General features: G+C 38.1%; 2 protein-coding genes, 2 long non-coding RNA genes and 1 other non-coding gene across 11 annotated transcripts; 2 read left to right on the top strand and 3 right to left on the bottom strand.

Moving 5' to 3' along the window:
- Positions 1–3,439: 3,439 nt before the first annotated feature.
- LOC142871612 (U6 spliceosomal RNA) lies at positions 3,440–3,546 on the top strand. The gene has a single exon (XR_012919849.1). It is a non-coding gene; the product is annotated as a U6 spliceosomal RNA (small nuclear RNA).
- A 31,504-nt stretch (positions 3,547–35,050) lies between these two features.
- SEC23A (SEC23 homolog A, COPII component) lies at positions 35,051–102,517 on the bottom strand. The gene is made up of 20 exons (XM_012767059.3): positions 102,325–102,517; positions 96,654–96,895; positions 94,757–94,814; positions 94,454–94,540; positions 92,424–92,660; positions 88,703–88,782; positions 87,745–87,889; positions 83,773–83,931; positions 82,571–82,686; positions 76,011–76,134; positions 73,875–73,955; positions 72,403–72,492; positions 70,874–70,980; positions 65,291–65,444; positions 58,087–58,164; positions 55,721–55,882; positions 53,027–53,113; positions 51,307–51,462; positions 47,161–47,226; positions 35,051–37,348 (listed from the first exon to the last, which is right to left on the bottom strand). The coding sequence occupies exons 2-20, from the start codon at positions 96,872–96,874 to the stop codon at positions 37,259–37,261; spliced, it is 2,298 nt and encodes a 765-aa protein (XP_012622513.3). The 5' UTR covers positions 96,875–96,895; positions 102,325–102,517; the 3' UTR covers positions 35,051–37,258.
- Positions 45,792–47,150, bottom strand: LOC142871478 (uncharacterized). The gene is made up of 2 exons (XR_012919730.1): positions 46,273–47,150; positions 45,792–45,887 (listed from the first exon to the last, which is right to left on the bottom strand). It is a non-coding gene; the product is annotated as an uncharacterized LOC142871478 (long non-coding RNA).
- A 1,305-nt stretch (positions 102,518–103,822) lies between the features above and the next one.
- LOC142871477 (uncharacterized) lies at positions 103,823–117,914 on the bottom strand. The gene is made up of 2 exons (XR_012919729.1): positions 117,798–117,914; positions 103,823–104,240 (listed from the first exon to the last, which is right to left on the bottom strand). It is a non-coding gene; the product is annotated as an uncharacterized LOC142871477 (long non-coding RNA).
- Positions 117,902–139,921, top strand: GEMIN2 (gem nuclear organelle associated protein 2). 7 transcript variants are annotated; one of them, XM_012767060.3, is made up of 10 exons: positions 117,902–118,084; positions 118,467–118,551; positions 121,199–121,288; positions 121,883–121,942; positions 124,894–125,007; positions 127,883–127,927; positions 129,487–129,555; positions 132,577–132,687; positions 134,460–134,518; positions 139,357–139,921. In XM_012767060.3, the coding sequence occupies exons 1-10, from the start codon at positions 117,948–117,950 to the stop codon at positions 139,394–139,396; spliced, it is 810 nt and encodes a 269-aa protein (XP_012622514.2). In that variant the 5' UTR covers positions 117,902–117,947; the 3' UTR covers positions 139,397–139,921. The 7 variants fall into 7 exon arrangements, with proteins under 7 accessions (XP_012622514.2, XP_012622516.2, XP_012622515.2 ...); XM_012767062.3 differs by lacking the exon at positions 121,199–121,288; XM_012767061.3 differs by lacking the exon at positions 127,883–127,927.
- Positions 139,922–144,179: the final 4,258 nt, after the last annotated feature.

The raw sequence follows: 144,179 nt of genomic DNA, 5'->3' as shown, positions 1-144,179 counted from the left end.
CACAGCCACACCAACTTTTTTTGTTGTTGTTAGTACCCTAAGGCTAACTTAGAAGCCTCCTCTCTCACTAATTATTGAATTCGCCCATTCTATGAACAAACATTTGAGGCCGGGCGCGGTGGCTCATGCCTGTAATCCTAGCACTCTGGGAGGCCGAGGCGGGCGGATTGCTCAAGGTCAGGAGTTCAAAACCAGCCTGAGCGAGACCCCGTCTCTACCATAAAAATAGAAAGAAATTAATTGGCCAACTAATATATATATAAAAATCAGCCGGGCATGGTGGCTCGTGCCTGTAGTCCCAGCTACTCGGGAGGCTGAGGCAGGAGGATCGCTTGAGCCCAGGAGTTTGAGGTTGCTGTGAGCTAGGCTGACGCCACGGCACTCACTCTAGCCTAGGCAAGAAAGCGAGACTCTGTCTCAAAAAAAAACAAAAAAAAACAAAAAAAAAAAAAACATTTGAGTGCTGCTAGATGACAAGCAATATAAAACAGCGGGACAGAGCTAGACAAAGGCGGCGATGGGCAGTCCAGACAGAGGAAGGCAAAAATGAGTTTTCTGACTCATTTTTTCTCAAGTCATAATGAAGCCATAGTATTTGCTTTATATTGAAAAAAAAATTTATGAAGAATAATAATCCATTTCAAGGATGGCTTGTACATATATTTAACCCCAGTGATGGTATCACAAAAAACATATGGCCCTTGCCCCAGCCAACATGGAAAATATGAATGGACATATGTAGCATGTTTGCAGCACTTAATCTGGTCTTTTAACCACCAGTTCCAGGCTCCATAAAATCGATTCAGCAGAGACAGGTATTGATCAAGAAGACAGCTAAAGCAAAGGGATCAATTCTGTCCATTTCTTCTCATTTTCCCAACAGCTCCTCAAGGTCAGAGAACACGTCTACTTCATTCTGTAAATCTTCATTAGGCCTAGGACAGGGCCATTCACAAAGGAAGCCCATCCAGGTGCCCTTGAGGGAACAGAAGATATTAAAGGAGTCACTGAGTTATTTTCCCTGAAAGTAAACGCAGCCTTTTGAAACAGTGGATAGTTAAATCTGACTGAGAAACAGATGCATGTGAGAAAGTGGCAGAGATGAGATCAAATGGTGGCTGGGGGCCAGCCTGAGGAGGGCCTGGACAACCAGGTCAGGGAGTGGGAAAATGAAAAGTCATTAAAGGGAATTCCAGATGCACTTCTCTTCCTGCTGGAAGGAAGCTACAGGGAGCTTGGAAAGAGAGACGAATTTAGGAAAATTGTCAGTATGTGATTAAAAGAGAAAGTGGGAAGGAATGATGCTCAGAGGTATGATGATAATGGAGTCATAATAATTAATGGGAAGAAAGAAGATGGGGGAAGAGAGGGAACTAAAAATGACTCCAAGTCTCCCACTTGGTTGACTGAAAAAATAGTAATGCCACTGACAAAATGGGATCTCAAAGAAATCAAGAAGGGAGTCAGATTGGAGGGAGGTTGATGAATTTGGTTTTAAACATATTAAGTTTGAGATGACACTGAGGATCTAAATGAAACTGTTCAATCAGCAGTTTGTTATTTATTTGGAATTTATAATCTGCCTCCTTCTTTTAAAAGATTAAATTAGCTTGATTAAATTCAAAGTGACACAAGGTACTATTTTTTTTTAATGACAGAAACACAAAAACCACTAAAATAATTAGGGAAATAGCCATTATCAGATATCAATGAGTTAATTAGAAAATAATTGGAAATTCAGAGCTGGAGCTCCGAAGAGAGATAGGTTTAGAACTATAAATATAGGTATCATTGAAAAATTAATATGAAATTAATAAAGGGCCACAAGGTGGGAACTGTGGTAGAAGAAATAAATATATAACCAGCCATCATTCCCTAGCTAGCTTTCCTATAATTGCTTACCACTCAGGAGTCATATAGCTGGTGGTCGTAGAGATTCTTACCTTTCTTCATTGCTCCCATAGATAACACCACCCTTGTGCAACCTAAGGCTAGTTTTTGAGATGTCTTACAGGCCCAAAGTCCGGTGGAATGGCTAACCCACCCAGACCAGTGGCCCATACCAAGGAACTGACTCAACTGGTCTTGTGACCCCAACCCGAGAACTGACTCAGCAAAGACAATTTCTACACCCCTATGGTTCTTCCCCAAACCCAGCCTATTAGCAGACCCAATTGCCTAGCCCTTAGCCTGTCAAACTGTTGCAGCAATGTGTACAGCTAGTGTTACAGCTCTTCACCAGGGAAAGAACCGAGCGGCACACAGAATTGGAGAACAGCCTTTTATTCTTCCACAGCAGGATCAGCACACCTAGTGTCACAGGTCTCTTTGCATCTTCTGGTCTTCTTCCCTTCTGGCCCCCCTTCCTTGTTCTCTTCCTGCTTTTATACCCTTGGTAGGGCTCAAAAAACATCCAATCAACATCAAGCTTTAATATCCAATCAACAACAAGCTTTAACATCCAATCAACAACAAGCTTTAACATCCAATCTAAAATAGTGGGATTCAAAAATTACCCAATCAGGATCATGCAAGCAGCATGGCCGGAAACAGGCAGCAGCAAGCAGCGGGTGGGGGGGGGGGGATTCCAACATACAGGACCCCAGGCAACTGTGTGCTGTGGGGCCGGGCCCCAGCAGCATGTCCTCCAACTGGCCATACACAGCGCTGGCCCGAGGAGATACAGAGTGATGAGGAGGCAGCAAGCACTGCATCCCTGCGCCCGCCATTTTCCATATCAAAACTAACATTAAAATCCCTTTCTCCCAAATTATTGGGGAGATGGATATGAGAACTTCCTCCCATCTTCCTCGCATAACACCTGTGATATCAAACTCTCTGATGTAATCTCTGCTGTCTCAGTGTGTTGGCTTCCTCTTGAGCAGCACAAACATTTTTAAGTTTCTGGGCCAGCTCTGTAGTTGGCTTAGGGTGTATAGGAGCAACAACAGAGGTTCCAGGATGCTATTAAGAAAGTGTAAGGAAATTGGTTTCACTGATCAACACCTAAGTGAACACATAGGAATAACATTTATCAGGTACCAGGCAGATGGGAGGGGGAAGGGGAAATGGGTATATACACACCTAATGGGTGTGGGGTGTGCACCATCTGGAGGATGGACATGCTTGAAGCTCTGGCTCTGGGGGGAAGGAGGAGAAAGGCAACACATGTAACCTAAACATTTGTACTCCCATAATATGCTGAGGGAAGGAAGGAAGGAAGGAAGAAAGGGAGGGAGGGAGAGAGGGATAACTGGAGCCCACGGGATCTCTTGAAGCCACATTTGTACAAAAAGGGCACTGTTTTTATTTAGACTGAAAGGTTTTTGGTAACAGGTATAAAGCCCACTCCTCAAATCACCCCTTGGCCCTGACAATGGTGCTGAACAAAAAAGACCCTCTGCCTTCATGGAGCTTACAGTCTAGTATAGAAAAGAGAGTGCTCACTTCGGCAGCACATATACTAAAATTGGAACGATACAGAGAAGATTAGCATGGCCCCTGCGCAAGGATGACACGCAAATTCGTGAAGCGTTCCATATTTAAAAAAAAAAAAAAAAGAAAAGAGAACATTTTTTTTAAGAGGAGGAAAAAGAGAAGGCAATGAAGGAAATGAAATTATGTAAGAGAATTCAGATGGGGTGGGGGACATAATTTAGATTATAAAGTGGTGGGCACCATCTGGGAAATGACTCACTTGAAGCTCTGACTCAGGTGGGGCAAAGGCAATATATGTAACCTAAACATTTGCACCCCCATAATAAGCTGAAATTTAAAAAAATAGAAAAAAAAATCAAGGAAGGCCTTCTGACTAAGAGGCCTTTGAGCTAAAGCCTAAAGAATGACTTGGAGGAATCCAGGGAAGAGAGCTTTGCAGAGAGAATGGCCTGTGCAAAAGCCCGGAGGAAGAAAAGGGCTTTCCATCCTTGAGGCTTTCCACCAGGGATAAGAGGCCAGGTGGCCAGTTCAGAACAAACAAAGGCAACAAAGCACAAAATATATTGAGTGGTAGGCATTTTACAGGTGAGGAAACTGAAGCTCAGAAACATTGTGTAACATGCTCAAGCTTACTCAGTTGGAAGCTGAAAGTCAGTCCCAGAACTCAGGTCAAACTCAAAGCCTATTACTCCTGACTCCTCCAGCAGACTCTCCAAACCGCCCTCATCTTAAGAGTCATCTGAGGTGCTTGTTAACATACAGCTTTCTGGGCCCTCCCCCCAAAACTTCGGAATAAGAAGCCCATAAGGAAGAGGATCAGAGTCCCATGAGAAAGAGATGAGACATTCAAACTGGGTAACTTGAAGAGAGTTTCATAAAATGACTGGATTAAACCCCTAATACAAGAAGGAAGCCTGATCTCCAAATTCTTGTCTGTTTCCCCTGTGTAAGAACATACAGACCATGCACTAACTGAATGAAGGTTGGTGCCTGGGAGATCAGTGCCATCACTCTGTCAATTAATTTGGCTTTCACATATGGGCTGTTTTTCTAGAATACAGGATCACTACATTATGAAATGCTAATTGTTTTTGCTATCCTGCATGACCTGCCTGGAAGATGAGATGCAAATTAAGACATAACATAATTATGGCTGCTCTCACCCTATTCAAATGTATTTTTCCTCTCCAACAGGCTCAGGTAAGTGGCCCTTATTTTGTTTAATTTCCAGCATCCTACTCTATCTCCCACCTCTTGCAGCCTAAGGATTTTACCCTGGTGAAATGTCTAACATTACCATAATAGTGAGATTTCTTGTTTTAAACAAACATATTAGAACTTCTGGATGCAAATAAGTCTTGTCTTTCTAAATGACCACCTTGGGAAGTTAAATATTTAATCCACATGGCTGCATTTACTCTCATTAAAATACTATATCAAGACACACCATGACAGATAATAGTCGTCAGAGAAGGATGACATACATCAGCTTGAGAGCCATGTGTGGAGACAGGGCTGTATTTTCCACCTTAATGGCACACAGAATTTACAGGTAGGCAGAAATCTCTGTGCTTCTTTACCACCAGCTGGTAAAGCTTCCTCTTAGCCTCCTTGCCAGCTGCCCACCCTGATTCAGTCCCATTATCCAACCAGGACAGAATGAAATACCTTACTAATGGATGCATTTCCAGAAGGTGGGGTGAGGAGGAGGAAAGAAGAAAGGAAAAGACCATATCAAGGGGAAATAAATGTCTTTTGGCAAAGCACCTGGAAATCTGGTGTTAATAAGACATTGTTAAGCACTTGAGAATGTTGCAGTGTGAGTTGTTTATACTTGTAAATACATGAACCTGCTGAAGTGTTCAACCAAAGTGGATTGGTTAAATAATTTATGGACTACCCATATAATGGCATCGTTTGCTGTGATTTAAAGTTATGGTAGGCCGGGCGCAGTGGCTCACGCCTGTAATTCTAGCACTCTGGGAGGCCGAGGCAGGCAGATTGCTCAAGGTCAGGAGTTTGAAACCAGCCTGAGCAAGAGCGAGACCCCGTCTTTACTATAAATAGAAAGAAATTAATTGGCCAACTAATATATATATAGAAAAAAATTAGCCAGGCATGGTGGCACATGCCTGTAGTCCCAGCTACTTGGGAGACTGAGGCAGGAGGATTGCTTGAGCCCAGGAGTCTGAGGTTGCTGTGAGCTAGGCTGATGCCACGGCACTCACTCTAGCCTGAACAACAAAGTGAGACTCTGTCTCAAAAAAAATAAAATAAAATAAAATTATGGTATAGACCTATCTTCATTGACATGCAAAATTGTTAAGTGACAAAAGCAGGTTGCGGAACTGTATGTATAAGGCAATTTCATTTTTAAAAGATGTGTTAATATGTATGTCTGTGTGACTGTGTTTATGTGTGTACATGGAGAAATAGGGAGAGAGAGACCAGAAGAAAGAAATAGGGAAGGAAAGATTCTAATGAAACACCAAGATGTAAATGGGTATTTCTGAGAGGCAAAAATTATAGGTGATTTCTTTCCTTTTTTTTTTTTTTTGAGACAGTCTCGCTTTGTTGCCTGGGCTAGAGTGAGTGCTGTGGCATCAGCCTAGCTCACAGCAACCTCAAACTCCTGGGCTCAAGCAATCCTCCTGCCTCAGCCTCTCGAGTAGCTGGGAATACAGGCATGCGCCACCATGCCCGGCTAATTTTTTCTATAGATATATTAGTTGGCCAATTAATTTCTTTCTATTTATAGTAGAGATGGGGTCTTGCTCTTGTTCAGGCTAGTTTCGAACTCCTGACCTTGAGCAATCCGCCCGCCTCGGCCTCCCAGAAAGCTAGGATTACAGGCGTGAGCCACCGCGCCCGGCCCAATTTCTTTCTTTTTGCTTATTTCTGTTTTCTACTTTTTCTACAAGGAATATAATTTGCTTGTATAAAAGGTAAAGAAGGCTGCCAGAAAGAAAGCTGAGTCATTATGGCCAAATATTATCATCCAAGTAGTTATCAGCATTTACTATTCTGTATCATCTTTTATTTTTTATTTTTATTTATTTCAACATATTATGGGGGTACAAATTTTAAGGTTACATATATTGCCCTTGCCCCCCTCCCCCTTTGAGTCAGAGCTTCAAGTGTGTCCACCCCCCAGACGGTGCGCATCGCACTCATTATGTATGTATATACCCATCCCCTCCCCTCCTCCCATCTGCCCGACACCCGATAAATGTTACTCCTATATGTCCCCTTGGTGTTGATCAGTTAATACCAATTTGCTGGTGAGTACATATGGTGCTTATTTTTCCATTTGTGGGATACTTTACTTAGTAGAATGGGTTCCAGCTCTATCTAGGAAAATACAAGAGGTGCTATATCACCATTGTTTCTATCTTTTTTTTTTTTTTTTGAAGCAGAATCTCACTCTGTTGTCCCAGCTAGAGTGCCATGGCATCAACCTAGCTCACAGCAACCTCAAACTCCTGGGCTCAAGCAAACCTTCTGCCTCAGCCTCCCAAGAAGCTGGGGCTGCAGGCATGTGCCATCATGCCTGGCTAATTATTTTCTGTGTATTTTTAGTTGGCCAATTAATTTCTTTCTATTTTTAGTAGAGACAGGGTCTCACTCTTGCTGGTTTCAAACTCCTGACCTTGAGCGATCTACTCGCCTCAGCCTCCCAGAGTGCTAGGATTACAGGTGTGAGCCACCACGCCTGGCCCACCATTGTTTCTTGTAGCTGAATAGTACTCAATAATATACATATATCACATTTTATTAATCCACTCATGTATGGATGGGCACTTGGGTTGTTTCCATATCTTTGCAATTGTGAATTGTGCTGCTATAAACATTGGAGTGCAGATGTCTTTTTCATAGAGTGTCTTTTGTTCTTTTGGGTAGATGCCCAGTAATAGGATTGCCGGATCAAATGGTAGATCTACTTGTATCGCTTTAAGGTATCTCCATATTGCTTTCCACAGAGGTTGTACTACTTTGCATTCCCACCAGCAGTATAGGAGTGTTCCTATCTCTCCGCATCCATGCCAATATTTATTGTTTTGGGACTTTTTGATAAAGGCCACTCTCATTGGAGATAAGTGGTATCTCATTGTGGTTTTGATTTTCATTTCCCTGATGATTAGAGATGTTGAGCATTTTTTCATATGTTTGTTGGCCATTATTCTGTCTTCTTTTGAAAAGTTTCTGTTCATGCCCTTTGCCCACTTTTTGATAGGGTTGTTTAATTTTTTCTTGCTGATTTTCCTGAGTTCTAAAAAGATTCTAGTTATCAGCCCCTTGTCGGATGTGTAGCATGTGAAAATTTTCTCCCATTCTATAGGTTGTCTGTTTGCTCTTGTGACAATTTCTTTGGCTGTGCAGAAGCTTTTTAATTTGATCAGGTCCCATTTATTGATTTTTGTTGTTGCTGTGATTGTCTTTGGGGTCTTCTTCATAAATTCTTTGCCTGGGCCAATGTCTAGAAGAGTATTCCAACATTTTCCTCTAGAATTCTAATAGTTTCGCACCTTAGGTTTAAGTCTGTTACCCAGCGTGAGTTGATCTATGTCATCTTTTAAAAGCAAGCAATCTTATGCCATAGATACCGTGATAGGATGTGTACACAAAGCTCTGGAGTCTATGGCTAACACTCTTTTAAAATCATCAGACTTTGCATTCCAACGTGTATCATTAACTGAAAAGCAAGATGAAAATCCAGGAAATGTATAGGGTATGCAACCAGTATTTTTCAAGAAATTTTTAATTTTTAATGCAACAAAAATTTTAATGAGTCTTTTGTACTACTCAGTAACTTATGTTTTCTATCATGTTTCACCAAGGTCGAATCTATGTCATTGGCTTAGTGGGTTAGTATTGATTTCATATTAATTACATTCAAATGTCCATATGCATGATTTTTTTTTAACATTTCTATTTGGTCTCTTTTTAAATGTTAAAGGTAAGATGACCTGGGTAGAAGGGAACATTTTCAACACTCTAGCAGCTAAATAGATAAATATTTTTACCTCACCCTTTTTTATAGGAGGTTAACAAAGAAAGTCAAATAGAAAATAAATCACAATTGAGGGTTTGTTGCTACCAGGCATGTAGGAGGCACATGTTCTCGTTCATGATTCTATTTTGGATTCAATATTAACTTCTCTTGGATGACAATGCTGCCTCTTTTGTTTCCCCATTAACACTGTGCACCCAATGGGAACATTGCCCAACACTAATGAGCTATTCACAGGAGAACAAGAACAGGGTACCCGGAGCCAGGGTAAAACAATTAGAGGGGAAGGGAGACTGTTGGCTCCTGACCTATGTTGAATTGCTTTTAAGAGGCAGAAACAGATTTTTAATTATGTAATCCCTTTGTTCCTCATTTCCTTTAAAATGTAAAGGTCAAATTCTCCTTGCAAATGCTGAGGACCAGATCTAATATTATTCTGTCTCTGATGACTGACTGGACTGAAACCAGAAGGGGTGCCCTGTTCAACTAGATGGATGGACAGCATTTTTTTTTTCCTTTTTATTATCATCCAAAGTACTGTTCGGAATAATTAATTAACAACAACTATCTTTCTCCTTTTGAGTCTCATTTTTCTTTCCAAATACCATTCTAAGGGAAAGTTAGCCTGCCTCTACCTAAAAAGGAGAATTGTTTCAAGGCATGAAGATTTGGGATAAACTGAGGTCTAGTTAACTTCAACTTTTGCAACCTCACTTTTCCTTGAGGTTGCTTTAATGTACTTTTCTCTTTCTCATATTTTATTAAGTGTGCATTTCAATGATGGAAGAGGTTTTCCTTCCCTCTGCCCTTTGTTCCACACCCTCACCTCCACCCCAGTCCATACCCACATCCTTCTGAGTTCCACTACGTCAACCTCTTTAATAGTGACTTCCCCTTCCCCGGTTGCATCAACTCACTTCTCTTGTCCTGTTCTGAATTTCTGCATATTTCTGTTTATGCCATTTATGTTGGCACTTGAGCCCACATTGTCTCATCATTCTTTGGCAAGAAATCTAATAAACGGACTGCCTCAGTTCACGTGGCAGGAAATAAAAGGAATTAAGGCACAGCTGTGCCCAGAGATTCGATCAGTGTTGTTGGAATCTCTCCCTCCTTCTCTAGTTCTCAGCTCTGCTTTCCCTCTATGCAGTTTCTTTCTCCGGAAAGCTCTCCCCACAAGGTGCTTATATCATCCTAGCAGCTGGAGATCCCAGGAAAAGAGGACCCTCTTTCCCAAGTTATACGGGAAGTCCCAGGGCTGATGGCAGAGGCCCAGCCCTGAGTTACGTGCTCACATGTGAACCTGGGGTAGAGATCAGTTTCCCCCTAAATCCACAATCTTTGAAGGGGAAAGAGGTGGATCCCAAAAAGAAAAGAGGGATTCTGATACCAAAAGTAACAATGCTGGGCAGACACACACACCCCCAAAAAAAGTTGTCCTCTTCACTTAGCACCATTACTGCCCCAGATTTATGTGTATGTACCTTGTTTCACCTGCCTAGACAGTAAGTTCCTGAAGATCAGAAATTTTCACTACCCTCCAGTATCTACCCCTGTATGAAATACATCTTTAGTGAATATATATGTATACAGAACATTCATTAATGGTGTATATAAATATATATATATATATATATATACACACATGCTTTTTTTTCACTGAATCAGAAACTTCCTTTTACCAAAAAAATGAGAAGTTCAGTATAAATCTCGTTTGCTAGATGGCTGGACACCTCCGCAAACAGAGCAGAGGAAATCCCATTTTTAGGGCCATTAGATGGTATTTTCAATGGTGATAGGCCCCCATGGTTCCTGATTCCCTAACTGGAAATACAAAATTGGAAAATTCCAGATGCTCTGATTCCCTTTTGAAGAGCTGAGAGCAGGAATCAGTGAACTTTTTCTGACATAGACTACACAATACATATTTTAGGCTTTGTAAGCCATATGGGTTTTGTTGCAGCTATTCAGCTCTGCTGTTGTAGTTCAAAAGCAGCTCTAGACAATATATAAATAAATCAGTATAGCTGAGTTCCAGTAAAACTCAGACACTGAAATTTGAATTTCACATCATTTTCACATATCATAAAATATTACCTTCCTTGATTTTTTTCAACTGTTTCAAACTAAGAAATGCATTCTTAGCTTATAGGTCATAGAAAAATAAGCAAGGCGCTACAATTTTACTGGAACAAGATGGAAGCAAAAACCAAACTTGGCAAGTTTAACACTTTCATTTTTAGGTTAACTTTTTGAAAGAACATAACCAGTTGCAGTATCAGTGTGCTTGGTACTTCATTGTACTGAAGTCTTTCAGATATGTTCTTAATCTGAGGGCCTACAAAAATAATTTAGCCATGTTCACTGGGGTTTTCTAAAATTGAAGCCATAGAGGCGTAATACCAGGAAAAAACCTATAGATTTTAAAGTATCGTGTTACCAGTGAACAAATGGATAATTTAGCTAACATTTACATTACCACTTATTCAGCCCCAAATTGATCAAAACACCTAGTTAATGGAGAGGGTGGCTTTTCTAAATTCATGTATAGATTCAATCAACATTTATTGAATGCTTACTATGCTCCAGACATTGGATAGCAATAGCAATTAATATTTTACTTTATTCCACAAAGGAACTGAGGTAGCTAAATAACAACTACACAGTGTTCTAAAATTGTCAAAGTGTTGTCAATTTATGTCATTGACATGTGTGTGTCACTGCATCATTTATGTATCACTGTGTCATTTAATTCTCATCCCAACTTGGTGAATCATTTGGGAATGTTTATATTATTATTATGTTAACCTGCTTTCCTACAAGAAAACAGAGAGCCAATGACATTAGGCAACTTGAAGAATCAGAACTCGAACCTAGGTTCCTTGGCTCTAAGTGCTTTTTCTTTCCATGATACTTGCTCAAAAACAAGAGACTTTGTGTGTAAAGGCAGGCCCTTTGTGAACATCAAATATCTGTGGCATACCTAAAATTTTAAAATCCACACATGAAGACAGATAGAGAGCAGTGAGGCTATCAGCCTCTTTGCAAGAACAGAAGTTTAAATAGAAAATCCTATCTTGTGAGGCAAACAGAATTTCCAGAACAGAAGATGCCCCTATTTGCTGTGCCTTTGAAAACCTGAGCAATGGAAATGTAGGCATAATTCCTGCAGACAATACAAATATACTTCCCCATAAAGGCAGATGGGAAATAACAGGTGGTATTATCCTTGACTCCCCTTTGCCAAGTTTATCCTCTTTGCTCTTGCCACACACAGGCCACTTTTCTATCCCTCCTGAGCTAATGTGTGCCCAACAATTCAGAAGCCTTCTGAGGAGTGGTGGTGGCCTAAGAAGGACTCTAAAACAAAGCAGCTGTCCATAAGGGACATCAATCATCCCAGGTGTAGAGCATGAACTGTTGCAGAGCTTAATGACCCTGCAGGCACACAGTTAACCACCTTCTTCCTGGGGAAACTCCTACCATCTCTCAAGAATCAACCTCATTCACCAAGCATCCCTGACCTTGCCTGAGCATTCTGTTCCCATGCAGAACTCTTAGCACAAATTTAGCGCTTGGATAAGGCCTGATAGCCTCAGTTCAGTGTTATTTTAACAGCACCTATGTATTTATCATATCTCCAACTAGAATGTAACCTTTTGACATCAGTTGCACTTCTTTGTCTCCCTGCCCCATTGTTAATATCTACCCCAGCAGCAGTCATTGTGAGAGTCTATTACAGCAGTGGCCCAATTCCCAGTGTTCACACACTTGTGTGCTCCCTTCCCATTTAATTGGGGTTTGCTGTGCGACTAGCTAATAATAGACTGCAGTGGAAGTGACACTGTGCCAGGTCCCAGCATAAGCCTTGAGAAGACCTGCAACTTCTGTTTTTGAGCTCTTGAGAGTTCTGACCTACTATGTAAGAAGTTGGCCTACCCTGCTGGTGAGAGAGAAGCCCCTCTATCGCAGTGTCCCAATTCAGTCCAGCCCCCAGCAGACCCATAAGGAGTGACCATCAGTAAGATCGGCAGAACCTTCCAGCTGAGCCCGTATTATAGAATCATAAAAAAATAAAGTTTTATATTTTTAAGTAACTAAATTTTGCATTTGTTATGCAACAATGAATAACTAAGCAGGTACTCAGAAAATATTTGTTGATTCAATAAATGGATGAATGGAGTTCTTGATTGATTTATTGCTTTTGCTTAAAAACTACCATAGCAACAAATGTGACATTAAAAACTCATAAAGAGGCCCAGCATGGTAACTCACACCTGTAACCCTAGTACTTTGGAAGGCTGAGGCAGGAGGATCATTTGAGCTCAGGAGTTCAAGACCAGCCTGAGCAAGAGCAAGACCCCATCTCTACTAAAAAAAATAGAAATTAGCTGGACAACTAATATATATTTAAAAATTAGCTGGGCATGGTGGCACATGCCTGTAGTCCCAGCTACTCAGGAGGCTGAGGCAGGAGGATCACTTGAGCCCAGGAGTTTGAGGTTGCTGTGAGTTAGGCTAATGCCACGGCACTGTAGCCTGGGCTACAGAGTGAGACTCTGTCTCAAATATAAATAAAAACTAATAAAGAGTGATCATAATAAAAGGAGGAAGTATGAAAAAAGAGAAAATAACATTTATTTAGAAACTTCCAAGGTCCAGGCACTATACCAAAGGAATTTTCACATTCACATTTCATTTTCTCAACAACCACCCAGTGAGGTAGACATTTTTCCCTACATTTTTTATTGATGAGAAAACTAAAGTTCTGACAAGTAAATTAATTTGGTCAAGGTCACGCAGCTATAAAGTATAAAGACTTGGATTCAAATACAAATTTTTGTGCTTATAATGCCCATATATTTCCCCCTTCGTTGTACTGCCCTCATAGACACTGTATCCAGTGGGGGATAACTATCAGCCCCAGCTTCACAGTTGGCTTTCCATGGGTGTTGAGCTTATTCTATGACCCCATACACACGGGTTTCAGCTCCCTATGCATGACACTACTAGGCTGATCCTGCCACCTCCTCCCTAAAATCCATCCCAACTCCTAGAACGATTATAAAATTCCAGCAACTTCTCTTGAATGACAGGTGCTTATCCCTTCAGAACAGTCTGGGTACAAGAAGCTCTTGGGACTGTGAGACCAGACTCAGTGATCCCTCTGGACCAGAGGCACCTGTGCCAGTAATATTCCAGATGCTTAGAAAAGCAAGAGGAAAAGGGATGTGCCCCCATCCAAGGGCACCTCTGTAAATGTACTCCCAAATCCTAGCACACCCATGGTTATGCTGGGTAAGTCTGGGTGTGGCAGCCAATAATTACACATTTTGACAAGTTCCCCAATGGATTCTGAAGCACAGGTTTGAAAACCACTATTCTAGTCCATTTAAAAATACAACTAATTTAAAAAATTTTTTAAATATAACTAATTCAGGAAAAACTGTTAGTCTTTACTTCTCAGAGTATATGTCATACTGATGATATGTGAAAGTTAATACATTTTTAGTTATGTGGACTGTCTATCTTGGCATCTTCAATTCACTAGCTGTCATTAACCATCTTCTTTCATGCTGACTTGCATAAAACCAGTTTAACATCTCAAAAAGTGAGTTTTTAAAATCTCAGTAGTCATCCTAAAACTGGTGCCATTACCCCATAAAATGACAAGATATATTTAGGTTTGCCTCTTTGAACAGATATTAATGTATCTTTACTATAATGTTTCCAGCTGATATAATCCAGTAGATTTAAGAATGTATACCCTGCCTTCATGTTTCTTTACTTTGCCAATTAAACGTAATGTGTTATGACTTCCAGATCAAAGCAGAATCTGGCTAACATCCTCTCATAAATTTACTCCAGTGGTTGTATCTTTATCCTCAGTCAAAAAAAAAAAAAAAAAAAAAAGTTACTCCTATGTTTGCGCTAAAAGTATCCATGAAAATGTAAGACAAAATCTGCCACAAATATAGTCAAATGATCAATAACTTCATGCCAGAATCTTAGTGGAATCAACACAAAGCCCGAGGCATTCAGAGTTGCACTGAGAAAAACCTATTTGTTGTTCAGCACATCACATACCCTGGTTTGGATTATGCAAAAGCAGCCATTTGGGGAAGAATTGTGCGAACAAAAAATGTATTTCTATTTTCTCACCTCAAGTTCCCTGGCTCAGAGTCCAAAAGAATGCAGCAACCAGAGAAAAAGGCAGCTGCCCTCCATTTTCCCTTGGATGCTTCTCCATATGTCAAACACAATACTCTCCTTCCCCACCTCACTCCTCCAGATCTCTGCTCCAGGCAGAGACTGCAGATTCTCGAAAATAGTGGAGCAGTGTGTTCAGAGGTAGGAGGTGCAAGGAAGCACTAGTGGCACCTAGTGGCTTCTACCTTGGGAAGAATAAGTGCTGGGCATTGTCGTTCTGTTTATTGTGGTGGTTCACAGATCACAGAATCAAGCATCAGAGATCGAAGTCATGTCAGTTAAACAAATGCCAACACAAAATAGGGAAATTGGGTTGAAAGCTCAGTGCATTGACCTCCCTTCACAACTCCAAAAACGATACCATCTCGATACATCTGTAGACCATAGCAATATATCAATATATCTTTGTGGAAAATGTGGGTAAGGGAGAAATAAGAAAAACTCTACTTACACTCTCTAATGACAAACACAGGGTCTGGATTCATCTCATCTTGTTCAAGGAAAAAATAATGAACACCAGTCTATGGGAAAAAATACAAGACAGAGAACAATATTTAAAGAGAGCAAGAAAAAGAGCTAACCTCTGAAAATAAATTCTTTTTACATTCAAGAAGAAAATTTCCAAATTCTGATTAACATCCAAGTCCAGTATTAAAAGACACAGTTTCTAACAAAGAGAAGCAGGACAAGGAAATGAGAAGGTAAAATAATAAATGATTTTAAGGAAATTATAAACACTTTAGCACACAGCACAATTCTGGTAAATAGTTGGGCAATATCTACTAAAGCTGATTATACATATACTCTATTACCCACAAACCCTCAGTAGGTATAATATTTACCCTAAGAAACTTCATAGAGGCACCAGGATACAAATTTCAACAATGTTTATAGCAGCATTGTTTGTAATGGCCAAAAACCATAGAAAACCTAATTGTCCAACAGAAGACAGGATAATGTGGTGGTATGCACAAATGATAAAAGACCATATAGATGGTGCCCAAAAAACGGTAGTGTTCAACAGGGATTTGGGGGGAGACCCACATCTTAAGGAAATGGCGAGCATTATGGGGGGGAAGGGATTACCTCTATCCCTTTTTAGGGAGAGGCAAAGATATACATTGTAACCAAAATGTCGGGGGAAAAAAATCTGTAATGGGGAAGTGGGCAGGTGGAAGGGGGGATGGAGGGGGAGGGTATGTACTTACACGGTGGGTTTGGTGTGCACCACCTGGAGGCTGGACATGCTAGAAGCTCTGGCATAGCGGGGTGGGGGAGGGGGGCAGGGGCAAGATATGTAACCCTAACAATATTTGTATCCTCATAATATGAGATAATAAAAAAAGAAAAAAGATCATATAGAAATGAAAATGAGCAATTTATAGCTAGTCACAACAGCACAGACGATGCTCACAAATACAATGACTTGTGAAGTAGCCAGACAAAAAATTCATATTGGTTGATTTCACATCTCAAAAGTTTAAAAACTAACAACAATATTTAGAGATGCATACTTAGGCTGTCAAACTACTAAAAAAAGGAAAAGTCAGGCAGCGATTGCCATCGAAGTCAGAAGAGTGTCGCTGTTAAGAGGAGCAAAGGTTTTGTGCTGGGGATGAGGCATGTGGGGGCTCTGGGATGCCGCCGTGTTCTGTGTCTTAACCTGGGGGGACACACACCCTTTAGTCTCGTAATTCCTCAAACTGTACATTTAGGGTTTATATACTGTACTTTTCTGCATTGTATATTTTATGACTTTATAAGGTTTCATAAACATATTAGCAGAATTAAAATCTAGGTTTAGGGAAAAAACAGGTTTGATAAAAGAAAAAAATGAAGCTAAATTTATATACTCTTATAGAATATAAAAGAAAAGACTAAAGATTTTTTTAAAATGAGATAATATGATGACCATGAAGGAAAGCGAGTGGAGAGATTGAAATTTAGACAACTGATGATCTCAGAAAAATGTTCAAAATGAAACAGAAAGATATAATGGGTACTAGGCTAAGTACTTCATATAAATTAACTCACTGAAGCCTTACGATAACCCTATGATATTAAATACCATCATTAGTTTCCTTACACTAGTGGGAAAACCAAGGTCTAATTTTCCTAAGGCTTTATGACTGGTAAGTGGTAAGCACGTGAGTGGTAGAGAGAAGCCTTGACCTCTCCTCTGTCTGTGAGTTCCTAAGGTCAGCTCTCTGAGCCACTACACCACACTGCCCCCTGCTTTTTCCTACTCTGGATTAAAATACAATGTACTACAACACTCCAGGTTAAAGCATAGTAGAAAAAATCTTTTAAAAGATTTCAGAGCTGACAACTTTTGGTTCTTGCTAAAGAAAAAAAAAAAAAAAAAGATTTCAGAGGAAATTCATATTTTGATCCAAAAATTTTATATGCAGCTGTAATAGTCCATTCAGGCTGCTATTACAAAATATCATAAACTGGATGATTTATAAACAAAAGAAATTTGTTTCTCCCATTTCTGGAAGCTGACAAGTCCAAGATCAAGGCACCATCAGATTCAGTGTCTGGTGAGGGCCCACTTCCTCAGAGACAACCTCCTCACTCTAACCACACATGGCAAAACAGGTCTTTCTTGGGCCACTAAACCCATTCATGTGGATTCAACCCCCATAACCTAATTACCACCCAAAGGCCCCACTTCCTAATACCATCACCTTGTGGGTGAGGATTTTAACATATAAATTTGGGGGAGATATAAACATTCAGACCATAGCAGCTGCCAAGTTGTTCATACTTGTAAAAGCAGTAAAACAAACTCAGATATTTTAGAAAAAATACTTACTCATGTATAAACTTAAAAAAAATCTTTGAAGACAAATTTCAGATGACCAAGAGAAGCAGCCCTAAAAGGAGGTAAAAATGAAGAAATAATGACATTTCAGAGCTCTGAAAATGACTGAAATGAAGAGAGATTTAAATGTTGTAGGAATAGTTTTAAAAAAGAAAAATTAAACTAAAGCAATGTCAAAATGTTCTGGATAGATATAATTTTTAAATATTTTTTACAATAATCTAGATTTTAAAACCTAGAATACATTAACAAAAACTGGGTGGGTGAGGAGCAACGAGCAACAAGCGGGTAGAAAGTAGGCCTACCTGCTCAAGCACAGTAAGCAAAGACACAGCCGTACACTTTAACAGAGAAATGTAGGTTAAAAAGTGCTTTTAAAAACCTTTGAAAACTAAGTACTACTAGCAGAATTTCAGTGTGTGTGTGTGTGTGTGTGTGTGTGTGTGTGTGTGTTTGTATCTCCAAAGGAAGACAAAACTAAACAAAATGAGATCCTTATTTCAAAACAATGGAAATGCAAAGAAATATCAAAACAAAACATGAAACAAGATGCCAGTAAGACCAAATATACTAAAGTCAAAAGGTTGCAAATTGAATCCAACACTGTTATTTTGGAGAGACTCATCTAATATAAAGTGACATAAATGGGACAAAAGTAAAAGAAAGGGAAAATATATGAAGGGCAAGGACGAACAAAAAAGAAAAAGCAATGAAAATACTAATATCAAATTAAGAGAAATTGAACGCCAAAAGCACTACATAGGGCAGATAGTATCAATTTATATTATTAAGTGCTATGGTCCTTAGCACTACCGTAACAATCAAATCTTTGTATGTTGACTAGAATTATATTGAAGGACATACAGGAAATATTTTCTTAGAAATACAAGGATACATCTTCAGTAACCCAGTAGTTAAAGACTTTGACACAGTCTCCATCATGACAAATTGAGTAGGCAAAAAATAAACAAGGACAATGTTTTAAGAAATACATAATATAATCAATTTAACGAATATATATATAATTATATGTGTAAAAAGCAAGAGCCACCTTCTAAAAACCTTCTAAGTAAAAGAGAAAAAACAAAACTACCATTAGGATCAACTTAGAAATAACCAAAATGGGAACATTATATCACATATAAAAGGATATAATATTACCAATGAGGCACTCAGAGAAAAAAATTCATGAACACTTTAAATATTAAGCAAGAGAGTATCAAAATAAATGAACTGAGCCTTATAAGAAAGCAATAAAGCAAGTCAAGAGTAAGCACAAGGAAGGAATTAATAAAAGAAGAGACTAATGAATAAGAAAACAGAAAAATATTAGAATTGATAAATAACTCCAAAAGATGGCTCTTTGAAAGAACCAATAAAATAGAAAAAATTCTGTTGAATCTAATCAGGGAGCAGACAGAAAGTACTCATAGAAGATCAGGAATCCAGATGTAAGAACATTTTTCTAATAAAAGATCAAAACTTTTGAAAATCTGGATCAAACAATGAAATATTGTTTCACACCAATTAGTCTAGGAAAAAATAGAAAAATCTGGTCAGGCACAGTGGTTCAGGCCTGTAATCCTAGCACTTTGTGAGGCCAAGGTGAGAGAAACACTTGAGCCCAGGAGATCAAGACCAGCCTGAGTAACATACTTAGACCCCTATCTCTACAAAAAATTAAAAAATTAGCCAGACGTGGTGGCACACACCTGTAGCCCCAGCTACTTAGAAGGCTGAGGCAGAAGAATCACTTGAGCCCAGGAATTTGAGGTTTTAGTGAGCTATGATGACACCACTGCACTCTAGCCCAGGCAACAGACTGAAATTCTGTTTTAAAAAAAAAAAAATTAGGGTGGTCGAGGATGGTGGTGGTGACCTCCTGGCTCACCAGGAGGATGGTCACACCCCTTGGCCAGCTGGGACAGTGTGATCTGACCCACAGGAGGACGACTCTTCCTCCACTGACCTCCACATCCTCTCAGGCAGGGAAGCGCCTGAAGTCAGTGCCAAGTTGTGGCACGGGATGACAGGCTGTGTGGAGAAGAGACAATGGCGGGAACCATTTTGAACTCTCCAGTGCTCTGTGCTAGGTCTGTGCTGGGCGGGGAGGGACTGGTCTGAGTGGACACCTCCCGGGGCCACAGAGGGTAGTTTGGAGACAAGCACCTTGCCTCTGGCGGTAGCGGAGACCGGAACAAAGGAGGTGAATGCCAAAAGGGAGACTCTACCCGTGGAAACCACAGAGATTCGGCTGGCGCAAGGTGGCGCAGAGAGTGCAGGACCCCCTGCTGGACTGGCCTGGCACAGTGTGTTAGGGAAGCAGTGGGGACAGCCAGCTCATTGAGACAGCCTGCCAAACCCAGCACCTGCTGCCCCCCCAGCAGTCATCTCCAGTGCTGGCTCTCTGTTGGGGGGCAGCCGCCATTTTGGGGGTCCATAGCCTAGAAACGCTGTGGCGCCTTAGGGTTCTGGGCACCACCCCTTCTCCAGCCCAGGAGGGCGAGCTCAGGCTACAGTCTCAGGCAACGCCCGCCCCTGGCCAGAGCAGGCCCCGGCCTTGGAGGAGGGGAGTAAGGAGAGAAACGCTTCCTGAACATTCCTCCCCCAACACAGCCACTTGCCTCGTCTCGCTGGCAGGACAGACCCCACCCTTGGAGGTGCAGAGTAATGAGAGAAGCGGCTTTCTGGGCTGAGACTCCCAGCAACCTCAGGCCGGCTCCTCCCTTGGCCCAGCTGCTTGTATTTTGCACTGACAGGACAAACCCCACCCTTGAAAGTGCCTAGTAAGGAGAGGAACCGTTTCCTGGGCTGAGAGGAGCTATGGCCTCAGGCAGCACACCTCCCCCAGCCTGGTGGCTTGACTTTCCCTAAGGCAGGGAAGACCCCACCCTTGGAGGAGGGAAGAAACTAGAGAAGATGGTTGGAGAAGACATTTTCTGCACTGCGACCTGCAGGGTCTCAAGAAATTCTCCTCCCCACCCCCCAGCCAGGCAGGGCAGACTTCGCCCTTGAAGGCAGGGAGAAGGGAGAAAAGTCACTTTCTCAGTGCGAATGGCATGAATCTGTGAGACCTTAGAACTAAGCAAAAGGGGGCAGACAGTTGAATCAGTCCAGCAGGTTGGTTTTGATCATCTTATAAGAACATAACACTAGGGCTCACCCTTGGTGCCCAGGCTGCTGCCAGCTTTGGGGCTTCTGGACTGGGAAGGAAAATCTTGGCCAGAGTCCTCAGCAATTTCACCAATTGGCACCCCCCACCTGGAGCCACCTGGCAAGTGTGGCAAAAGAGCCCTGAGTAACATGTTAGCAGCTGTCCACTAGCAGCAGATCAAGCAACCACAGAAGTATACACTCTCAGGCTTTCAGGTACCTGTTGCCCTTACCCCACCTAACGTGGCAACACAGCTCAAGTTACCCTTGGGAGTGACATGACGGTTCCCAAAGATCGGGGCACTTTTGTATCCTATTTGGGGGTTTAGAGCCCAACACAAAGGCACTGGAATATCTTGATAATCAACTCCTCCACGCAAACTACAAGCAACAACAGAGATGGTAACCCCATAGCCCAACACAGTGCCTTCCATCTCAAACTGCTGGAGGGCAGCAGAGTCACACACACAAGAGGGATTCACCAGCCTCCTTTGGCAAGAGGTGAAGACAACAGGTCAGAGATAACCCAACAGGCTAAAACACCTCTAAGGCAATAAAGGACCAGAGCGCATCTCCCCAGCACTGTCAAGGAACGTCCCTTCGGTGACTTGGAGATAACGCCATAAACCACCCCCAGCACACCCAGTTCTCAACAAAGTAGCCTGATGAGCATCAGCGAAAGAACACAAGAAACATGAAAGTTCAGAGAGAAAAGTCACCCCCAAAAGAAAATATTCAATCTCCATCAGTAGGTATCAACTTACACGATATGATTAAACTGACAGAGGAAGAATTCCGAATATGGATTGTAAGAAAACTCAATGGAATTGAAGAGAAAATAGAAACCCAACATAAAGAAGCCACAAGAACAATACAGGAAATGAATGAAAAATTATCTAAAGAAATTGAAAAACCAAACAGAAATTCTGCAAATGAAAGACACATTTAGGGAACTACAAAACACAGTGGAAAGCCTCAAGAACAGAACAGATCACACAGAGGAAAGAAGGTAATGTCTATATGCCAAACAAATCGGATGAAGACAAAGAACACAGAAACAAGAGAAATCAAGGCCAGATGCAGTGGCTCACAGTTATAATCCTAGCACTCTGGGAGGCTGAGGCAGGAGAATTGCTTGAGGCTGGAGTTTGAGACCATCCTGAGCAAGAGCAAGACCCCATCTCTACAAAAAATAGAAAAATTAGCCAGGTATGGTGGCACACACTGTAGTCCCAGCTACTCAGGAGGCTGAAGTAGGAGGATCACTCAAGCCCAGGAGTTTGAGGTTGTAGTGAGCTATAATGATGCCACTGCACTCTAGCTGGAGTGACAGAGTGAGACCCTGTCTCAATTGTTGAAAAAAAGAACAAAGAAGAAAAGAAAAGGAAGGAAGGAAAGAAAAAAGGAAAAAAAGAAAGAAATCAGAAGCCTAGGAAGAGAAGAAGAGGAAAGTGGGAGATGGGTAGTTGTAAAAGAAGGAGATTTATGGCGTGAGTATGGGGTCTTATGCCTCAACCCAACATCAAAATGCTTGGTAACGGAGATAAGTAGTAGAGATTCCAGGTAAGAATAGAAATCCCGAATCAAAAGGACTATAGATCTTTCTTCCTGCCAGGAGTTCTATTCCAACACACAGCTATAATAAAGTAGATAGCAATGGGGAGAAGGCTGAAGGGAAAAGCTCCTCTCCCCCATTCAGGTGTACCTGGGTGTGGGTGGGGAGCTGGAGAGAGCCTCAAGAGTTTCAAAACCCTTAGTAAAGGGTGCAGAAGGTATCTGAAAATTACAAGACAGCACACTGAGCTTGGGGCAGTGGTGGACAGCCCATAGCCAGTAGCCTGAGGGCAGACCACATCAGTTTTAGAAATCAGGAGGACCATCGTGAGCAGGTGTGGGAACTCATCAGCAAGGGGTCATGGCTGGGCTCTCATGGTGCATCTCCAAGGTGGCCAAAGATGAAACAGAATAGCCTTCCAGCCAGAAGCCACTGATAATAAATGCTCCTCCCTTGATCTCAGGACCACAGGCAAACTCCATAGGAGCCTGATCACCCTCAGGGAAAAGAGCAGAAAAAGAGCATGGATTCTGTAGCAAACCATCTGGGCTTACATCTCGACGAGTCTGCCACTAAGTACCTATGTGATCTTGAGCAAGTTACTTAACCACTCTATGCTTAAGTTTCCTCACTATCAAAATGAGAATAATAATGGTGCCTGTCTCAGAGGTTATCCTTGCATATAGAGTCACGTCTAGAATAGAGTTAGTGCTGAATTCATGTTGTCAGTTACCATTGAAGATATTATTAGTTTGCACATGGTGATACATCTGTACACAATCTGTACAGTGCAATCTGTGGGCATTACTATTAATACTTTCTTCTACAACTTTTCGTAAGGTCTTTAAGCCTCAGTTTCCTTGTCTGTAGAAAGCACATAATAACATGGGGTGCCCAACAGACAATGCAGAATCAGACAGTAATGCCTTCCACAGGAATGATGACAGCCAACACTTACAGGACATGTATGAAGTGCCAGGCAGTGTTCTAAGCATATTACACGCACTCAATCATTTAATCCTCACACAACCCTGTGAGTTGGTACTACAATTTTCCCCATCTTGCAGCTGAAGAAGCAGGCCCTGAGAGGTTAGGAAAAGTGCCCAGAGTGCCTCAGCAGGAGAATGGCAAAGCGGGGCCTTGAATCAGACCTTGTTCCAGGGTCCATGCTCCTGCATGCTTCACTTTGCCACTCCTCTGCTCTTTGTGTTTGTGTTTAAAGTCAACATCGGTGGGTTTTTTTCCTTAAAAGATATGGACTATATCTGTTTTCTCTTCCTTGATAGATGAAAATATATTTGATTATATAAAAAGAAAATCTCTGAATCTAAACTCTGTTGAGTTACCCCTACTGGGAATAGCAAATACTCAGACCTGGATACTTAGAAATAGCTGAAACATCCACTATTTGCAACATTTACCAAAGCTGTTTATCCCCATATGATAATTTACTCAAGCACAGAAACTGAGTAAGAGTGACAGAATTTTTAACATTTTAGAATCTAAATATAACTTTCTGATATAAATTCCCCTGGGTACAGTTCTTGTACGTTTGCTGAATACGGAGCATCATCATACTTTAAATCTATATTTAGATTGTGACCAAAATGAAAACGTGGCAAATACTAAATATCCTATGAGAAATTATAGGTAAAAAATGTGGTCACATCAAGAGATGCTAGGATGAGGGGCCTCAAAAATCCCACCCAGCCTCTTGTATTGTGCTATAGAGTTCACAGTGGCTGCTTTCAGAAGAATTGACTTAGAGGGAAAATAAGGAACTTCATGTATTCATAATTTTCTTATGGGAACTCAGATTTTGAAAGCCTTTCATGCATGATGTGGAGCTAAGGTACTTTCCAATTTTGTACCCTTTCAACAAACTATTTTTTACTATTGGGGTCCAATTATTTCAAACAGGATTAGGGATTCACTTTCAAAATTCAAGGACTAAAGCATGGGCGCTGATAGGAAAAAAAACACATAAAGAATTAGAAAAGTTCAGAATTTAAAGTGGAGGAGAAAGGTATCAAAATGAGACTTGAGTTTCCTATTAGGTAGTAGCCACTGCCCCCCTGCGGTGAAAAAGTATCAGTGCCTTCAAATTATATTTGCCTCTTTATAGTTTAATTTAAACTTAGCATTTTCTGACATGTTACTCTGAAATACTTTCCTCTTTATTTTTAGTATATCATTCTTTATTTTATTTCTTTAGTCATTCTCTCTTTGTTCACTGAAGACTTAATAATATAAAAAAGCAAGTGAATTGAAGTGTTCATTCAGCTCAAGAGCTACTTCAGCAATTCTACAAATAAGTAGAAAATGAAAATAGCACAGAGAAATGTAATGACACATCTCCCAACAGAACAAAAGAGCACAGAATAATTTGAATCTCTTGACAAGTTTTTTTCATAACCCTTCCAAAATTTAATAGTAAAGAACACTTGGCTAGAAATAAAATTGTTATATTAATTTTATTAAATCACAAGCTTCAGAAATAAAGAACAATATACTCTGAGTCATCTAACACATGGAAAAATCTTTCATTGATTATTTGAAATGAAATTACAATTTTCTTTCCAGGGAGTTTTTTGGGAGGATAATTGATTAAATACTTTATGCCTCTCTCCTTGCAGATATCTGAGTGGTAGGTTAGTTCTGTTTCTAACTTTCTAGAACCATCAGCAACTGATATTTTTAGCACAAGGCACTGCTCTCTATAAATCATTTTTATCTCCAGTCTATCAGCACTTACATAACCTACATACTATTGCATATAAAATTATTAAATGATAATATCCCTGAGCTATTTTTTAGCTGCAATTGCAAAAAAAAACACTTAGTGATGTTACACAAGGTGTCACAGAGTTGTGCAAAGGAGTGTCCATTTTGGGCTCAAATGCCAAGCAAGGAGGGACTGTCTTCACTAAAACACCCTTCCTGTGGCTACTGCCCACAAAGAATCCCTACACTTCAGGGCAGACCCAACAACAGAAAGAACATAAACACGCAATATTCTGTAGAAAGCTGCAGCATTATGTCACCATTTTTATTAATAAGCAGAGCAGATGGCCTTGTCCAGCATTTTGGAGGCACACATAGCCTTTTGTTAGAATTAGTTGATAAAGGTGGGTCATGGTGGCTCATGCCTATAATCCCAGCACTTTGGGAGGCCAAGGCAAGAAGATCACTTGAAGCTAGGAGTTCGAGACCAACCTGGCAACATAGCAAACCCCATCTCTACAAAATATTTAAAAAAATAAAAATTAGCTGGGCATGGTGGTGCAACCCTATAGCCCCAGCTACTTGGGAGGCTGAGGCTGGAGGATGTCCTGAGCATGGGAGGATCGCCTGAGCATAGGCATTTGAAGTTACAGTGAGCTATGATAGAGCCACTGCTCTGGGCTTCAGAGTGAGACTCTGCCTCTAAAAAAAATAATAATAATTAAATAATTGATAAAGATTTGGCTCTTAAGGTTTATTATAGGCAGTTTACAAGCAAATCCTGTCACTAGGAATAAAGGCACTGAAGGAAGAACCGTACATCCCAGAGCAAACACCATGAGGCAAGAGTTGAGCGGGTGGGACTCAGTAGAAAATCTCCATGTCCTGGAGGAAGGATACATGGGAGAACAGAACTGTTCCCAAGACATACGATTAACAAATATCCCAGAGAGAAGAACCAGAGAATGATAACAGAATTTCTTGTGTATTATTTTATATTCTTCTTGTGGATAAAAGTGGGTTGGGCTAAGATGTCAAAATAACATATTAAGAAAATGTGACCTATACTGAAGATAAAGGGACAATTGGAGACAAAAATGCAATAGCTTTCATAATTACAGTCCATGTCCCCTGCTCATTCAATGCACTAGTTAAAAAGGTGTGGGGTGAATCTTCTGTTGTCTTCAGAAAGCTGCACATTAGTAATCCTGTTGGATATCACTAGAAAGACACCTAGACCACATGAACCTTATCTGTTCTGAATGGACAAGTATGGTAAATAGTGCATCTTCTGGAACTGTGTCCCAATGTGCCACACGTTTCACTTCTGATTCATTTTCTGCATATTGAATCCCTATACTTTGCAACACGGGCAGATCAAAAGGTAAATCCTCATGATCACTGTGCTCTTTGTTTCACAAATAAGTTTAACCCATCTCAAATAACGGGGATTTATTGTACCAAATGAGCACACTTGGGAGTAAGGGTGAAAGGATCCCAGAAATAGCCATGCTTCAAGATGCAGTGCCATCTAGGAACCATGCCCTAGCAGAAGGACCTTCACCCTGATGTTCCACCATCAATACGCCTCTTCCACTCCTTGTTTCTGCTTTATCATTTTTCCTCTCATTACAGAAAGGCTGATGCTCCCTGTGTCTTCCTATCAACTTTTCAAGGAGAGTATAATTAGTCTGGTTAATTACATTATCCTTACTAGGGAAACTTTTTCATGCCAAGTCATTTCATAGATCAGCAGCCAGTCCACAGACTAGATGCCCTTAGGAAACGTTATTCTACCCATTTGCTTAAAGAAGAGAGTGAGGCTGGCTGCTTAGTTCAGCACAGAGCTGCAAATGAGAGGATGTGGGCATGATAAATGATGTCTAGCATACTACTGTTAAGGATTCGCGTTTTTTACTCTGTACAGATAACTTTAGATTTTATTAATCTAGATTAGATTTTATTAACTGATTTTATCTATTACAGAAACAGAGCCATATATAACATACAGCATATCTACATCATTATTATTTTATGACTATATTCTTCTTTTTTTTTTTTTTAGATGGAGTCTCACTGGGTTACCCAGACTAGAGTGCCATGGTGTCAGCCTAGCTCACAGCAACTTCAAACACTTGGGCTCAAGTAATCTTCCTGCCTCAGCCTTCCCAAGTACCTGGGACTACAGGTGCATGCCACCCAACCCACCTCACCCCTGGCTAATTTTTTCTATTTTTAGTAGAGACAGGGTCTCATTCTTGCTCAGGCTTGTGCCTTCTTCTTAATAAATAAAAGTAAGCTCTGGACATGTGTAAACATACCTGTATTTGAAAATCACAGCTTTAATAATCTATTTATTATAATTATAAGAAATCCCCACTTCAGTCCACAGAGCTACTATTTAATTTTTCGTGGAAGGTCTTACAGAATGGGAAAGATTTTTCAATCCAGTTAGTTTTCTTCAGTAGATATAGGCAGATTCTTAAATGTTACAACTAATGATATCGACTTAAAACCGAAAGGTGCAGATGGAGAAGCAGATGTAGCTGTCACCGTATATGTAGGCTGATTAAGCACAGCAGGCACACTGAATGTTCTTGCCAAAGAACCTGCAATAATAAAACATTTAGCTCCCTGAAACCATGCTGGACTTTAGACTTCAAATGGAAACTAATCATTACAGTCATTTATAACAAGCCATGTCAGAAGTGCGTATGGCACTCAGTAAGTAAATATAATTCAAAAGGCCCACTGTAAATATATTGGAAGATTAAGAGAGCCACCACACAACGAACACACAAAACAGAAGTCTGTTTGTCCTAAGTCTGCGCAGAGATTGTCAAATTTATTTTTCTAACTCCAGGGAGACCCTTGTCTATCTACCCCATATAATTATCTAACCAATTAATAAATATACTTAAGAACATTTCATAGTGATCTATTTCATGATCCTAAAAAACATGGGAGACATCTTCCTTAAGATAATTGAAGACAATTATTAATTAAGCCACTTCAAAATTTATTACTCAGGATCTTATTTTCTCAACATCCTTATTAAAATACAGAACCTAATTCTGGGCATTATCAAAACCCAGAATTCAATGAAAATATTCTCTTCAGTTACATGATATTGTACTACCATTAATATTTCAGCAACTTGATAGCCTTTTTAATAGAAATACTTCCTTGCTGAAAAGATATACTTGATAAATCAGTAGGCTTAATGCTCTCATTAAAAATAGAATTTTAGAATTAAACATTGCAAGAGATCATACATTATGGCATAATCTGTGCTCAACAGACAAAGACTGTCTGACTCTATGCTCCCCACCTACCTTATTAGTATTTAGTAAATAATTAAAGAGCAATCTCATCTAGTCTTGTAACTTCAGCTTTCAATTCTACACTTATGTATAAGGTTCCCAAACTTGAGTTTCCTGATTCCAGAATGCAAATTTCCAACTAATTGCAAGACTTCTTCCTATGGAAGCCCCAAAACATGACAATGTTGCTCTTAGCTGATGTTGTCATTTAAATTGTAATCTGTAGCAGCAAGAGCACTGATATTATCTGGAGCTTTTTAATATGCAAAATCTCAGACCTACTAGATCAAAATTTGCATTTTATCAATATACCTTGGTGATTCCTATGCATGTTCAAGTTTGAGAAGCACTGCTCTGATTCTCTCATCTCTGTTGAATTTTATTTCTTCACAAATGTTTTCAAGCATGTAGAATACTTAACCTATCAGCATCTCACAAGGATTTCAAGAAGATTAATTTTTAAACCTCTGCAGATTAAGTTATTTTTAAATTGCCTTAAAGAAAGGCTTCTAAGCCACTAAATAAAGTGAAATGTGATCCTTCCTTATTGGGGGTTCTTTAATCAGTACACTTATCACTTCAAAGTGACATCTTTACTGCTACTCATAAGTAATCTCCAGATTTGTTATTCTTAGAGAAAGATCTAATCCCTACGAAAATTGTTGATTTTGTGGATTTCCTTATTTTCCCCAAACAAATAGTGCAGTCCCCAAGACGGGTTAAATGTATACATAGGATCATTTTGTAGATTCTTTGCCCTGTTAGGGCAGCTGAGCAAGGTCTTGACACAGTTCAGAAAACAGCCGCTTCCCCCGCAGCAGAGCGAGCCACATTTCCCACAGGAAACAGATACTTTTCTCTGTGCAAATTCTACGGTTCTTGTGGTTGGGGAACAACCCAATACAGTTATGTAGACAATGTGTCCACAATGCCCTGCTTGGGAGCATTCTTCTAATTAGTAATCACCTCCTGCCTGCCCTGCTTTAATGGCAGTATCAGAACGTGCCAGATGGCTTTGTAGGCCAATGGTTATCGTGTAAAATGAATTTAACTAATTTCTCCATACAATTCTGGACAAATCTTACTTTGGTATGTCATATATGAATCCTTTCCAACTCAGTAACATTATTATCTTTTCTCTAAAAGTGTAAGTCACTCAGAGCATTCAGCAACTTAGAGCTATGTTGTTTGACTTGTCACTGAAAGCACTTTACAAGGGTCAGATGACCAATATGATACTGTGGGAGGACTCCTGAATGAATTGGGTAAGGAGATCTCGATTACCTCGATGGACCGTTTTAACTTCAGAAGTCCAGTTTCTCGGCCGGGCGCGGTGGCTCACGCCTGTAATCCTAGCACTCTGGGAGGCCAAGGCGGGCAGATAGCTCAAGGTCAGGAGTTCGAAAGCAGCCTGAGCAAGAGTGAGACCCCGTCTCTACTATAAATAGAAATAAATTAATTGGCCAACTGAAAAAATATATATAGAAAAAATTAGCCGGGCATGGGGGCGCATGCCTGTGGTCCCAGCTACTCGGGAGGCTGAGGCAGGAGGATCGCTTGAGCCCAGGAGTTTGAGGTTGCTATGAGCTAGGCTGATGCCAAGGCACTCACTCTACACTGGGGCAACAAAGTGAGACCCTGTCTCAAAAAAACAAAACAAAACAAAGAAAATTCCAGTTTCTCTACTTTGTAACTACTTCTACATTCATGAGTGGTAAATATATGATTGTAACATCAAGTCTCACCTTAAGTTCATTAAAGGAAAAGATAACTTGGTCATTAAACGATTAAAGAATTATGCTTCTTTGATACAAGTGGATCTACCATTTGATCCAGCAATCCCACTACTGGGCATCTACCCAAAAGATCAAATGACACTCTACAAAAAAGACACCTGCACTCGAATGTTTATAGCAGCACAATTCACAATTGCAAAGTTGTGCAAACAACACAAGTGCCCATCGATACAAGAGTGGATTAATAAAATGTGGTGTATGTATACCATGGTGTACTATTCAGCTTTAAGAAACAACAGTGATATAGCACCTCTTGTATTTTCCTGGATAGAGCTGGAACCCATTCTACTAAGTGAAGTATCTCAAGAATGGAAAAACAAGTACCACATGTACTTACCAGCAAATTGGTATTAACGGATCAACACCTAAGTGGACATACAGGAATAACATTTATCGGGTGTCGGGCAGGTGGGAGGGAGGAGAAGGGGATGGGTATATACAAACATAATGAGTGAGATGTGCAACATTTGGGGGATGGTCCTGCTTGAAGCTCTAACTTGAGGGGGGAGGGGAGGCATGGGCAATATACATAACCTTAACATTTGTACCCCCATAAAATGCTGAAAGAAAAAAAAAAGACTTATGCTTCTTAATTAGCTTACACCAAAATTTTTTAGTAAGTATTCATTTAAGACTTTCATTTCTTAAAAAGCATTTATTTCACTCTTAGAAGAACTGACACTGAATTTCCTTCTAAGCTTTAGAAAGGGGTTTGTTTTATTAAGACTTTCAAGCTATCACCACCTTTTAGGTTTCATGGAACATCTCTATTGATTCGTTTTATTTTCCATCTCATTGAAATTCTAGATTTGACCATTATTTCCTTTCCCTTTCTTTCTTTAGGTTTATTTGTTGTCCTTTGCTATTTGGTGGGGGGGGGGGGTTGAATGCAACATTCATTTCTTTTAAATTCTTTCCCCAGTTACATTTAAAACAGCATAATTCTGTGTAATAATCCTTTTTCCCCTAATACAAGTTTTGTCATATAGCACTTCTTTTTTTTTTTTTTGAGACAGTCTCCCTTGTTGCCCAGCCTAGAGTGAGTGCCGTGGCATCACCCTAGCTCACAGCAACCTCAAATTCCTGGGCTCAAGCAATCCTCCTGCCTCAGCCTCCCGAGTAGCTGGGACTACTGGCATGCCACCATGCTCAGCTAATATTTTCTATATATATTAGTTGGCCAATTAATTTCTTTCTATTTATAGTAGAGACAGGGTCTCATTCTTGCTCAGGCTGGTTTCGAACTCCTGACCTCGAGCAATCCACCTGCCTCAGCCTCCCATAGTGCTAGGATTACAGGCGTGAGCCACCGTGCCCGGCCCATATAGCACTTCTTATTATTCGATTCCAGATATAATTTTCATTGAAATTTCTTAATTCATGAGTAAATCAAAGCTGCTTGCTTTCCAAATGGTGGTGTAACAAGGATAAACAGCAGGTTTGAGTTTTATTATCGCCCTGTGCCAGCAATTCTAAACAAATGTCAGTGATAAAATACCCCAACCTGAAAACCACTTTTATTGGCCTAAGATCTATATTTCTATGGTTACTGCTAAGCTTTAATAATGTATGTGTAACATTTTTATAACCTATCCTTTAATAAACATTGTGTTCTACATGGAACTTAATTTAGAAAACTCCCAGTTTTCTGAATCTGCCCCAACATACAGGGACACCCTTACATTTAGAAGGTAAGTTAGTAACATGTTTTTTCCCTTAAATGCTTTTATTTATTTTTTTTATAGTAACATTTTTTTAATCATTTCCACTCCCTTGGAGCTGCAGTTTGTGTTTGTAATACCTGTGGTACTATATATCATGGTGTTTGAACAGTACGTTCAAAATAAACAATAGTATAATAATTACAAAGATGAAGAAACAGTTCTGTCAATCTATATGATCTCTTAAGAGTTTGTGATTAAATTTTAGAACAGCAACAGTATGACCCTTGAAATGTAATTGTTTTGTAAGTGCAAATTTTAGTTCACACGTGGAATTTTTTACTGAATTTTAATATCTTTGCAATTGAATTTGTCTTTTTCAACTGCTGTTTAAAACTAAAGGACTAGGCAGGTGTAGTGGCTCACACCTATAATCCTAGCACTCTGGGAAGCCGAGGTGGGAGGATGGCTTCAGGTCAGGAGTTTGAGACCAGCCTGGAGCAAAACCCCATTTTGTACTAAAAACAGAAAAATTAGCCAGGTGTGGTGGCACAGGCCTCCTGCCTCAGCCTCCCTGCTACTTGGGAGGCTGAGGCAGGAGAATCGCTTGAGCTCAGGAGTTTGAGGTTGCTGTGACCTAGGCTGACACCATTGCACTCTAGCCAGGGTGACAGAGTGAGACTCCGTCTCAGAAAAATAAAGGACTAACCAAGAATATAAATCATTGCATCAGTAGTACAATTTAGAAGTTTTTCCTGCTATGAAGTTTTAGATAAGGTTAATCAAAACCTAAAATATTTGCCAACAGTCTCAATCAGGCTTGAACAATGCACAGTGAAACATTGAGCTTTAAAACTGCTCCTTGAAAATTAGCACACAGAAAATGTAAACAAGGTTATGAACTAGGCGACAACAAAATATAAGAAAATAGCCACTTACAGTAGAAATAAAGAATCAAATTTCAGAAAAAAGCAACAAAAGATACTGGTCAATATAATCCATAGATGAGGGAAAATTTATAGATTTATTTAGTAATGTAACTTTACTATTGCATACCTGGTAACCATTACATTCACTGGATAATATTAATAACACATTAAGCCTAGACAAGCTGTTGTTTCAATTGGTAAAGGAGGGAGAATTAACAGAAGAAAGGAGAATGCTTTTGTTTCATAAGGTAAACTATTAAAAAACAAACAAGAAAAATAGAAACATCTGTAGAATTACTTGATAAAATGGGTCAAGATGAATACAAATCAAGCATATAAAAGTATGAAAAGTACATATACATGTATGTATATTGGAGACATGAAGAATGAAAATAATGTAAAGACAGTGTCAGAAAATAATCCTAATTTGTCAGCATTGTTTGAAAAATAACTGAAAAAAAATGTTCATTTAAAATAAGACCAAGTGCAATAAGCCACAGTATTTAATTTGTAACATCAGTAAGAATATATTTGCTTTTTCACTATATAGATCCCAAATATTACACCTAAGTAGAACTAGAGACTCCTCTCCAATACATCTTTTCAACTGTGTCCTTGTGTCATTTTTTTCTAGGGGAAACTTGATGTGATGTATACAATCTTACCAGGCCAACTTGTTTGGATTTTATTATGGACAAGGAAAGTGACATGATCAGATTTTCATTTCAAAAGTAGCACCCTTCTTACAGTGTGGAAAGTGAACTGAAGAGAGGAATGAAGAAGAGGACACCGGGGAAAGCAGACTGACGAGAGGGCTATTACACCAAAACAGGTGAGTTACACTGAAGGTAGAATAGCAGTAAGATGGTGAACAGTAAATAGATTAAGGAGATATTAGAGAGGTTGAATTGATAGAATTCGGTTACTAAAGCTGTTGAGGAAAATTAAGAGTTGAAAATGATTCTTTGGTTTCTGGTCTTAACTGGATAACTAAGTACATTCATTAGATGCAGTCTCTGAGTTAGAGAATATGAGAGGAAAGTTTATCAAGCGGGGAACTAAATAAACAAATGTCAGCTCAATTTTGAAGTCAGCAAACAAAAGAATTTATCCTGTTACACCAAAATATAAGTGTACATACCATGTTTCCCCGAAAACAAGACAGGGTCTTATATTTATTTTTCCTCAAGAAGACAGACACCCTAGGGCTTATTTTCAGGGGATGTGTTATTTTTTTTAAGTATGCTACAACAAACTACATTTATTCAAATATAGTTAAGTAAGTCATCTTCTTCTGGAACATCATCATAACTCTCCAAATCCCGAATTCCATCCTGAATTTCTTGCAACTCTATTTCCTTTAGAACCATTGGCCCCAGTCTCTCATGTCGAGCAATAGAGCTCTCCTGGGGCAGATGAGAAGGGCTGCTCATCTTCTTTACCGCTCCGTGACAAAATGCATGGGTTGTGCAGATAGGCTGCATAGCCACAGCCATCACGAGGTCTTATTTTCAGGGTAGGGCTTATATTGCATGAATGCTTAGAAATCCTGCTAGGGCTTATTTTATGGGTAGGTCTTATTTTCAGGGTAACACAGTAGATGAGGTCTCGGGTTATTTTTACAGATTATGCCAATAGAAGTGGTAGGTTCAAGAATAAATTCCAGGGCCAGGTGCGGTAGCTCACGCCTGTAATCCTAGCACTATGGGAAGACAGGCAAGCGGATCGCTCAAGGTCAGGAGTTCAAGATAATCCTGAGCAAAAGCAAGACCCTATCTCTACTAAAAATAGAAAGAAATTAATTGGCCAACTAAAAACATATAGAAAAAATTAGCTGGGCATGGTGGCACATGCCTGTAGTCCCAGCTTCTCAGGAGGCTGAGGCAGGAGGCTCCCTTGGGCCCAGGAGTTTGAGGTTGCTGTGAGCTAGGCTGACGCCACAGCACTCTAGCCCGGGCAACAGAGGGAGACTCTGTTTCAAAAAAAGAAAAAGAAAAAGAATGAATTCCAAAATACTTCTGGGTAATATACCAAAGCCTCTCTGTGCTGTTGATAATTTAGCAAATATTCTTTACCCACTCTAAATTCTTTAAAGGGGTACTATGGTTTAAATGTTTGGGTCCCTTCAAAATTCATACAATAAAACCTAATCTCCAATATGGTATTTAGAAGTGGGGCCTTTAAAGGTGACTAGGGCATGAGGGCTCTGCCCTCATGAGATTAGTGCCCTTACAAAAGAGGTCTGGGAGAGCTGGTTCACTTCTCTCCCTTCCACCATTTGAGAACACACAGAAGGTGCCATCTATGAAGAAGAAAGCCATCACCAGACACCAAAGCTACTGGCACCTTGATCTTGGATTTCCCAGCCTCCAGAAATGTGAGAAATAAATTTATGTTGTTTATAAATTACCCAGTCTAAGGTATTTGTTCTAGCAGCCTCAATGGAATAAGACAAGGGCTAAACATTTTCCCAGCAGTCTATTTAAATAGCTAACAATTTAGAAGTAGCTAAAGTATACACAAAAATGACCCAGGATGGCCAGGCATGGTGGCTCACACCTGTAATCTCAGCACTTTGGAAGGTCAAGGAGGGAGGATCACTTGAGGCAAGGAGTTCAAGACCAGCCTGGGCAACATAGCAGGACCCCCTCTCTACCAAACAAAAAATGGTTTTAGTCAGGCATGGTTGTACACCTGTAGTCCTCGGAGGCTGAGATAGGAGGACTGGACTGTTTAAGCCCAGGAGACTAAAGTGAGCTATGACCATGCCATTGCACTCCAGCCTGGGTGACAGAGCAAGACCCTTTTAAATGGTAAGCTAAAAGGGTATGATGTTAATATATTTGTTTATCCTTATCCCTTAAATACATGTTAGTATGTTAGCACTTTCAGCTATAAATGATTTAGAAGTAGAGGACAGTTTAGGGGTAAGTACCATCTTATTACTCAAGCCTCAAGATAGCATTCTTAATGAACATAATTTAAGGGGCCAAGTAAATTAAACAGGTAACATCATCTTTCCTCTTTTCAAAACATGTGAACTCCAAAACAAACTAACCTTATAGCAAAAATGAATAACTATTTTCACTGTGATGAAAATGCTCTAAAACTAATTGTGGTAATGGTTATACAACTCTATGAAAATATGTATGGTAATGTAAATTATATCTCAATAAAGCTGTTATTTTTTAAATGGGTAACTTTAAATCCACTATTAGATTTTAAATGCTCTAATTTTACATTAGGCTTCTTAGGCTTTACTAGATTTCAAAATAAGCATAAAAAAAAACCAGAGAAAAGTATATTTTATTGGCATTTAGGCCTAGCACAGTCCAATTCAAATAAAACAGAACAAAGTAATTTATTTAAGCTAATTGAATATATCATATAAACAATTTTTTCTTAAGTTTCTGTTTTACCATCATATGATTGTGTTCATGCAAATACAATCATCAAAACTTGTCCTTCTAATAATATATCATAGCACCACCTTTTATTTGCAGTACTTGATACATAAATTTCATTGTCAAAACACATCTGGCTTTAGCAATGTAAACATATTTGCTATAAGTAAACTTTAAATGATAAAACTGAATGATACTACTGAATAAATCAAAATAGAACTGAGCATCACCACATGACATAATTAAACAAACATTACATAATACTGTCTCAAAAAGAACCACAACTTAATAAATTTCACAAAAAGGAAGCAAAAACAAAGTAATGTGTAAACTCCCAAAGTAGTGTTAAAATACTGAAGAATATAATATAAAATTTACCTCAGAAAAACAAGGGGAAACAACAAAACCATGCAGTGAAAACCAAATTGGTTTAGTAGCTTACAAGAGTCATTTTACTGCAAAGGCTTACTAAAATGCACTCTGACAAAATGATTTATTGTCTATCTCCCTTTTAAAAAATTATCATCATGTTTTACCACATAAGTTGGGTACTTTGTAGAAATTTCACATTTATTGTCAGTGTGGGATCATTACCCCCAAAAACTTTTTATCTCTAAACTACTTTTCCATCTACCCAAAAACCATTAAATTATCTTCATGAAAATTACCATTATAAAGTCAAATAATTCCTAAACAAATCATCATAAAAATAAATCTGTCTTAACAGACTAAGTACAGAAAAAGTGTATACGTAAGAGCTGAAAATCACAAAAAGTGGAGTAAGGAAAAATGTTCACATTTATCATTACTTTTTTTTTTTTTTTTTTTTACTTTCTGGCTAAAATTAAGAAACAAGTTTCTAAAATGTCAGCAAGGACAGTCAGTGCCGCTTTGCATTTGTCTGCAATATACAAATGAGTGAGATATCTGCAGTATAAGGCAGACTTTATTTTTACCCTCAAACATAATTCAGTTATAAAGACCTCAAATTTCTAAACCCAGTTATAATACTGTGGCAGGCAAAACAAATTTGTTCTTATTGCTCTCATTATATTCCAGCTTAATCTACAAACGTGAACATTTTTCCTTATGTTGTCTCAAACTATACTAAAACAAAAAAAAGTCTAGAGAGAGATCTCTGTTGGTTTCCACAGATAAATTGAAAAAGGAAAAAATGAAATTGGAATATTATTTTATCTTCTTAAATGTCCTTAAATGTTTAGCACTTCAGGCAGCACTTGACACAGCAAGTTTCTTCAAGTGATCCATAAACACTTGTAAACTAACATCATCTGTTAGAATAGGTGCTCCAGATTCCTAAAGGAAAAGAAAGATTAGCTATAATTAAAACATAGCTTTGGAATGTATAAGCAAATGTTTAAAATAGACAAGGAAATCATTTTAAGTAAAATAATGCTTTTGCTCCTGTTGAATGAAGAATAATCTAACTGGCCTTTGTCCCTCGTTTCTGGAATCGAGACTCTACATCCTAGAATTCCCTAAGCAATAGAAGTATCTTTGTCATTCATAGGCTGATGGGACTACATCTGAGTTTATGCTATGAGAGTAGATGGCTCAGGATGAGGGCTGGTCACCAGAAAGACCAATGATGTGATTAGAGGGTTGGGGCTTTAAGACAGCCTGACCTCCAGACCCTTTGTCCCTGGCATTTTAAGGCCAGCTGGAAAGAAACAAACTCATAGTATCATTTTTAAAATAAACTATGCTTATCATGTTTTCAAGTCATTTTAATTGATTTCTGTGAGTCTAGATAATTAACAAGAGTTTGGGGAAATTTCTAACATCAATTTTAATAAAAATTATGTTCAAAGAATGACCTTGGTAACCTAATCCATTAACAATGAAATTTTACTAAACCAAGAGAAAATATTTCTCGAAGAATTTATATCTGAATTTTAAATTTTCTTCTGATACTCAATTTCTTATTTATTAATAAATAATGTGTTTCCCTGAAAATAAGACCTTCCCATAAAATAAGCCCTAGCAGGATTTCTAAGTATTTGTGCAATATAAGCCCTACCCTGAAAATAAGACCTTGTGATGGCCGTGGCTACGCAGCCTATCTGCACAACCCATGCATTTTGTCACGGAGCGGTAAAGAAGATGAGCAGCCCTTCTCATCTGCCCCATGAGAGCTCTATTGCTCGACATGAGAGACTGGGGCCAATGGTTCTAAAGAAAATAGAGTCGCAAGAAATTCAGGATGGGCTGGGCGCGGTGGCTCACGCCTGTAATCCTAGCTCTCTGGGAGGCCGAGGCGGGCGGATTGCTCAAGGTCAGGAGTTCAAAACCAGCCTGAGCAAGAGCAAGACCCCGTCTCTACTATAAATAGAAAGAAACTAATTGGCCAACTGATATATATATAAAAAATTAGCCGGGCATGGTGGCACATGCCTGTAGTCCCAGCTACTCGGGAGGCTGAGACAGAAGGATCGCTCGAGCCCAGGAGTTTGAGGTTGCTGTGAGCTAGGCTGACGCCACGGCACTCACTCTAGCCTGGGCAACAAAGCGAGACTCTGTCTCAAAAAAAAAAAAAAAAAAAAAGAAATTCAGGATGGAATTCGGGATTTGGAGAGTTATGATGATATTCCAGAAGATGACGACTTAACTATATTTGAATACATGTAGCTTGTTGTAGCTTACTTTAAAAAAGTAACACATCCCCTGAAAATAAGCCCTACGGTGTCTTCTTGAGGAAAAATAAATATAAGACCCTATCTTATTTTTGGGGAAACACGGTATATAAAAAGTCTAAAATAGGAAATTAAGTAATTTTCAAAAGATATCAGCAAGTTAGTGGCAAATATATAGCTACTATGGTTCTGGTCTGGCACAGCTACAGACATGCTATAACCTCTCCTGAATAAAGGAAAATCAATTTTATCATGTTAATTCATGAGAACTTGAAACAACTTGATAATGCAGGGAGGCAAAAGCACTAACTATCCATATGACTTTTTTTTCAAGAGACAGGGTCTTACTGTATCACCCAGGATAGAGTACAATAGCATGATCATAGCTCACTGCAGCCTCAAACTCCCCAGTTCAAGCAATCTTGCTACTTCAGCCTTCCAAGTTGCTAGGATAACAGGTACACTGCTACACCCAGCTAATTTTTTAAAAAATATATTTTTTGGTGGAAACAGGGCCTCTATACGATATCAAAGCTGGTCACAAACTCGTGGCCTCAAATAATCCTCCCAAAGTGCTGGGATTATAGATGTGAGCCACCGAGCCTAGCCTCATATGTCTTTGAAGAAGAAAGTCACTTAACCTGTGTCTTAGTTTCCTAATCTGTAAAATAAGAGTAATAGCAAGATCTATCTTACACAGTTGTTGCAATGATTAAATGAGTTAAATTGTATACAGCAAGTAGAACAATACCAGGCACCCAACATGTTTTAGCCATTTTATTATTCCTTCTTTTTTTTTTTTTTTTAGACAGAGTCTCGATTTGTTGCCCAGGCTAGGGTGAGTACCATGGTGTCAGCCTAGCTCACAGCAACCTCAAACTCCTGGGCTCAAGCAATCCTGCTGCCTCAGCCTCTTGAGTAGCTGGGACTACAGGCATGCACCACCATGCTCGGCTGATTTTTTTCTATGTATATTAGTTGGCCAATTAATTTCTTTCTATTTATAGTAGAGACGGAGGTCTCACTCTTGCTCAGGCTAGTTTCGAACTCCTGACCTTGAGCAATCCGCCCATCTCAGCCTCCCAGAGTGCTAGGATTACAGGCGTGAGCCACCTCGCCCTGCCTTATTATTCCTTCTTTTGAAAAACCTATTATAACACTGAAATACTTCTCTTTATTCTATATTCCTAGTTAACACAGAGATGCAAAGATCTCAAAAATGTGACCTAAATCAATAATAACCTGGTGGCTTGCTTTTTATTTCCTGTAACTAGGCCATTTTTTTTTTTTTCATTTTACAACTGTTTTCCACTTCAAGTCACCCAACCTCAGATCTATTTATCCTAGTCATGGATTTTCTAATTTATATACCGCAGAATTCTTATCTGAAATTATAAATACTAATGCTCAACTCAATTTTATCAAAAATTAGCAGTTGATTGATTGATCTCAATTTTTCAATTGGGCCCCTTTTCTATTTAAAAAATATCCAGGATTAGGCAGAATGGTTCAAGCTTTACATTACTTAGTATATGAAGCACTAGAGCAACAGAGGCCTCTAGGACCTTATCACAGAAGGTGTGTTGCAGTGGTGCCCTCTTCAGGCCATTCATGGATAATACTTATCACTAGGTACTTGGATTTCTAACAAACTCCTAAGATACTAGATTTCATTAATTTTTAGTAAAATGCCTGGCTGCTAAAGTTAATTCCCTAAATTGGAATAATCAAATTAACTTAATTATTAAAACTTCACATCTTGAGTCTGAAAGGCCTGAGTTAAAATCTGGACTGTAGGCTGGGAGGTGGGCAGATCATTTGAGCTCAGGAGTTTGAGAGCAGCCTGAGCAAGAGTGAGACCCCATCTCTGCTAAAAAAAATTGAAAGAAATTACCTGGACAACTAAAAGTACATAGAAAAAATTAGCCAGGCACAGTGGCACATGCATGTAGTAGTCTCAGCTACTCGGAAGGCTGAGGCAGTAGGATCACTTGAGCCCAGGAGTTCAAGGTTGCTGTGAGCTAGGGTAATGTTACAGCACTCTAGCCTGGGCAACCGAGTGGATTCTGTCATAACATAACATAACATAACATAACATAACATAACATAACATAACATAACATAACATCTGGACCCTGCCATAGTTTAACTACGTGATCTTGGTAAGACACTGAATTTATATAAGCTTCAATTTCCTCTTCTGAAAAATAGGATTAATAGTATTAAACTTATAGACATTTTTAAACAATTAAATAAGAGTACATAAAAAGCATAGTGATTAAAACAGTATAGATTCAGGCCGGGCATGCTGGCTCACGCCTGTAATCCTAGCACTCTGGGAGGCCGAGGCGGGCGGATTGCTCGAGGTCAGGAGTTCAAAACCAGCCTGGGCAAGAGCCAGACCCCGTCTCTACTATAAATAGAAAGAAATTAATTGGCCAACTAATATATATAGAAAAAATTAGCCGGGCATGGTGGTGCATGCCTGTAGTCCCAGCTACTTGGGAGGCTGAAACAGCAGGATTGCTTGAGCCCAGGAGTTTGAGGTTGCTGTGAGCTAGGCTGATGTCATGGTACTTTAGCCTGCGCAACAGAGTGAGACTCTGTCTCAAAAAAAAAAAAAAAAAAAAAAAAGCATAGATTCAATTTATTAGTGATTATGAAAATATTAGCATAATTTCTCATAAAAATCATGCATCAAGAAAAACCTTAGGTTCTTGTTTATTCCTCTAATGCCCTCACTTCCATGTAGTAATAATTAAACTTCAAAGTTTAAAATAAGTTTTCTTTCCTGTGTTAAATATCTTTAGAGAGAAAATATTTTCCATTGATAACAGTGAAACCTAACAGCTAATATTTACTGAGTATTATTGTCCATATCAAGGACATACTATTATTTTGTTTTTCTCCTCTCAAGGACATACTATTATTAAACTCCGTAGACAAGGAAGTGAAGGCAAAGAGAAGTAACTTGCACTCTCAATTACCAGCCTTCTACACTTCTAAGATTAAGCTCCTTCCTTGATATAAAATCTCCTATAACTATGCCTGATAGTTAGATTTCATGACTTTTAGACCTTGGTTTCAATTTATTTATCTATATCACAAAACCTCCTTAATTCCTAACCACTTCCACAGAACTCCCATACTCTTATCTCTGCTCTCTTCTGTCCAGATCTATTCTATTTGATATATGCTATGTTTAAGGTACTGTGGGAAGTCAAAAATGAGAGTGATAGTTATTGCCCCCAAGTAATTTATAATCTAACAGGAAAAATAAGTGCCATATGAAATGGATGGGAAAACCAGGATGAAAGGGCAGTTATATTACACAAATATAGTCATACAATCAGAGGAAGATGTTATGGTTTGAATGTCCTGTCCAAAACTCATGTTGAAATTTAATGCCCAGTGTGGCAGTATTGAGAGGAGGGTGCCTTTAAGAGGTGACTGGGTCATGAGGACTTGTTCTCATGAATGGATTAGAATCCATTCATGGATTAATGAATTATCACAGCAGTGAGACCGGAGGCTTTGTAAGAAGAGGAAGACAGACCTGAGCTACCACGCTCAGCCCCCTCACCATGTGATGCCCTGTACCACCTCAGGACTCTGCAGAGTCCCCACAAGCAAGAAGGCCTTCACCAGATGCAGCCTCTCAACCTTCGACTTTTCAGCCTCCGTAACTGTAAGAAATAAATTTCTTTTCTTTGTAAGTTACTCAGTTTCAGGTATTCTGTTATAATAAACAGAAAACAGACTAAGAAGAGTTTCATGGAGTCAGTGACCTTAAAGTGAACCTTGATGGATGGGTAGAGTATGTTCAAGTGGTGATACATAAAATGACAGAAAAAGCAGGGTGAGAAGTCTAGCTTGGCTAAAAGAACTACATAATAGCTAAAGGTAGAAAAAGATATTTGGGTCATACCAGAAAGGACTCTCAATAGCAATATAAAGGGTTTATATGTAATTCAATAAAAGGTTATGGAAGTTTTCAGAGCTGATATTCAGGACTATTACATTAGGGCGACTATTCTGGCCACTTACAAAATAGAGAAAAAAAGCTGAAGCACTAAGACCATTTAGCAGGTAATTCTAACAGTTCATGTGAAAAGTAACAGGAACCTGACAACAGTTTGTGACAAGGAAAGGAGAGATGGATAGGGAAAATAGGGCAAAGCATTTGTGATTAATTAAGGGCAGAAAGGAGAAATTGTAAATGACTGAAGTTCTAAGCCTTAGGAATTGAGAGAATAGTGAGACCTTCTGTAAAAACAGGAAATTAGGAAGAACACTATAGTGTTAAAAAAGAGAGGTCAGGCCAGGTGCAGTGGCTCATGCCTATCTGTAATCCTAGCACTCTGGGAGGCCAAGGCGGATGATCGCTCAAGGTCAGGAGTTCCAAACCAGCCTGAGCAGAGCAAGACCACGTCTCTACTAAGAAATAGAAGGAAATTAATTGGCCAACTAAAAATATATAGAAAAAATTAGCCAGTCATGGTGGCACGTGCCTGTAGTCCCAGCTACTCAGAAGGCTGAGACAGAGGATTGCTTGAGCCCAGGAGTTTGAGGTTGCTGTGAGCTAGGCTGACGCCATGGCACTCTAGCCCAGGCAACAGAGTGAGACTTTGTCTCAAAAAAAAAAAAAAGAAAGAAAGAAAGAAAAAAGAGAGGTCAAGTTGGGACATTCTGCTTTATGAAATGTCTAGAGGAAATTCAAGTGATGTGCAACAGATAATTAAAGAAATTCAAGTTCATAGCTCAATGTGAAGCCAGACAAAAGACAGATATTTGCAAGTTAGTCTTCAGATGAGAGCTGAAGCCATAGGAGAGAATGCAATCACCCAAAGTAGTGAATATAGAAAAATCAGGACAAAATCTTGAGACACCTCCATATTCAAAGGGAAGAGGCCTTAATTGCAGTTATTGCTTCATTTCATTTATTTTCTACCCAATCTGGACCCCACAGTTATATTGCCATGAATTATTCTACCCCCTTACTAATGTGCCCATTTTTCTCATTTCCAGTCCTAAATTACCCTCAAAGTCTTTGAGCTTTGATCCAATGTCTAACCTACAAAGCATGATTAAAGAATATTATGGAAGCAAGCTCTAGAAATGTTTAGTAAATAAAATGGGTCCTGACCACTGCTGTAAATGCCTTTTATTCATTCTCTGTTGATTTCTTATATTCCTTAAACCTGTTTTCAATCTTTTCCCTTTTTTTGTCCTTACCCTCAGCCTTTCTCACTCTTAAAATAATCTCCTATTACTGAAAAGAAACCAGCAATTATCCAATGAGAGCTTCCACTCCACCTCAAAATCTGTCTTCACCCTCTTCTCACTTTTTGCTTTTGCAGAAAGAAATGCCCTGCCTTCTTACCAGTGCTTAACCCCTACACGGTACTTGTAATCATACTGTCTCCTTCTGAGGATCTTAAACATCTATTCTTTTGTGTCTTCACCATATTGGCTCCTTTCGCTTGCTGTACCGATAAGTTTTGTGCTCTTATCCTAGTAACAATCATACCTACCCTACTATTTATCCTCAGGCTAAATTTGCACACACAAAAAAATCATTTACACTTACAAACTCCACTTCTTTGCCACCAATTCTTTATAATCTATCTTACTCAACCACTATATTAAAACTGCTTACAAAAGGCCACAAATGACCTTGTCATTTGGCTTAGTCATCAAATCTGAGCACATTTTCTAAGTCTGTGTCCTTCAACTATCTGTCTGCACCATTTCAGTGTTTGTTAGCCCCTTCTTCCTTCTATAAAGTCACCTTTATAACACAGTATTCTTTTCATTCTTCTTCTACCTCTATGGTTATTTATTAAATATTCCTACCACTTGTATTCCCTGAAGGTTTTTTCTCATCCCTCCTTTATCTTTCTACTCTCTCCTCAGACAAGCATTTACTGTGACAACTTTAAGTATCACCTTTCTAAAATCAACTTTTACTTCCTTACCCTGACCACCAAACCCAAATTTCCAATAGCCTACTCAATATGGCCATAATCAATATGGCCATCCTATTGTGGCTCAATAAGATCATCTAGATGGTATCTCAAACTGATTATGTCTAAGATGAAATAATTTCTCTCCACCTCACTCACTGGTACATGTTTACCTAGTCACCCAGGCTTAAAATCCCAAATTACCTTGTTTCCCCTCAACTTTAAATAAATAAATATATATATATATATATATATATATATATATATATTGATTGAGACAGAGTCTCGCTTTGTTGCCCAGGCTAGAGTGAGTGCCGTGGCATCAGCCTAACTCACAGCAACCTCAAACTCCTGGGCTCAAACGATCCTCCTGCCTTAGTCTCCTGAGTAGCTGGGACTACAGGCATGCGCCACCATGCCCGGCTAATTTTTTCTATATATATTAGTTGGCCAATTAATTTCTTTCTATTTATAGTAGAGACGGGGTCTCACTCTTGCTCAGGCTGGTTTTGAACTCCTGACCTCAAGCAATCTGCCCACCTCGGCCTCCCAGAGTGCTAGGATTACAGGTGTGAGCCATGGCACCTGGCCCCAATTATGTTCTTAACAGGTATTCTCTCTCTCTGTAATCCAGGATCCAATCAGAATTCAGATTTGTGTATAGCTGTCATGCTCTGGAATAATATAATTTCTTGTAAGTTCTAATCAAGTCCCACTGAGTCGGCCGGGCGCGGTGGCTCACGCCTGTAATCCTAGCACTTTGGGAGGCCGAGGCGGGCGGATTGCTCAAGGTCAGGAGTTCGAAACCAGCCTGAGCGAGACCCCGTCTCTACCAAAAATAGAAAGATATTAATTGACCAACTAAAAATATATATACAAAAAATTGGCCGGGCATGGTGGCACGTGCCTGTAGTCCCAGCTACTCGGGAGGCTGAGGCAGGGGGATCGCTTGAGCCCAGGAGATTGAGGTTGCTGTGAGCGAGGCTGACGCCACGGCACTCACTCTAGCCTGGGCAACAAAGTGAGACTCTGTCTCAAAAAAAAAAAAAAAAAAAAAAGTCCCACTGAGTCTACTTTTGAAATATCTTCCAAATTTATTCCTTTCACCATCTTGCCTTCATTCTCTCTCACTTGGATTACTTCAATTAATATAGTTTCAACCTACAAACTGCTCCAAATTAATCTTAAGATTCAGTTGTACTATCTAAGACTTGAATTTACCCCGTGTCCAAAAACCTTCAATGAGGCCGGGCGCTGTGGCTCACGCCTGTAATCCTAGCTCTTGGGAGGCCGAGGCGGGCGGATTGCTCAAGGTCAGGAGTTCAAAACCAGCCTGAGCAAGAGTGAGACCCCATCTCTACTATAAACAGAAAGAAATTAATTGGCCAACTGATATATATATAAAAAAAAAAAAAAAAAAATTAGCCGGGCATGGTGGCACATGCCTGTAATCCCAGCTACTCGGGAGGCTGAGGCAGAAGGATCGCTTGAGCCCAGGAGTTTGAGGTTGCTGTGAGCTAGGCTGACGCCACGGCACTCACTCTAGCCTGGACAACAAAAGTGAGACTCTGTCTCAAAAAAAAAAAACAAAAAAAATTTAAAAAAAAAAAAAAAAAAAAACCTTCAATGAGTCTCAATTACTTACAAAATAAAGACTCAACTTCTCAGTCTTCAGCCTGACATTCAAGATCCTCTACAATCTGGTCACACAACACATTTCTAGTTTTATGTTTTATTATTCAGCTCTACATGTAGTCTCTTATCTTGGCCCATACTATCTTTTACCTAGAATTCCCTTCCTCACACAATTTCCTCCTACTGAAATAATAACCATTCTTTTAAACTAAATGTCCTTTTTTTTCTGATCTCTTTTCTGATCACACACCCTCTATCTGCTGCCACCATATGACCTCTTCCTGTAATACTTTATATCTTTCTAAAGTCACATCTGCCATGTATCTTACTTAGGTATGTATCCTATCTCTAATACTTGACTACAAGCTCTTCAAAGGCAGGGATGACAACTGTGTGGCCTGAAGTGCCAATACAGATTCCTGTACATATCGGACACTCAACAAATGTTGATATGGTATATATCAAGAGATAGGACATCTACCAAATTAAACTATATCAATAATGATTTGCAGGCTTTCCACCTCTCCCACTCAACTACAATCCCTGGCCTTTCTTGGCTTCTTGTGGCCTTTTGTGGTTCATGGCTTAGCATTAAGCTGGAATCATCACTTCCTATCTTATACACCTTATTGCTTTTTGTTTTAAGGATACGGTGCTAAACTTGGACAATGAAGGGGTTCTGTCTATTTGACAGGATCACTTTTTTATTTTCTGTGGTGCCATCAAATATTAATTCTGTTTTCTACTCTTATTTTTTCATTACTTTTCCAACAGAATCATTACTAAATGCATAGAAAAAAACACAGCTTTCATTAAAATAACAAACTATAAATACACAAAGAAATAATTTCCAAGACCTGCTATATACACTTACCTGCCCCCAGGCATACATATTATTATGAGTCTGTGAAGGGTTGACTTTTGAAAGCAGGAAACGGGCCTTAAAAGCAAAAAAGAAAAAAACATTATCCTTCAAAACTAGATTTAGTCAATATAAGCTCAATAAATACATTATCCCATCTAAAATAAATTTTATTTGTGTTGGTAAAATTAATTTAATTTAATTTTTTTTGAGACAGTCTCACTTTGTTGCCCAGGCTAGAGTGAGTGCCGTGGCATCAGCCTAGCTCACAGCAACCTCAACTCCTGGGCTCGAGCGATCCTACTGCCTCAGCCTCCCAAGTAGCTGGGACTACAGGCATGAACCACCATGCCTGGCTCATTTTTTCTACATATATTAGTTGGCCAATTAATTTCTATTTATAGTAGAGACAGGGTCTTGCTCTTGCTCAGGCTGGTTTCGAACTCCTGACCTCGAGCAATCCACCCGCCTCAGCCTCCCAGAGTGCTAGGATTACAGGAATGAGCCACCCCGCCCAGCCATAAAATTAATTTTATTAAATGAGCTTTTTAAACTATTTAACTGAATTTTGAAATTTTATAAATAAATAATAAATGCACCCTCATCTCTCCAAATCAAATATTCATAATAACAAAGACCATAAAAATTAGGTGTGCAACAATTATACAAGGTTAGTGTGAAAATACTACTTGACCTGAAATATCAGAAGTTAAATAATGATAAAAATAAAAGCCATGAAAAATAAATATATAAGTAAAAATAAAAACCATGAAAATCTATATATTCTTTTACTTTAAACAATGACTCTCAAACTTTTTTAGATCGCAGGTCTAAAATGTTGAGACAATTTACCCAACATTTTACCTATCCACCCACTATGGCTTATCATCAAGAAAATAATATAGGCTGGGCGCAGTGGCTCACGGCTGTAATCCTAGCACTCTGGGAGGCCAAGGCGGGTGGATCGTTTGAGCTCAAGGAGTTCAAGACCAGCTTGAGCAAGAGTGAGATCCATCTCTACTAAAAATAGAAAGAAATTAATTGGCCGACTAAAAATATATAGAGAAAAAATTAGCTGGGCATGGTGGCACATGCCTGTAGTCCCAGCTACTCGGGAGGCTGAGGCAGGAGGATTGCTTGAGCCCAGGAGTTTGAGGTTGCTGTGAGCTAGGCTGACGCCATGGCACTCTAGCCGGGGCAACAAAGTGAGACTCTGTCTCAAAAAAAAAAAAAAAAAAGAAAAGAATATAGTAAGATAGATAGAAAGATAGATAGATAGATAGATAGATAGATAGATAGATAGATAGATAGATAGATAGATAGATAGATAGTAAAAAAAAGATAGATATTAGATATATGATAGATATATAAGAATATAATAAGATATATAAGAATAAAAGACGAAAATGGCAATACATAAGATGAAAATATCAATGAGAACTAGTCAAATTTTTAATTCATATAGGAAGAACACAGGCAGTTAGTTATATCTTTTGAAATTTAATATTATACAAATATTGTCCTACTCTCTAAGTAATTAGTTTAACACACTAGTCGAGAGCCTTGGCCCTGGAGTCAGAACACCAGGATCCAAATCCCAGCTCCTCCATTTACTATGTTTCTCTGGCCACAAGTAACCCAAGTTTCAGTTTTATTATCTGTAAAATGGAGATGACAATATAATTCTTATGAGGATCAAATGAGATAAGGCATACAAAGTACTCTGCAAATTCTCAATACATGACAGCTTCTATATAAATACATTAAACCCTTAATAACTGCTATCATTTCTGAATAATAGTTACTGATACTTGCTACCTATTTTGTAATACTGTGCTAGGAACTAGGGTATACAAAGCATGGTCCCTGCCTTCAAGGAACAAGTGAAACAAACTTATAACATACTTATAATTAATGTATTTTTACTCTAACAAGAATTACAAGGGAGAAATAAATATCTTATGAGTGTATATTAAAGGGACGTAACTTAGCCTTTTGAAGGGCTCAAAGTAGCTGCATGTGTATGTACACATTTCATATTTTAACCTCATAACCCTAAAAATTTTCATAATACCACAATGCTTTATATTGCATGACAATTTATTTTCAGGAAATTGGGGCTGGGTGCAGTGGCTCACTTATGCCTGTAGTCCCATCATTTTGGGAGGCTGAGGAGGGAAGATCATTTGAGCCCAGGAGTTCAAGACCAGCCTGAGCAACATAGTAAAAACCTATCTCTACAAAAAATTTAAAAATTAGCTGAGCATGGTAGCAAGTACCTGTAGTCTTAGCTACACAGGAAGCTGAGCCAGAAGGATCACTTGAGCCCAAGAGTTCAAGGTTACAGTGAGCTATGATAGTGCCATTGCACCACAGCCTGAGTGACAGAGTGAAACTCTCTTAAAAATAAATAAATAAAAGAATAATAAAAATATTTTTTAGAAAACTGGAATGACAGGAGAAAAATATAAAAGAGTTATCAAGGCCAGGCGCTGTGGCTCACGCCTGTAATCCTAGCTCTTGGGAGGCCGAGGCGGGCGGATTGCTCAAGGTCAGGAGTTCGAAACCAGCCTGAGCAAGAGCGAGACCCCGTCTCTACTATAAATAGAAAGAAATTAATTGGCCAACTGATATATATATATATAAAAAAATTAGCCGGGAATGGTGGCGCATGCCTGTAGTCCCAGCTACCCGGGAGGCTGAGGCAGAAGGATCACTCGAGCCCAGGAGTTTGAGGTTGCTGTGAGCGAGGCTGACGCCACGGCACTCACTCTAGCCTGGGCAACAAAGCGAGACTCTGTCTCAAAAAAAAAAAAAAATAAAAATAAAAGAGTTGGCCGGGCGCTGTGGCTCACGCCTGTAATCCTAGCTCTTGGGAGGCCGAGGCGGGCGGATTGCTCAAGGTCAGGAGTTCAAAACCAGCCGGAGCAAGAGCGAGACCCTGTCTCTACTATAAATAGAAAGAAATCAATTGGCCAACTGATATATATATATAAAAAATTAGCCGGGCATGGTGGCACATGCCTGTAGTCCCAGCTACTTGGGAGGCTGAGGCAGAAGGATCACTCGAGCCCAGGAGTTTGAGGTTGCTGTGAGCTAGGCTGACGCCACGGCACTCACTCTAGCCTGGACAACACAGCGGGACTCTGTCTCAAAAAAAAAAAAAATAAAATAAAAGAGTTATCACAAACTTCATACTCATAGACTTTAGCAGTAAACAGCTTTCAGAAACTTATTTTCCAAGCTGTCCACAGGTTGCATACCACCATAATACCACCCTGGCCCTGTTAAGAGAGCTGAGCTGGAGGCAGAAGATGAAGGAAACTTCCAGCTTTGGGCAACTAGTCAATAATCTTATTGTTCTGCTCTCAAAGCTAATGCACAAAGCAAGCAAGGCCAGGTGCAGTGGCTCATGCCTGTAATCGTAGGACTCTGGGAGACAGAGGAAGATCGCTTAAGGTCAAGAGTTCAAGACCAGCCTGAGCAAGAGTGAGATCCTGTCTCTACTAAAAATAGAAAAAAACTAGCCAGGTGCAGTGCAGGATTACACCTGTAATCCTAGCACTCAGGTAGGACGAGGCGGGTGGATAGCTCAAGGTCAGGAGTTTGAAACCAGCCTGAGCAAGAGCGAGACCGTGTCTCTATTAAAAATAGAAAGAAATTAATTGGCCAACTAAAAAATATATAGAAAAAATTAGCAGGGCATAGTGGTGCATGCCTGTAGTCCCAGCTACTCAGGAGACTGAGGAAGAAGGATTGCTTGAGCCCAGGAGTTTAAGGTTGCTGTGAGCTAGGCTGATGCCATGGCACTCACTCTACCCTGGGCAACAGAATGAGACTCTGTCTCAAAAAAAAAAAAAATAGAAAAAAACAGCCAGACATGATGGCATGTGCCTGTAGTCCCAACTGAGGCCATAGGATGGCTTGAGCCCAAGAGCTTCAGGTTGCTGTGAGGCTGACACCATGGCACTCTAGCTAAGCAACAGAGTGAGACTCTGTCTCAAAAAAAAAAAAAAAAAAAAAAGCAAGCAACCTTCCCCTCACTGCCTCCTTCCCTTTCTGTTTGCTTTATGAGGCAATATATTTAAATTAACGTCAGAAGGCAAGTAGGAATACCTCACTGTAAAACCTATCAACAAACAAACTAATACTACTTACCTGGCTGCCCCCATGTTCAGTGTCAATATATCTCGGCATTGGAAATCTGGAGTGAAGAATCTCCTGTGCATCATCCACTGGGGCTTGCAGAAGGTGGCGGAAATTTTCATATTCTGGCATATCCTGATATCCTGATTTCCGCCACTGCGCTATGGTCTAATTTTTGAAACAATAAAAGAAATGATTTTAAATTTCTTGCCCATCAAAAAATCTTAAGACAAGATTTTTTTAAAAGTAGTTTTCTGAAAAAAAAAAATCATAGAACATCATTCCATTATCTCAATATTTTAAGTTACCAATACTAATTTCAGTAGAGAAAATATTCTTAAGTAAATAGATGCAAAATTAGGATATTTCTTCTCCTTTAAAAAGTAGAATGAAATAATACTTAAATAAGGCAGAAAATTTTTTAAACATTATGCTTATCAAATTGGTGTTAGCTAAAAGCTATCTACCTAAGCTTTTGGTATGTGTGGAGAAAGAATTTTGTTACAGAAGATTTCCCAGAGACTTCAAAATTAATGACCTACTATAATGAAGTCTGTACCAACGGAGTTATATCCTAGCAAGACATATAAACATAAAAACTTTAATAATAACAGCAATAACATTAGAAAGATAATATACCTGTAGAAGAGCAACTGAATCAATTCTTTTATTAAGGTAAATGGCTCTAAAAAACAAGTAATTAAGTCATTTAAAAATGTAAACCTGGTTTGGTTTCTAAGTTAGCTGAATCAGTCAATGTATATTCTTTATATCTATTTACCTCTATATACAGCTATGTATACACTGCACTTCTAATTTCTCTTTTAAGCACATTAACAAGCTATTTGAAAAAGCGAAAATTACCATAAAAACAAAAAAATCAAGCTCTGTCAGTATCATAGGTATTTTTCTTAACAAGTAAAGGGCATTAGAAACTGGTATCAACTAAAAATAATCAAATCTCTAAAAAGTTCTGGATAGTTATTACTTTAAAAGACATTGAGTAATGCCTTTACTTTTACAGTGCAAATCTAAAATCATTTACAAGTAAAGCAACTGGAAAAATAAATCTGCACAAGTTACTAAAATACCAGACTATAAACTGGAGAGCAGGTCTGTGAAAAAAATAATCTCTATATCTTCCAAAGCATCCAGAGCATAGTGCTTTGCACAGAGGAAGGACTTAAATATTGGCTGAATGAATAAATGCAGAAATGAATACAGTTCTGCTAAATACCTGGATTAAAGCTTAATGTCCACTCAAATATTCTGTTCTTTTAAGTTATAAATTTTAATTAACTTATGCTTTAAATGAGTTTTTAAGATCCTGTGGAACACTTTGATAAATAAATTCTTATAATGATTACATAAAATAATGAAAAGCCACCCACTGACAAAGGCTGGATTTTCCCCTCTCAATGTTTTTAGGTAAAACCCAAGTGTCATATGTCTATGTGTTATGTAAATGTTTTTACTTTAACAACACTTTGCCTTTATGCAAAATCCATTTGTCCAATCATGTGTGGACAAAGGAACAAAATAACCACAGGTGGGTCAATTACAATTCAAACCTAAAAACCTATAGCAGGAAGAATCACATTTTATATGTTCTTTATAAAAATGGAAATCAAAGTTTATTATAGATAAATCACTAGCCACATAATAAAGGGAAAAAAACTTCCCTAAGTAAAAAGAGTTTACATGCATAGCTTTAAATGCTATGGAATCTTACCTCACCATGATAAATCAAAATCTGGAAGAATGTGTCCATGAGAAGAATACGATCTGCAAGAATGCTACTGCTATCAAGAAGAACTGGCTAACATGAAGAAAACAATGAGAGATAAGGAAAAATAAATTACTTAAAAATACAAAATAGATCTTTCTAGGATTATTTTCTAAATTTTACATTTATATTTTATTACTTAAAATCTCTTGCTATTATGGATTCTTCCAGTGTATTTTAATTTTCCAAGGAATCTCTTTAAACTGAGGTAACAAACAATTAAAAATAAAGTCAAGAGGAAATCAAGGATGGCCTCTGAGTAAAATGGGGAAATGGCACCACTGAGTGAAATGCTTTATTTGGGACAGGGCAAATTTGGAGCAACAAGAACATAGCTCTGTATCTGAAATGAAAGAGAGTAGCTTGGACTGATGACATAAATAAATTTAGTGTCACATGCCCAAAGATGGTAGTTAAAACTATGGGATTAGATTACATCTCTTAAAGAGACAGAAGCTAGAGAAGGCCAGAAGATTAAGCCCTTAAGCATGCTGACACTTAAAGGTCTAAAAGGGAGAAAGAAGCAGAAGACGACTGAGAAGGAACATTGAGTAAGTGGAACTAGTCAGGTGTAGTAGGTGTCACAGAAGCCTAGAGTAAAAGGTTTTCAAAAGGTTTTACCTAGTCCTCACTAAGTAAATGTTGTTAAGAGTTCTGGCAAGATATAGTACATTGGTGATCTTGATAGAAGTGATTTCAGTATAATATTAGGGACAAATGACTGACTAATGCAGGTTGAGAAGAGAATGTCAGGTGAGAAAGTATAAACAACAAATACCTTTTTTGAGTTTAACTATTATCAGGAGCAGAGAAATGGGGTGAGAATTAGAGAAAATGTGGAGCACAGTGGGTTTTTTTGTTTGTTGATTTTCTCTTTTAATATGACTTCTGTTTATGTGTCAATGGGAATGATCCATATGGACAGGAAGTGACGATGCAGGAGAAAGACGATGACTCCAAAACCAAAGCCTTAAGAAAATGAAACTAATGGGATTCATGGATTAAATGGAAAGGTTGAAATATAACAGGAGCAGGCACTAGGGATAGTGGGACTCCAATATTCTTCTAAACACTATTCTAACAGTTTCCAGAAGTCTACAATTTACACGTATTGCACCAAAATAAGAAAAAGTTATTTCTAAAACATACTTTCCTGATTCAAGGAACTACAAAGCCAAAATATATAGCTAGACCAACATATAAAGCCAGGCATAGTAGCTTAAGCCTATAGTCCTAGCTACTTGAAAGGCTGAGGCAGGAGAATTACTTGAGTCCAGGTAGAGACCAGACTGAGCTATCAGCAAGACTCTGTCTCAAAAAATACATTTCCCCCCCTAGAAATATTTGGCCAATTATTTAAAAAATTATAGTAACTAAATAAAAAATTGGGCCGGGTGCAGTGGCTCACGCCTATAACCCTAGCACTCTTGGGAGGCCGAGGCAGGAGGATAGCTCAAGGTCAGGAGTTTAAAACCAGCCTGGGCAAGAGCAAGACCCCAACTCCACTAAAAATAGAAATTAATCGGCCAGCTAAAAATATATATAGAAAAAAATCAGCCAGGCATAGTGGCGCATGATGGTAGTCCCAGCTACTCGGGAGGATGAGACAGAAGGCTCTCTTGAGCCCAGGAATTTGAGGTTGCTGTGAGCTAGGCTGACACCATGGCACTCTAGCCCGGGCAACACAGTGAGACTCTGTCTCAAAAAAAAAAAAAAAAATGAAATGAAATAAAATAAAATAAGAGACTTTGTTTAGACAGAATGTCATAACTGTCATACACCAAACTCTGGAATAAGCTACAGGCTACAGAATCATAACCACTTCTGGACATTGTTAAAGACACAAAGAATAAGAAGGGGGAGGAGGGGATGGATATATACAAACATAATGAGTGAGATGTGCAACGTTTGGGGGATGGTCATGCTTGAAGCTCTGACTCGAGGGAAAGGCATGGACAATATACGTAACCTTAACATTTGTACCCCCATAATATGCTGAAATTTAAAAAAAAAAGATACAAAGACTAATCGTAAGTCCTAAAGGATTTGATCAACCAAATGCCTAAACAAAATAATAGTCACATTTTTACATATTTTTAAATAATTTCTTAATATAGCCTACCATGATACATAAAGCACATGGTAAGCACTCATAAATATTTTAAGTGAACAACACATCAATACTTTTAATTAAATTCTTATATTTAATGACTATATTTAAAAAAAAACTTAATTGCTTTTTTTTTCTTAGACAGATTATGTTGCCTGGGCTAGAATGCAGAGATTGTCACATCTCACAGCAACCTCAAATTCCTGGACTCAAGCGATTTTCCTGCCTCAGCCTCCCAAGTAGCTGGGACTAAAGGTGTGTACCACCACACTCAGCTAATTACTTTATTTTTTGGAAGGCAGCTATGCTCACCACTATACCACCAACGCTATTTTATTTTTTGTAGAGATGAAGTTTCCCTATGTTGCTCAGGCTGGTCTCAAATCCTGGCCTCAAGCGATCCTCCCACCTCAGCCTCCCAAAGTGCTAGGATTACAGCTATGAGCCACTGTGCCTGGCCCTTAGCTGCTTTCACTTTTTTAATGCCACAGATTGCGGTAACAGACAATTTTTTTTCTTGGCCATCTTACCTCTGGAGGTCCACTAAAAGAATATGCATACAGAATAGGCTGAATCATGATTAGAGACTGGGTCAGATCTTGCCGCATAAAATGGTGACGATAATATGAACTCTCATCAGGACTATTGTTAAAAACTTGCAAGAAAGGAGATCTTCTTAAATGAAACATAAACTACAAGATAAAATGTGAGATAGCTTTTACTGATTTTAATATTGTGAGAGGAGTTTAATGTTAAAAGCTCATGATTGTAACTATTAAAGCAATAAAACAAATTATAGTAAGAACATTCTAAATTGTATTTCTCAGAAAGTAATCTTATTCATAATATTTATCAGCTGCTAAAAAATATAATTCTATAATAATAAAAACAATTAAAGTAAGAGAAGTGACTCAAAAGGAAAAAAAATAAAGACAAAAACCCCTTGCTCAAATCTAAATTATTCAGAAGCTAATGCCAGACAGTGCATTATCACTATTCTTTGTTTTTATTCCTTATCCCTCTGACCACATCTCTGGGCTTTTTTATTATTACTCATTACAACCACCAAAAGATACTAAAAGAACAAAAAAATAGATTAACAGTTTTTGTATAGCTTTCAAAAAATTGCACTGAGAAGGGTCTACATTGGTTTTAAAAAAAATGTACACCCACATAATTTCTTAATATTTAAAGTTTTATCTATCCCTAAGAAACATTCTCCAGACTTTGTTTTACTACTTCTTTCTCCTTTCACTTTCTTCCTGTTCACCTACTCCTCACATTAAAGAGATCAAAAAGGGAGAGAGTTAGACCATAGTTACATTGGGTCTTTGATACATTCAACAGGATTACTTCAGAGTACTTCCATTTATCTTTTGTCACTTATCTTAAATTCCTTCAACCCTCAAGTCCCAATATGCCTACATAGTGCTCTTGCCTGGGACTCACTCCACAGTTCTCTCCCAATACAGGCCACTCACTGAAATTCCCATTCCTCTTCTTTTTTCAGTGATCCATAATTCATTGACAGATTCTCTTATCCCTCACCATTTCAGTCATTTCAGTCCCTGTTTATTCACAGGGATATCTAACTGGTAAATTTTTAGGTAAATATTTAGGGGATAAACACTTTCCTTAAATTTAGTCTATGTCCCCTTTTAGAAGATCATCAGGCTTTGAAGGCCCAACAAAAACGGTATTTCTGGGTCCTGTGCTTCCTATTTCCAGCAAAGGGGGAAAGACAAATGACTAGATTTCTCTGAAGATCTGTAAGCTTAATGAAAAGAGGCTTGGAGTAGCAAAAAAAAGAAAAAGAAAGGTAAGTGTGAAGAATTTAGTCAGATACTTAGACTAATGCTCTCATTTCTTTTCCTACCAGTTTCTGCTATGAAAATGAGGCCTGAGAATTCCCAAAACAGAAAGGATTTTGGCTGCCTTAAGACAAGCAGACCCTGCCTTTTCCGGGTTCTCCAAAACCTCACCAAGAGGTTTAGGGAAGTCTCCCTCTATAAGCATGAAGTTTCTAGATCACAAATCAATAAAGGATCTTCAAAGAAACAGAGTAGCTCTGAAAAGAAAGCTCAAGCTTTAGACAAAGTTTTCATGGGCAAAAATCTGAATTGCCTTATCTCAATATTAATCATCCTTCCAAACTAAGCTAAAATGCCACTTCCTCTAAAAGGTGTATCAAACTATCCATTTGGAAAGATTCCTTTAATCTTCCTTTAAATTTTAGATATTTCTCATAGCATTTCTCACTTTCTGTTCTGTGCCATTCATGTGTATTTCAGGTCTCATACTTCAGACTGAGAAAGCTCCTTGTATGCAGGATCTACGTCAGTCACCTTTATCTTCCTTGCACATAGCACTCTAAACATACAAACTTTTAAATATATCTATCAAATCAACAGAAAGACAGAGGGATATATTCCACTGCTCCAAGTGAAAAATATTCTGAAAAATCAAATTAGTTCCTTTTCTATTTACCCAGTATGGCCTCATAAAATTGTTCTCAGGGGATGATACCACACTGTAAGACTAGGTAATTGATAAAATTACCTCAGAAGAAGTCCTTTTGATACCACTGTAACCAGATTCTCTTATATCAGAGGAAAGCTAATCAGCCTTACACCTAATTCTACCCACTATAGGGCTCTAGTATAAATCTCTTTTCACCACAAATAAATGACTATTTGCAAGGCCAAAAATATTATATACTTCTCACCAACTACCCATAGCACAATATTAATTTCTTAGTTAGCCCAAAACTTACCTAACCAAAAGAATAACCCAATAATATAGGTTCTTTAAGATAAGTAATAAAAGACAACAGGAAAAATTAGACCCAATGCTGTTGACAAGAAAGAAAAACAGTATGGACCTTTTATCTACTTACCTGTGGATACAGGGAGAAAGTTTCTGAAAATCTGAAGGAACTTGGATCATCTTTGTGATACTCTCCAAATTTCTGACACTAAACAAAATAAAATATGTTAGTAATATGTTTCCTGGAATAAGAGCTAACACTGTTGCCTGTATATATTCTGTTTACGGAAAGTTACTACTCTCTAGGAGGCAAATATTTGATATAGAATAAAATTATATTACTTATAGACTTACCAAGAGACTGATTAAAACCAAAGAAAAACATCTGAATTTCTCAAACATACACTGACCCAATGCAATAACAACTCACTGTAAAATGTTTGGTGTTTTTTTTTAACTAAGCGTCTCTGATGGCGAAAAAAAAAGCTCTTAGACAATGACCAAAGCAGCTCAACATGTGCCCCTTAATTAAGATTCTACCTAAAAAAAGACATAAGCCAACTGACAGAAAGATGTGCTATCAAAATACCATAGAGGATACAAATGCAAGTTGCTGGTATAAAATCTGGTGCGCCAGAAATAATACCAAAAAGATACGTCAGAAATAATACCAAAAAGAAGGATAAGAGAAACCAAGAGGCAATCTGGTAAACAAATAAGAAACAAAAAGGCAGAAATTAGGAAATAAAGGAGACACCTACACCAACAACAGAGAAATAAGACCTGTGATAACGTGAGGAAAAACTGAAGAATTAAGTGAAATAATCTACATGAGAAACCACCTAGCACAATGACTAGCACTTACTAAGCACTCAATAAATTGATCGTTTCCTCTCCTTGTTCTGGAGGGAAGTCTCTGCCCTTAGAAGTTTTTATAGTACTTATGCAACTGGTCTACTTTCTGGCAGTTTTTCTTTTTCAAAATATTAAGAGGGTTAACAAGTGTTTTTGTTACATGGATACTTTGTATTAATATAATGCTTAAGTCAGGACTTTTGGTGAGGCAATGTTTATCATACTAGTAGCATATGAATCATGGGCAAAAATAACAAGTAAAATGATAAACAAAAAGTAAAAGGTTGACTGCTATAAGTAGTAAAGGATTTTGCCTAGAATGTTCAACTGTAACATTTATGTATTTATCTGTGCACTATACAGCTCATAAAAACGTATCATTGCTTTAATCACATTTTTAACTTCTAGGAAAAACCATTTCAGAATCACAATTATCCAAAGACAAAAAAGCTATAGTTGTGCAGCCAATCCTCAGAAAATAGACCTTGGATCTTGGAACAAGATTGTTGCTATCTTCAATGTCTCCTAATAATACTTCATTAATGAAATTTATAAATTAAGACAATAATCCTCAGTGTACAATATGATTGCCACTAGCTACACATGTGATTTTAAATTAAAATTAAATAAAAATCTATTTCAATTGCACTAGCCATATTTCAATTACTCAATAGCCACATGTAGATAGTAGTTCTCTAACAGACAGCACAAATTATAAGACATTTCTATCATTGCAGAAAGTTCCCCTGAACAATGCTAATCTTGAATATCAAGTGCACTTGAAAAGAGCTAGAATATCAAATATAGTGAAAAGATTATGTAAAAAAGGTGGTATGTCAGGCATTATTCACAACTATCAATCACATTATATTGTATTAAACATACACATTTTAAATTGTGTCCAAATTCTGCTAAAATAAAGCATTATGTAAATCTGATGTTATGATTAATGAGGGTAACAAAAAGATTGCTGGCTTTTATGGTTGAATAACTGAAGATGTTCAAAAGGCTAATTTCCACTCTGGGAGGCTGAGGCGGGCTATTTTATTGGGTTATTCTTTTGGTTAGGTAAGTTTTGGGCTAACTAAGAAATTAATATTGTGCTATGGGTAGTTGGTGAGAAGTATATAGTATTTTTGGCCTTGCAAATAGTCATTTATTTGTGGTGAAAAGAGATTTATACTAGAGCCCTATAGTGGGTAGAATTAGGTGTAAGGCTGATTAGCTTTCCTCTGATATAAGAGAATCTGGTTACAGTGTTATCAAAAGGACTTCTTCTGAGGTAATTTTATCAATTACCTAGTCTTACAGTGTGGTATCATCCCCTGAGAACAATTTTATGAGGCCATACTGGGTAAATAGAAAAGGAACTAATTTGAGGTCAGGAGTTCGAAACCAACCTGAGCAAGAGCGAGACCCCATCTCTACCATAAATAGAAAGAAATTAATTGGCTAACTAATATATATAGAAAAAATTAGCCGGGCATGGTGGCGCATGCCTGTAGTCCCAGCCACTCGGGAGGCTGAGGCAAAAGGATTGCTTGAGCCCAGGAGTTTGAGGTTGCTGTGAGCTGGGCTGATGTCACGGCACTCACTCTAGCCTGGACAACAAAGCGAGACTCTGTCTCCAAAAAAAAAAAAGAAAAAAGAAAAGGCTAATTCCCAGAGCAAGACATACCTGATACTTATATCCAAAATTTTTGCTTTTATTATGAATATTTTTCCATGTCATTACTATATTACTTCATTTTTTAATGGCTAACTACCATTCTACTTGGTTGCTATATCCCATATCTTAATCAATCCCTCATTATTGGCGCTTACATTTGTCCTGTTCTATCTTTAGGATAAATTCTTAAAAGAAGAGTTTCTGAGTAAAAGGTCGTTTTTTAAGTTTTTAATGCAGTCACCAATTGTCTTCTATATATAAAGTTATACGTGTTGATAAAGGTTATATAGATTTTTCACCAAACCTACAAAATATGAAGCTGTCCATTTCCCTGATTATTAACCAATCTAGGCATTATCCTGTTTTTCTAATTCTTACCAGTTTAAAAGGTAAAAATTGTTGTTTCGTTCTATCTTGCAACTCTGATTATATAAGCAAGATTGGTAACTTTTTCTTATGTTTACTGATCATTGCATTCCTTCTTTCATTAATTCTTTGTTCATGATCTTTGCCCATTTTTTGTCTAAATCTTACTGATTTGTAAGTGCTCTTATATGTGAACATTTTCATATTCTACCATACATATAACAAACATTGACATTAAATTCTGTTTATAGCATTTTACCCATCAGATTTTGTTTCATATTAAAGTAATAAAAATATTTTAACATTTTTCATCAATGGCTCCTGCCTTTGGTTTCATGTTAAAAATCCTTCCACATCCAGAGGCTAAATACAGCCTGTTTCTTGATAAATATACTCTATATTTTACCACAGATAACTATATAAAATTTGTATAACATACATATACATAAATTTATGATCTTTGGATTACTTCTATAAAAATTTTTTGAACACCTATAAAATGCTCTAGTATCAATTACCGGAATCAGGAGGAACAGTCCTTATTTACAACTCAACCAAAACACTAATACAAATAAAGAAGAATATTGGGCTGGGCGTGGTAGCTCATGCCTGTAATCCTAGCTCTCTGGGAGGCCGAGGCGGGCGGATTGCTCGAGGTCAGGAATTCGAAACCAGCCTGAGCAAGAGCGAGACCCCGTTTCTACTATAAATAGAAAGAAACTAATTGGCCAACTAATATATATAGAAAAAATTAGCCGGGCATGGTGGCTCATGCCTGTAGTCCCAGCTACTTGGGAGGCTGAGACAGAAGGATCGCTTGAGCCCAGGAGTTTGAGGTTGCTGTGAGCTAGGCTGATGCTACGGCACTCACTCTAGCCTAGGCAACAAAGCGAGACTCTGTCTCAAAAATAAAAAAAATAAAAAAATAAAAAAAGAAGAATATTGAAGCATAAAGGAGGTGTATCCAATATACACTACTTGAGTTACTCAGAATTATGACCAGGTAGACAAAGCAACAGCAATATGATTTTCTTGAGGAAAACAGCATCAGTTGCAAGAAGGCTATTTCTTTCTTTGATTCAATAATTATTTATGCATAGAGGCAGCCACATAAAATGACCCTAAGGTCAATGCCTAACCTTTAAGAAAATGGTAATGACAAAAGTGATGTCTATAAAAACAGCAAAACTACATTGCTTGGTCCCATTGGTACAGAAGGCAAACCCTGGCTGGAGTAAAATTTGCAAGGAAAGCCCCAAGAGTCTTAAACAAGACAAAAGACTTTCTGGGCCAAGTCTAATCAGGTAAAGTGTTTCCCCATCATGCATAGCAAAACAGCTAAAGGGAGAATACAATTAGTGTTTGGTGAGTAAACCAAAGATGAAAAAAAAATCAGTCTTCAATTTTAAATTGTGAGAAAATGTCATTCAATAGAAAAGGTCGGGCCGGGCGTGGTGGCTCATGCCTGTAATCCTAGCACTTTGGGAGGCCGAGGCGGGCGGATTGCTCAAGGTCAGGAGTTCAAAACCAGCCTGAGCGAGACCCCGTCTCTACCAAAAATAGAAATAAATTAATTGACCAACTAAAAATATATATACAAAAAATTAGCCGGGCATGGTGGCGCATGCCTGTAGTCCCAGCTACTCGGGAGGCTGAGGCAGTAGGATCGCTGAGCCCCGGAGATTGAGGTTGCTGTGAGCCAGGCTGACGCCATGGCACTCACTCTAGCCTGAGCAACAAAGTGAGACTCTGTCTCAAAAAAAAAAAAAAAAAAAAATAGAAAAGGTCAAGAGTCAAAAAAGGAAGCCCAGTGCAGTAGCATGCATCTGTAGTTTCAGCTACTCAAGGGACTGAGGAAGGAAGATCGCTTGAGCCCAGGAGTTTGTGTCCGCCCTGGGACACACACATATTACTGGGCAATACAGTAAAACCTGTCTCAAAAAAAAAGAAAAAAGATAGGGAACAGATCCACAAAGTTAAATGCAAGATGTACCAGAACAAGAAATTGAGAATGGAGGCAGCAAATCATGTGCTGGTATCTGTATCTTATGTGATGACATGTGATAGATAACACACCTTAGTTACAGTAGCTATTCTAGCATAGCATCATTTTTTTGTACTGATTCCTCATTGCTGAATTTTCGGCTATTACAATAATAGCAACACAAGTAGAGAAAAGGTTAATATCATTCAGGTTCTAAACCTTTGTAAGTTTTTTCCAAATGAAAATTCTATGAATTATACTAACAAATTTCCTTGCCTCGATTTGGTATAGTAATATAGTTATTTTCTTTTTCTTGATGATTCACTAGAGTAATTGTAATTAAATGGAAACATCATTTTTTTGGCTACTGTTTTGTAGACAGTGGACACTGTAGGGCCAAACTGGTACTAGTACCAATGACAGATAAGCCTACGTTCCCCTCAGTTATTATTATAAGATAATATCATAAGACTCATCTGTCCTCAAGCTCAACTGCCTTGGTGCTGTTGTAAATGTTGCAAAATACGGACTGTATAGATTTTAAGTAAATTTTGTTGTGAGGTTTTTCAAATTTGGTACTTTTTGCAATTGTTTCAATTAATTACTAGTCCCTTCTGTTTTATATTTTATTAGTGTTTGTGTTTTACAAACATGTCAAACAATATGGCAAATTATGTAGTTAAGGTGTGGAATAAGAAAATGATTCTAGACCTAGGCCTATAGAGAATTCTGAAGAATTACTATCATCTGAGTAATTTCACTGCACATGTGTAACAAGGGACACAGAAAAGTCCATCTTTACAGTGAAAGGTACTTATCAGTGGGTTTTACTTGGGCTAGTAATCCAAGTTGCACTGTTCAATTTTGTGTCACACATGGCAATCTACAAATGTAGCAATAGCTCCAGCAAAATGGAAAAAGCACTTTAATACAAATCACAGCCATCTGACACATTAAGGTGGCTTATCACTTCAAATAGCTAAGCATTTGTTAAGACAAATTCACATTCAGTGAAAAGGCTCAGAAAGTAAGCTATTGCAGAGTACAACTTATTACCCAGAAAAAAAAAGTCACACAATTGGTGAGAACCTAATAATGCCAACATGTAAAATTACAGTAAGTAAAATTCTAGGATAAGATGCAGTCTGAGAAACGAAAAGGTTCCATTTTAAAACAGTACAGTATGTCGAAGCATTGATGACATGTCAATGATATTGAAGAGTTTGTGTCATAAGCTGAAAAATAAGTCTCTACCTGATGAGTTAATAGATTTCACTAATGCCATGTCAGATTTCTAAATGATAATGAAATTCAGAAAAAATTTTCTGCTCAAGAGAAATTTTTCTGCTGACCTAAACAGTTAGCAAAGGTCAAAATATATTTAATGCTTTATTCTCCTAAACAAAAGATGCATCTTGAAGGAACTGGGTTGGCATTTTTACTGATCGTGTCCCATCAATGGTGGATCCTATGAGAGGCTAATCTCTCTTGTTAAAAAATACTTGCTAAGACTGGGTGCAGTGGCTCACACCTGTAATCTTAGCACTCTGGGAGGCTAAGGCAGGAAGATTGCTTGAGGTCAGGAGTTTGAGACCAGCTTGAACAAGAGCAAGACCTCATCTCTATTAAAAATTTTAAAAATTAGCTGAGTATAGTGGCGAGCACCTGTGTCCCAGCTACTTGGGAGGCTGAGGCAGGAGGATCACTTAAGCCCCAGGAGTTTGAGGTTGCTGTGAGCTAAGATGACACCACAGCACTCTAGCCTGAGCAACAGAGATTCTGTCTCCAAAAAAAAAGACATGCTAATATCAATAATGATGCCTTCTTCACAGAGAAATCCTGGTATAAAAAGAACTTGGAGATTAAATGAAAGTTCTGGATGATGCTACAAAAATGGCTAACTTTACTAAAGTGCTCTAGGCCATAACATAAGTAAAGTAATGGGGGTCCTGGCATATTAAAACCCAAGTAAATCATCATTACCAATAACTTTATTAGTACACACTTTAATAATCTAGAACCAAAGCATGTTAATATGGATAATTTTTATATCTTCATTTCTTTCTTTTAAAAGATACACATATAATACTGCCATTAAAATGAAAGCAGAAAACTAAAACCATAGCAATGAAGAAACAAATATGGAAAAAAACAATAAAAACTGTTACAGTAATTCAGAATTAAATTTGGAACTAACTTCATACCAACCAATAAAAATAGAAAAGTCGTTAAGTTACATAATTGTCACTCTTTCATGTTAAGGAAAAAAGGCAATCTAGTTTACTGGAAGAGATCATTGAATTCTATTAATTACTGTGCTACTGTCTCAGTAATGTGAATAGGGGTCCCTTATACAGTATTTCAGGTACACTATTAAGTACTTTGAAGGAGATGATCTACAACAAACATTTAACACAAATGAAAACATTAATTTAGCAAAGCACAGTGTTTACTTCTTACCAGTCGAATGAGCTGTCTGTCCAGCCACCTAAGCACATCTGGCCCCTCCTCTGTTTCTGCTCTATATATTGCCAGCCGGGCCATAAGAATAGCAGCTGCCTCCTGGTCAAAAGATGCAGCAATGTTTTGGATTTGTGTTTGAGCATCTGCCCAGCTAAAAACAATAAGAAAGTGCAGAAATGCTGCTAAATTATTATATTCACAATATCACAGTTGGCTACCTCACAAATTGAAATTTAAAAGATACAGAAAACTACTTCAATATTTCAGATATCCAATACTAGACAACTCAGCATGCTTTTTTAAAAAAAATCATTAATATCAGTTTCAGTCTAGCATTCATTGTTTTTCAGAAAAATATAACCAAACCTAAAAAATCTTCTAAAGTAACTGTAAAGGCAGATCTCTAACCACATTTCTTAAAACAGTAAGATTTTTACAAATAAAAATAATAGGATATATGTGTGTACACACAAAAATACACAAGTCTCTACGTCAGACTTTAAAATTTCTTCAATTTTGTACAAGAAGAAATATGGAAATACAAAAATAAAGATTTTCTCTCAGGCTAAGTAATTCTCATTAAACTAGAAAATGAATAAAGTGTTAGAATTTTTTCCTCATTGATCTTTAACTCAATCATTAGTGATACAAATCACATATTTAAAATTACTTTGTATTATGTTGTCTCCATGTTAACACACTAACTAAAACCAATTAAAAGTTAATATGTAAAACTTTCAGTGTAAGAGATTAATTTGATATTATGTAAAAAAACAGCAGTAATTTATTTAGATTCATATGTTCTGTAAATCCAATCTAGTCAAACTGATCCTGGGTAGACCCAGCAATAGTTTTTGTTTGTTTGTTTAATATTTCATAGGCATAGTAACTGGCAAAACTGGCAATAGTTATATACTTCCTGAAAATAAATGCTGAACCACTTTTACACGTAAGAATGATCCCAAGGGAATTCAAGCAGTAACATATTTAAAATTCTTCTTCCTTCTTCCTCTAATTTTAATTTTCTTTCAACAGACAAGTAATTTTTCTTTTCTTTTTTTTTTGAGACAGAGTCTCTCTCTGTTGCCCGGGCTAGAGTGCCATGGTGTCAGCCTAGCTCACAGCAACCTCAAACTCCTGGGCTCAAGTGATCCTACTGCCTCAGCCTCCCAAGTAGCTGGGACTACAGGCATGTGCCACCATGCCCGACTAATTTTTTTCTATGTGTATTTTTAGTTGTCCAGCTAATTTCTTTCTATTTTTAGTAGGAATAGAGTCTCGCTCTTGCTCAGGCTGCTTTCGAACTCCTGAGCTCAAACAATCCACCCGCCTTGACCTCCCAGAGTGCTAGGATTACAGTCATGAGCCACCGCACCCGGCCAAGTAATTTTTAAATATTTTCTAGATGGTGGATAAGTATGAATTATCTCAGTCTAGTGAAATAGTAAAAGGCACAAAGGAGTGAGAATGAATAAAAAAGGACACTAAATTTTGAAAGTTATTTTTAACACAATTTAAACAATGATTATACAAATAGTTTAGTTTAACTGTTAATTATTTAATTTTTAAAAATCAAAGAATTAAAACCAAAATTGTCTGAATCTGTACTTTCTCAACTTGGATGATCATGATACTTAGTGCTTTAAACTGAACCACAAAGGGGACATTTTTTCTTCTGAAAATATAATGGTGCAAGTAAACACATGAAAATTTACTAATTATAATTTAGACCTCAAAGCCAAACTTAAAGGGCTTCTCAACATTGTAAAAATCTGCCCTCTGCATTTATAAAAGCTCTTCACTGTGATTCTTGTATCTAGTTTCAAACCAAACTTTTGAGATCAAAATTATTTTCTCTATGAAAAATAAGATTACATTATTTTCTCAGGAGCCTCAGTCTTATTTTCACCTGGCTTATTCACCTAACAAAGATACTTGCCTAGGCCCCAAAAGTCATATTCCTTGTAAATAAAACAAACATGAAGCCCTGATTATTGAAAATGGACAGGATAAGTTAACTTGAAAACATGGGTGCTATGGTGAGACACAATGCTATAAATGGTACCTAACACAAATAATATCTCTGTACAAATGGCCTCACAAATTCTGTGTAAGCTCAAAACACAGAAACCCATGAAATTTCTCACAAGAAAACTTACTTTTTCTTGAAAGATTAATCTAACTTTTTAAAACTTTTCGTTTTAAAAATATTTTAGGCCGGGCCTGGTGGCTCACTCCTATAGTTCCAGCTACCTGGGAGGCTGAGGCAGGAGGATCACTTAAGCCCAAGAGTTTGAGGTTGCTGTGAGCTAGGCTGATGTCATGGCACTCTAGCTCAAACAGGAGAGTGAGACTCTGTCAAAAGAAAAGAAAAGAAAAGAAAAGAAGAAAAGAAAAGAAGAAAAGAAGAGAAGAGAAGAGAAGAGAAGAGAAGAGAAGAGAAGAGAAGAGAAGAGAAGAGAAGAGAAGAGAAGAGAAGAGAAGAGGAAAGAAAAGAAAACTTTAAACACTATAAAAAGAGAAGAATAAACTCCTATATATCCGTCACCTAGATTCATCAATTGTTATAAGAGCATTTTAACACATTTGCCTTATCTCTCTCTCTCTCTCTTTATACACATTTTTTTCTTTTGCTGAACTTTTCGAGACTAAGTTGGAGATAACATGACCCTTTGCCCTAAATACTGTGTAATCTCCTAAGAACACAAAATTCTTTTATAGCCCCAATCAATTATCAAATTCATAAAATCTAACACTGATAAAATACTATTTTCCCATATATAGACCATATTCAAATTTCCCCAATTATCTCAATAACACCCTCTACAGCAAATTTTTTTCGTGACATAGGATTTTATCCACTGGCTTTAGTAGTAATATTTCCTTAGTACCTTTTAATCTGAACCAGTTACTCAGACTTTCTTTGCCTTCCAAGGCATTTTGAACAGTGTCAAAGCCAGTGACTTTGTAAAAAATATCCCTCATTTAATATGTCCAGTTGTTTCTTTAAGCACATGTTTTTTGGATAATCAACATAAATTACACGTTGTGTGTGTGTGTGTGTGTTGAGGGGCATAAATAAATTGATAAGTTTGTCAAGAATCAGTACTTCCTGGCTGGGCGTGGTAGCTCACGCCTGTAATCCTACCACTCTGGGAGGCTGAGGCAGGAGTTTTGCTTGAGCTCAGGAGTTAGAGACCAGCCCGAGCAAGAGTGAGACCCAGTCTCTACTAAAAATACAAAGAAATTAATTGGCCAATTAAAAAAAAAATCAGGCCGGGCGCGGTGGCTCACGCCTGTAATCCTAGCACTCTGGGAGGCCGAGGCGGGCGGATTGCTCGAGGTTGGGAGTTCGAAACCATCCTGAGCGAGACCCTGTCTCTACTAAAAATAGAAAGAAATTAATTGACCAACTAAAAATATATATACAAAAAACTAGCCGGGCATGGTGGCACATGCCTGTAGTCCCAGCTACTTGGGAGGCTGAGGCAGGAGGATCGTTTGAGCCCAGGAGTTTGAGGTTGCTGTGAGCTAGGCTGACGCCACGGCACTCACTCTAGCCTGGGCAACAAAAGTGAGACTCTGTCTCAAAAAAAAAAAAAAAAAAAAAAAAAAAGAAGAAGAATCAGTACTTCCAAGTTCCTTATTTGAAATCTGAACAAATCTAAAGGAATGTTCAGTTGACATTTTTCTTCAAATGAATAATATAGTCCCTTAACATTGTTCCAGGATGTTAAGTCAAAGCAAGGCAGCAGAACAGATGCTAAATCTATGTTCAACCCTGTGATAAGTAACAGATCCTCCAACACAAAAAACGTTCAGTCCAAATGTTGGGCTCATGTCCATCACTCACCAAAAACAGTCTTTTGGTTTTCAGGAATGAAGCTAGAGTTTAAATACAGTTAAATAAAATGAGGGCTATAGATGCCTTCAGTGTTCATTTTCTAGTCCATGCTAAATTAGGTAAGTTTATTGATCAATGCTCTCCCTACCCAGACAATCAAGTGCAAGAAAACAGATATAAAGACCAAAACCCTGTTCACAGCTAGACTCACCTCATCCAAGAATCTCTTCCTAACTTCATTCTATAATCATTTTTCCTTTGTTTTATACTTCACAAACATATACAGAAGGATATCAAAATGGCTGAGAAATAATTTATTCTTAACAAAAAATAGAGGTACTAAATTCAGTTCAACTTGTCTCTGCAAATGCTGTGCGAAGAACACATGACCAGGCAGGGCACGGTGGCTCACGCCTGTAATCCTAGCACTCTGGGAGGCTGAGGCGGGTGGACTGCTAAAGGTCAGGAGTTCGAAACCAGCCTGAGCAAGAGCAAGACCCTGTCTCTACTATAAATGGAAAGAAAGTAATTGGCCAACTAAAAATATATACAAAAAATTAGCCAGGCATGGTGGCGCATGCCTGTAGTCCCAGCTACTCAGGAGGCTGAGGCAGGAAGATCACTTGAGTCAAGGAGTTTAAGGTTGCTATGAGCTAGGCTGATGCCACGGCACTCACTCTAGCCTGGGCAACAAAGCGAGACTCTGTCTCAAAAAAAAAAAAAAAAAAAAAAAAAAAAAAACACATGACCAAATAAACACCAATTCAAAGAATCTATCATATAGATAGGAATAAGAAGAAGTATCTATTGTGCCTAATTATTCTCTTATGGAGACTCTGCTTATATCAACAAATTAGGACACGACTGTGTTAAACAAAATACTATCCTATATAATCTTAACTGTTAGAAATTTTATCTTTTATGATTTTAACAAATGCTAGTCAAAGTGTGGTATTTGAACCAGTGCCAGTTTGCCATGAGGTAAGATCAGAAACTGAGAATAAACATTTAGAAACTTTCTGAGCAACAGGAAAAGGTAATCTTATGTCTAATGAAGCTAATAATAAAAAATAGGCATTTGTGGTTTGAATGGCTTTTTGAAATTTCTTTTTCTCAGTGTTTTATTTTTATTATATTTAATAAACATCTGTCCCCAAAGGATTAGGGAAAAAACACAACTGGTCCTTTACCATAGATAGTTAAAGGACTGATCTAAACCACACCCTCACATAACAGAGTAAGTATATTCACATCTTTTGCATTCACACCCTCCTAAAACAGTACCTAGTTCATAAAGCAGAAGCTGAATGAAGATTTAATAAATGAACTAAATGACTCGTAAGACTTGGAAAAAAACGCTAAGAATCATTAACTGAAAAGTAATACTATTAATTATTATGTGTATGTGTATAGATATATAGATATATATAAAAGATTTGACATATATATATCACAGCCTATTATAGGAAAATGTTTGATTTTTCTCCTCCCCTCATGGGAAAAAGGTAAATAAAAGAATATTTTGAAGGGTGTGTCCTTAGGAGTACTTTTTTTAAATTGCTCTTACAGTTCTTAACAATGAATACTCTAGCAAATAAGCTAGTTAGAAAGAAATGAAATAATCATAAATCTTCAGTTGCTACAGTCATAAATGTCACCAAAATAAGAACCCAGTTTGGAGCATGACCCAGAATAGTTTTAATATCAGAATTAAATCTCCACCAAATACAACTTACTTCCTAGCAATGGTGGTCACTCGAATGCGTCTTTGCCCACTTGAATGCTGATACTGAGTCACAAACTGGATTGCACCACGCCCTCCTTGAGGAATTGGAGCATTATGCTGTGTAAAAATAATGGAGTAGAAACTAAACAAAATCTGCTGTGGTCTTGTGTATAATCATTGACTATATATCTTAGCACTAATAAAATTAATTCTAAAATTGATTAGAAGGATGCTTGTTTCCAGTGCATATAAAACAGTCATGATTTGCCACACAGAAGAGAAATGGATTTGTGGGAGGGAGAAAATAATAAAGGATGAGAGGAGTGAATCCTACTAGGGAATCACTTTTCAAGTAATATATATCTGAGGGACATGAAAGAACAAAGTGAAAGGAAAGCATAAAGAAATTAACAGACAAGGAAAAGCCTTATCGTAAGTGAAGAAATTTAAGCCTAATTGTACAGGTTGAGTATCCCTTATCCAAAATATTTGGGACCAGAGTATTTCGGATTTTGGATTTTTGGGTAGATTTTGGAATATTTACATTATACCAACTGAGCATTCCAAATCCAAACATCCAAAATCCAAAATGTTCCAATGAGCATTTCCTTTGAGTGTCATGTTGGTGCTTAGAAAGTTTCATATTTTGGAGCATCTCAGATTCAGATTTTCAGATCTGGGATGTTCAACTTGTAATTTGATAAAAAGAAATTGAGTCTAAGTCCTCCCCCCCTAGGTATAGAAGATGAAAGAAGTTTTAGGAAGATAATCACATCATGAACAGATAATGAACGAAAGACTATTAATAAGAAAAGACTAATAGTAATATATAATAATCATCATCAGAAAAGAGTAACAAGTAGTCAATAGGGAAACTTTATTCATGCCCTTTGACTTAAACATTCTTACTTTGTTTTTTGTGTCGTTTTGTTTTTCTCAGTAAGAGCCACTACCTTTTTCATAAATTTTAATGGTTTAAAAAAAATTCTTGTTACTATGTTAGGAAGGCTATTAATACTTTGTGGTTCACTTTATACCTAATAACTATTAGTAAATAAATCAGTAATTTATATAATTTATTAATGGAATTACTTACCTCCTATAGCAGAATAAAATTTCCAAATATGATTACCTTCCAATCTTTTTCTATGAATTTTGATATATTAGACTTTCTAGTAAGAGGACTTATATATTATTATATACCTTGGGACATCTAGGAGGAGCTAGGTATCTAATTGCAACAATGCATAGCTAGATGGAAACTTTAAATAATTTCATTTATGCTTTAATTTTATATTAAAAAAAGAAAAAGTTGGAACTATTCAAAATTTGGCGTTTTCAGGTTTCCCTGCATTTCTATTATAATATGTTTTCTCACCAAAGAGTTTAACCTTGAAGATAGAAAATAACAAAAACTCCAAAACAGAATGATAAACTTTGGGTCACATTTATTATTGAAAAAAATATGTAATATTCATGGCCTAAAGTAAGTACTTGCTCAAATATACTTTTTTGATATTCAAATATAGAAAATCATACCTGATTGACAACCTCAAAATATATGGCTAAGGTTGTAGTGGGACTAAGTCCACATATCTTCCATTGACAAGTGCCACCTGTTCCAATCTCCTGTAAAAATTAAATGTAGCATGTTTGAAAGCTATACACATCACTTATTAGTATAATATATATTAAGGTGAAAAAAGAAAAAAAAATCTGCAGTAAGAAAAAATTTTTTCATGTTTCAAACTAATACTACTGACTATTAAGAGCTTAAGATTTTTAAAACCATAACATGAAATAAAATTGAACAATTTTACATAATAAAATTATAAAGTAATTCAAATTCTTGCTAAGAAAATTATAAAAGTATTGATACAAGTTCTTCATATTGTTGTTTTTAAAAGCATATGCTATGTAATGAAGAAATTACAACATTATCCTTCTATCCAACCATTTGGTCTGGGTATGGAGATACTGATTTAATATATAATACATGCACACATGAATACAGGTTATCTGGATCAGAATTGTAAGCAATCCGACTCCCAAGAAAACTTCTTAAATATAGATAGACCTTTACCATGCAAACTGCTTACATATTAATTTTTTAACTTTGTCTTTTTTTTTTTTTTTGAGACAGTCTCGCTTTGTTGCCCAGGCTAGAGTGAGTGCCGTGGCGTCAGCCTAGCTCACAGCAACTTCAAACTCCTGGGCTCACGCAATCCTACTGCCTCAGCCTCCCGAGTAGCTGGGACTACAGGCATGCGCCACCATGCCCGGCTAATTTTTTCTATATATATTAGTTGGCCAATTAATTTCTTTCTATTTATGGTAGAGACGGTGGTCTGGCTCTTGCTCAGGCTGGTTTCGAACTCCTGACCTCGAGCAATCCGGCCGCCTCAGCCTCCCAGAGTGCTAGGATTATAGGTGTGAGCCACCATGCCAGCCAACTTTGTTATTTTTAAAGCTGATTATCTATAATACTTTGTGTTATTTGTCCCATCATCCTCTCTATAGCTATATGATTCTACCATTTTAGAGTACATGATAGCTCTATTATATGAAATAAAGAAAAAGAAGGAAACTGATATTTAAATCTGGCTAATTTGGTTACTTTGTTTGAAATTCTAGTAATAAATATCAATTTAGATTTAATTTTGACTTTTAGACATCTCCAAATTTCCAAGTCATGAGAATTATTTTCTAAGCATACTGGGGCAAAAAAAATTTGGGCATAAAAAGGAAGACTGGTGACAGCACAAAAGTTTTAATAAGGGGTGGATGGGTAAAGGGTATGCAGAAAGCAAACACCAACAGAGGTTTACCAGTGGAAACTGAACCACATAAAACAGCCCATATAAATAATTTGTAAAGAATGCTATAGGCTGCCACCCTAGGTCTTTGTTGGTGTTGCTCTGAGAATTAACAGTATTTTCCTTTTAGAGTAAGGGTGACTTACTATTGTCCTTAAGGTACAAGAGTTAAAAAAAAAAATGAATGTGACTTACATTTTCAGACACACAGGGTCCTTTAGAATTCAGAGATACACAGGGTCCAATAGCTCCTGAAATCTTTATTTCCCTTGAAGTCTGTAAAATAAGAACATAATATGTTTGGTTTCCTTAAAGATAAGCTCAAATGTTCAAGTATAACTCTTAAGAATATAGGATGCCCATATTTATAACTCAAAAGCCAATGAAAATATATGAACATTAAAAATAATCAATGAGTGACCATGAATAGTGCAGTTATTTAAAAGAAAGAAAAAATAAAAAAAAAAAAGAAAAAAAAATAAAAAAAAATAAAAAAAAAAAAAAAAAATAATCAATGAGCACACCTATGCTCACTGCCACATTCAAAATGTAGCATTAACTTAATTTTAATCTTCTATTTCTATCAGCACATAGGAAGTCTACATTTGGGAACCTCATCCTGAATTCAAACTCATATCTACCCAAAATTCACACATCCTAATCCAAAACCTTAGATACCATCTTCTATTTTTCCTCCCATAAAAAAATCGGTCACATGGGGTGGGCACGGTAGCTCACGCCTGTAATCTCTAGGAGGCTGAGGCAGGTGGATTGTTTGAGCTCAGGAGTTCAAGACCAGCCTGAGCAAGAGCAAGACCCTGTCTCTACTAAAAACAGAAAGAAATTAGCTGGACAACTAAAAATATGTATAGAAAAAATTAGCCGGGCATGGTGGCGCATGCCTGTAGTCCCAGTTACTCAGGAGGCTGAGGCCATAGGATGGCTTGAGCCCAGGAGTTTGAGGTTGCTGTGAGCTAGGCTGACACCAAGGTACTCTAGCCCCAGCAATAGAGTGATACTCTGTCTCAAAAACCAACAAACAAAAAATCTGTCACCAAGATTGGTCTCTGCCTTGTCTCTACTGCCACCAAAATTTAAGCTATCACAATATCTTCTATCTAAAAAAAAATTAGAAAGCCTACTTCAGTTTTCTTACTTGAGATGCTTTTCCTGACATATCCTGAATACCATTTTCAGATGAATCTTACACAAAGCACATTCTTTGTTATTCTATCATGACTTATGCTATATAGGCGTCTCCAAACTACAACCAACCCACATAATTATACCTATTTCCCTTATACTCCAATACAAACCATGCACTCTCACTGAGTAGTTTTCTCAAACATACCATGCTGGTTCTCACCTCTAGGCCTCTCCTCACACTGGGCTCCTAAGTAAAATTCATTCTTCTCTGGCATCTTTCAAACACCACTGTAAGTCACACTCTCCTAGAACTGTGACCCACATACATTCATTTTTCTTTTCTAAACCTTTATCTCACTTTTATAATCTACTGCTATTTCATTCTATCACGTGTGTTAGTCTTGCCTTTCTATCAAAATTAAGTTTTTCTGTAACAAGACCCATACCTTAGATATCCCTTGATATCTCTCCTAGCATAATGCTGGGCACATAGCAAGCATTCAATAAAATAATAAGATTAATAAAAAATATTTAATGAAAATTCAAAATCAATGTGCTTGAATACACTTATAACTAATAGAAAGACTTCAGGTTTTGGCTGGGCATGGTGGCTCACGCCTGCAATCTTAGCACTCTGGGAGGCAGAGGCAGGCAGATCATTTGAGCTCAGGAGTTCAAGACCAGCCTGAGCAGGAGCAAGCCCCTGTCTCTATTAAAAAAATAGAAAGAAATTAGCTGGACAACTAAAAAGTAATAATAATAATAATAATATATATATATACACAAAATTAGCCGGGCATGGTGGCACATTCCTGTAGTCCCAGCTACTCGGGAGGCCGAGGCAGAAGGATCACTTAAGCCCAGGAGTTTGAGGTTGCTGTGAGCTAGGCTGACGCCACGGCACTCTAGCCTGGGCAACAGAGTGAGACTCTGTCTCAAAAAAATAAAAATAAAAAAGAGCTAAAGGAAATTTTACCTATATTGTTCTCCTTTTCTAACAATTGTTCAGAAATGTTCAAGTAAAGTCTTACATATTTAATAATGACATTTTTCTGCTGACCAAAATTTCTAACTCAGGTTTCAATATAAAATAACCACTATTTTTAAAGCATACATTTTAAATTATGGTGAAGTCTATAAGACTTTCTTGATAATGTATCACACATGTCAAGTTTTGGTTCTTACCTTTATTTCTAATGTACCACCAAAGCCCATTTTAAACTGCCCATGCATATCTTTGGTAAAGACTCTTTGAAAAGTTTGCTTAAATAAGGAAGTGTTGAAAGAATCACCCATTACCATGTATCCTCTGCATAGAAAAGAACAAAAAAACAATGTACATGACACAGTTACCAGGTCAACAATATTAAAACCAGAAAATTACCTCTCAAGACTACCAACAAATCTTAAAGATATTTCTCAAAATGTGCTATATTATCATTAATTTTTAGAACTCAAGAATATCCTCACCTTACATATAATCTCAATTCTAAGGGTATTTGAGTGCCCCCAACACCTGCATTTGTCCTTGGTAATCTTTTTAAATTCTTCTTTTAATAGGAAATACATTCACACATTACAAAATTCAAAAGGTGGCCGGGCGCGGTGGCTCACGCTTGTAATCCTAGCACTCTGGGAGGCCGAGGCGGGCGGATTGCTCAAGGTCAGGAGTTCAAAACCAGCCTGAGCGAGACCCCGTCTCTACTATAAAAAATAGAAAGAAATCAATTGGCCAACTAATATATATATATAAAAAATTAGCCGGGCATGGTGGCTCATGCCTGTAGTCCCAGCAACTTGGGAGGCTGAGGCAGTAGGATTGCTTGAGCCCAGGAGTTTGAGGTTGCTGTGAGCTAGGCTGACGCCACGGCACTCACTCTAGCCTAGGCAAGAAAGCGAGACTCTGTCTCAAAAAAAAAAAAAAAAAAAAAAAAATTCAAAAGGTAACAAATGTGACTCTCCCACTCCTTTCACCCAGTTCTCCATATTGATGAAGATACCTGACAGTTTACACCCAGCATTCTCATTCATATATACATATATATATGTGTATATATGCATACATTCCCATGAAGCTTATGAGTATTTTACCCAGTAAACAAGAACAGAGGGACATTAAGGGAACATTGTCACTTTATGCACTTATGTTTCTTTAAATTTTTTTCAATAACCATGTACCTACTTTCATAATTTAAAAAAAGATTTTTTAAAAGCTTATGAATAAAAACTATTCTGAGCATTTCTTCTCTAGTAGATTAGCAAAAAATCACAGTTTGACAATATAGGCTGTTGGCGAAGCTATAGCAAAAAAAGGCACTCTCACATATTGCTCATGGGAATGCAAAATGATGCAAATTCAATGCAAAGGAATTTGACAGTATCTGACAAAATTACCTACAGATTTTATCTTTAATCTAGCTACCCTACTATTACAAATCTATCCCAAAGATATTCTGGAAAAACAAAAACAAAAATGCAAAATACATGCACACTGTTATTCAATGAAGCACTATTCATAATAACAAAAGACTGAAAACAATCCAAATGAACATCTATTAGAGACTAGTTGAATAAAATACAGTACATCCACACAATGGAGTAATACACTGCTAGCTGATTTCTAGGATATAAGTGAAAAACACAAAGTAGGGGAAGGTGTGTAGAATATTCTGCTGTTTCTATAAAAAGGAGGATCACACACATGCATACATATACACATACATACAGATATTTAGATATATTTGCTCATATTTTTCAAGTATTTTCAGTATTTTTAAAACAATAATAAAAGATACAATCAAAAATTAAAACACACAAAAGAATAAAACTGATGCAGCATAATAATTTTACTTTTGATAATGTTAAAAGTTCCCATTTATGTTATCTCTGATAATTATTAGTAACTGTATTTTTTAAATTTTTTTTTGTATTTATGTTAGTAGCATATAAAAATATAGCTGAACTTTGTACAATGACTGAACCAGAAGTTTTGCCAATTTCACATATTAATTCTAATAGGTTATCTGTAGATTCTTTCAGATTTTCTTTTTTTTTTCTTTCAGATTTTCTACATTTACAAACATTCCATCTTCAGACATTTGGTTGGTGTATGTGCTTGGCTGAGGAGCCAATGGGGCGAAGCTACCATCTGTGGGATTATTATGACTAAACACCTCTAAGTCAGACTCCCACCCAGGCAGAACAATACCACGGTGCCAGGGTGGGGAGCCTGGATTGGCCTAGGTGCCTCGGTTGGCCTCGAATAGCCGGTCCCCCACCTATCCCCACCGGTGCGCCCCTGCCTGTGCCAGAACCGGAATCTGGTGTAGAATGCCCCTCTTCCTGGGAAACGGGGTGCAGCCAGAAGGGCGACTGCCCCCTTGCCCATCATGCAATGCACATTCATCAGGAACCTGGTGTAAACCATTGGTGGATGACCTGCTTCTGGGTTGGGGTTTTGTACATAGCAGAGCAGCTCCCTCACTGCAATCTACTGAAGTGCAATCTACCCTAGACACAAGGGTTTGTAAAAAATAATAATAATAACAAACATGTCATCTATGGTTATACATGTTATTACTATACCTGATCATGCATCATAGATTAATGACAACTTATACCACACCACTTCTTTGCTACTTTTTACCATAAACCTCTATGAAAAAGTTGTCCATACTCCTACCTCTACCTTCTAAAAATATCCAAAATCCAACCACTTCCCACTACCTGAGCTACCACTACTTGGTATTCTTGCACTCCTATACTCTACTGAAGACAAGTGAAATCAGTGATCCTTTTAAAATATTAAGTCAGATCATATCATTCCTCTACTGAAAACTCTCCAGTGACTTCCCATCTCACTCAAAATCCAAAGCCTTTAAGATAGTCAAAAGGCCCTTAAAATCTGCCTTCCTCACTCACTACACTCCTGCTACATTGGCCTCCTTGCCATTTCTCCAAATCCCAGGTATGCCCTCAACTTTGCACTTGATATTCCCTCTGCTTGAAACACTTTTCCTTCATATACACACAGGGCTCACTCTCACTTCCTTAAGTCTCTGCTAAAACATCACCTGCAATGAGGCTATCCCTCCCTTCTCATCATATTTAAAACTGCAAACCCCTGTCCTCCATTCCTGACTTATTTTTCTTCCAAACACTATCACCATCTGACATCCTATCTACTGTACTTATCTCATCTCCTCTGATTTAGAACTGTACTGTCTAATGTGGCTAGTTAAATGTAAGTATAAATTGATTAAAATTAAATAAAATTAAAACTTCATTTCCCCAGTCACACTTGCCATATTTCAATGGGACAGCACAGAGAATATATTCATATGAAAATTATACTGAAAAGCCCTATATTGGAAGATAAGCTCCATGAGGGCAGAGATTTTTATTTTGGATTCATTGCTATATATCCAGTGGCTTAACCAGTTTGCCACATAATAGGTTCTCATCAATATTTATTGGACAAATGAATTGAATAAATAAACCTGAGAGAGAAACCAGTTGACATACCTAATTCAGTTTTTTAAAGCCTAATTATCTCAGAAATAATGGCTGCTAACAGAAGAGGGAACACTTCCCAAGTCATTCTATGAAGCCAGTTACCATTCTGATACCAATGCCAAAAAAAGATATCACAAGAAAACTACAGATCACTATCCCTTGTGAGAACAGATGCAAAAATCTTCACCAATACACTAGCAAATTGAATCCAGCAATAATAAAAAGAATAATATACGATGACCAAGTGAGATTCATCCCAGGAAAACAAGGTAGGTTTAAAATACAAAAATCAATGTAACACACCATATTAATTAAACGACAAAAATCACCTATTATCTCAATAGATACAGAAAAAGCATTTAACAATATCTAACACCCTTTCATGAAAAAATAAATAAATAAAAATAAAAAAACACAACAAACCAGGAAAGGAAGGGAACTTCTTCCACCTGACAAAAGGCATCTAATAAAACCCACAGCTAACATCATTTAATGGTAAAAGATTAAATCATTCCCCCTTAAGATCAAGAAAAAACACAAAGGCCAGGCATGGTGACTCACACCTGTAATCCTAGCACTCTGGGAGGCTGATTCTAAAATGTATATGCAAATAAAACCAATCCAGAATAGTGAAAAAATTTGAAAAACAAGAACAAAGTTGGAGGACTCATACTTTCTGATTTCAAAACTTACTACAAAGCTACAGGAAACAAGATATTGTGGCATTGACATAAGAATAGACATATAGATCAATGGAATTGAATTAAGAGTCCAGAAACAAATCCTTAAATTTAAAGTTTACTCATTTGGAAGGGACTGTTGCAAAAAGGGGGGAAAAATAGAGTTGACTGATTTTCAATAAGGGTGCCAAGCCAACTCAATGGGAAAAGAAGTCTTTCAACAAATGATGCTGAGACAAGTGGATATCCAAATTCAAAAGAACTAAGTTGAACCTCTTTCTCACTCCATATATAAAAATTAATGCAAAATGGACCATAGGATCTAACTGTAAAAACTAAAACTAGAAAATTCTTAGAACACACAAGAGTAAATCTTCATGATCTTGGTTTAGGCAATGATTTCTTTAAAAAGAAACCAAAAGCACAGGTAACAAAAGAAAAAGCATGACCTAGACTTCATTAAAATTTAAAACTTGGCTGGGCAAAGTGCCTCACACCTGTAATCCTAGCACTTTGGGAGGCCGAGGCAGGAGGACTGCTCAAGGCCAGGAGTTCAACACCAGCCTGAGCAACAGCGAGACCCCATCTCTACTAAAAATAGAAAAAATTAGCCAGGCATGGTGGAGAGCACCTGTAGTCTCAGCTACTCCAGAGGTTAGGCAGGAAGATCACTTGAGCCCAGGAGTTTGAGGTTGCAGTGAGCTATGATGATGCCACTGCACTCTAGCCCAGGCAACAGAGCAAGACCCTGTCTTCAAAAAAATTAAAACTTTTGTGCTGCAAACAATACCATCAATTAAGTGAAACTAAAACCCATAAAAGAAAATAATTTAAGTTATATATCTGATAAGGGACTTGTACCTAGATACACAGAACTCATAACTCAATAAAAAGAAAATAAACAGCCCAATTTAACAATGGACACAGGATCTAAATATACATTTTTCCAAAGAAGATATGCAAATGGCCATTAAGCACATAAACAGATGCTCAACATCATTAGTCTTCAGGGAAACACAAATCAAAACCACAATAAGGGCTGGGTGCGGTGGCTCATGCCTGTAATCCTAGCATTCTGGAAGGCCCAGGCGGGTGGATCGCTCAAGGTCAGGAGTTCGAAACCAGCCTGAGCAAGAACCAGACCCTGTCTCTACTAAAAATAGAAAGAAATTAATTGGCCAACTAAAAATACATAGAAAAAATTAGCCAGGCATGGTGGTGCATGCCTGTAGTCCCAGCTACTCAAGAGGCTGAAGCAGTAGGATTGCTTGAGCCCAGGAGTTTGAGGTTGCTGTGAGCTAGGCTGATGCCACGGCACTCTAGCCCGGGCAACAGAGTAAGACTCACTCTGTCTCAAACAAAAAAACAAAAAACAAAAAACAAAACCACACCCGCTAGGATAGGTATTATCAAAAAGATAGATAATAACAAGTGTTGGTAAGGATGTGGAGAAATTGGACTCCTCATACTTTGGTAATAGGAATGTAAAATTGTACAGTTACTTTGGAAAACACTTTGATGGTTTCTCAAAATGTAAAGCACAAATTACTATAGGACTCACCAATTCCACTCCTAGCTACATACTTAAGATAAACAAAAACATCATGTCCATACAAAAACTTGCAGCAATGTTCAAAGCAGCATTATTTATAACAAAAAGTAGAAACAAAATGTCCATTAATCTATGGATTAATAAACAAAATGTGGTATATCCATTCAATAGAATATTACTAAATGAAGTTAGGCCCCTTCTTCACTTTTTATTCAGCAATAAAAGAAATGAAATATTGATACTTCCTACAATGTGGATGAACTTTGAAAACATACCAAGTAAAAGAAGCTGGTCACAAAAGACCATATGATTCCATTTATATTATTGTCCAGAATAGACAATTAGTAGCTGCCTAGGGCTGAGAAAGTTGGGAGAAAGGAGGTAGAGGAAGAAATGAGGAATGACTACTGATGGGTACAGAGTTTCTTTCAGGGGTAATGCAAATGTTCTAAAATCAAATTATAGTGATGGTTGTGCAACCTGTGAATATATTAAAAACCACCAAATTGGCCGTGTATGGTGGCTCATGCCTCATGGCCTCCCTGAGTGCCTCCTAGCACTCAGCGAGGCCAAGGAGGGAAGATTGCTTGATGTCAGAAGCTCGAGACCAGCCTCAGCCAAAGCAAGACCCCAACCCATCTCTACTAAAAATAGAAAGAAATTAGCCCGGCAACCAAAATAGAAAAAAAAATTAACTGGGTATGGTGGCACATGCCTGTAGTCCTAGCTACTCAGGAGGCTGAGGCAAGAAGATGCTTGAGTCCAGGAGTTTGATGTTGCTGTGAGCTAGGCTTATGCCACAGCACTCTAGCCCAGGCAACAGAGCAAGACTGTAATCCTAGCACTCTGGGAGGCCAAGGCGGACAGATTGCTCAAGGTCAGGAGTTTGAAACCAGCCTGAGCAAGAGTGAGACCCCATCTCTACTATAAATAGAAAGAAATTAATTGGCCAACTAATATATATATATATACAAAACTGTAAAAATTTAAAAACATACCCAGTAAGGTTGGGACAGCATTTCATCTCCATGAGACCTGTCTGATCTAATGCACATGCATAGATATCAATAACATGGCCAGTTGTAGCAGCTCGATTAGCCAATGCTTCAAAATGCTACAAAAGATATTTAAAAGTTAAATCAAGGTAATATATAAAATCATCCTATAAATCTTTTTTCCATTAACAGATCAAAATGATCTGTTAATCAAAAATTAAAAGAATAACCCATCACAATTTAAATATGATTTATTCTTATTTAATTTTCTACAGTGTTCATAAAATGATACCATAACTTCTGTAAGTCTGACGTTTTCATATTTTTTTCTTTAAAACCCTTAAATGAAGCTAAATGTAAAGAAAGGTATATTGGACATCATGTTCTTCATATATAAACTTGGTAGAAGAATAACAGAGAACTGTTTTTCCTAGCTAAATCCACACCCAAGTAACAAAAACATCCAAAAATAGTGAGACAATACAAAAGCAGTAAGATAATCTAAAACATTGTTTTAAACTCTAACCAAGAAAAATTCCACACTCAAAAAGGAAATTAGTTGGTAGGAAAAAAGCATCCACTAACAGAGACAAAAATTATCTGTCATTAATTACTTTTAAAAATATAATAATGACTATCAAACAATATGAGATAATATAGTAAAACTAAACTAAAACAGAACTCTAGAGAATTTTTTTAACAATTAACAAAGACATTAAGAGTTAGAACCAATATAAGAGAGTCAAGAATCAACATTAGTAAAATGTACTTACATAAACCCAAAAAATGTGAAGTTACATGAACATAAAACTCACAAGAAAATGATGGACTATTCAAAGCTATGAAGAATATTGATATCTAGAGGAAACATTAGGGACTGTCTCTTAGAAATGAAAAACTATAAAATGTAAGAAACTTTTCCTAAAGAGAAAGACTTTCTTTAACATGAATATTTAAAAAGGCACAGAGGGTTTCTCTCAAGAGTAATCTTTAAGCATATACCAGTAGGTATATGCTTATAGTTTTTCATTTCTAAGAGACAGTTGTTCAAACCAGAAAACCTGTAACAAGTTATCAAGAAAAAAAGAATATTTCTCTAATTCTGAATAGCAGTTCTATCAAAAAATATTTATATTCTTCCTCTTACATCAAAGGAATACCTGATTTCTAATAACACAAAAAGACTCTTAAAAAGCAAAAATTACCTTAGTTCCCTTTTTAACATATTTGGCATTGTCTTTTTCAATGTCATGCCATGATCTTATAGGTGTCTTCAATTCATCTCCAACCACCATTCCAGGCCCCTGAGTAGCAGGACCACCAATGAACATCATGATACGAGCCCCAGTATTGGGAAAAGTACACTATTGAAAAAAAAGTAACTTGTCAAATGAGTTTAAAGGAAAACAGAAAACATATGAATATACATTTCTGATAAATTCTGACAGTCTTCCTAGATAAGAGAAAAGCAAATTTTTCTAATAGATAAAATAATCAAATGTTTAAAATGAAATTCAAAAGCAAGGTGTTTGAACAACTTTTAGGAATATACTACTCTTCATAATAGAATTTTTTTTTGAGACAGAGTCTTGCTTTGTTGCCCAGGCTAGAGTGAGTGCCGTGGTGTCAGCCTAGCTCACAGCAACCTCAAACTCCTGGGCTCAAGCGATCTTCCTGCCTGAGTAGCTGGGGCTATAGGCATGTGCCACCATGCCTGGCTAATTTTTTTTTTCTATATATATTAGTTGGCCAATTAATTTCTTTCTATTTATAGTAGAGACGGGGTCTCGCTCTTGCTCAAGCTAGTTTCGAACTCCTGACCTCGAGCAATCCATCAGCCTCGGCCTCCCAGAGAGCAAGGTGAACCACCACACTCGGTCTATAATAGAATTTTTAAAGAATCTATGAACCTAATCCTTATAAACAAGGACATTTTTTTCTGCTTAACTTGTTATATACTGGAAGAAGTAGAAAAAGAAGAAGAGAGGGCAACTACTGCTTTGTTAATTTTTTCTTTTTTAGTATCTTTTTAGAGATAAGGTCTTGCTATGCTGTCCAGACTGGACTCAAACTCTCAGGTTCAAGTGATCCTCCTGTCTCAGCCTCCTGAGCAGTTGGGACTAAAGGCATATGCCACTGCATCTGGCTCTTCTTCTGTTTTGTGTTGCTATTTTGCTTTTGTTTGCTATATTTAAAACATAAATATGACTTATAATTTAAGCTGATGTATTAACTACTCAAATCCTCACAAGATACAAATGAAATAAGAGAAAATGTATTGTTTAAAAAATAAGTAAATAAAATTTAAAGATAAGAAAGAATGCTATTAGATCAAAAATTTTGAGGATTTCAAACAACAGATTTTACTAGATTGATAACATAATCAAAAAAAGGGTATCACAGATACCAAAAGCCAGATCTTCTCAAAGGAATACCTGAAAACCTCCATATGTGCAGTCAAAAAACACAAAAAGGAGACATGGACCAAAGAAAATATAGTATATCTATACCTCCAGATACAGCAGATGATAGATTCTGCCACCAGCAGTTCCTGAAAAATGCTCTGTGTGGAAAGTAGGCCATCTGCCTGGAGAGGGTTCTTAGCATGAAAATTTATAGCTAAGAGATATAGAACTGAGCACATTACCACAGATATCATACACAATCATGACAACTCTCAAACAGTTTCTGGAATTAAAAGCATTGTGAGAATTAAAAAATCTCAATGGATGGGCTAAAAAGCATGTATGAAGACTGAATTAGAGGCCGCGTGCAGTGGCTCACGCCTGTAATCCTAGCACCCTGGGAGGCTGCAGCACAAGGTCTGCTTGAGCTCAGGAGTCTGAGACCAGCCTGAGCAAGAGCCAGACCCCGTCTCTACTAAAAACAGAAAAATATTAGCCGCACAACTAAATATAGAAACAAAAAAATTAGCCAGGCATGGTAACTCATGCCTGTAATCTCTGGAGGCTGAGGCAGAGGATCGCTTGAGCCCAGGAATTTGAGGTTGCTGTGAGCTTTGCTGACACCACAGCACACTAGCCTAGGTGACAGAGTGAGACTCTGTCTCTAAAAAAAAAAAAAAAAGACTGAATAAGAGATATGGAAAATTCAGTTGAGTAAATCTCCCAAAAATAGAAGAAAAATATAAGAGTAAAAATAAGATATAAAGAGATACAGAAGTCCAACATCAATCTAGTGAGTATAGGATAAAAAAGACAGAAAAATAAATTAAGCTGAAGAATAATAAGAGTCTTCAGAATGAAAGGGCCTACAAAACCACACAAATTAATGAAAAGAATAAAATACAAACATAGCTTAATGAAATTTCAGGACTCCACAATTAAAGAAAATTCTAAAAATGTCCAGTGGAAAAAATAAGTTTCCTAAGAAAAGAACTAGACTACATCAAATTATCATCAATAAACTGTATGTTAGAACACTAAAGAGAAACGTCCAAACGAACATTACTTTGAACCTCAATTTGGTAGCCATCCAAACTACTAATGAAGTTAGAGGGCAAAGTTTAAAAACTATTTTTAGGCCGGGCGCGGTGGCTCATGCCTATAATCCTGCTCTCTGGGAGGCCGAGGCAGGCGGATCGTTTGAGTTCAGGAGTTCAAAACCAACGTGAGCAAGAGCAAGACCCCATCTCTACTATAAATAGAAAGAAATTAATTGGCCAACTAATATATATAGAAAAAATTAGCCAGGCATGGTGGCACATGCCTGTAGTCCCAGCTACTCAGGAGGCTGAGGCAGCAGAATCGCTTGAGCCCAGGAGTTCAGGAGTTTGAGGTTGCTGTGAGCTAGGCTGATGCAACCACACTCACTCTAACCTGGGCAACAAAGTGAGACTCTGTCTCTAAATAAATAAATAAATAAATAAATAAAATTTTTAGATATGCAACAACTCAGAAACTTTATAAGAAAAAGGCAACATTACGATCCTAAGGAAATAAGGGAATCTAGACAAAAATGTAAAAGGTACCCTTTGATAGACGAAAGTATCCCTCTCCACGTGTATAATCACTCTACTATTAATTATTCTATAATTAATAATATTTGGGCTGGGCGCAGTGGCTCACGCCTATAATCCTAGCACTCTGGGAGGCCGAGGCAGGAGGATCGTTTGAGCTCAGGAGTTCAAGACCAGCCTGAGCCAAGAGCGAGACCCCGTCTCTACTAAAAATAGAAAGAAATTAGCTGGACAAATAAAAAATATATACAAAAAATTAGCTGGGCATGGTGGTGCATGCCTGTAGTCCCAGCTACTCAGGAGGCTGAGGCAAGAAGATTGCTTGAGCCCAGGAGTTTGAGGTTGCTGTGAGTGAGGGTGACACCACGGCACTCTAGCCTGGGCAAAAGAGCAATACTCTGTCTCAAAAAATAATAATAAATAATAATATTTGTATAGTAATATTAGAAATGCTATTTTATTTCCAATTTCTATTAAGCAGTTATTGGACAAAATAGAAAGCTACATTATACCTTTGGAACAGAATATAAATGATATAAATTTTGATGATAATTTTAAAAATCATATGATTAACAAATCTAGAGAACAAGGAAAACTGCCTTTTACTTTTCATTTGTATTGTACCCTTGCATATTGTCTGAATGTTTTCACAAGATCTGCTATTACTTCTATACCTTCCTTAACTCATTTAATAAATAAAAATACTCTTTTCATTTTGGGTATATGAGATAATATCAATCATGTAAAATTGAAACAATGAAAAACAAGAACAAATAAAAGTCTACACACACACTTTCACAAAACTAGAACACAAAGAACATCCAAACTTCAAATTACCTATAAGTAAAAAAAATAAACATTAAATCCCAGTGAACTATCTTATCTCCCATGTTCTCACTGCAAGCCTTCACATAGAACATCTGGCTGTTCATCTGTATTCTCTGTAATATCTTTATAATAAACCCATAAATTTAAGTAAAGTGTTTCCCTGAGTCCTGTGAGCCATTCTAGCATATTAAACAACCCCAAGGTGGTGGTCATGGTACCCCCAATTTATAGCTAATCAGTCAGGAATATTGGTAACAACCTACTACTTGCAACTGGCACCTAAACTAAAGGGCAGTCTTGTGGGACAAAGCCTTCAATCTGTCAGATCTGTCACTATCTCCAGGACATGAAGCAAGTGTCCAATCACTACCTCCAGCAGTCCTACAGCTATGGAAAGTGCCACTCCAGAGGAACGCAAAGGTCTCTTTCCCTGTGGTACAGGCCAAGGGTCTCGTTGAAGTTCTCCAAGAAGATCTGTGAGATTCATGTCTATTTTTTGTACTGGCTGTAAAAATCTGAAAAACATAATTAAATAAAAAGCCATTTATTAATGTTTGTAGGTGAGGGTTTAAGAAACAAATTGCCCACTTTCCTCAAAATAGAGAAAAATACTTTGAATACACAGCAAACAAGTGATTCCCAAACTTTCACATACATCAAAATCAGTTGGAGGGCTTGTCTACCACAGATTTGCTGGGTCTCAGTTCTAGAGTTTATTTCAGCAGGTCTGGGATGGGGCCCCAAGAATTTGCAATTCAAACGTGGTCCCAGGTTACACTAATTCTGTTGGTCTAGGAAACACACTTTGAGTACCACTGCTATAAATGAAACACTCAAACTAAGTATTACTTTAGTACTTTATATTCATTTACTAATCTAGTAAATTTTAAGGTTACTGAAATATTATGAGAAGATATATCAACTCAATTTTCTTAATACTACCTCTGATTAAAAAGTTTGGGGGCGAGGGGAGTTTAAGGGAAAAAGCCACCTCTAAGGATAAGAAGACAAAAAGCTTTTAAGGCCCTATTTAGCTTGGTTGCCCTCAAACCACAAAAATTAAGTTTTTCTGAATTTAAAAATAGAAAATCAGGAATATATCAAAATTAAGTAACTCCTTACATTGTAATAATGAAAAACAAACCATTTCAGTGTCGTATGTAAGTTTTCCTCAACTCTTTAAAAAGCACACTAATGCAATTTATTTATATTCCTAAAAATATTTAACAGTATGGTATCATTGAATATCTATATTCAAGTTAAGGGTATGGGATGCTTAAAATATCTGCATGAATTGTCAAATTCTCTTTCTCATATTTAATTATTACCTATTGGAAGGAGGTGGCTGCTGTACCTGAGGACCACGTGTTGCCTGAGTAACCGGTACTTTAGAGAGTCCCAGCATTTCCTGTAAAGAGATTATTTGGGTGATACACATTTAATTATTTCTACAAAGATTTATCAACTATTTACCATGTACAAGGTGCTATACTAGACATTAAGAACACAAAAATAGAGAACACAAGGTTTCTTTCCTCAGGAAGAAAATAGTCCAGAGGAAAGATTATCAGGAAAATAATAACAATACAGTAAAACAAGCATCATGAGAGAGCAAAGTACAAGGTGTTATATAAGCAAAGAGTAAGAATACTAACTCAGAAATACTTTATCTCTCATTAATAGTCAAAATAAGTTATTGTATAATTTAAATGCCCATACTTCTTTTTTTTCCCCTAGAGTCTTGCTGTCATTCTGGGCAGAGTGCAGTGGCATCATCATAGGTCACTGCAACCTCAAACCCCTGGGCTCAAGCAATGCTCCTGCCTCAGCACTCCCCAGCCCCCAGTAACTGGGACTACAGGAGTATGCCAGCATGACTGGCTACTTTTTTTTTATTTTTGGTAGAGACGAGGTCTCATTCTTGCCCAGGCTGGTCTTGAACTCCTAATCTTAATTGATCCTCTCACCTAGGCCTCCCAGAGCATAGGTGTAAGCCATTGCGCCTGGCCCCATACTTCTTAATTTATATTCATTCATCCCTTTCAGCAAACTATATCTTAAGCACCTATATGTCAAGAATATAATGGTAAAAAAATAAATAATCCCTTCCCTCATGGAAATTCAAATCTGGAAACAGAAAGGAATTAATTAAATTATTAAATAAATGTAAAACTGCAATTGTAATAAGTGTGATAAAGGAGAGGTACATGGAATAGCATAAATGGGGTTATAAAGTACATATACCTTATATGTGTATACTTCTTAATTTTTTAACTTAATACCTAACCAAACTGCCAGCTTTGTGTTGAATTTCAGACATGTGCACAATTCATCTCTAGACATATGAAAATAACATTACTGTACCAAAGTTTTCTTGAATCTATAAATGCTTAATCATGAAGTAATAAAGTATAGGTATGTAACAGAAAAATCAGAGAGCCTAAAGATCTGCAAAGATAAAATTATTGAACTATTCCTGCAGTATTTCCTAGTTCCTTCCAAGAATAGCAACTTTTTACTAAGGATTTACTATGTGTAAGATTCTGGGCTAAATTCTTTATAATCCTCACAAAACCATAATAAAGTAGATTTCTTAATTTCTACTTTACAAATGAAAATTAACAATCAGAAAGACTAAGTAATTTGCTTAGGGTTATACAACTAATAAGTAACAAAGCAAGATTTTAATCCATGTTTTGCTATAAAGCCCTATAAGACTTTACACTATATTGAGAATTCTCACTTATAGTATTCCCTTTAGTACTAATAACAATCTGGCATAATAGGTATTGTTCATCCCTTTCCATGAAAGATGAGAAAATTAGCAAAGCGATCAACCCAAAATCATATAACTAGAAGGATTTAAGAAGCTGGGCACAGTGGCTCACACCTGTAACCTAGTACTTTGGGAGGCCTAGATGGAAGGATTGCTTGAGGCCAGGAGTTCAAAACCATCTTAGGCAATATAGTGAGAACCTGTCTCTACAAAAAAATAGAAAAATTAGCTGTAGTCCCAGCTACACGGGAGGCTAAAGCAGGAGGATCACTTGAGCTAGGGAGTTTTCGGTTGCAGTAAGCTTTGATGGTACCAGTGTATTCTAGCCCAGTCAACAGAATGAGACCCTGTTACAAATGAAATGAAAACAAAAAGATGTGAATCCAGGACTATTTACTCAGCAAAGATCAGGCTTTTTTCAACCAGATGGATAGAGAAAGAAGATAAAAACATTTTAATGAAGAAAAAAATTTTAGTATGCAGGCATTCACTTGCCTACTGCAAAAAAGATGCTTTATATGCTACATATATATGATATAACTTAAGTAAAATGTACTTTACAATCATAACATTAAACTACTCTACATAAATTCATAATTTAATAATAACATTAACAATAGCAAACACTTAAAGATACAATCCATTAATTCTCATGACCACCCTTGTAAGGTATGTTCATTTTACAGATGAAAAACTAAGGCACAGAGATTAAAACTTGCCCACTTTCTATCCCTTCTCATGGAAACAGATGATTCTCTTCTCCAACGTACTCTGCCTCCTGTGCTCCTGAAGGAATTTCTACTATGTCTTCTGAAATCTCGCACTCCTCATTTCACTCTTGCTTTCACTCACCCTCTTTAGTCTCTTTCCCTTCTTTGTATAAACACACTCAAGTATCCTTGCTCCTAAAGTATCTCTCTTTAGCTCAGTTCTCCCTCAAACGCCCACACTAACTTCTTCTTTACCTTCAACAACAAACCTCTTCAAAGAACAAACTTCCATTTCCTCCACCTCCTCAAATTTTATTCACTACTCATCCTCTACTCATTATCCTCCTCATCCAAACCTGTTCCAGTACATTCTCTTAGTTCACTGTAGCACCACTATCCCAGTCTGCCAAGCTACAAATTAGAGTCATCCTCAAAAATCTTTTCCTTTCTTTTTCATTTTAGTCTACCTGAATGTCTCTGAAGTCTGATTTTATGTTTCTCAATTTTATGTGAGGCTTACCTATCATCTTCTAGGGTAACTATTCTCAACTGGGGGTTATACCAGAATTACTTAGAAAGTTTTCTCAAAATATTTACATGAACAATCCTATCCTCCCAACCACCACCAATATAAATAAACATTCACTCACTCTAATAGACTATCAAAATCTCTGGGCAGGCCGGGAGTGGTGGCTCACGTCTGTAATCCTAGCACTCTGGGAGGTGGAGGTGGGCGGATTGCTCAAGGTCAGGAGTTTGAAACCAGCCTGAGCAAGAGCAAGACCCTGTCTCTACTATAAAATAGAAAGAAATTAATTGGCCAACTAATATATATAGAAAAAATCAGCCGAGCATGGTGGCGCATGCCTGTAGTCCCAGCTACTCAGGAGGCTGAGGCAGGAGGATCACTTGAGCCCAGGAGTTTGAGGTTACTGTGAGCTAGGTTGACGCCACGGCACTTACTCTAGTCTGGGCAACAAAGCGAGACTCTGTCGCAAAAACAAAAAAAAAAATCTCTGGGCAGAATAAAGATTTTGAAAAATATCCCCAGATGATCTTCACATGCTACACATAATCACTTGCCTTGGAAGATAAAGGTTCAATTTGTCCCAATGATAAAAATCATTGAAAAACATCTATATCCACAGTTCATATATTAATAACTCTCAAGTCTTAAACTATCTCCCCTTGCCAAACATACTAAAAGTATTTAGTTCCTAAGTGAGATGTCAGGAAACAAAGGTTAATATTCTATGGTTGCTCTCTTGTAGCCTTCACCATGACTCTTCTACAAGCTCTTTAAATCTCTAATAAAATAGCTTCAGTTTCACGTTAAATTTTAAAGATAGAGTTAAAAGTGAAGGGTCTTCAATCTGTATGATAACAATTTAAGGCACAGAAAACAAAACTGATGCCGACACTAAAATGAAAGCCTTTGTTATAATGCATTTATATTAGTCATTCATAACAGAAATATTATCTAGAAACATAAATCCAGGAGACATTTATCAACATATATAGAGTAATGTTAACAGATAGGTTGAAACTGCCATTCTTGTTTACCTGCAGTTGTTTGGCAGACAGATCTTTTGTTCCTCTGAAGACATAGCTTTTTGAAATGCCTTCGCATCCGAGTTCATGAACCTGCACCATTCTCCCAAAAGTAATAAGTCCAACCAAAGCTGTAGGTGGTAAAAGACTTAATGACATCTGCATGGATTCTTTTAAGGCTTGTAAATCTTCATCTTCCATGCAAGTATCAACCACATAGAGGAATATCAAAGGCATCTGAGGACCACGCTTTTAAAAAAATTTGTCATAATAAGAAAAAACAAGATTATTTTTAAAGTTATTAACATTTAAACACATACATAAGAGTTGATATAATATAGATATAATATTTTAAAAAGACATATCGTCATTGAGTTAAAAATTAAGTTTAAAACACTGTGTACAGTTACACAGAGGGGACTTACACTTTCCATTTTATTTAGATGCATAAGGCTTCATTTCTTTTTTTTTTGGAGACAGAGTCTCGCTTTGTTGCCCAGGCTAGATTGAGTGCCCTGGCGCCAGCCTAGCTCATAGCAACCTCCAACTCCTGAGCTCAAGCAATCCTACTGCCTCAGCCTCCCGAGTAGCTGGGACTACAGGCATGCGCCACCATGCTCAGCTAATTTTTTCTATATATATTATTTGTCTCTAAAAAAAAAAAGAAAAGAAAAAATATAAAAATATAAAAGAAAATGACAACTATAAAATTTAAAAACAAAGTGAGGTGATTTTTATAAAATAATTATCTAAAATTAAATTGGAGGCCAGGCGCGGTGGCTCACGCCTGTAATCCTCACTCTCTGGGAGGCCGAGGCAGGCAGATTGCTCAAGGTCAGGAGTTCAAAACCAGCCTGAGCAAGAGCAAGACCTCATCTCTACTATAAATAGAAAGAAATTAATTGGCCAACTAATATATATAGAAAATTAATTGGCCAACTAATACATATAGAAAAAATTAGCCGGGCATGGTGGCGCATGCCTGTAGTCCCAGCTACTCGGGAGGCTGAGGCAGTAGGATTGCTTGAGCCCAGGAGTTTGAGGTTGCTGTGAGCAAGGCTGATGCCACAGCACTCACTCTAGCCTGGGCAACAAAGTGAAATTCTGTCTCAAAAAAAATTAAATTGGATTTTCAGAGAACTAGAAACTAGCCAAACTGGACAAATAACTAAATAGCTCAAGTGAACCATAATTCTGTTTTCTCTAAAACATTCATAAGAGATATTATTACTTCCACGCTTAAATATATAAACCGCTATATATATATAAACAGCTTCTTTCTGTTCAGAAAGAAGAAAAATAATTTTCCTAACAAGGACCAATGCAAGAATATTTTCATTGTTTAGATACTTAGACTTGAGGATACATTAGCAGACTACAGCATGATACTAAGTATTTATGAACTGACCTTCCAACTATAAAGCAAGATTGATACTTTATTATTTATCTACTTAACCACTTCAGTACCAGTGTCAACTATAATCAATAGCCACAGATGAACACACACAGCGACTTTAGCTGACAGCCGTGATATGACTTTTCTAATTTTTCATTTATCAAAATAAAATTGTGAACATTTAAAAATAACGTAATGAAAACATATATGTATATGTTACCTATTCTGATTTACATTACAAGTAAAGCTGCCTGTAAAGTAAAACAAGCTTTCAGTGCTTTAAAGCTTTCCCCATCACACAAGAGCAAAATGGACTCACCGTCAATGCAGAGCACAAACTATCATGCAGACTATGAGTGCTGGCTGTGGGCAAGGTTTCGCGGCTGGTGAACACGGTACTGAAGTGGTTAATATAGCAAATCACACCACCCTACCAAGTATCCTGGCCACCAATCAAGTAACTACAACAGAGAAATTACCTTGCTCAAACTGACCTTGAGAGTTCTTACTTTTGAAATGCTCCATGGAATCAATGTAAGAATTAAGAATGATGCCATTTAAGTCATCTCAATTTAACAATTATTTTAGTATAAAGCAAATTACTGGATATTTAAAACTTTCTTAAATATTGCTCTTATGTTCTTACCAGAACTACATATTCAATGCTAGAAAACTGAGGTAAAAGTTCAGCAGGTTGATTCAGTTCAGATATACCGGCATAAGTAGGTGGAAACTACAGGTAGAGAAAAAAAAACACTTTTAAGAAATCATTTGCCATAAAGAGTATTAAAATTTTAAACTGAAAATAATTATTTCCTAATCATTTAATTATTTTAAAAATAGGTATTTTCATTATATGAAAAATAATTACTTTATCTTTCTTTTTCAATATGCATTTTCTATAGGACTAGTATTATAGCATTAACATCTGCAATAGGGGTTTTCTTACCTGATTTCTCTGATAACAAAAGTTGCAAGCCCAGAGTTTTGCTCGATAATCCACTTGACTATTTTAAGAAAAGAAAACATACATTAGCTCATGTTTCAGTTCAATTTTACAAGAATTCTAGTGTCAATAAAATTAATATCTTTCTAAAACATGAATGCATTCAAATTGATATTCAAAGTGATCTTTAAAAGCCATGTATTTTTAAGACATTGCCAATACCTAATTCATACTTTTAACATATACGAGTTCACCTACGTGGTAAATATACAATAACTTTTAATATTTGGCAAACATCAAAAAAATTAAGATATTCCTATTTTTTCTTCAAATGACTTTAGTAATATCTACACTCAGACCTAGGAAACATTTATTCAAGTCAAAAATATATTTACTGAATGCCTAATATGTACCAACCATTATTTTAGGTGCTGGTGATACAGCAGTAAGCATGAGAGAAAAGTTCCCTCTCTCATGGAGTTTATATTCTAGAAGAGAAAGACATAAAGAAGACAAGTAGATACACAAATAATAAAATGCTTTTAGATAGGGATAACAAAGATTAAAGAAAACAAAACAGGATTAGAGAATGCACTTGGAAGGGCTACTTTATTTATTTATTTTTTTTTTATTTATTTTTTTTGAGACAGAGTCTCACTTTGTTGCCTAGGCTAGAGTGAGTGCTGTGGTGTTAGCCTAGCTCACGGCAACCTCAAACTCCTGGGCTCAAGCAATCCTTCTGCCTCAGCCTCCCAAGTAGCTGGGACTACAGGCATGCGCCACCATGCCCGGCTAATTTTTTCTATATATATTAGTTGGCCAATTAATTTCTTTCTATTTATAGTAGAGACAGAGTCTCGCTCTTGCTCAGGCTGCTTTCGAACCAACCTCAAACAATCCACCTGCCTCGGCCTCCCAGAGAGCTAGGATTACAGGCGTGAGCCACCGCACCTGGCCGGAAGGGCTACTTTAAAGGAAAGCCTTCTTAAATAGACAAGTATGACCTGAACGAAAAGCAACCAGTAACAGCAAAATGAGCAAATAGAGCAATCCAGGCAGAATACATAGCTACTGCACAAGTTCCAAGGAAGGAATAAGTTTGGTATGTTCGAGGATCAGAAAGAGGGCAATAAAGTTAAGGTATTATGTAGATGAGAATAAGAAAAATGGATGATACAAAATGAAGGCAGAAATACAGAGACTAGATCATGTAGGGCTTTACAGGTCTTGATAAGGGGTTTGGATTTTTCATTCCAAGTATAAGCAGCAGCTATTGGAGGATTTTAACAATCTGATTTCTATTCATAAAACGCTAGCTCCTGAGTGGCAAACAGACTGTTGAAAGATGAGAATTAAAACATGGAGACCAGTTAGGAAGATATTGAAATTGCCCAGGAAAAAGATCATGATATCTGAAGCAGGATGTACTAGCAGAGATTGAGCATAAGAGACAGAATCCATAATGTGCTGAAAGTAGATCATTCAGAGTTGCTAGCACCTTTGATGGGTGGAGAAGGAGTGGAAAGAGGAAAAAAAGATGACTTCTGAGATTTTGGCTTCAGCAACAAGAAAACCTAACATTTTCCAACACCATGCCACTCAGTTATACTTTTCTAACACACAAGATGGCTTGATAAATAGCCAGCACAACCATCTAGAAAACACTGATAGGATCTAATGGTTTTTACAGTGACACTTTTACATTTAGTGTCTTTACATTATCAACTCACTACAACTAGAATGATCCTAAAATTTTACAGCTTTTTAAATTTCTTTGACCTCATAATTTGAAAAAGTAACTATGAACAAAAGCAAACGCATTTTTATATAAATGAACCAGAAAGACACTACATTTTTGAATCATATTGCCACATTAGTTTTTTCCATGTATTTTAATTACCATAAAGGATTCAAAACTGCACGACAAGTGGTCCTACTACAAAGAACAGGTTCATATTGAATAGGTGGTAAATCAGGTCTCTCCTTCAGTGGTGTAAATAGCGCTGCCACGGGAACAACCATTCTTGTAGCTTCCAGTCGACTTGATGGCCAAACATTCCAACTAAATCGGACTCCATCTCGTTCCTCATTTTGTTGAATGAATTCCAAATAGGTTGTCATTGTGGAGCTTGATTCTTATTTCTGTACCAAAATTAAAAGACACTTAAAAATCTAGGATTCACTTAAGATTGAAAATAAATATTTTTTTAATATTTTACTTTATTTTTTTAATTGATATTCTCCTCCAGAGAAAATAAATATGTTTTTAAGTAGATCTGAGAGGAAAAAAAAAAATATGTCAACCTAAACTTTCTGCAGAAAAAAAAAAGTATGTTTTTCCCACATTTGGCAATATTAACACATTAGAAATCATGACCAAATTAAAATATTTGTTTCAGAAAAAACTTAGCAAGCAACAATAAACCCACTTATATAACAAAATAATTAGTGGCTATATAGAACCCAGTGCCCATTAGATCCATTAAGAGGTATTTTATACTTTTATTTTAATTCACTCTTTAAAAAACTATGGCAACAAATAGTAAGTATCCTGTTCATTTAAAGGTGATAGGACAGAAAGGCAAAAATAGGGGGAAAATCTAGGTCTATGTTTTCTTTTTTTTTTTTTTTAATTTTGGCATATTATGGGGGTACAGAATCCAAGGTTTCAATAAATGCCTATTCCCCCCTCCCCCCGAGGTCTATGTTTTCTATATCAGCTTTTTTTTTTTGAGACAAAGTCTCACTCTGTTTGTTGCCCAGGCTAGAGTGCCATGGCATCAGCCTAGCTCATAGCAACCTCAGAGTCTTGGGCTCAAGTGATCCTTCTGCCTCAGCCTCCCGAGTAGCTGGGACTACAGGCACGCACCACCATGCCTGGCTAATTTTTTCTATATATTTTTAATTGGCCAATTAATTTCTTTCTATTTTTGGTAGAGATGGGGTCTCGCTCTTGCTCAGGCTGGTCTCCTGAGCTCAAAGGATCCACCTGCCTCGGCCTCCCAGAGTGCTAGGATTACAGGCGAGAGCCACCAAGCCCAGCCTCCACAATCTCTTTTGATTAGCATAAAATTCTCTAGTTGTCACCAAGATGCTGGCATGATAGGAGGAAATACAGTGTTTTCTTTCATTTTTATTTTTTTATTTTAAGGAAGAGAAAGTTCTTAACTGCTTGGAATATTTAGATTTGTTAAGCTTTACTTTCTGTAATTTGTGTTATCAAAATCTATTTGAAAAATTTTCTAAAATTAAAATTGTCACATCTAACATTTTTTTCAAATAATACCAATACCTCTCCTTCCCTCACTTATATTTTAGAATCAATTTCTTGTTCTGCTGTTATCAGTCTTTACATCTATGTTGAGTTACCTTTTTCTTCCACTGTAGGTTCATAATTATTAAGTTCTTTTTTTTTTTTTTTTTTTTAAGAGACAAGGTCTCACTCTGTTGCCCAGGTTGGAGTGCAGTGTCATGATCATAGCTTACTAGCTCACTGTGCCCTCCTAGGGATCAAGCAATTCTCCCACCTTGGTCTCCCAAAGTGCTGGGATTACAGCTGCAAGCCACCACATCTGGCCTCTTCAGTTGTTTTAACCTGATATCCTTCGTGTCTGCCACATAGCACTTGAAACTCTTTATCCTCACACACCTTTGACTTCCTTCCATGACTAACCACTGTTGCAGTTTGAGAGCATGAGGAAAAACTGTTGCCTGGGTAGGAATCTCGCATGTTAGGTAGATAGTTAAAATGGAGAAATGTCTAGATAGTGGACCCTCCCCAGAGTGGTAGTTACCCTCTCCCATGGTAGTAAATTTAAATTATTTTATTGAAATTATGTATCTCAAATTAGAGTTTAAAATACTCTCATAAGCTGAAATTTAAAAAATATTCTGAATTAAGTTTCTGCAAAAGAAGTTAAACAGTATAGGGAGCATAGGCAATATATATAACCTTAACATTTGTACCCCCATAATATGCTGAAATAAAAAATAATAATAATAAAAAAAGAAACCATGAAAAAAAAAAGAAGTTAAACAGTGTACAAATCATAAGGAAACAACATTTGTCAGGCATTTTGTTAATTGTACCACAAATAACCTGTACTTGCAAAGTTAAAAAAATTACCTGTCTAAAGTAGAAGTACCATGTTTTAGGAAAATCTTTTTGTTATGTACCATTAAGCATTCTCCTCTATAAAGTTTAGTGGAAACTAGTTATATTCTGGATAGAAAACCATATGAGTGTTAGAATTTTGTGATTTTGATATGTTTATTAGGCTGCTGTAACTTAAAAAGCTGATGATACAGGCCAGGCGTGGTGGCTCACGCCTGTAATCCTAGCACTCTGGGAGGCCGAGGCAGGTGGATCCTTTGAGCTCAGGAGACCAGCCTGAGCAAGAGCGAGACCCCATCTCTACCAAAAATAGAAAGAAATTAATTGGCCAATTAAAAATATATAGAAAAAATTAGCCAGGCATGGTGGTGCGTGCCTGTAGTCCCAGCTACTCGGGAGGCTGAGGCAGAAGGATCACTTGAGCCCAAGACTCTGAGGTTGCTATGAGCTAGGCTGATGCCATGGCACTCTAGCCTGGGCAACAAACAAAGTGAGACTTTGTCTCAAAAAAAAAAAGCTGATATAGAAAACATAGACCTCGGGGGGAGGGGGGAATAGGCATTTATTGAAACCTTGGATTCTGTACCCCCATAATATGCCAAAATTAAAAAAAAAAAAAGAAAACATAGGATTGCTCGAGGTCAGGAGTTCAAAATCAGCCTCAGCAAGAGCGAGACCCCATCTCTACTATAAATGGAAAGAAATTAATTGGCCAACTAAAAATATATACAAAAAATTAGCCGGGCATGGTGGCTCATGCCTGTAGTCCCAGCTACTCGGGAGGCTGAGACAGGAGGATTGCTTGAGCCCAGGAGATTGAGGTTGCTGTGAGCTAGGCTGATGCCACGGCACTCACTCTAGCCTGGGCAACAAAGCGAGACTCTGTCTCAAAAAAAAAAAAAAAAAGAGATTGTGGCAATCTGTGAGGCTGAGGCGGGAAGACTGCTTGAGCTCAGGAGTTCGAGACCAGCCTCAGCAAGAGCAAGACCCTGTCTCTACTAAAAATAGAAAAAAATTAGCCAAATAACTAAAAATAGAAAAAATTAGCTGGGCATGGTGGCACATGCCTATAGTCCCAGCTACCAGGGAGGCTGAGGCAGGAGGATCCCTTGAGCCCAGGAGTATGAGGTTCCTGTGAGTTAGGCTGATACCACTCTAACCCAAGCAACAGAGCAAGACTCTCTTCTCAAAAAAAAAAAAAAAAAAGTACAGGATAGACCCGTGGGTTTTAATGTTACAAGAGTATAAAAAGTTCGCTTCTAAGGCTTCAGATTCCACACTGCAATTAACTTTTAATTTCTTAACTAAAACTCTATCAACTTTGGTATAGTATCAAAGAATATACAAAAGTTTCCAAAAAAGCTATTAAAATAGCTCTTCTATTTCCAACTACATTATCTATATGAGGCCAGATTTCCTTCACACAATTGAACCAAAACAATGTATTATGTAACAATAGACTGCAGAAGGAGATGTGAAAAGTTACCTGTCTTCTCTTAAGCCAGTTTTCCTTTGATGTTCTAAGAACCACTGCCTTAGAACCATTAGAGAACCTCACAGAGAAAGGTTCAAGGAGTCTTAGTAGGAAAACATTCATGCACAGGCAACAGCCAGGTTTAAGTTTCTACAAGAGGTAACAGGCTAGATTATAACTCTATATCTTTACTTTTTATTAAGACATACTAAATATCATCTGAGTGACATTCTAGCAAAATTCTCCTCCTCTTCCTCACACTTTTTTCTCTCAATCTCTCTGCTCTAAGATCATATTTGCTTGCTAAATCACATCCATTATATTTCTTACATTCTCACTTTCCAGCAGTATTTTGAAGAAAGTTTCTTCTTCATTGGTCCAATTACATGGCCATGAACAACATCTCTCTGACTTCACCTTTCCAAAGTTGGAATTGTGCAATCTTAAAATCACTAATCTGAGTACAAAATTAGCCAGGTGTGGTCCCATGTCTAATAATTGCATATCTGAAAAAAGTCCTTTTACAAATTAGCTTTACATAAAATGGTATTATTTGACAAGTACTCTCCCCCTAATATTAACATATATTTACATAAAAGCGTCAAACCAAATAAACATTATTCACACTATATTAGAATGCAGACTTTACATACCAGTCTTTATTTTTTTAAAATACAAAAAAACATTCTAAAGAAATGTCCCATTTTTTCAGTACAATTTGTAATCTATGACAACTACTTTTTCAAGGAACTACTTTAAATAATTTCTCATGATAAAACTAATAGCGAAGAAGCAAAGCATTATGTCACTTTAATCTAGTATATCAAATTCGTGCCCATAGTGTAACTGTTTTTCAATATTTTAATTTTCGCCCTCTTATACATTATCTAATTGAAAAGCATACAAAATTGCAAGTAAAACTTGAGTTCCTTCCAATCGGGTCTATTTGTTACTAAACAAACTTGCCTCTCCTACTTTTCAGCTGTAAAATCCTCGATGAACCCTCTTCAGCTACTTCTGACGACTAGCTTTATGATCTTGGACAGTTTACCTTTCCGATCCCACCAGTAAACTGAGAGATTTGAACCAGAAAACTGCAAGAAAACTCCTATCTAACTCTAAAATTCTGTGTGTCAATTTAAAAATGGTTAGACTTCCAAAATGATGATAATTACACTACTGGAGAAGAGAGAAGGAAGACTTAATGTGCATTTTATATTCAAATCTAAAACTTCTTCTGCCACGTTAACTTGGCTAGTTATTCATGGTAGAGGGTAGAGGACGAGGAATTTTCACGTGAAAACGTGAGCTCAACAACCCCGCTCCATTGATTACCTGTATATTAAGACTTTACTTAAGTACCTTTCCCACCAAAACGGGAAAATTCTAGATAGGATTGATTGGTCCTGTCTGAAAACTTTCTATTTGTAACCAAGGCCCAAGGAATTAGCTTTACCTAGCACTTTTATCTTTAACCCCCTTAACTCCCAAGTCCGAATTACGGGTGACAAATCACCTCGGTTCAAAGTCTAGGACACGCCAGATTATGCAAGGAGTGGACCAAGAAGCCCAATTCCCCAGAAGAGAAGATGGGCTGGGGTGGAGAAGACTGGTCGCCCAGGAGGCGGGGGTGGGTGCAGGGCGAGACGCTCGAATTGCCTGTTTTTCACCCAGCTTCCATCTCTCCACAGAATCCAGGAGCGCCGGATGAGGGGGCCGGGCCCCCAAGCCTCCGAGAGAGCGAAGCGGAGGTCGGTGAAAGGGTGACATGTTCAGTGCTCAACGTTTCCCCCGCCGGAACGCACCGGGCCGCAGCCTCCGGAGCCGGAGCGCCTCGCCCGCTCCGGGGAACCGAGGGGGCAGAGCCAGGGTCACCCCGAGACCGCGGCCGCCAGCCCACCGCCGCCACCCCGCCCCGGTTTCCCGCTGAGCGCCCGAGCCCCTCCGGGGGCAAGGGGAGTCGGCCCTGAAGTCGACCCTTACCTCAGTGCCTCCTCAAGAATTGAGCCTGTCGCAGCCTCCGCCTCACAAAATCAGTCTCCTCCGCCAGCAGGAGCAGCCCGTGGCACCGAAATCAGGGCCGGCCCCGCCCCGCCCCCGGCCTCTGCAAAGACCTCGGCCCGGCCAACATGGCTGGTCCGCCTCTGCCACGTCAAGGGGAGGGGGGAAGGGCGGGGCGTAGGGGAGGAAGGGGCGGGGGATGCTGGAGAGGGGAACGGAGGAAGGGAAGGGGCGGGGCGTGAGGGGAAGAGGGGCGGGGACAGAGCTGGGGGCGGGGCGACGGGCCACGGCGCTTAAGGGAGGATCCGGGAGCTGGGCGGGGCGGTGGGGGGACGTGAGGCGGGGGACAAAGCCAGAGGTGCGGGAGGGGAGGAAGGGCGGGGACAACCCGTCCGGGGGCGGGTCCCCGGCCGAGCTGGCCTGGGAGAGTGGGGCCGGGTAAAGCCATCTCCCGGGAGCCACTGCGGATCCTACTCCCTACAGGTCGCAGAAAACGTGAAGAACTATTGTTGACACCTCAGCTCCCCAAGAGAAATGGAGGCGTCCTCCCAGGACGTCTTCTCTAGGGCCCTAGTTGATTCCGAGAATCACAAACCACATCTCTGAAAAACAAAGTGAGAAATTTGTTCTTTCATTTAGTGCAACAAATATTTACTGAACATTTACTATGTGCCAGACACAGTTGACATGCTGGTGATATGATGTAAGCAAAATAGGCCAAGATCCCCGGCCTTAAAGAATTTAAATACTATTTATGTATTCCTAATCAATCTACCTGTTTTCCTCCTATGTTGCTTCTGCCACCCGAACTCCACCAACCCTCATCTGCTACACACACAATTTTTGGCCAGTTAATCTTGATGTGCTTCTCTTTCCAAGAAAATAACTGAGCAAAATGAAACAGCAACAGGTGGAAAGACATTCGAGGTGGTGGTCTCAGGCAAATTCATCCTTCAGTGAGGGCTGCTCATGGAATTAATTCCAGATATGACAACACCTAAAATCCTGCAAATCTTAGCCCTATCAGCAATTTATGGAATAGAAAAAAATATCAAATACGTGTTCTTCAAAGCTTATTTAAGTTCATGAAAAATAAGATAGCACCAAACATCATTTTCCTTTCTATTAATAATATAATGTATTAATATATGCTAAGGTTGTTTTGGAAGGTGGAAAAGGATGAGTTTGCCTGTCAAATTTTAATACAATCCTGAAGAGGGAACAGGAATCAAAAGCCAAGATTCAGTAAAGGCCTCCAAATAAAGTGGGTTCAGGGTATTACCTTAAGAAGAATTGCAGGTTGGGGGTGGAAAGGGAATAAGGATTCTTAACCGAGTGCAGCATGTAAACAGCAGGGGCAATGTTATATAGAAGGAATAAGAACACACAGAAAAAAACAAAAACTAAGAATGAGTAAGGTAAAAAGATACATGTCTTAGGACTTTGAGGATGCTACAACAAAATACCATCAACAGGGTGGTGTATACACAACAGAAATGTATTTATTAGTGTTCCAGAGGATCACAGATCAAGATGCCAGCAGATTTGGTGTCTGATGAGAACCCACTTTCTAGTTCACAGATGCTGATTTATAGCTTTGTTCTCACATGGTGGAAGGGGCTAGCTAGCTCTCTGGGGTTTCTTTTATAAAAGCACTAATCCCATTCATGAGGGCTCCGTCCTCATGACCTAATCACCTTACAAAGGCCCTACCTACTAACACCATCACCTTACAGGTTAGAATACGAATTTTGGGAGAAGCCAGGCACTGTGGTTTGTGTCTGTAGTCCCATCTACTTGAGAGGCTGAGGTGGGAGGATAGCTTGAGCCCAGGAGTTCCAGGCTATAGTGAGCCATGGACATGCCTCTGCACTCCAGCCTGGCGACAAAGGAAGACCCTGTATCAAAAGAAAAAAATCTTCAAGTCTTATATTTTGATTATGTAAGTACAGGAAAAACCAGAAATAAAAAGCTAGGGGCCGGGCACAATGGCTCACGCCTGTAATCCTAGCACTCTGGGAGGCCAAGGTAGGAGGATCGCTTGAGGTCAGCAGTCCAAAACCAGCCTGAGCAAGAGCAAGACCCCATCTCTACTAAAAAATAGAAATAAATTAATTGGCCAACCAAATATATGTAGAAAAAATTAGCCGGGCATGGTGGCACATGCCTGTAGTCCCAGCTACTCAGGAGGCTGAGGTAGAAGGATCACTTGAGCCCAGGAGTTTGAGGTTGCTGTGAGCTAGGCTGACCCCACGGCACTCTATCCAGGGCAACAAAGTGAGACTCTGTCTCCAAATAAATAAATATATATATAGAAAAAATTAGCTTGGCATGGTGGCACATGCCTGTAATCCCAGCTACTTGCGAGGCTGAGGCAGTAGGATTGCTTGAGCCCAGGAATTTGTTTTTGTTTTTTTTTTTTTTTTTTTTTTTATTTTACAAGGAGATAGAGACTGAAGAGCCCAGGAATTTGAGGTTGCTGATACCACCGCACTCTGGCCTGGGCAACAGAGTGAGACAATGTCTCAAAAAAAAAGAAGCAGCAGCTAGAAACTAGTAGTAATGTATTTGAAATCAGCAATCACTGTTTACAAGATGAGTATGTTCTAGATTTATACATGACAGGAAATGAGCAGTTAGTTGTGCTCAGAGGACATTGCCCATTTAGATATTGTATCTTACAAAGCAAAAAAATATGGAATAAAAATTGGGGTTTGCTATGTTTCTATCCTTATTAAACTTTCTAATAAAGTCATTTCCTACTATCCCTTTAATTTTTCTAAAAACAGTTATATTAAATATTCCTTAATTTGTGTAAATTATTCATTAGATAGATGACTTAAAGCTATAAAAATTTTAAAGGGTCCATTGGACCAAGATGGTAGATGGTCAAGACTATTTTTTCTGGTATACTGAGAGTTACAAGGTTTTGACCTGAGTAAGAACATAGAGAAAATGGAAATTAGTTTGAGTGCCTGTAAAAGGAAAGTCAAACTAGGAATCACAGAAAGGGGAGAATCTCCAAAAACGACCTTCTCTGCTTTCTAATTTAATCTATAGACATCCTTGGACCAATACATTTGAGACCAATCTGTGAATCTGAAGGATATTTGCTGTTAAACATTTACCAACACAGAAGTGATCATAATTGTTTGCTTTTAGTTACAACACTTTGTGAAAGTCCTATCACAAAATGATTGTTCCCTAAATATTCATGAATGAGCATAAGAACCTAAAGCAGGGATCCTCAAACTTTTTAAACAGGGGGCCAGTTCACTGTCCCTCAGACCATTGGAGGGCCGGACTATAGTTTAAAAAAAAACTATGAACAAATTCCTATGTGTACTACACATATCTTATTTTGCAGTAAAAAAACAAATGGGCAGGCCGGGCGCTGTGGCTCACGCCTGTAATCCTAGCTCTTGGGAGGCCGAGGCGGGCGGATTGCTCAAGGTCAGGAGTTCAAAACCAGCCTGAGCAAGAGCGAGACCCCGTCTCTACTATAAATAGAAAGAAATTAATTGGCCAACTGATATATATATAAAAAATTAGCCGGGCATGGTGGCGCATGCCTGTAGTCCCAGCTTCCCGGGAGGCTGAGGCAGAAGGATCACTCGAGCCCAGGAGTTTGAGGTTGCTGTGAGCTAGGCTGACGCCATGGCACTCACTCTAGCCTGGGCAACAAAGCGAGACTCTGTCTCAAAAAAAAAAAAAAAAAAAACAAATGGGCAAAAACACCCGCATGTGGCCCACGGGCTGTAGTTTGAGGATGCCTGACCTAAATAAAGAGTGGGCTGGGCATAATGGCTCACACCTGTAATCCTAGCACTCTGGGATGCCAAGGAGGGAGGATCGCTTGAGCTCAGGAGTTTGAGGTTGCAGTGAGCTATGATGACACCACTGCATTCTAGCCTGGGCAATAGAGGCTTTTTTTTTGTTTTTGTCTCAAAAAAATAAAAGAAGGAAAAAAATCCTAAGAAATATTAAGTATTATTTTATTAGATCACCATCATCATTGTTAATATATTAAAAGATTGATTGCAAAAATATAAATTTATGAAGTTCCATGTTATCCATGAAAGAAAGAATAAAATAAAAAAAAGAAAAGAATATATATATAAATTCTGACAGTAACACCCTTCAAAAATGAAAGTCTTTTTTACTTTTTTCTCAGTTACCCCCTGCTCCAGAGCCACCAGGTCCTTGGTCTGTCATCCATCAGTACAGTGGCACAATAATAGTTTACTATAGCCTCAAATTCCTGGGCTCAAGGGATCCTCCTGCCTCAGCCTCCCAAGTAGCTGGGACTACAGGCACACACCACCACACCTAGCTAGTTTTTTTAAATTTTTGTACAGATGAGGTCTTGCTATGTTGCCCAGGCTGGTCTCCAACTCCTGGCCTTAAGCAATCCTCCGGCCTCAGCTTTCTAAAGTGCTGGGATTACCGGCATGAGCCACCATGCCTGGCCCAAAAAGTCTTTTTTAAAGCCAATGCCCTTAATATCATTATTTCCTCAAACTGGCATTTCTCAAAACACCATACATTAAAAAGAGAGAGAGGGAAAGGTTCTATGGTCAAATAAAGTCAGAAAACACTAAGTTAAATTATGTAAAATTGGTCTCTAGACTTGTCAGGGGTTTTAATATGACAATACTCATTGTGAATCTGCAAGATGGAATTTAAGATCATTTCTCAAAGATATTAAACCTTGGAACTTTTTCTCCAGGGACTATGTTGGGGCAAGTATTCTAAACATCCTGCGAAAGACTTTGTCTTCCACCATTAATTGCCTTAAATATTAGTTAATACATAACAGCCAGTGATTTCCTTCCTACTTCAGAACCCATATATGTTTCTAGAGATTCTGGTACTAACTACACAGTTAGGTGAAGTAAGATGTCAACTTGGAATTTGATATGTTAACCACCAGGTGGAGCTTTAACCTCTACTTTTTCTTTCGAGGCTTACTGTGTTTTCTAGTATTAATGAAGCATTTGCAGTTTTTTCTAACACGGATTCTCTTCCATTTGCTCAGATGGTGACAGAATAAGGCAGTGGCCAACTATTTTTGGAGTAGTAAGTAGAAAAAGCAATACTCAGATTCTTCTAATTTTAAATTTTCTGTGTCAAGTTAATATATATGGGATAACATCTCTCTGGTGTTCTAGTCTGAACTCATGAGTATGTAAAGGAAACTAAAAATCTCAGGATCCCTCCACAACTCCTTTTGCAAAAGGGAAGTTTAAGCCTGGAGGCTGAGCCATGCAACATCCTCTTCCAAATGACTAGCCGTTATTAACATTATGTATTAGCCAGATGGCTACAAAAAGGTAAAAAACCTCAGGCATCTATAAGGACTGCTTCCACACATTCATAAGGAAATTCCTGGCAGGCCTCCCATAAACAAGGACATGCAAATTGTACTTTTAGGTCTACAGGCTAAGTCTAGCTCCAAAAACTAAAGCATGTTTGATTCTACACAAATAATTCTGATTACAAATTTATCCTCCCAGGTGCAGAACAGAGATAAGATACTATCAGCCATTCTTCTACTTACCCAGGGACATGTGCATAGTTGATTCTTCCTTTACTCTCTTTTTCTCTCCAAACATTCACCTCACCTTATGTAAAATGTAGATTTCCTGGGCCTCACTACCCAGCCACCTCCTCTGTTTTCTTTCTGTGTGCTCTTTCCTCCTTATTTACTGAAGTTCTCAAATCCCTGGTCAGAAAAAACAGTCACAGATACATCTGTGGCTTGTGGTTTTTGTGGGCACACCCACAAACTTTGGCTTAATAAACAATCTATTCATTGAGAGCTTTGCCTCAGTGAACTTATTTTGGGTTATCAACTATGATTCCATTAAATATAATCATATATTACAGAACATGTTCTTACATTTAGGAAAAAAGTAAAAAAATTTTTTTTAAATAAATAAAATTAAATATTAAAAAAAAGAAAAAGAAAAAAATAAATATAATCATAAATAAGGGGGCCGGGCGCTGTGGCTCACGCCTGTAATCCTAGCTCTTGGGAGGCCGAGGCGGGCGGATTGCTCAAGGTCAGGAGTTCAAAACCAGCCTGAGCAAGAGCGAGACCCCGTCTCTACTATAAATAGAAAGAAATTAATTGGCCAACTGATATATATATAAAAATTAGCCGGGCATGGTGGCGCATGCCTGTAGTCCCAGCTACTCGGGAGGCTGAGGCAGAAGGATCACTCAAGCCCAGGAGTTTGAGGTTGCTGTGAGCTAGGCTGACGCCACGGCACTCACTCTAGCCTGGACAACAAAGCGAGACTCTGTCTCAAAAAAAAAAATAAAAAAAATAAAAAAATAAAAAATCATAAATAAGGGTCATAAATAAATCACAGGTGAAAATGTGTGTTGCTCCAGTGATGGATGCAATAAGGCCATGACTTCACCACAATGCAATATATCAATGTAGCAAAATTGTACTTGTACCCTGTGAATATATACAAATAAAACACAAATTAAAAAAAAAAGAGATAAAATTATTGAATTCTAACTGGGTGTGGTGGCTCATACCTGTAATCCCTTCAACTCCGCAGTGAGGCAGGAGGATCTCCTGAGCCCAGGATTTCGAAGCCTCAGTGAGCTATGACTGTGCCACTGCACTCAGCCTGGGTGACAGAGCAAGACCCTGTCTCTATTATTAAATAAAAGAAAATTATAGACTTCTAAACTCAAATAGACTTTAGTGATCATTTAGTCTAATGCCTATGCATGACAAATGAACGAGAAGAAGAATGGTTAAGCGGCACACCCAAGGTCATACCCAAGACACTCATTTAAAACCTACATTATAGGTGGAGTTCCAGACCAGCCTGAGCAAGAGCAAGACCCTGTCTTTACTAAAAAATAGAAAAAATTAGCCGGGCATGGTGGCGCATGCCTGTAGTCCCAGCTACTTGGGAGACTGAGGCAGGAGGATCGCCTGAGCCCAGGAGTTTGAGGTTGCTGTGAGCTAGGCTGATGCCACGGCACTCTAGCCTGGGCAACAGAGTGAGACTCTGACTCACACACACACACACACAAAAATGTTACCATTGCCCCAAAGGGGGCCCCTTCCTGCTCAGGGAAGGACCCCTAGTCTCCCTATGGAGTAGGATCTTTTGTCTGTCTGTCTCTCAAACTTTCTGTCGATAGTTGGCTTGCTCTTGAATTCCGTCTAGCACAAAGCCAAGAACTCACTTGGTTCAGGGGGCCATCCTCCCTTCATCGGGACACCACCTGCGTTATCCCTAAGTATATTCATATAGTTAATATTTATGGAGCATCCTGTTACTGTGTCAGGGGGTTATTGATGCCCTCCAACCAAAAACCACTGGATGAGCAGCGTTGGTGGTACAGTGGTGGGCTTAGCTGCCTTCCAAAAACCACTGGAACTCTCCTGTAGTTGCATGATGGGGAACTGGGGAATGTTTCAGTAAGAAAGTGTTAGAACTAACTTATTTGTCATAGGATTTAGGACTTGTTAGGTGATTTGGGGAAAGTGGAGCTTTGCTGTTGGGAAATGGGCATAATTCTGAGGAGTCTAGCTCCTGGTTAAATTTTTCAGGCCTGACTATAGGCAATCATGAAAGCTTTACCTGGCAGGCCACACATGAGACTGGGGAGCACAGCCAGTACATTGCAGTCTCTGAAGGGATTGCAGTCAGGGACTTGGTGTGTCCCTCCACCCCCATGCACTTTTGCATAGCTGCATTTCTAGTCCAGGTGCCTTCATTTGGAGATCTTATCAGGAAACTTCCCCACTCTGACTTAGTACCTCACCGCCATTCCATAGAGGTAAATGGAAGGTGGGGGTTGTGTATGTGTCAGTGCTATCTCTAAGCTTAGATTCTTGCTTATACAATCACGGAAGTTTAGATTCTTGCTTATACAATCACAGTAAGTGATTAAAGCCTTTGCTGTTATTCCTATTTTGGCTCAATTTTGCTTCAATTGGCTATTCCTGTACCTGGCAGCTCAGCTCTAAATCCAGCTCATCTGAGCACTTGACTAATTCTATGATTAGGTGTCTTAATTCTTATCTAGAAGGATGAAGGGACACTAATGGTATAATTGGTAAAGAAGCAGCAGTCACTTATATTAGGAAGGATGGGAATATTTGATCATTTTGTGGTTTGGACAATCTTCTTGTTTTTGTCTGAGTTAAACATGATTGCAGAGTGGTATTGTTTTTGTCTTGATCCTTCAGGGTCACTGAATGGCCTTCTCTGATGTTGATATTCTGTGAAATGGTTTATGTTCAATATAAGAGAAATACGGCCTGGCTACAAGTGCTGGCAGTGCCTAACAACAGCTAGGCCCAGGTGTTAGAGGCAGGCTATGAGAAGCTTCCTCCCTTGTTCCCTCCCTTAGCTCACAGCTGGGGGTTGGGTTGGAACAAGGCTGGGAAGTGTGATAGTCATTTTGTGACTCTGCAGGGATCATCTGGAGATACTGGGGTCTAGGGATAGAGCCTCAAGACAACATCAGTAGAAACAGGGTCCTTAGTGACGTCATTTGAGTTGCTGGGTCAGATTTTGTCTAAAGCCAAAACCATAAACTTATCCTTTTTTTCCCCTAAGGTATCTATTATAGCATAACCCTAAACTTTTGTTTTATGAACCCATAACTCTGATCTATAAAATTCTGTGTTTAAGCTGCCCCAGTGCAAGCAGAGAGTGGGATGTTGCTTAGCAACAGCAGTGTAAAAATCCCCTGGGTGGAACTTCTTGTTTTAATGTGAGACTGTGTGACTAGAGGTTAGGTCGTATTAGTTGAGGTCTAACTGGGGAGGTGACTGTCCCTCTCTACTCTAAAGGCTCTAGACCACAGCCTGGAGAAGAGAAAGACACAGGGGTACAAGGTCATTGTCTCCAAGACTCAAGGGTGGAGGCAAGTAGCCTGTTATATGGCCCTGCAGCAGAGCTGACCAGGGTGAGACAGGAAACAAAGATGAGAGTCAATGGGAGGTAGTTTTAGCTCACTGGGAAGAAAAAGTTGCTCACAGGGACTGCTAACCAAGAATGAAATGGGCTGTCTTGGGAGGCAATGAGCTTCTTGGCAGAGGAGGTATGTAAACAGGTAAGGGACTTCACTCGGTGCAATTGTCAATACAGTTGGAGGTTGAACTAGACAATATCTAAATGTTTCCACTATGAGATTTTCTTTTTTCCTGTAAATTGTTTAAGGGCATCAATAAGCAAAATGAGATAGAGGGATAGCTCTCACCAAAGAACCTACTTAAAAAGTTTCCTAGCACAGGCTAGCTGGGGTAGACTAGATCCCCACACTCCACACCTCATACCCCCCATCCCAAAAAAGGAGCCAGGCCAGAGAAAGAGTGGTTGAGTGAGTGAGTGGGTGGAAACAAAAGAAAGACCCAGGCCAATTTCTGCCTTATGGCTTTCTTTTTCTCAGAGCTAAATTTGTTAGATTATCTAATTTAATTCTCACAATAATTATCTGAAGTGGAAGGTACTATTGTTAGCTTCATTTGCAGGTGAAGAAACTGTGGTTCAGAAAAGGTGATGTAACATACCCAGATCACCCAACTAGGAAGTAATGGAGTTGAGACTGTATCTTGGGTGCCAAGCTATTGCTCTAAATCACTATGCTGCACTAGATGGAATTCATAAAAATAAGTACCAAACGCCCCAAAACCAAAAACAAGCCCAAGGGAAGGTTCTTGTGAGCCGTTATGACCAGATGGTCATAAATTACAGAGACAATGAAGATTGATTCAGAGAGATTTGGTTTGGTTCCTAGTCTTAGTACATGCCCTCTGGGCATGAGTAATCTCTTCTGTCTGAGAATGCTGTCTTCAAGCTCTGGGGTACAGATCCACAAAGAGGGCTAGCAAGCTGACTTGATGTCAGAAAATCAAGGTAAGGTCTACTTTAATAATTGAACACAAAACAAAAACTTTATTCCTCTTTCTAAAGTAAAAATACAAATCTGGTTTCTTTCTTTCTTTTAGAGTAGGATTTCCCTCCTTTGTTATATGGTTTTAAAATAATTATGTTCTTTACAAATCAAATAAACAATAGATAAAAGGAAAAAAAAAGGCCTGCCGGTAGATAACTGTGTTTTGTTCCTTTGGGCCACTGTAAATGATTTAAGCAAATCTAAGAATTTTATTTGTTTAGTTCGATTAAATGAACTCTTACTAATCATGAGATTGGTTAGAGTGGCAGAATAAAGAGGTATTGGATTGTACTACTGTTGGGACACTCTGGAATAGAAATGATTGCTATTTGGACAAGAATTAGAATTTTTTTTTTTTTTGAGACAGAGTCTCACCCTGTTGCCCGGGCTAGAGTGCTGTGGCATCAGCCTAGCTCGCAGCAACAAATTCCTGGGCTCAAGTGATCCTTCTGCCTCAGCCTCCCAAGTAGCTGGGACTACAGGCATGCACCACCATGCCTGGCTAATTATATATATATATATATATTTATTAAGATATTCACACAGAAATCTATACTTTTAGTTGGCTATTTAATTTCTTTCTATTTTTTAGTAGACACGGGGTCTCGCTCTTGCTCATGCTGGTTTCGAACTGCTGACCTTGAGCGATCCACCTGCCTTGGCCACCCAGAGTGCTAGGATTACAGGTGTAAGCCACCGAGCCTGGCCTGGTAACATGTTTAAACGTTCAAAAACTCCTTTAGGAACTGTATGTGACCAGCATTATCTTGAATCATAAACTGCTGTCATAGAAAGGTAAGTGCAAACAGTTTGTAAGGCACCTGGCTTAGTAATTCATTCATCCTCAGGTGGTCTCACACTGGCGACACTAGCGACTTCCTTGTTCAGGGTGGTTAGGGTCTGGTATCAGCCAAAATACGCTGCATTAAGGCTCTCTTGACCTTCCTTTTCTGCCTTATCCCTACATTAGTTACATTCTTCACAACCCTGTCCAGCACACTCACTCCCTACTCTGTATGCATTAGCTGTACTGGCCTTCCAATTTCCAACAGGACCTGCTTCCTCCAACAACAAGGCATTGAAGAAACTTTCCTCTATCTACTGATAAACTAAATATGCAAAGGGCCAGTTCATATACATATATATATAAGAGTGTGCATCTATTTATGTATGTGTAAACACACACACATAAACTCTGACCCACAATCTGTAGCAACCTGCCCAGGAAACCAACCTATTATCTACAGTAACCAGTCTGAGAAGCCAAACTGCTATCTTTAGCAAGCAATTCAGGAAGCCATGCAATTACCCCTGTAATAATTAGCATGAAATGTCCAGGACTTAATAACTGGCAGTTTTACTAATTTTTGTCCCACTTCCAACTCAGAACCAACCAGAGAGGCAAATATGTACGTCTAACCAATGCCACTAGAGGTCCCCCTCCTAGTTAGCCTGTCCACAGCTTCCCCATGCCCACACCCTGCAATAAGGGATTATCTAAAGCCTTCTCTTTTTCCACTATAAATCTTTCCCACTCTTTTGCCTGCCTTTGATCTCTGCCAAAATATAAGTGGTGGTGGCTTACTCCCTTCCTATAGCAGGGTGTGAATAAACAGACTTTGCTTGCTCTCATTTAGTCAGCCTTCATTTATTTTTACACTGCAAGGCTCTCTCCCTCGAACCTTTCCTTAATATGACTTATCACAGTTAAGGTTTAAAATGTTTCTCTGTCCACTAGACTATAAGCACTATGAGAGAAGAAGCTCACTATTATAACTCCCAATACCTACCATAGTGCCTGGCACATAGTAGAAAACTGATAAATATTAATTGATGACTGAATTCGTTAAAGTTTAAAGCCAATGAAGCTTTAGATCGTAGCCAAGGGAAAAAGAACTAATATAAGACAGAAGAAATTCTATTGCAGATCTTAAAAAATAGAGAGAAAACGGATAAAATGAATGGGCTAAGCTATGTTTCTCACCTGGAATACTTCTTAAAACGTCAATTTCTGAACCCCACCCCCAATCAACAGAAATAGAAACTCTGGAGAAAAGAGGTATAGGACCTAGGACTCTGCATTTTAAATAATTTCTTCCAGTCCGGTGTGGTGGCTCACGCCTGTAATCCTAGCACTCTGGGAGACCAAGGTGGGCAGATTCCTCCAGCCAGGTCAGGAGTTCAAAACCAGCCTGAGCAAGAGTGAGATCCTGTCTCTACTATAAATAGAAAGAAATTAATTGGCCAGCTAATATATATAGAAAATAAAATTAGCCGGGCATGGTGGCACATGCCTGTAGTCCCAGCTACTCGGGAGGCTGAGGCAGCAGGATTGCTTGAACCCAGGAGTTTGAGGTTGCTGTGAGCTAGGCTGACACCATGGCACTCACTCTAGCCTGGGCAACAAAGCGAGACTCTGTCTCAAAAAATAAATAAATAAATAAATAATTTCTTCCAGATGATTCTTATACATACTAACATTTGAGAGTAACTGAAGTGCTTAAAGGGATAGAAAACAGAGACAACTTTTGCAGTTAGCTTCATAAGGTTGACTTAAAAGAAGCCACCATCACCGATAAACAGCCACATCATCAATAAACATTCAGCAGTATTTTGTTCTCAGAACCCTCATACAACTGCTACAGTCAACAACCAATGTAAGAAATATTGAAATAATTTTTCCATCATAAACTAGGGCACCAGAAATAGTTCAGTACCCCAGGACTAACTTCTTCTTGGGAAGAAGTTAGATGAAAAGGTTTTTATAGTTTTAAGAGTTCCTTTCCAAAAATTAAGCATTTTTTTTCAGAATAATTTCATCAACCAATACAACTTATTCTCAGGTGCTCCATATCTCACTGAAATATTCAAAAATACCTGCTGCAATTTCTGACTTACTTTTTAAATGAACACCTTGTGGAAGTTTGGTTTAACACTTTATTAGGATGAATCTGTTTCAGTTTTCCTTTAAAAAGGAAATTGGATATAGTTTGCTCCTAAGGTGTGTGGCCCTTCTGAGATTTCAGTGAAAAGCCTGGGGTGTTTATGAAGCCCCTCTACCTTTATCTACAAGGTAGTCTCAAACTCCAAACCATCTCTGCTGAGGTGGACAGCAGATGAAATGTCTGCTCAGTTTCTTCAGCCCCCAGCTGTTGCTTTCTACTAGGATTCTTGGAGTCCCCTGCATGTGTAATTCAGCGGTCAACCAAGAACTTGAGAAGAGTTTAAGTACAGATTTTGGGGCTTCTCCTCTGTGGCTCCCTTATTTCCAGAATCTTTCCTCTCAATTTCCAGATGCTATGGCAGCCCAAGTTCCATTTTCTGGTATCTCAACCTAAACAACCGTGGCTTTCTGTTTGATTTCTAGTCAACCTACATCATGAAGACTGGGGGGATTTTTTCAGGGGGAAAGCTATTTAAACATGGATCTCACCTACCAAAGTTCTCTTCTTTTTTTTTTTTTGAGACGGAGTCTCACTCTCCTGCCTGGGCTAGAGTGCCACTGATTTATAATCATTAAAAATCTTCAAATCTCGTTAGTAATTCCTTTAAATCAGATTAGATTTGAAGTAGCTGAAGGCCCAGCATGGTGGCTCATGCCTATAATCCTAACACTCTGGGAGGCTGAGGCAGGAGGATTGCTTGAGCTCCTTGAGCTCGAGTTCAAGACCAGCCTGAGCAAAAGGGAGACGCCCCCCATCTCTAAAAAAACAAAGATTTGAAGTAGCAGAAAACTACCTCTATAAGCCTTTACTTAATTTACTTTCCTCTCTCCTGAATACTCATTGCTGTGTAATTAAAATTTCAGATCATTCGTATGCTTTATTACTTACCTCTTTTTTTGGAAAATAATTTATTGTTATTTCCCAGGACAACCTTCCTTCTATTCATCTATACCTCTCCTTTCTTCCTGGATTCATATGTAGTCCTGACACGTACTTACAGCGTCCACTGTTAAGCATTGTTCCATTGGTGGGTGGTTGGTCTGCAAGGTAATCACCTGTTCTTTTCTCCAGAAAAATGGGAGGTAATTGCTAATAATTTAGTTTTTAAAAAAATATATTTGTAAGAAAATCCAGAAATGAAGTCACTGCCTACTTTTTCAAATTTGTTCTTGATTATCAACAAAATGTTGGGGAACGAACAATTTCGCCATATTTCTTCTGTTTTTCCCAAAATCAGTGAAAAAATTTTAACCAAGTAACTTTCCAGTTTGACTGCAGCCAGGTGGTGCCTTTCCAAGTCTCCCAACTGTTTAGTTAAAATTCCTAAGCACTAATTCCTTACTTCTTAAGCAAAGGACTATCCTCACTTTATCTTCAATTAAGAGAAAACATCCTGGTTTGAAATCAATTCCTTGCAAGCTAAAGGCAGTGCTCAAAAAAAAAGTAAAGGTCAATTATATTCACTCAACTGTATTTGTTTAGGAAAAAACAGATATAATACTTCCATTGTTCCTTGTACTTTGTGACCTAGCCCTAGTTACTTAACCCATTCTTGCCTGTTTCTTCACCTGTAAAATGGAGACAATTTTATCTACCTCACAAGATTAACCTAACATTAATACTGGCAATTTTTTGGGTGTTGGCATTAGCTTTATCCTTTGCACTATTCATATTTAAGCAAAGAGATTTTTCTTAAAAAAAAAAAAAAGAGAGAGAGAGAGAAAGAAAAATGCTGGCTACCCTAGGAGCAGTTTCTTTTCAAATAAACATACAGTGACCTTTGAAGTACCCAAGTACAAGAAATTCCTGTGGAAAATTAATTTTTCGTTCATCTGGCATCAGATAAATCTGGATTGAAATTGGCTCTTCTTTTTTGGGAGAAGTCGCTTTCCTAGTACTTATTTCCACTTTACGTCGATTTCCTCCCCTAAAAAACTGATATATTACCACATACTTCACAGAGTTATTCTAAGAATTAAATAAGGAAATGTATGTGACGTGTTTACCAATGGTTTAAGAATGTAGAGCTCCAAGAATAATTACAGTACAAATGTTCATTAATTCAAAAAAACATTTAAGGATCCATCACTACTAGGGATGCATAAAAGTTAATCTTTACCCTAGCTTTAGAAGAGTGTAAAAAATCCAGAAACACTTTTTTTTTGAGACAGTCTGGCTTTGTTGCCCAGGCTAGAGTGAGTGCCTTGGCGTCAGCCTAGCTCACAGCAACCTCAAACTCCCAATCCTACTGGGGCAATCCTTGCAATTGCTGAGGCAATCCTACTGCCTCAGCCTGCCAAGTAGCTGGGACTACATGCATGTACCACCATGCCTGGGTAATTTTTTCTACATATATTAGTTGGTCAATTAATTTCTTTCTATTTATAGTAGAGACCGGGTCTCACTCTTGCTCAGGCTGGTTTCGAACTCCTGACCTCGAGCAATCCGCCCGCCTCAGCCTCCCAGAGTGCTAGGATTACAGGCGGGCCCGGCCAAGAAACTCTTTAGAACCTTTTACGCCACGAATTTATCTCGCCCAGGCTTTATTGCAACCACCGGAATCCTCACCTTGGGCAAGCAGTAGTTTGCTCATGCGCAGTTACGTTTCCTAAACCCCGCAGCCGGCTCTGCGCCTCACCAAAGGTGCCCACTTGTGCGCCTGCGCCGTGACCTTATCTAAGCGCATGCGCCGGGAGGGACTGGCCGTATTGAAAAAGCATGGCGTGGGTACCAGCAGAGTCTGCAGTGGAAGAGTTGATGCCCCGGCTGCTGCCGGTGGAACCCTGTGACTTGACGGAAGCTTTCGATCCCTCAGTACCTCCGAGGACACCTCAGGAATACCTGAGGCGGGTCCAGTGAGTGATTTTGCCCTGTGCGGGTGGGCTGGTCGTCCGCCCTGCCCCTGGGCACAGCGTCTGGTGCCCTGCTCTACCCCTGTGTGCGATAAAGCCCCGCCTCTATTCTTGTCCTATCCTGTCGCGAATTCGGACCTGCTCGAGATCCCTAGATTACATCCTAACGTGGGCTAGTTTCTTTCGAACTTGATTGCATGTATCAAGATGTGTGCTGGTAGATTTCTTTGCTTTCAACCCAGACAATATCAGAAATATATTGTTTAGAATTTAAATTGGAAGTCTGAATTTTTCCCTGATTTTACAACTGTAGAAATGGGTTGCTTGTTTTACACCTGAGCAAAGCACAATATTAATTAAATTTGCCTTTATCACTTATTTATAGGATCGAAGCAGCTCAATGTCCAGATGTTGTGGTAGCTCAAATTGACCCAAAGAAGTTGAAAAGGAAGCAAAGTGTCAATATTTCTGTGAGTTTTATCAACCGTCCAGAGACCTGCCCCTCCCCCAAAATTAAAAGACTAAGGCTCTTCCTATAGTATCCAACAGTGTCAATTATGATGTAGGTAAGATTTGACTACTCCCAAAAAGTTATCCATTCGTTTGTACTTTTCCTCCAGAAGGTCGTTTGGCATTTACTGTCAATGAAGAGGCTTTCCATAACCCTAGCATTTGCAGATACGTGCCCATCTTACTTAGAGACATAATCCAAACCTAAAGATGTCTTTAGGTTACTTAATGCTATCCTTTATTTTTTAAGGAAACTCGTTCTGGTTCTGTCTTCATAATTATCAGACTGGAATTTAGTCTAATTTGGTGTACTTTGCATGTTCTGAATTTGACCAAGTTTCCTTTTTTTTTTTTTTCTGAGACAGAGTCTCACTCTGTTGTCCAGGTTAGAGTGCCGTGACGTCATCCTAGCTCATGGCAACCTGAAGCTCTTGGGCTCAAGCGATCCTCCTGCCTCAGCCTCCCGAGCAGCTGGGACTATAGGCATGCACCACCATGCCTGGCTAATTTTTTCCATATATTTTTAGTTGTCTAGCTAATTTCTTTCTATTTTTAGTAGAGACTGGCTCTCTCTTACTCAGGCTGGACTCAAACTCCTGAGCTCAAATGATCCTCCCTACCGCCTCCGCCTCCCAGAATACTATAATTAAAGGCATGAGCCACCACGCCCGGCCTTTTTTTTCCTTTTTTTTTTTAAGAATAGAAGCCCAAATGTCATGTGTTTCTAGTTGCTTGCACACTGGGGACACTCATTCATTTATTTATCCAGCACTTTTTTTGTGGGGTTACTACTCATCAGTCAACTTAAAATAGCTGGGACTACAGGTACCTGCTACCTGTAGGTACGCCTGGCTAATTGTTAAATTTTATTTATTTATTTGTAGAGATGAGGTCTTGCTATGTTGCCTAAGCTGGTCTTGAACTCCTGGCCTGAAGCGATCCTCCTGCCTCATCTTCTCAAAGTTGTGGGATTATAGGCATGAGCCACCAAGCCTGGGTTAAGCACATTTTTTATTAAGCCACTAGGTTGTGCCAGGCACTGGAAATAAAACAGAGGATAAAACAGAGAAGATCCCTACCCTTGTAGAATTTACACACTCCAGAGGAAGACAGTAAACAAACAAATATATATTGTGACTATTGCCAAAAAGAAAATAAACATATATAATGGTCAATAAATAACAAAACTACTGTAGATAATCACAGGTCTGTCTGAGGAAGTACTATTTAACTTAAGGTCAAAGGAGAGTGACATTTTTAAAATTTTGATAATTTCCTTTTTATGTTCTGATTTTTTTATCTGATATTTATAATAAGGAAATTTTAATTCAGACACTATAATGTTTCATATAATTCCTTTTTAGAAGTTTTTAGTTGATGGAATATGTCTTACATATCTAATTTTTTTTTCCCTGAGGCAGTATCTCACTGAGTTACCCAGGTTGGGGTACAGTGGCATTATCTTAGCTCACTGCAGCCTAGAACTCTTAGGCTCAAGTGGTCTTCCTGCTTCAGCCTCCGAAGTAGCTGGGAATACAAGTGTGTGCCACCACCCTGGCTTAGTTTTCTTTGTTTGTTTCTTTTTTTTTAAAGATGGGGGTCTCACTATGTTAACAGGCTGTTGTTTAACTCCTGGCCTGAAGCAATCCTCTCATCTTGGCCTCCAGAGTAACTGGGATTACAGATGTGAACCACTCTACCCCGTTTACCAAACTTTAAAAAGTGATCCCACTAAATTCTATTTCAAGGCAATGTGTGATTAGTTGTGAATTATATGCCATTTTAGATTACAGGTTTGTGCTTATAATCCCAGCAGATTCAGGAGGCTGAGGCAAGAGGATAGCTTGAAGCCAGGAGTTTGAAAGCAGCCTGGGCAACACAGGAAGATCCTATCTCATAAATAAATATGTAAATAAATAAATAAATAAAAATAAAGTCAAATGTCTTCAAGTTATTTGAGTACATTTTGCCCATACCAAAATTCTTTTTTTATATTTCATTGATACATAGTAATTGTACATATTTATTGGGTGAGTGTGATATTTTTAGACCTGCATATGAAAGGTGTGTTCATCACACACTTCAATGTGTAATGATCAAATCAGGGTAATTAGGATATCCATCACCTCAAACATTTATCATTTCTTTGTGTGGGAAACATTTCAAATCTTCTAGCTATTTTGAAATATACAACAAATTATTGTTAACTGTAGTTACCCTATTGTGCTATTAAATTCTAGAACTTATTATTGTGTCTTAACTGTATTTCATACCAAAGTTCTTTATTTGGGGTTTATCTCTCCTTTTGTTTCTGTTTTGCTGTTATAGAAAGATAGAACTAGATTATATTAATATCTTCAGGGCTCATGTCATTTAGATTTCTTAGAAACTCTCAACTATAAACCATTCCAGATTTCTCTTATTGAAGCAACTAAGGATCTTTTCCTAACCATTTTAACTAGGACATAAATAGTAAAGTGTTTATTTTTCTTGAATAGTCAATTATTTAATTATTCACTCTTCTTGGTTTTACTCTTACTCTGTAGAGGCATGAGATTCTAGTTATGACACTAACATTAATCCTAATATTCATGAACTGATCTCTAGCTTTCAGGATGCCAACCTGCCCCTGAAGGTTATTCCCCAACACTTCAGTGGCAGCAACAACAAGTAGCACAGTTTTCAACTGTTCGACAAGTAAGTGTCAAATTTAGTCAAATGAAGCCTCTGTCAGATTTATTTCTGTTCTGAGAATATAGCTGGAAAAATAAGATTTATGTTCTGAAGTATACAGAATCTTCATAAATTAATTACTAAATTATTAAACATAATATAGTTTGAAACATATTTTCCAAGTTTTTTTTTTCTTTTTTTTTTTTGAGACAGAGTCTCACTCTGTTGCCTGAGCTAGAGTGCGGTGACATCAGCCTGGCTCACAGCAACCTCAAACTCCTGGGCTCAAGCAATCCTTCTGCCTCAGCCTCCCAAGTAGCTGGGACTACAGGCATGCACCACCATGCCCGACTAATTTTTTCTATGTATTTTTAGTTGTCCAGCTAATTTCTTTCTATTTTTAGTAGAGACAGGGTCTCGCTCTTTCTCAGGCTGGTCTCGAACTCCTGAGCTCAAACAGTACTTCCACCTTGGCCTCCTAGAGTGCTAGGATTACAGGCATGAGCCATCTCACCCAGCCCATATTTTCCAATTTTTAGATACTTAGAATTTGTGCAGAAACTGATTTCTTTTGTTTACCCATTCTCTGAAGAACACTGTCTAACTTTCTTCCTCTAGAGTGTGAACAAACATAGAAGTCACTGGAAATCACAGCAATTGGATAGTAATGTGACTATGGTATGTAAGTTTCTCAATTTAAGTTGTACAATGTATACTTGTTTGAAATAGTACATATTTACTTCCATTCTTTAAAGATTCACTTTCTTAGTTTATGTTATTTGTTTTCTTCCAGATACCATTAATAGTAACAATTCCATTATATTAATAGCCTGTAAAGTATAGAAATAGTAGTGCGAATTGTTATTTTCATGACAATTTTAATCCATAGTATTTTGGGAGACTTTGGATACGTGATCATTAGGCCTCGACAAGTTTTTAAGGATTCTTCTAGACATTACTTTTTGGGAAATAAATACATTTTCAGTATTTGCAAAAAAATTGAATAAAGGATATTGGATTTCCCAGATGAGGTTATAGTACATGCAGTAAACCTACACTTTTACAGAATAACACCTCTGCTTCATAATACCAGTGACATATTAATGAAGCCTGTCATGCATACTGGAAAGTAGTAGTTCCTGCATTTTATCAATTTAGATACAATTTTAAGCTCTTCATGCTTAAAATCCCAAATAAAAGAGGGAGTTCAGGAAGAAATGGCTATAGTTTGGGGTTTTTTTGGTGTGCTTTCTTTCTTTTTTTTTTTTTTTGAGACAGAATCTCACTTTGTTGCCCAGGTTAGAGTGAGTGCTGTGGCATCAGCCTAGCTCACAGCAACCTCAAACTCCTGGGCTCAAGCAATCCTACTGCCTCAGCCTCCCAAGTAGCTGGGACTACAGGCATGCACCATCATGTCTGGCTAATTTTTTGTATATATATTTTTAGTTGGCCAATTAATTTCTTTCTACTTTTAGTAGAGACGGGGTCTCGCTCAGGCTGGTTTCGAACTCCTGACCTTGAGCAATCTGCCCAGCCTGGGCCTCCCAGAGTGCTAGGATTACAGGCGTGCACCACCACGCATGGCCTTGTTTTGTGTGCTTTTTAATGTAGAGACAGGATCTTGCTGTGTTGCCCAGCCTAGTTTCAAACTCCTGGCCTCAAGCAATCCTCCTGCCTCAACCTTCCGAAGTGCTGGGGTTACAGGCTTGAGCCACTATGCCCAGCCCAGGGCAGCAGTTTTTAACCTTTTAGGGAATCTCATCTTCTTTCTGAGTATCTAATGAAAGCCATTTATCTTAAAAGGGTAAAAAAAATGCACCTATGTACAAAATTTTGCACATAGTTTCAGGTAGTTCATAGAGTTCAGATTTTAGAAGTTGCCTGTAGGCAGTGTTAACATCTTTTACATGGTGACTCTCTGGTTAAATGGCTGCTTGTATACTCCTGCTGAGACTACCAGCTGAAAGCTGAGTGATGAGTATATGGCATCTCTGTATGCTTGTGTATACATACCATTTGAAAGCTTTGTTCTGGGATAAGTGTGAAGGGAACTAATTTATCACTTGCCCAAGGCCATTTAATTCATAAAAGGTATAGCTAGGATTCAAAACCAAGTTTGTCTGACTCTAAAGCCTGTGTTCCTTTTGCTTTGCAGCTGTGCCTTTCTAGTAAGAAGGCAGGGAGGCATGTAGGTATATATTTTTCTTAATGTGAGAACTTTTGGGTACATACCCACTAATTCAAAAATAAGCCACATCAGTATCATTATGATTTGATATAATTTTGTCACAAATGGAAATGACCTAACATAATTGATTCAATAAACTATAGTCCCATCAAAATAGTAAAATAGTATGTAGCAATCATAAGTGTTCATCATGGCAAATGTAAACATTATGTAAGTAATAAAATGAAAAAATTTAAAAACACTGATGGCACCTATGTAAATATTATAAACATTTGTTTATTGATTTATCTAATCATTTGTTAAGCATATACTATATTTAATAGAGTATTTAGTGGTAACCAAAACAGAAGCAGCCTTTGCCGTAATGAAATAATAGGAAAAGGTGGATACATTGTTCCAGGACAACAGGTTTTAAACCTTTTAGCACTCTCAGGTTCATCATGAGAATCTAATGAAAGCTATTTATCCTCAGGGAGGAAAAATTCACCTATAAATGTAGAGTAATTTTCCCTTGGTCACAGGTACTTCACTGTAGTAGTAAAAAAAAAAAAAAGAATAGAAAAAAGTATATAGAATAAAAGTGAAAAAATTAAAATATATATAGAGTAATTTGCAAGGCAGTATGTACAAATAAAAGCTGTTTTGTTAAGGTGGTTATATTGGGCTGACTGCTTCTCCTAACTGGTCCTGCTTTTTCTGTCTGGCAACTTAGACTAAATCTATTCCTTCTCTAACTGGGCAGCCCTTCAAGTATATAAAGTATGTAATCATTTCTCTTTCTCTGGGATAAACGTTCTTCATTCTTATGAGCATTCTTAGTTCATTTTTTTCCATGTTGATTTCCATGTTTATCACCCTCTTTTGGACACACCCTTGCTTGTCAGTGTCCATTAAAGTGTGGTCCAAACTAAACATACCCCACATACAGTGTAACCACTTAGGCACTATGTTAGCTGGGGCTGCCATAACAGACTAGATGTCTTAACAGAAATTTGTTTTCTCACTGTCTTGAAGGCTGTAAGTCCAAGATGTCAGCAGGGTTGGTTTCTTTTGAGTCTTTTCTCCTTAGCTTACAGATGGCCACCTTCTCCCTATGTCCTTATCTGGTTTTTCTTCAGTGTGTGGGAGTCTCTAGTGTCTGTACATCCAAATTTCCTTTCATAAGGACACCGGTTAGATTGGATTAGGGCTCACTCTAATGGCCTCATTTTAATGTAATCACCTCTTTAAAAACTTATCTCCAAATACAGTCACATTCTGACGTACTGGAGGTTAGGGCTTTAAGATTTGAATTTTGGGGACACAAACAAAATTCTGCCCATAACTGGCACTCTATCTTTGAGTTGAAGTGATGGGACTATGAGGGATCCTTACTTCTTTTTATACTGTTGAGTATAAAAACAAGTACATAGAAATAAGTAAATTCATATTTTTCTTTCAGCCAAAATCTGAAGATGAAGAAGGGTGGAAAAAATTTTGTCTGGGTGAAAGATTATGTGCTGAAGGGGCAATTGGACCAGCTACAAATGAAAGTCCTGGAATCGATTATGTACAAGTAGGTGATATGGGGTAAACTAGACAAAAAGTTTCCTAATTTTGGTGCATTACTTATCCTAAGAGATCAGCAAATATATCCCATGAGCTAAGAATGATTTTTATTTGTCTTCTTTGGTTTTTTTTTTAACCACTTTGGTAGGGCGCTCACTGGCCGCGAAACCTTGCTCACAGCCAGCACTCATAGTCTGCACGATAGTTTGTGCTGTGCATTGACGGTAAATCCGTTTTGCTCTTGTGTGATGAGGAAAGCTTTAAAGCACTGAAAGCTTGTTTTATTTTACAGGCAGCTTTACTTGTAATGTAAATCAGAATAGGTAACATATACATATATGTTTTCATTACGTTATTTTTAAATGTTCACAATTTTATTTTGATAAATGAAAAATTAGAAAAGTCATATCACGGCTGTCGGCTAAAGTCTCTGCATGTTCATCTGTGGCTGTCGGCTATAGTCGACGCTTGTACGGAAGTGGTTAAGAGGCAGGGATCTCTTCTGTGTCATGATCACAATGTGATGGCTCAGTTTCCGAACAATTTACTGTGATTTATTTTAAATTGTCTTCATATCTTTAATGTTTAGCTGTGTAATAATTTTATGAATTAGATAGAATTGACTTCTTTGAAATGATGAGGCATTGGGCAAACAAGTTATTAGTAGTCAGAGGAAAAAAGGAAAACAAGACAAAATTAGAAAGGTGTTATAAAATAGTTAGTAAATTGCATAATCTGAAGATGAAATGTTGAGGATATATTTAAATTTCACATTGCTTTAATCATAAATTATGTAGTCTTTGTACTTTTGGATTCATTTACCCCTGAGTTTGCAGATGTTCCTATAGAACCCACTGTATGTAGCTGCATTACTACTCCTTCTATCATGTTATTCTGTTTTGTTCAACAGGTATTTATTATTTGCTATATAGTGCCCACATTGTGTTTTTCCCATTTAAAACTAATTTTTCCCCAAAATGAAAATAGCTCCAAGAATTACTAAGAAGACCAAGAACTACTCCTTCCCCTCCCCCCCAAAACAAAACACAGGCAAAGGGTATAAATAGACATCTCATCAAAAGGAAATAAATATGACAAGATGCCAAACCTCACTGTAATAGAAATATAACTTATAACTCTGCTGAGCTGCTATTTTTCAGATAACATATTGGCAAAGAAAGTTTTTAAGGCCAGGCAAGGTGGCTCACACCTGTAATCCTAGCACTCTGGGAGACCAAGGCAGGAGGATCAGTTAGGTCAGAAGTTTGAGAACGGCTTGAGCAAGAGCAAAACCCATCTCTACTAAAAATAGAAAAATTGGCCAGGCATGGCAGCACATGCCTGTAATCCCAGCTACATGGAATGCTGAGGCAGGAGAATTGCTTGAGCCCAGAAGTTTGAGGTTGCTATGAGGTAGGCTGAAGCCACGGCACTCCAGCCCAGGTGACAGAGCGAGACCCGGTCTCAAAAATTTTTTAAAAGTTTTTAGCCAGGCATGCAGTGCCTATAATCCGAGCTACTTGGGAGGCTGAGACAGGAGGATTGCTTCAGCCCAAGAGTTTGAGGTTGCATTATGGTTATGATTATGCCACTGTGCTCTAGCCCAGGCAGAAAAGTGAGACCCTGTCTCCAAAAAAAGAAAAAGAAAGTTTGATACACCATGTTGACAAAGCCTGAGAAAAGAGCCACTCTTACACATGGTATAGGAAAGCTAATTTGGCACTCTTTCTTATTCAACCTTTTGTTCTTTTTCTTTTGATCATATCCTTAATATATGCCACATTTTGAAAATATTTTTTAATTTAGTAAAGAATTAAAATGTATTAACTTATTATCACAGAATATACCCAAGTAAGATACACCATGTTAAAAAAAAAAACAAAACCCTAAGGAAGCAAGAGTTTAATGCATATCCTCCTAAGTTTCTCATAAGTCAGTGGTGTTTCATAAGTAGGACTCCCAGGATCAAACTCCAAAGTAGACATTTTTAATTTATTTCTATTTTTGGTAGAGACGGGGTCTCGCTCAGGCTGGTTTCGAACTCCGGACCTTGAGCAATCCGCCCGCCTCGGCCTCCCAAAGTGCTAGGATTACAGGCGTGAGCCACCGCGCCCAGCCTCAAAGTAGACACTTTTAAATCAATTCGAATTATGTTTGAAAAATATCGTTCTAATTTGAGTGCTCTTAATTCTTTTTTATTCAAGACAAAGTCTTGGTCTGTTGCCCCAGCTAGAGTGCAGTGGCATCATAATAGCTCACTGCAACCTTAAACTCCCGGGCTCAAGTAATCCTCCTGCCTCAGCCTCCTGAGTAGCTAGGACTACAGCGAGTGCCACCACGCCCAGCTAATTTTTCTATTTTTTTGGTAGAGATGGCATCTTGCTCTTGCTCAAGCTGGTCTCAAATTCCTGAGCTCAAGTGATTCTCCCACCTCAGCCTCCCAGAGTGCTAGAATTACAGGCATGAGCCACTGCCCCCAGCCCTAATTCTTAAAAATGTTAGATTTAGCTGTAAATTTTGAAATGGTGTATATAACATATTAATGCCATCTAGTCAATATATTATAGTATTATTGAATGTGTTTGATAAGTTAACTAGTTCAAGTAGTATCATTTCTTAAAATTTCATACTTTTGACATTTTAGTTGCTAAAATCATACGTTATTTTAAAATTTCTATATTCAAATTTCAAGACATTATTTTCTTCAGCATTACCAACATAATCATTCCTGAAATGTCTTGTTAGAATGGACAATGGAAGAATTTTCTTTTATTTATTCTTTGTTACTAAACAACAGTGTGGTAGGAAATTCACCTGTTTGATAAAAAAGAAGTCCCTCCTTATAATCATTTACTAAATTTCAGTCTTATTTTTTCTTTCAGATTGGTTTTCCTCCCTTGCTTAGTATTGTTAGCAGAATGAATCAGGTAAAATTCATCTAATAATAAGATACATGCATTCTTTTGTTTGCAATGTATGTGAAAGTATTTAAATACATTTACTGAATACTTAGAGTATGCAAGACTCTTGCTCAGGCTGGTTTCGAACTCCTGACCTTGAGCTATCTTCCTGCCTCGGCCTCCGAGAGTGCTAGGATTATAGCCGTGAGCCACCACGTCCGGCCAGAGCTCATATTCTTAATCATGTTACTAGAGTATTAAATTATGTACATTTCAGTTATAAGTCTTAGATTCTGGAGTTTGAACTAAATATAGGTACTTCTCAACTGACATTGGTTTCACTTAGGATTTTTAAACTTCATGAGGTTTTTATTGGGATGTAACCTCATCATAGGTTGAGGAATATCTATACTAAGGTTAGAATGCCATTTCTAGTTCTAGTTGTCCTACATATTTCACTAAAATTGAAATACATAATTTCTTAGATCAAAGGGAAAATTACGGAGTTTGGTTCTTCTAGGAGTTCTTCTAGGAGTAGGGACTCTTCATTATCCATTTCAAAAGCAAAAAAAACTTTGTTCTTTTGGAAAGAGACTTAAAAATTTTAAAAATAAAAAACTTTGATTTGCCTTCATATAGCATTGGATAGTTTAGAAGATAATATTTTTTTTGAGACTAATACTCTGTTGGAAATAATATACAGGCTGACAGTTTTACTTAATCATTTGCATTAAGATACTGTAGCAATCACACTAAATTCCATCAGTGTGATTTTCTTTTTTTGTAAGCATCCAACCATATATGAATAAACCAGAGAATATTTTCAAAACTTTGATAAATCCTATCTCTATAACTTCAAAACAGATCTTTCTCTAGCTAATTTTTTCTTTAGATTCATACTTTGGTTTAATTTGAATTGGGAAGTGAACTGAAGGTTTTTATGCAAATACTCCTTTTTTAAACTGCATGTGAAGTTTTTTAAGTGTTTATAAACTAAATACTAGGATTTAAACCAAGGCATGAATTGATATTTGAAAGTATAAAAATATTTGTTTTAGGCCGGGCGCGGTGGCTCACGCCTGTAATCCTAGCTCTCTGGGAGGCCGAGGCGGGCGGATTGCTCGAGGTCAGGAGTTCGAAACCAGCCTGAGCAAGAGCGAGACCCTGTCTCTACTATAAATAGAAAGAAACTAATTGGCCAACTAATATATATAGAAAAAATTAGCCAGGCATGGTGGCTCATGCCTGTAGTCCCAGCTACTTGGGAGGCTGAGACAGAAGGATTGCTTGAGCCCAGGAGTTTGAGGTTGCTGTGAGCTAGGCTGACGCCATGGCACTCACTCTAGCCTGGGCAACAAAGCAAGACTCTGTCTCAAAAAAAAAAAATTTTTTGTTTTAAAAACCTCTTCTCATTGAGTGAGCTGTCCAATCAAATTACTAATTAGAGTTACAGTTTTCTTTGTCAGTCTAGAGAATAGGCTATTTTAAACATTAGAGTTATTTTCTAAATAAACTTAATGAAACTTATGTTGGACTCATGTTTTATTACTAATACAACTCTTCCCTGCCCTCCTCCTTTCTTTTAGGCAACAGTAACTAGTGTCTTGGAATATCTGAGCAATTGGTTTGGAGAAAGAGACTTTACTCCAGAATTGGTAGTATATTGCATCTTTTTATTTTCATAACGCAGGCAAAATTCTATATATAGTCTGCTCCACATAAAGACATTTTGTCAATGTTGGGCTACATACACAACAGTGGTCCCATAAAATTATAATAGTGTATTTTTACTGTACCTTTTCTATGTTTAGATGTGTTTAGATACACAAATACTTACCATTGTGTTATGATTGCCTACGGTATTCAGTACAGTATTGTGCTGTACAGGTTTTGTAGCCTAGGAGCAATCAGCTATACCATATAGCCTAGCCATATAATAGGCTGTACTACCTACATTTGTGTAAGTACACTCTGTTGTGTTTGCACAAAGACAAAATCACCTACAGATGCATTTCTCAGAACAGAACATATGCCCTTTGTTAAGCAACTCATCACTGGACTTATATGAGTTGTGACTCTATACTACTTGTATAATATGTATGTATACATATATGTATAACTATATGTATAATCCAAACTATACTTACTTGTAGTGAAATAAGAAAAATACACCAGAATGTAAATCAACATACTACTGCTTTCATTGAGAAAGTTTTGCTTTCAGAAAAAAATGTCAGTAAAAGAGTTGATTTATATACTGATACAAGCGCTTACCTTGTAGACTAGTAACAAACAGATCACACAGACTGGCAGCCACTCTGCAAACCCCACTTTGAAAAGTTTGAGGCCTGGTGCGGTGGCTCACGCCTGTAATCCTAGCACTCTGAGAGGCTGAGGCGGGTGGATCACTGAAGGTTAGGAGTTTGTAACCAGCCTGAGCAAGAACGAGACCCCATCTCTACTAAAAATAGAAATAAATTAATTGGTCAACTAAAAATATATACAAAAAATTAGCCGGGCATGGTGGTACATGCCTGTAATCCCAGCTACTTGGAAGGCTGAGGCAGGAGGATCGCTTGAGCTCAGGAGTTGGAGGTTGCTGTGAGCTAGGCTGACGCCACAGCATTCTAGCCCGGGCAACAGAGTGAGACTCTGTCTCAAAAAAAAAAAGAAAAGTTTAAATGCATTTTTTTAAAGAGATATGGCCTCGCTTTGTTGCCAGGGCTGACCTTACTGTTGAGTGCAAGCAATCTTTCCACCTTACCATCCTGAATAGCTGGGACTATAGGCACAAAACAATGTCAGAGGCTGGGTACAGTGGCTCACACCTGTAATCCTAGCACTCTGGGAGGCCAAGGCGGGAGGATCGCTCAAGGTCAGGAGTTCGAAACCAGCCTGAGCAAGAGCAAGACCTCGTCTCTACTAAAAATAGAAAGAAATTTATTGGCCAACTAAAAAAAAAAAAAAAAATATAGGCTGGGCGCGGTGGCTCACGCCTGTAATCCTAGCACTCTGGGAGGCCGAGGCGGGCGGATTGCTCGAGGTCGGGAGTTCGAAACCAGCCTGAGCGAGACCCCGTCTCTACTAAAAATAGAAAGAAATTAATTGACCAACTAAAAGTATATATACAAAAAATTAGCCGGGCATGGTGGTGCATGCCTGTAGTCCCAGCTACTTGGGAGGCTGAGGCAGGAGGATCGCTTGAGCCCAGGAGTTTGAGGTTGCTGTGAGCTAGGCTGATGCCACGGCACTCACTCTAGCCTGGGCAACAAAAGTGAGACTCTGTCTCAAAAAAAAAAAAAAAAAAAAAAAAAAAAAAAAAAAAAAAATATATATATATATATATATATATATATATATATATATATATATATAATTAGCCAGGCATGGTGGCGCATGCCTGTAGTCCCAGCTACTCCAGAGGCTGAGGCAGGAGGATTGCTTGAGCCCAGGAGTTTGAGGTTGCTGTGAGCTAGGCAGATGCCACGGCACTCTACCCTGGGCAACACAGTGAGACTCTATCTCAAAAAAAAAATAAAATAAATCTCTACTATATACCATACCATGTACTTTTTTTTTAAACCACATACTTTTTATAGGGAAAAAATTTATGTATAAAATTACTGTTTTAGGCCGGGCGCGGTGGCTCACGCCTGTAATCCTAGCTCTCTGGGAGGCCGAGGCGGGCGGATTGCTCAAGGTCAGGAGTTCAAAACCAGCCTGAGCAAGAGCGAGACCCCGTCTCTACTATAAATAGAAAGAAACTAATTGGCCAACTGATATATATATAAAAAATTAGCCGGGCATGGTGGCTCATGCCTGTAGTCCCAGCTACTCGGGAGGCTGAGACAGAAGGATCGCTTGAGCCCAGGAGTTTGAGGTTGCTGTGAGCTAGGCTGACGCCACGGCACTCACTCTAGCCTGGGCAACAAATCGAGACTCTGTCTCAAAAAAAAAAAAAAAAAAAAAAAAAAAAAATTACTGTTTCTTGCCGGGCGTGGTGGCTCACACCTGTAATCCTAGCACTCTGGGAGGCCGAGGTGGGCCGATTGCTCAAGGTCAGGAGTTCGAAACCAGCCTGAACAACACCAAGACCCCATCTCTACTAAAAATAGAAAGAAATTAATTGGCCAACTAAAAATATATAGAAAAAATTAGCCAGGCATGGTGGTGCATGCCTGTAGTCCCAGCTACTTGGGAGGCTGAGGGAGGAGGACTGCTTGAGCCCAGGAGTTTGAGGTTGCTGTGAGGTAGGCTGACGTCACGGCACTCTAGCCTGGGCAACAGAGTGAGACTCTGTCTCAAAAAAAAAAGGTAAAATTACTGTCTCTGATTCGTTAAGTGATCACTCATGTCTTTTACATAATTGTAATGAATGTGTGTATATATATATTTTTAGCTCACATTTCATACATATATTTCTATATGGTATAATTTACATAGTTGCCATTATCTTACTGTCTCTTAATTTACTTTGATTCTATCATTATTAACCATTTGGGTTCTTCTTCATGTTTTGCATTTCTCAGTAAATTATAAACATTTACACTAATTTTTTATTAAGTAGAAAAATTAGACAGGTGTGGTGGCGCCATCACACCCAGGGACATTTTTAAAAGTAAGTTAAATTTATGGCTCAGTATTGTCTAATTATGACTTTTAAACATTTTATTTAGGGAAGATGGCTTTATGCTTTGTTGGCTTGTCTTGAAAAACCTTTATTACCTGAGGCTCATTCACTGATTCGGCAGCTTGCAAGAAGGTGCTCTGAAGTGAGGCTCTTAGTGGTAAGTTGCAACTTAACTATTTAAAATTGAAAGCACTCACCTATTTATATGATGGTAAAAAAGGATTCCAATGAAATAGGAGAACACATGGATTATTTTATTAGTTGGGATTAGATTTGGCCACATAACAGAAAAGCCCACAATAATACTAGCTTAAATAAAATGGAAATGTTTTCCTCAGATAAAGGAAGCCTGAAGGTAGTCAGATTAGATCTAAGGTGACAGTAAGGCAGACCTTTGAATTCTACCCCATGTGATTTTTATCCTCAGGATCACCTCATGATCCAAGATGGCTGGTGGAGCTTCAGCCATTTATATTTCATTACAGGCAGCTAGAAAGAAGAAGACAAAAAGGCCATCTCCTTTAAATTGCCTTCTTAAAGGTTCCACAAGCATATCTTCTTACATAGCTTTGGGCAGAATTGAGTCATATGGCCATAAGAGACTGCGAGAAATGTTTCTTTTTGGCTGGGTGGCCATGTGCCTGGCTAAAAATGAGCTTTTGTCGCTAAATATTATTATAATAGTAGTGGGGGGAGACAAGCTAGAGTAATCAACTAGCAGTCTCTGGCACAGTGATTGTTTTGAATTTCTCCATTTGGACCCTTCCTCTCACTCATGTCTGCAACATTACTATATAAATTAAGCTGATACAAAGTTAAACCCAGTTCTGATTTTTTTTCTTTCCTCCCTCCTTTCCCCTCCCTAAAATGTATACTTGTTCTCCATTGACCATTCTAAATTATTTTCATTCATCTTGCATGATGTGGCCCAGGCTAACTTTTATATGGCTTGTGCTCCAAACAAAATGTACTTTCTGTTTACTAAATATCCCCGGTCCTTAGTTCTTAGACTTTATTCCCTCTACAGAAGTGCCTTTTCACTCTCTTCCAGTCTGCATCTAAATATTTTTCACTGTATGGCTTGTATATTCCACCACTTGCTGTGCTACATACTTCCCCTCACCCTAACAACTAAAAAGACTCTACATCCTGTTTTTCCAGCATACTTGTATCCTTTTCATGGCACTTAATACATTATTCCTTTCATGGAAGTTAGTGTATCAGTATTTCATCTTCTGTGCTATTGGCAGATAATTTTTTATTCAGCTTTGTTCAATGTAGTGCTTGGCACATGGAAGAATTAAATAAATGTGTCCCAAGTTTGAATTAATATATGACATTTTTGATATAATATTACTCAATAGGTTATTGTGACTATTCCTTGAAATCTATAAAAATAAGTTTTTATTTATAAAATAAGACTGCCTTCCATGTCTGTTAGGCCTGTCATTTTAACAAATATTTAAAGTGGACTTCCTAAAATGTATAATTCAGAAATTGCCGTCATCATAATTCAGAACTCTGATCTGGAATATTTCTGGTATGTCTTATCCTGAAGCCAAGATTTCACTTTCTTGATTGTAAGTTGCATAAAATATATAATTTTTTTCATTGGTCTCCCATTAGGACATAGGCTGTTTATTATTCCTCTGATAGGAACCAGGAAAACATTTCTCCCATGTTATCATCTTTAGAGCCCTCAACTCTTTCTTTTCCCTATTGAGAATCTTTCTTTACAAGATGCTCTTAATTTTTCTCAAGGAATTATTAACTCTACAGTTTTCTCCTTTTCGAAGGTTCCTAATTCCATGTGATGATTACTATCATCTACCACAATTTTCATGTTTTACATCTGAGAAGGAAATTTATTTAAAAAATAATAGGGAGGAACAAACTGTATTTAAAATTTTTCTTTCTTTTGTTTTTTAGGATAGCAAAGATGATGAGAGGGTTCCTGCTTTGAATTTATTGATCTGCTTGGTTAGCAGGTATAGTTAAGTAATCCTTAACTTCTTCCTTACTTGATTATCAGTGAGAGTAGAACATATTTAATTTTATTGCATTTATATTCTTTTAATTGCCTATGTCCTTTGTTTGTTTTTAGTTGGGACATATTTTTATTTAGTACATGTTTGATTTTATTTCTTATATTGAAATTCTACCTGGAATTTATTTGTAAACTTTTTTACATTCTAAATTCTAAATAAAACACATTATTTTAGATCTCTCCCTGGACATATTTTTGTTCTGTTGATCAGGATTTTTATCCCAATGCCCAATGTACTTTTGTAAAGCTTTATAGCAGGCCAGGTGCAGTGGCTCACACCTGTTGTAATCCTAGCACTCTGAGAGGCCACGGCAGGAGGATTGCTTGAGCACAGGAGTTCAAGACTAGCCTGAGCAAAAGTGAGACTCTCGTCTCTACTAAAAAAAACAACAAAAAAGTACTAGAAATATTAGCTGGGCATCTTGGCATATACCCAGCTACTTGGGAGGCTGAGGCAAGAAGTTCCCTTAAGGCCAGGAGTTTGAGGTTGCAGTGAGCTACAGTGATGCCACTGTACCCTAGCTGGGGTGATAGAATAAGACTCTGTCTCAAAAAAAAAGTGCTTTAAAGTATTTTTAAATATTTGGAAGGCAAGTAATCCTGTGTCCATTCTTCCTTCCCCCAAACAAGATACTTTTTTGGAATACACACGTTCAACATCTAGTTTCTTGATATACAATAATTATGCTGCTAATGATGATTAACTCTTACTAGGCAATTTGTGCCAAGCATTTTTCTTAGTGCTTCATAATAGGAACTCATTTAATCCTCATAAGGTGGGTAGTATAATCAGTCTAGGTAAGGAAACCATGGCAGAGAGAAGTTAAATAATATTCCTACCATCGCAGAGCTAGTAAATGCTAGAGGTAGGATTCAGACTCAGGCAGCTTCCCTCCAGAGCTAAGCCCCTAACTATGTTGATCATAAATGAAGGTTAATACGTTACTCCTCTGCTGGTAGTAAGGATTAAATGAAAGGATACAACATTGCCCTAGGTGCTTTATGTCCAGTATCTCTGATCCTTACAACAGCTCAGAGTTGTTTGTTTGTTTGTTTGTTTGTTTGTTTTTCACTTTTACAGGTCATAACACAGGTTCAGAAAGGTTATGTAATTGATGGTTCAGTAATCAATAAAACCAGCAACTTAAACAGAGCTTCTGACTGCCAATCTACTGAGGTTTTACAGTACTCTGCAATTATGAAAGAAGAAATATTCAAGTATATTGGTCATTTTTTTCCTTCAAAAAGTTATATAAAAATAGAAAAAGCTCTAGATTACACAAAGACTTACAGAAGATTTTAAAGTATAGAAAAAAGCATAGGGGCTGAGTGCATGGGCTCACACCTGTAATCCTAGCACTCCGGGAGACGACAGCGGGAGGACTGCTTGAGTTCAGGAGTTAGAGACCAGGCTGAGCAAAAACAAGACCCATTTCTACTAAAAAAAAAAGAAAGAAAGAAAGAAAAATTAGCTGGGTGCAGGGGTGCATACCTGTAGTCCCAACTAATCAGGAGGCTGAGGCAGGAGGACCACTTGAGCCCAGGAGTTTGAGGTTGCAGTGAGTTATGATGATGCCACTGCACCACTGTAGCCGGAATGATAGAGCAAGACTCTGTCTCAAAAAGAAAAATGTTAAAAAAAAAAAAAGAAGAATAAAAACCATAGGTCTTGAATCTCTTTGCAATAGCATCTTCAGCATAAGTAAACCTCTTGTTTTTTTGTTGTTGGTTTTTTCATTTTGGTACCTTTAAGTCAATAGCTGCTAATTCAGAGAAATAACCTACTCAAATGAATGGAATCCTTTTTATCCAGGGTCAAATAGTTACATATGTAGCCACCTTAATTATTTTGCCAATGACAATTATCTTTAATTCTCCCTACCAACAACCTGGATTTTCTTCTTTGCCATTTATTTGTTGAAAAAACTGAGTCATTTGTCTTGTAAAATTGTCTTCCCCTGTTCTGGACTAACTATGTCTTCATGGTGATATTTAATGTGTTCACTTATCCCCCATATTTTCTGTAAACTGGTAGATCTAAAGGCCTGATTATATGGAGTGTTTTTTGTTTGTTTGACAAGACTCCGTGGGTGCTGCTGTGTCACATCAGGAGGTACATAATGTCTAGTTGTTCTACTTTTAGTGGTCAAAAAGTTGATCATTGGATTCAGGTAAAGTTCATATCTACTAACCGTTGGTTTGGGCAGCCATTGATGACTGTTGCTTAGGTCCATTATTTCACTAGAGGTTCAGAAATGCTGGGTTTTCTGTCATTCCCTATTCATGTATTAGCTAGAATTTTTTCTATAAAAAGTAACTTACCTTCAACAATTTCGTTACCCTGAAATATATAGTTTATACAAAACAGGCCAGGTGCAGTGGCTCAGACTTGTAATTCTAGCATTCTGGGAGGATTCCTTGAGCTCAAGAGTTCAAGACCAGAGCAAGAACCCATCTCTACTAAAAATAGAAAACATTAGCCAGGCATTGTGGCACATGTGTGAAGTCCCAGCTACTCAGGAGGCTGAGGCAGGAGGATTGTTTGAGCTCAGGAGTTTGAGTTTGAGGTTTCAGTGAGCTATGATGACGCCACTGTACTCTAGCTGGGGTGACAGAGCAAGAGACCCTGTCTCAAAAAAAGTAAATCAAACAACAAAAAGAAAAAACCCGCAGGATACACAATAGATTCTTTGCCTTCATTTACTAAGTTTTGAAATAGTGAGGGGTGAGGGGTACTGTGGCAATTTTCAACGATGACCATTAAGGTTGTTTCTAATTGGATTATCATTTTCAATTTAGCAATTTTTTTTTTTTTTTTTTTTTTTGAGACAGGGTCTCATTCTGTCACCCAGGCTAGAGTACAGTGGCGTCATCATAGCTCACTGCAACCTCAAACTCCTCGGCTAAGTGATCCTCCTGCCTCGGGCTCAGTAGTTGGGACTACTGGCATGTGCCACCACATCTGGCTAATTTTTCTGTTTTTTGTAGAGTGGAGTCTAACTCTTGTTCAGGCTGGTCATGAACTCCTGGCCTCAAGCAATCCTGCTGCCTTGGTCTCCCAAAGAGTAAGATTAGAGGCATAAGCCACCACACATGGCCTTGAATTTAGGAATTTTGACATTTGATATAGTTCAATCCATTGGAGTCATTATTATTCTTGGTGCTCAAATTATTCCATTTTTGGCCAGTGGGACCACTTGAGGTCAGTTTCTGTGTCCTTTGACACAATTTTTAGTGGGCTTGAGACAGAGACATGCCATGTTGCCCAGGCTCATCACAAACTCCTGGGCTCAAGTGATTCTCCCGCCTCAGCCCCCCAGGTAGCTGGAATTACAGGGATTTGCCACCACACCTAGCTAGACCTTTAGTAGACTTTTATAGGTTTCTTAGTTTCTGGTGTGCCAAGATGATTCAAATGTATTTTGGACACTTCTGTCTTCAGATAGAAAATTAGTCTTTTCTTCCAGGAGTGCTGGTTCCTTTTTTTATTTTTTATTTTTATTTTTTTTTTGAGACAAGAGTCTCGCTTTGTTGCCCAGGCTAGAGTGAGTGCCGTGTCGTCAGCCTAGCTCACAGCAACCTCAAACTCCTGGGTTCAAGGGATCCTCCTGCCTCAGCCTCCCTAGTAGGTGGGACTACAGACATGCACCACCATGTCTGGCTAATTTTTTCTATATATATTAATTTCTTTCTATTTATAGTAAAGAAAGGGTCTCGCTCTTGCTCAGGCTGGTTTCGAACTCCTGACCTCAAGCAATCCTCCTGCCTCGGCCTCCCAGAGTGCTAGGATTACAGGCGTGAGCCATGGCACCCGGCCTGGTTCCTTTTATTAAAGTAGAATATGGTATTTAGAGACCACAAGTTGTACACAAAGAAAGCTAGTTGTTAAGTTGGTCCTAGCTTTTAGGCCTTTTGTTAACAGAGCTAGGAAGTGTATTTTTTAGAAAGAGAAAAATAAAATCCTGAGTTCAAATTGGTATTTTAATTCTAATTTAAGATAACATGATTTTTCTGTTAATGTTGTATTTATTTTTTCCTGTGCTACAAATTCTGGCTTTTGACATTAACAGAATTATTGGCTATATCCTACAATATGCACATAATAGTTATAGAATAATAATAGTAATGTTACTGACAGATAACTATTGAAATAAGTTTAAGAATTCCTTGCAGGTTTTTTTGGTCATGATATATCTCACCCGGGACACATAGTCAGAATACAGTGTTTAAGGTCACTTCAAGTTATTCTCTGTGTGGTTATGGCACCAACTGGATACATTGTAAGATTCATTTGGTAGAATTTGATAAGTGGTTTTCCTTTTTATTTAATCTTGTTTTATAATTACATAAAATAGTTATGTTGTTCCAAAATCAAAATTATAATTCAAGGTACATTTGGAATATTTTTGGCATTCACCTTTATCCTCATTAGCGTCTTTTATCCCTTCTCTTATAGTTAACATTTATTATTTTTTGTTAATCCTTTCATTGTTTCTTTTTAAACGTATAAGCAAGTATGTATAAATATATTTGCGATCCTACACACACTCACTAAACAATCTGTTCTTTACCTTTTTTTCACTTAATAAATCTTAGAAATCATACTGTAGCTGTATAGACATCTTCCTCATTCTTTTTTTGTAACTTCATAATCTTCCACCGTACAGATGTACTATAGTTTACTTAACCAGTCCTCTTATTGATGGACATTCGGTTTATTTGCAGTCTTTTGCAGGCCGTGCTTTAATTAATATCTTTATGCATAAATTCTTTTACTAGGTATTTTGACCAGCGTGATTTAGCTGATGAGCCATCTTGATGTAGCTGATCTCACAGGGATAGAAGATATTTCTGATGAAAGCAGCCTAAGTCTGAAGAAATGCAATGCCAATTCAAGTACAGATTGTATCACATCTTCAAAATTATATGAAGGGTCCTCATCTTAGCCTGTGCAACTCAAGTTGATATTCAGAATATAATTGTATTAATTTGAATGTCTGAAATATCCATGGAAAATCACATCCAGTGTTTGATGAATAATTTGAACAGTTTTCTGCAATCACATGCATTTAAAACAAATCGAGTGCCATTTATTGGTGAAGCAGTCAGCATAGAAACTGTATGATGGAATTTTACAGAGGTCCTTGGTGCTGTTTTATTGTTTATTTACATATATGTATAAAATTTTATTGAAAATGTGTTTTGGTTACTAAAATTTTGACTTTTGAACAAAACAAAAGATGATGGATGTCCTTAGTATTAGAATTAATATAACATAGGTTAAACAGCTAATGTGTTCAGAGTCAGCAATAAAATTAATCTGATATTTCCCCTTTAAGCTCAATACTTTTATTTTTCAATGTTTTATTGCACAAAACTTTTTCTAACAAACCATTTTCAAAATATCCTAATAGGTAAACTGTTTTTAATTTCTCTGTTAAATCTTTTATCTATATCACTTATAACTTATTTCTGTATCAGGTAGGGATGTTTTCTTCTTTAAGTACAGAAGATCCAACTAGCAATGGTTATTCAAATAGGGGTTTATTTTTCTCACATAACAAGAAGCATAGAGGAAGGAACTGGCCACTGACAGTGCTTCAGTGACTCAATGATGCCAAGGTCTCTGAGATTCCTTTAGGTTTTCCCTAATGGCAACAAGATGCAGTGTGTCTGTATTCCAGACACACAAAGCAGTGAAGGAGGCAGAGCCCTCCACCTCTGACCCTGTTCTCATAAAAGCAAAACCCAGAAATTCACCTCAGGTTTGTATTCACCTACTGGCCACAAATATAATCATCTCTAGCTCCCAGAAAGGTGGGAAATGAAGTTGTAGACCTTTTCAGTCTGTAATGGGAGATGGAAAAGGAAAAGAGGCCTGGGAATAAACCATAGGTCAGGCAACCAATAGTTTTGCCACTAATTATAATTAGAGCAGATGTAATTTTATATTTGAATTTTTTCTGTTATTTCTTTATAAAGCTCATTTTAAAATGGCAGCCTAATAGTCCATGTACCATAAGTACTTAAACATTCCTTTATTGTTGGATATCTAATTTTTTTCCAGTGCTAATCTAATAAAGAAAATGTAACAGTGATGTTTTCATGTATATAACTTTTTCCTTTTTCAAACATTTTTCCTTTGATCAGAAGTTTCCAAAAGGAGGGTTTGCAAGTAATAAGAGTCTATGAGTTCAAGAAACTATTTAAAAAAGTTAAAATGTAAAAAGTAATATAAAAGCTAAAAAAAAGGAAAAAAATTAAAAAAGAAAAAAAAAGAATCTATCAGTTAATAACATATTTGAAAACATAGCTAAACTGAGGTTTCTAAAATTATTTTTGTTTCTCATATACTAGTGCTGGTGTGGGTAGTTCAGGATGGTGCAGCAGCTCTACAATGTCTTAAAATGCCCTTGGTTCCATCTAGATTTCTCTTTCACCATTTTTAGTATGCAGTTTTTATCTTTTTGGTTATAATTTGGTTGCTTTATCTCTTGCCTCCCATCCACACTTGAGGAAGAAAAAAACAAAGGCACCACTCCTTCTTGTTGCTTATATTAAGGGAGCAAAGCTTTATAAGAAACCTTCAACTTATACATTAGTGGCCCTCATCATAAAGGTAGAAAATATAGCTGATCACATTGCCACTCTTAACAAAATTGGGGTTTTATTAAAAAGAAAGGGAGAGTAGATATTGGATAGGCAGCCAGTAGTGTCTACTATATGAAGGGTCTAGATCATCAAGCGGTACCACAGCTAGCTATGTTATAACCTCTCATTTTTTACTGATTTGATGCCTGGGGTGGAGAGGTGGGGGTGGCTTGGGGATTGATTTAATAAAGGTAAAATGTCAATTGTTTTATATTTCCTCCATAACTAGTGGTTGAATATATATATATATATATATATATATATGTATATATATATATATATATATAATGCAGGCTATTCACACAAAAGAATAAAATTCTTGAGAGGGAGATAACATTAAAAAGAAAGCAGTTTTGCATGTGCAACAGACAAGAGGTATAAAAAATTATTTTAATGCAGTTATACCTCTATTTACTAGCAAGCCGGAGGATCTCTAATAAGTTAACCAAGAACTCATTTTTTTTTTTTTTTTTTTTTTTGAGACAGAGTCTCTCTTTGTTGCCCAGGCTAGAGTGAGTGCCGTGGCATCAGCCTAGCTCACAGCAACCTCAAACTCCTGGGCTCAAGGGATCCTCCTGCCTCAGCCTCCCAAGTAGCTGGGACTACAGGCATGCGCCACCATGCCTGGCTAGTTTTTTCTATATATATTATTTGGCCAATTAATTTCTTTCTATTTATAGTAGAGACGGGGTCTCGCTCTTGCTCAGGCTGGTCTTGAACTCCTGACCTCAAGCAATCCGCCCGCCTCGGCCTCCCAGAGTGCTAGGATTACAGGCGTGAGCCACCTCGCCCGGCCAAGAACTCATTTTTATAACAGCTCAACTTGGCATAAACTAAGAGGACTCTACCAAGTGTCCCTGTTTACTTACTCTAGCTTGAGGGTCGTACTTCTGCCCCTACTCAGCTCCCCACCTAGGTCACCCTGTGGAATTCTAGGACTCCAAAAAACAGTTTAAAAATCACTGTTTTATTGTGTTTTCTCACCCTGAATAGAAATATCTTTATTTGGGGGGTATTTTAAAAACCCAAATATAAAAGCTAAACTCAAAAATTTCACAGAACTGTACAATTTACTTGTAACTTTCCAGTGTCTTTGATACATTTATATATGTACATTTATACATAATGCATACTTATATGTTGCATTTGCAGTGTCCTGTAACAAACTGTTCTGTTATGCCAATTAACATCTTTCCTTGTAAATGTAAGGTAGAGGGACCTCCAGCTTTCCTAGGGTCAAGGTTGGGGGGCCTGTCTTGGTGCTGCCCCACCTTGATCCTGCCCCTAGCAATTGCTACATCTGCAAAAGAATGCAGGGAATTCCCCAGCCTTGGGTCAGACAGCCCTGGCACAATAGGGTATGGAAAATGATCAAGAGTAACCTAAGGCTAATTATCATGTCATTCACTGGCCATCCAAGTGGTTCCACAGTGACCTTTGAACCATGAGGAGGGCCCAATCCAGACAATATAAAACTGGACCCCAGACCATAACCAGGGCCTCTTGTTACAAGGGGGTCTGTTCCTTGACAGGGTGCCCATTCACTGTCTGTGGCGAATGTATCTTGCTCTTCCTCAATAAACTTTGTTTCATGCTGACCTTGCTATGGTGGAGAACAGATTGCCAACCTGACATAAATATGTATAAATCTATTTCATCCTCTTTAACAGCTACACAGAATTTCTTTGTATGCCAGCATCATACTTTAATGAAGTGATATCAATGAACACATAACCAAATAGTGAAAAAGGGAGACAGTGAGGGATTTTGGGCCTCCTAGGGACAAAAGTGGGTGCTGTTGCCTCCACCTTGGTCCTGCCCCACCTTAATTCTCCATACCTGGGGCAAGAGAGAATACCCTATGAATTTGCCAATCAGAACTTGGCCAGCTAGCTGCAAAAGAATGCAGAGGACACTAGCCTACAGGCCAAGCAGCATCGGTACCATAAAGTCCGGAAAGTGACCTAGCACCCACATGTGTAGTTAAGGCTCAGGTCATGTGACTCCCAACTGTCCAATCAAAGTGGTTCCATGGCGACCTCTGAACCATGAGAGAGGGCACTATAAATTAAGACGCAGACCATATGCAATTTCTCTGCGCCCTTCCTTTGGCTCTCACTTTGCTGCAACAAAGGGTTCGGTCGTCCTCTGTAGTGTATCATGGTCTGTAAACCTATATCTTGTTCTGCCCTGTGATCCTATCTTTCTCTCCTCATTGTTGTGCTTGCCTAACTTTGGCGTGTCTGGTCATTCTTCTGCCATGAGCATGCCAAGAACTGATAGTTTACCTGACAAAAACTCATAAAAATTGCATGTTTTTTTTTTTTGTTTTAAGCCCTGGGTGTTTTTGTTTTGAGCCCTGCTCTGTAGCCCTGGGTGCAGTGGCCATCATAGCTCACTGCAACCTCAAACTCCTAGGCTCAAGTGATCTCCTGCCTCAGACTAGCCAAGTAGCTGGGACTACGGGCCTATGCCACCAAGCCCAGATAATTTTTTTTATTTGTTGTAGAGATGGGAGTCTCACTATTGCCCAGGCTCATGCTCATTTTCTTTTCTTTTTTTTTTGAGACAGAGTCTCACTCTGTTGCTGGGGCTAGAATGCTGTGGTGTCGGCCTAGCTCACAGCAACCTCAAATTACTGGATTCAAGCAATCCTTCTTCCTCAGCCTCCCGAGTAGCTGAGACTACAGGCACGTGCCACCATGCCTGGCTAATTTTTTCTATAAGTTTTCAGTTAGCCAATTAATTTCTCTCTATTTTTTTAGTAGAGATGGGGTCTCACTCTTGCTCAGGCTAGTTTCGAACCCCTGACCATGAGCGATCCTGCCGCCTTGGTCTCCCAGAGTGCTAGGATTATAAGTGTAAGCCACCGCACCTGGCCTCATGCTCATTTTCTTAGGTTAACTTTGTAGAAATACAATTGCTGAGTTAAAGGGTGTGTTTGTTTTTAA

Source organism: Microcebus murinus, chromosome 6 (genome assembly GCF_040939455.1).
Source record: "Microcebus murinus isolate Inina chromosome 6, M.murinus_Inina_mat1.0, whole genome shotgun sequence".
NCBI lineage: Eukaryota > Metazoa > Chordata > Mammalia > Primates > Cheirogaleidae > Microcebus > Microcebus murinus.
Note: the sequence above shows the minus strand (reverse complement) of the source record. Positions and strands in the feature narration are given on the sequence as shown.

Excerpts from the sequence above, each read along its gene's own strand:
- SEC23A (XM_012767059.3), bottom strand. The coding sequence starts at position 96,874 with ATGACAACCTATTTGGAATTCATTCAACAAAATGAGGAACGAGATGGA. Across the intron at positions 94,815-96,653 it reads GCAGTTTTGAATCCTTTATG|TCAAGTGGATTATCGAGCAA; the intron begins GTAATTAAAATA and ends TTCTTAAAATAG. Across the intron at positions 72,493-73,874 it reads GACCCTGTGTGTCTGAAAAT|GAGATTGGAACAGGTGGCAC; the intron begins GTAAGTCACATT and ends TAATTTTTACAG.
- GEMIN2 (XM_012767060.3), top strand. The coding sequence starts at position 117,948 with ATGGCGTGGGTACCAGCAGAGTCTGCAGTGGAAGAGTTGATGCCCCGG. Across the intron at positions 118,552-121,198 it reads AGCAAAGTGTCAATATTTCT|CTTTCAGGATGCCAACCTGC; the intron begins GTGAGTTTTATC and ends ACTGATCTCTAG. Across the intron at positions 121,289-121,882 it reads AGTTTTCAACTGTTCGACAA|AGTGTGAACAAACATAGAAG; the intron begins GTAAGTGTCAAA and ends TTCTTCCTCTAG.